General features: G+C 48.5%; 2 protein-coding genes across 8 annotated transcripts in view; one reads left to right on the top strand and one right to left on the bottom strand.

Annotated features, from left to right (window-relative positions):
* Nucleotides 1–7,225: 7,225 nt before the first annotated feature.
* CD247 (CD247 molecule) lies at nucleotides 7,226–81,307 on the top strand. Of its 2 annotated transcripts, none has more exons than XM_042924509.1 (8): nucleotides 7,226–7,470; nucleotides 74,351–74,454; nucleotides 75,430–75,486; nucleotides 75,995–76,075; nucleotides 77,255–77,290; nucleotides 78,087–78,143; nucleotides 78,813–78,854; nucleotides 80,081–81,307. In XM_042924509.1, the coding sequence occupies exons 1-8, from the start codon at nucleotides 7,362–7,364 to the stop codon at nucleotides 80,144–80,146; spliced, it is 552 nt and encodes a 183-aa protein (XP_042780443.1). In that variant the 5' UTR covers nucleotides 7,226–7,361; the 3' UTR covers nucleotides 80,147–81,307. The 2 variants fall into 2 exon arrangements, with proteins under 2 accessions (XP_042780443.1, XP_042780444.1); XM_042924510.1 differs by having other exon boundaries at nucleotides 7,227–7,470; nucleotides 77,258–77,290.
* A 12,566-nt stretch (nucleotides 81,308–93,873) lies between these two features.
* Nucleotides 93,874–121,896, bottom strand: part of POU2F1 (POU class 2 homeobox 1) — a 178,631-nt gene continuing 150,608 nt past the window's right edge. For all 6 annotated transcript variants that reach the window (XM_042926057.1, XM_042926052.1, XM_042926053.1 and 3 more), the window contains 7 exons: nucleotides 117,547–117,688; nucleotides 115,999–116,144; nucleotides 114,324–114,503; nucleotides 112,767–112,872; nucleotides 100,877–101,219; nucleotides 99,798–99,886; nucleotides 93,874–96,366 (listed from right to left, as the gene is read on the bottom strand). In XM_042926057.1, coding sequence (XP_042781991.1) covers nucleotides 96,056–96,366; nucleotides 99,798–99,886; nucleotides 100,877–101,219; nucleotides 112,767–112,872; nucleotides 114,324–114,503; nucleotides 115,999–116,144; nucleotides 117,547–117,688 — 1,317 coding nt within the window. In that variant the 3' untranslated portion in view covers nucleotides 93,874–96,055. The remainder of the gene's footprint in view (nucleotides 96,367–99,797; nucleotides 99,887–100,876; nucleotides 101,220–112,766; nucleotides 112,873–114,323; nucleotides 114,504–115,998; nucleotides 116,145–117,546; nucleotides 117,689–121,896) is intronic.

Genomic DNA, 121,896 nt, shown 5'->3' with positions numbered 1-121,896 from the left:
GTAAAGACTGGAGGAGGTCACTGCTACTTCAGATGTGAAGACAGCAACACAAGACTCTGGGGAACATGAAAAAGTAGTGAAACATGACACCACCAAAGGACCACGGTAATCTTCCAGTAACTGATTCCAAAGGCGTGGAGAGCTGTGTTTTACCAAAGGATTCAAAATAGATGTTTTAAGGAAGTCACTGAGCTACAGGAAAACACAGAAAGACGATTCAGGAAGTCAATAAAATGAGACATGAACAAAATGGGAATTTTAACAAAGAGAAATTAAAAAAATAAACAAACTCTGGAGCTGAAGAAGACAATGAGTGAAAAATACAGTAAAGACCGTCAACAGCAAAATAGATTGAGCAGAAAAAAGAATCTGTGTGTTGGAAGACTGGAACTTTGAAATTATCCAGTCAGAGAACAAAGAGAAAAAAATGAAAAAAAGTGAAGAAAGTCTACGTGATCCATGGGATACCAGCAAAAACAAACAAAAACAAACACAAACAAAAACAAAAAAACAGTTTGTGAATTATTGGAGTCCCAGAAGAAGAGAAGGAGAAGGAGACAGAAAGATTACTGAAAGGAACAGTGGCCAAGAATTTTCCAAATCTGGAGAGAGATTGGGATATCCAAGTTTATGAAGCTCATAGGTCATACGACAAACTCAAATTAAAGAGATCTTCTTTGAGACACATCCCAATAAAACTGTGAAAAAGAAAAAATAAAGAGAATCTCAAAAACAACAAGAAAAAAGAAGCTGGTACCTTATAAAGGAACCCTTATAAGTTCATTAGCAGAGAACTTACAGGCAGGGAGAGAGTAGGACGATATATTCAAAGTGCTGAAAGAAAAAACTGCCAACCGACAATACTCTACCCAACAAAGTTAACTTTCAGAAATGAAGGAGAAATAAAGATTTCCCCAGACAAACAAAAGCCGAGGGAGTTCACCACCAGGAGACCTGCCTCAGGAGAGATGCTAAAAGGGGTCCTTCAAGCTGAAATTAGTAAGGTGAAACATATAAAAACGTACAACACACTAGTTAAGGTAAGTGTTTATAGTCGAATTCAGAATACCCTCATACTGTATTATGGTGCTGTGTTAACCATTTCATTCTAGTATAAAGGTTAAAGGTCAGGAGTATTAAAAATAACTATAGCTATAATAATTTTAATAAATACACATTTAATAAATAAAAATGGGTGAATTGTGACATCAAACACATAAAAGAAGGAGAGCCTGAGTGGCTCAGTCAGTTAAGCGTCTGACTCTTGATTTCAGCTCAGGTCACGATCTCATGGTTTGTGGGACCAAGCCCTGTGTCAGGCTCTGCACTGAGAGCGCAGAGCCTGCTTGGGATTCTCTCTCCTTCTGTCTCTGCTCCCTCCCCCGCTCCTGCGTGTGCTCTCCCTCACTCTCTCTCAAAATAAAATAATAATAAAAAAAAAACATAAAAGGGGAGAGCAAAAGGGTAGAGTTTTTGTATGTGATTGAAGTTAAGTTGTTACTAGTGTAAATTAGACTGTTATATCTAAAAGATGTTTTAAGTAAGTGTCATCGTAAATACAAAGCAAAAATCTATAGTAGATTCACGAAAGATAAAGAGAAGGGAGTCAAAGCTTACCACTACAGAAAAGCATCAGTTCACAAAGGAAGGAAGCAAGAGAGGGAGGAAGAATCAAGGGAACTACAAACCAGCCAGAAAACAAGTAATAAGATGACGTTAGTATCAATAATTAACTCTACTAAATGTAAATGAATTAAATTCTTCAATTAGAAAACAGAGAATGACTGGATGAATTAAAAAAAAAAAAAAAAAAAAAAGGCAAGACTCAACTATATGCTGCCTGTAAGAGACTCACTTCAGTTTTAAGGGCTTAAAGTGAAGGGACAGAAAAAGATGTTCCTAACAGGCAAGTCAAAACCTAAAGAGAGCAGGGGTAGTTACACTTATATCTGACAAAATAGACTTTAATCCAAAAAAAATGTAACAAAGATAAAGAAGATCATTACCTAATAATAAAGAGGTCATTTCTTCAAGAGGATATAACAGTCATAAATGTATACACATCCAATGTCAGAGCACCTAAATGTAATTAAGTAGATACTAACGGATCTAATGGGAGAATTAGGCAACAATAATAATAGAGTTCAATACCCTGCTTTCAACAACAGACAGATCATCCAGACAGAAAATCAATAAGGAAACGTTGGACTGGAGCCACACTTTAGACCAAATAAACTTATCACACATATGCAGAACATTCCATCCAGCAGCAGAGAACACATTCTTCTCAAGTGCACATGGAACCTTCTCCATGATAGATCATATGATAGATCACAAAACAAATCTTAGCAAACCTAAGAAGGTCAAAATCATACCAAGTGTCTTTTCTGACCACAAGGGTATAAAACCAGAAATCAATTAGAAGAAGAAAACTGGAAAATTCACAAATATGTGGAAACTTAACCACATAATCCTGCACTACTAATGGGTCAGTAATCAAAAATTTCTCAGGATGCCTGGGTGGCTCAGTTGGTTAAGCATCTGCCTTCAGCTCAGGTTATGAACTTGAGGTTCACGAGTTTGAACCTGGCATTGGGCTCTGGGCTGACAGCTCAGAGCCTGGAGCCTGCTTCAGATTCTGGGTCTCCCTCTCTCTCTGACCCTCCCCTACTCGCACTCTCTCTCTTCTCTCTCAAAAATAAATAAACATAAAAAAATTAAAAAAAATTTTCTCAACAAAGGAAAGCCCAGGATCAGATGTTCTCCATGGGGAATTCTACCAAACATTTCAAGAATGGTCACCAATCCTCAAACTCTTCCAAAAAGTGGGAGAGGAGGGAATTCTCCCAAACTCACTTTACAAGGTTAACATTACCAAAGGCAAGTAAAGATATTATAAGAAGACTTTAGATCAATATCCTTGATAAACACAGACACAACAATTCTTCCTTTTTTTATGAAGTTTTTGTTTTAATTTCAGTATACTTGACATACAGTGTTATATTAGTTTCAGGTGTCACAAAAATTTTCAATAAAAATATTAACAGACCGAATTCAATAGCACATTAAAAGAATTGTACACTGGGACACCCGGGTGGCTCAGTTGGTTGAGCGTCCAACTTCGGCTCAGGTCACGATCTCGCGGTCCGTGAGTTCGAGCCCCGCGTCGGGCTCTGTGCTGACAGCTCAGAGCCTGGAGCCTGTTTCGGATTCTGTGTCTCCCTCTCTCTCTGCCCCTTCCCCGCTCATGCTCTCTGTCTCTCAAAAATGAATAAACGTTAAAAAAAAAAAAAAAAAAAGAATTGTACACCCTAATCACGTGGACTTAGCCTGGGGACTCCAGGATAGTTTCACACATGCAAATCCATAAACATGATACACCACATGAATAGAATGAAGGATGAAGGTCATAGGATTGTCCTGATAGGTGCAGAAAAAGCGTTTGACAAAATACAACCTCTTGTCATGCTAAAAGCTCCCAACAAATTGGGTATAGAACATAAGCACAAACCATAAGAGAAAAAAATTGATAAATTGGGTATTATCAGAATTAAAACATTTCCATCAAAAAATACCATTAAGAAAATGAAAAAGCAAACCATAGACCATGAGAAATTACTTGCAAGCACAGAATTAATATTGCTTGTTTTAACTTTTTTTTTTTTTTGCGTTGAGATATAATTCACGTAACATCGCACTTACCATTTTAAAATGTAATCTGAATGACTTTTACTATGTTCACTGTGTTGTACACTATCCCACCATCTAATTCTAGAAGTTTCTGCCACCCCAAAAAGAGACCTCTTACCTCTTCATCCCTTTTTATGCCTGAATCACATTCCATTTGGGGGATATACCACATTTGTTTACCATTCCCTAGTTGGCTTGTTTCCAATTTGGGCCTATTATGATAATACTGTGTGGACATGTGTTTTCAATTCTCTTGGGTCTATGCCTAGAGGCATAATTTTTGTGTCCTATGACAACTCTGTTTGACTTTTTTGGGGAACTGCCAAATTGGTTTCTACAAAGGCTATATCATTTTACATTTTCACTAGCAATGTATGCGATCCCAATTTCTTTGTTTTTTTTAAGTTTTTTTCTAATATTCATTTATTTTTGAGAGAGAGAGAGAGAGACTGAGCATGAGCTGGGGAGGGGCAGAGAGAGGGAGACACAGAATCCGAAGCAGGCTTCAGGCTCTGAGCTGTCAGCACGGAGCCCGACGCGGGGCTCGAACTCACAAGCTGAGAGATCATGACCTGAGCCGAAGTCTGTTGCTTAACTGAGCCACCCAGGTGTCCCTGAGGGTCCCAATTTCTGTATACCCTCCCCAACACTAATTGTCTTTTTTATTTTAGCCACCCTAGGGGGTGTGAAGTAGGATCTCACTATGGGTTCTTCTTCTTCTTCTTCTTCTTCTTCTTCTTCTTCTTCTTCTTCTTCTTCTTCTCCTTCTCCTTCTCCTTCTCCTTCTTCTTCTTCTTCTTCCTCTTCGTCTTCCTCTTCTTCTTTTCTTTTACCCAGCCCCCAATTCCCCTTCCCTCTGGCAACCGCCAGTTTGTTCTCTGTATCAAAGAGTCTGGTTTTTTTTTTTTTTTTTTTTTTTGGTCTCTTTTTCTCTTTGTTCATTTGTTTTGTTTCTTAAATTCCCACATACGAGTGAAATCATATGGTATTTGTCTTTCTCTGGTTGACTTCTTTCACTTAGCGTTATACCCTCTACATCCACCCATGTTGTTGCAAATGGCAAGATGTCACTCTTTTCTGTGGCTGAGTAATATTCCGTAGTATATGTATACCATATCTTCTTTATCCGTTCACTTGTGGATGAATACTTGGGTTGCTTCTGTATCCTGGCTATTTTAAATATAATGCTGCAATAAACATAGGGATGCATATATCTTTTTTAATTAGTGTTTCCCTTTCCTTTGGGTAAATACCCAGTAATGTAATTACTGAATCATATGGTAATCCAATTTTGAATTTTTTGAGGAACATCCATGTTTTCCACAGTGGCCTCATCAATTCACATTCCCACCAATGGTGCACAAGGGTTACTTTTTCTTCCCATTCTTGTCAACACTTGTTTTAATTTTAGCCATTCTGGCAGATGTGAGGTGATATTTCGTTGTCTTTTTTTTAATTTAGTTATTTAATTTTATTTTAGAGAAGAGAGAGAGCAGGGGAGAAGGGCAGAGGGGGAGAGAGAGAATCTTGAGCGTGGAGCCTGACACAGGACTCGATCCCATGACCCTGGAACCATGACCTGAGTTGAAATCAAGAGTCGGATGCTCAACTGACTGAGCCACCCAGGCGCCCCTCATTGTGGTTTTAATTTGCAATCTCCTGATGATGAGTGATGTTGAGCATCTTTTCATGTCTCTTGGTCATCTGGATGTCTTCTTTGGAAAAATGTCTATTCAGGTCTTTTGCCCATTTTTAATCAGTTTTGGGTGTTGAGTTGTTTAAGTTCTTCATGTATTTTAGATATTAACCCCTTATTGCATATGTCATTTGCAAATATCTTCTCCCATTCAATAGGTTGGTTGCCCTGTCGTTTTGTTGATAATTTCCTTCACTATGCAAAAAATTTTCATTTTGGTGTATTCCCAATAGTTTTTAAAAATAGTCCCAATTTTGTTCCTGTTTCCCTTGCCTGAGGAGACATCTCGAGAACAATGTTTCCATGGCCAATGTCACTGCAGTTTTGCTTTGCATTTATCTAATAACTAACGATGTTGAGATCCTTCTTGTGTGCTTATCTTCTTTGGAGAAATATCTATTTTGATCTTTGGCCAATTTTTTTAAATGTTTATTTATTTTTTAGACAGAGAGAGACAGAGCTTGAGCGGGGTAGGGACAGAGAGAGAGAGGGAGACCCAGAATCTGAAGCAGGCTCCAGGCTCTGAGCTGTCAGCACAGAGCCCAACGCAGGGCTTGAATTCGTGAACCGCGAGATCATGACCTGAGCTGAAGTCGGCCGCTTAACTGACTGAGCCACCCAGGCGCCCCATCTTTGGCCAATTTTTAATTGGGTTATGTTTTCTTATTGTTGAATTGTAGGAGTTTTATTTGTGTGTTGATACTTTTAGTGGAATGGATTGATTCGTTTACAAAGAATTGTAGTCTTCTTAAGATTATCAAAGACCATAGACTTTTCCATATACCCAGGTCCCTTCTGCATCCTTCAGTAATGTTAAAAAAAATTTTTTTTTAACGTTTTATTTATTTTTGAGACAGGGAGAGACAGAGCATGAACAGGGGAGGGTCAGAGAGAGGGAGACACAGAATCGGAAACAGGCTCCAGGCTCCGAGCTGTCAGCACAGAGCCCGACGCGGGGCTCAAACTCACGGACCGTGAGATCATGACCTGAGCCGAAGTCGGCCGCTTAACCGACTGAGCCACCCAGGCGCCCCTAAAATTTATTTCATATAGATCTAACTAACACTTTTTATTACATTTGTTTGTAGGTATTTATCTTTTTATTATTGTAAATTATGCCAGTGTTTCAATGTTGACGAACAGCAAAAGCATTTGAAATACTACGTGGTTCCAACTCAGGCCAAGTTTGGATCTGTAACCTCAGATCTACTCCAGCCATTTGCTTTACAGGTAAGGATGCTGATGTCTAGAGACGCTGAGTGAGTTACGGAAGACCACACAGCACCTGGGTGGCAGAGATAGGCACCAAAGCCCAGGTATTCTGTCTCTGCATTTCTCCTGGATCCAGAGCTCTGCCGTCTCACCAACATCTATAAAATATGTAAGCCCAGGGGTGCCTGGGTGGCTCAGTCGGTTAAGCGGCCGACTTCGGCTCAGGTCATGATCTCGCAGTTCGAGCCCCGCGTCGGGCTCTGTGCTGACACCTCAGAGCCTGGAGTCTGTTTCAGATTCTGTGTCTCCCTCTCTCTCTGACCCTCCCCCGTTCATGCTCTGTCTCTCTCTGTCTCAAAAATAAATAAACGTTAAAAAAAAAATAAAAAAAAATATGTAAGTCCAGGAAAATGTCCTTACACGCATTGGGAACTCCTGTTCGCCTAGGGACTGGCTTCACCCATCAAGATAGGAGTTAGATAAAAATTAAACAAAAATTAGGAGAAAAGGAGAGTAAAACAATGGTTAAATGAGAGAAAAAGCAAGATGTAGACACACACACACACACACACACACACACACACACACACACACACCTCAAACCCTCAAACCTCCAGAGCTTCCTGCCTATGAACCGAAAGGGGGAGTGCGTTTCTTGGCCTTGCTGGCAGGTGTCTGCCTTCTCAAAGGCCCCACAGTCCTCTACTTCCTGAGGAGGCAGCAGCACAAAGCAGAGACACCGTCTCTCTTCTGGGTCCCAGCCATGGCTGCCACAGCCTCGGCCTCCTGGTGCCACCCTGGGGGAAAGGACAAGGTGATGTGGAAGGTGCTTGTCATCATGGCCCTGCTGCAGACACAGCTCCCAGGAACAGGTAAGGCCGGACAGATGGATGGCAAGGAACTTCCAGAAACTCTTCTTGCGTGTGTGTGTGGGGGGGGGGGTACGTAGCGGAGGGGTAACGAGGAGCTGGCGTCTCTTTCGAAGCTGAGCAGGTTGGATCTGCTCCCTTACAGCCGAGCTGGGCATCGGCTCAGACCCAGCTGCTTCAACGCACACCTGCCCCCAATACAGGTGTTTCTAGTGCTAACAGAAGAGAGGACAGTCCATGGAGGGGAAAGGACAGGGAGGAAGGGGGCAGAGGAGCGACTGAGGCAGGCCCAGTGCGGAGAAAAAGAGAGGGAGTATTTAACAGACGCTGGATGGGATGAGAACACGTCAGCCAGGCCACTTTTCGTACTGCGACGCTCGTCTCGTCTCTGCGTCTTCTCCTCGTACCCCCTGGCTGGCTCCGTCACTTGGCCTCTTTCCTTTGTCCTTTGCCAACAAAAAACACTTCTCTCGGTCAGACGGGGTCACGGCTGTGAGTCCGGCTGACTTGAAGCACCTGGACGGGGCAGGGACTGAGCAGCGATGTCCACGAAGGACGGAAGGGGCCTTCCTCGGGGCCCGTGTCTACACTCAGCTCTGTCATGGGTGTCCCTGCCCCCCCACGGCCAGGGGCTGCCCTGGGACACACCCATCGTGGCTCAGTGACTCACCCACCACCCTCACTGCAAGCAGCCCTCTATCTGAGGCCAAAAAGCTAGAGACGCTGACAGAACGTAGGGACGGATGAGAGGATGTGACCTGTTAAGTCGCCGTCGTGCATAACAACCGACCAGTGAGAGAACTTACTCCTCACCTCATTTTCGCTCGCGGGAGCTGGGCTTTTCTAGACTCCTTTCACTCCCACCGTGTTGTCTAGGCCAAATTATGAGGACCACATGTGAAAAGAAAGACAAAATAGACTGTCTCAGGAGATTGGTATCATGGCATTTTTACCAGAAACAGGAGCAGCTGTATTTGAACCTAAAGAAACAGGAAGACAGGTCACAAACACATGTCCCTTCTCCACGTCACGGGTCACCTCAGTGCGGGAGAGCGTTTGGCGACAGTGCTGAGAGGGCAGGGGAGGCCCCTGGTGCTTCTGTTCCTGACAGGGAACATGGCACAGCCCCAGCCTGACGCCTCAGGGGTTCTGAAAACTCTGTAAGGTCACAGCGTTCTTCTCGGAAGAGCCTTGTTCGGTGTGAGTCACACGGCCCTGTGAGGTGAGGGCCCCAGAGCAAGTCCCGGGCCCGTCCTGCGTGCGGGGGACAAGAGGGTCCCTGATGCCACAGTAGCCAGTGGATTCAGTGATTTCAGGGGAACAGCTGATGGCAATGGCTTCAGACCCTGGGCTTCAGGCCACGAGGTACTTCTACGCGGTTTCCTCACCGGTCTGTTTGTGTTGGCCTCGGGGCCAAGGTAGCAGCAAACTAGAGTTAGATGAGGGGAAAAAAAAAAAAAGCTGCTTGGGTGACGGTGGCTGCCACGAGTGACAAACAAGACCCCACCCAGCAGACGAGATGCGGGCCTTGCCCAGTTCCACACACAGCGCCCAGGAGGAAGAAACAGGATGGACAGGATTTTCGATCCTGCGAGGCCCCTTGCTGTGCTGGTGTGGGGACGGCCCTTTCAGCTACTCCCCCGAGAGGGTTCTTCCAAGCGTTCAGCCCAGTTGAGGTGAGGTGAGGAGAGACTTGGGCCTGTAACCCCCAGGGCTGCGAATGGCATCGTGTTGCCTTTACAACTTTGCTCCGCGGAAAGGCCGCTGACAGAATTTGAGCTGAGGTCTCTCTTTTCTTGCTCAGTGAAGTCACCTATCTCCGAACTCTTTAAAAAAAAATTTTTTTTTAATGTTTATTTATTTTTGACAGAGAGACCGAGCATGAGCGGGGGAGGGGGAGAGAGAGGGGGAGACACAGAATCCGAAGCAGGCTCCAGGCTCTGAGCACAGAGCCCGACGCGGGGCTCGAACTCACCAACTGCGAGGTCACGACCTGAGCCGAGGTTGGACGCTCCACCGGCTGAGCCACCCAGGCGCCCCTCCAAACTTTTTAAAAGTCTGCCTTTTAGAGATCTTTCCATTTGCCTTTTATGGAAATGCCCAGATCGTGAGGATCAAAGCAAATAATGACCGAGCGTCTCTACGGGAGGAGGTCTCCCTGGGTGACAGTCTGCCAAGCCGGTCGCCGGGGTCTGAGGCTAGTCGCGACAAAGGTGGTGTGCCTAGCAGCAGGGGCACGCTTTTGCCTGCAGGGCCCTCAGCTACTCAGTACCCCTACCTCCCTACCCCACTGTGGCCAAGAATGCTTCCAGCTGGTCAGTGTGGCCACTGTCCTTTCTCCAGCCGGGAGATGCAGCGCGGCCCCAAACCCTCAGGAAAAGCAGGCCCCCCAGGCTGGTTTGCAGCTCTACTTTCAAGGAGATGGCTGGATGTGGTGGCAAAAGTCAGGCCAATCATAGATGGAGTCCCGGTGTTGCCACTTTCCTAGCTGTGCAACGGTAGGCAGGTTACTTAACCTCTCTGGGCCTTAGTTTTCTCCCCTCTAAAGTAAGGATAACTTTCCTTGCAGAACTGTAAAGATGAGAAATGAATGTAATATGCTCGACACAGAGCAGACAGCCAATACATGGAAGCTGTATTAATTATTACTATTATTACATCACGGTCTGTTTTCTTGTTCTCAACATCTAGCAACAGGAAATGGAAACCCATGGTTAGAATTCTTAATTTGCTCTCAGCTGGGTTGTAAACAGCACTGGACATTTTCTCCATCTGTCGAAGTCCCACTCATCCTCCTTTTGATTTCTGAGCCTACAGCACAGGCACATGTGAGCGGTGGGGGGGGCCAACTGTGAACAAGGATCAAAGCTTGGGCAGGTCACCGGATGAGCGTTCGAACCGCCATTTTTCTTTTTTAAGACACTTATTCTGTAGGGGATACTCCCCCAAAGTGAAAACATGCTCCCAAGTGTATAATCTAAATAGTTAGGGGGAGGAAATTAGAGGGCAAAGTCCACCAGCTCGTCACTGGTCGGGATGGCCACACGGATCTCGAAGCTGAATGCTTGGCATGGGTGTCCAGTGACTGGGTATTTAAATGCAAACGTCTCGAACGCCAGATCTCTGCTTAAGCTGCTCAGGGCTGGACATGAGGGGAACTCCTAAGCGGTGCCAGGACAATGGCATTTTCACCAATATTTCGACGTCCTGTCACTGGCACTGCTCATCCAGATGAGCTGCTTAAGTTCTCTCCTTTGGCATTTCTCCCACTTGCTGGCTTAGAGACCCCACTGCTATGAAATGTCCCCCAGAAACAGTTCTGGGAAGCTGTCGCTTAGGTAACTGACCACTGCTGTATGTTTTGAAAAATGTTTTTTTTTATTTTTGCCTTTGTCTTTAAAAAATAAGATTTAACTTTTACTGGATGTGCAGTCTTACTTTCGAGAGTCCCCCAGGCATCGTGTCTTGTGTTTTATTTAGAACAGTTAAGGCACTTCTTCGGGAACTGTTTTGCATTAGAGCTGTCCAAAGACACCCTTCGGGAGTCTTTTTCTCCTGAGCCATATGTACCTGTGGTCAGCTAATGGATTAAATAAACAGCGGGGACAGCTCAATATAGACTTCTTCTCTGCTCGGGCCCGGGCGAGTTCTTATTAACACTGACCTGATGGTAGATTAAATCAATTTGAGCAAACATTCAATCTGCTTAATAAAGAATCCAAACCAGCCACTTGGCACGTTAGTTGAAACAAACTGATCTGGTGAGTCACCACCTTTCTTAGCCATCCCTCCCAGCCTGCAGAAAGGAGTCTATGTTCCCCAAGGGAAAAGACACCTCAGTCTTGTTTAGAGAGGTGCCTAGCGCTTAGCGCACTGCCATGAGTTGAGTCCACACGCAATAAATACGTGTCAAATGCATTAAAGTGGGTGAACGAAAGAATTCTAGATGTTTCCACGTAATTATGTTAACTTTAATGGTTTACGAGGAATATATTGGAATGGTGTTATTTGGACTTCCCTTCTAGAGAATTTAGCATTTATTTTTTTATTTTTTTATTTTTTTTGAGAATTTAGCATTTAAATCTAAACCCACCTACCAACCAACCAAACAAAATTTGGCTGGTGGAGGGGACAGGACAGTTTGAGGAAACAGAGTGACTCAAAATGAGTTGCTGGGATGGTTTAAGATACAATCTGCTGTTATTAAAATTTTTGATATAAAATTTCCGCTATTTGTTTTTGGACCTACAAACAAGATAATTTCATATGATTCAAATAATATTATATCTCAAACATAAATGAATGAAGGAAGACATTCGTTTTTCTGACTTGGCTTAAACCCTAAGGAAAAAGCAGAAAATAAACAAGGCTATCCACTGTGGGAGAATGTTAAGTAATAAACTTAAAAAGGAAAAAAAAACTCATTAATGAGAGGCACCAGGAGAAAAATAAGAGTTTGTGGATGATGGCAAAAATCACAGTATACAATTGCCTCAAAATATGGAAAGAAAAAAGCAGTTTAGCCGGTGTAGTCTGATTTGGTCTGAGTTACCAACTAAACGTTCCAAGTAACCATCGCTTCTCTTAATTTGAGGTATTTTCACAAAAATATCACAAACTCACTGGAGGAAGTTACGCATTTTTTAAATCCAAAATCTTACAAGCTGGCCCAATAACTTCAATTTTCCTTCTTTATGTTCCATTCCAATATTTTAAAAAGAGTGTACACGAATCTTTTTATGGTTGCCATCATAAAAGCATTTCCGTGTGCTTATTTTTCTTAATAATCTATCGTGAGCATTTTTTTTTTTATGCCTAGCCTTCACGATGGTTTTTAATTGCTATGTAAACTTCCAGAGTTTATGTAACATAGTTTCCTACTTCTTTATTGTTGGACATTGGGCTGTTTCTAATTTTTGTTATTATAGCTAAGCCTGCAAGAAAATCTTTACATACGTAGCTTTAAAATTGTCTTTTGAATTATGTCCTTGGGCTAATTTCTCCCGGGGTTGACAGTTAAAAGAGTAAGTTAAAGAATATTTCACAAGATACTTTAGGCTTCTGTTGAAAACGATCCAGTGGAGGAAAGAGAGTTGTTTCCTAACTCTGACCGTCTGCAAGTGTCCTGTCTTCTCTGGGGCAGCTACACAGTGGAGGGAGAGAGCGGGCCGTGGAGCTAGAAAGATCTGGATTCTGAGCTGCCGCCCTCAGAGCCTGTCCTTCCTCTATAAGATGGCGGCAGTCATGTCTGCCTCCCGCAGGGTACTGGGGAGCAGAGACGCCACTCAGAAGTGCCGCTCACAAAAGGTTCCCCGAAAAGTCGTAGCCAGTCAGCATGTGGGCCCCAGTCTCGCAACCTGCAAAAGACAACAAGCGTCATTTTTCCCAGGGCGACAGCTGGATAACATCTTTCTTCTTCTCTGTCGCTAAATCGCGGGGTGAACTTGGGCAGACAGCTCTCTCCGGGCTTTGGTTTCTCATCTGCGAGATGAGAAAAGGAGAGAGTCGAACGTGCCTTGCACCTAGCAAAGGAATTGCATGTGGTCTTGAAATTGCACTTTTTGAGAACATTTCCTTATCGGCCCCCACCGCGCTGGCATTGGCTCCCAGGATTCGGAAACTAAACTTCGACTCCGTGCGGCTCCAAATACTTTTTAGGTCTGGACTTCCACCTTTATCACAATATCTCTAACTCTCTCGCGGGAGCCTCTGGCGTGAAAAATCCAAGGACGAGGCCCAGCATTTTCTGGCTTATTAAAACCCTTATGCTCGTGCCCTGACTGCAGATGTATCAGGGGCGGGGGGGGGGGGGGGGGGGGGGCACCCAAGGACTTGGTTGGTAAGAAGTGACTTGAAGAGAGAGCAGATTGCTGTCTGAAGCAGCGGGACTGCAGTGGGGGAGGTGTCAGGAGTTTCCACCAACCACTTTGCTTGCCTGCTATGATTTGTGCTACTCAGCAACTGATTTTCAGCTCAAGGGGGGGAAAAAAATAAATAAATAGAAAGCATTAGAAAACAAGGACAGGCAGGATCCCTGCCCCGTCCAGACCGCCGCTCTCTGAACGCAGTCATCCCTTTATAGTTACGAAGTGACTTCCTACACCCTTACTTACTGGGTCCTCGTTGTCATCCTATGCGGGCAGCAGATGAAGCGGTAGGATTCTCTCTTTGTGAACACAGACAATGAGGCTCCGAGCTTTGATGACCTGGCCTAAGAGTAGAGGGAGGCCCCAAAGCCGGTTTCTCTGACAACCTTGTCCCGTGTATACATTCTCGAGTGTTCTCTGCAGCCTCTTTCCCGGGTGCTCGCTCGTCATTTGACAATGTCATACCCCTGGTGACTGAACTCTGAGGCCGACCTGTGAAGGCGTTCCTTTTAATAAGCATCCTTTACTGTTTTCCTCTCAATTTTGGAAGAAATAATAATTTTGATGCTGTATGTCCTCGTGTAATAGGCTTTTTTTTTTTCTGCCGAGTGTACGAAATATTCGGTAGTTGATACGGAATTATGTTTCTCTCTGGCACGTTACTACAATTCTGAGCTCGGGTTTCCCACAGATTTGGTAAAATCCTTCTTCTCTGTTTCACTGTTAAGAAATAGAGCTGTTTGGGAGCTTGTCTTGGGAGGGATGGCCCTCAGTTTGCAACCGACACAGGTCTGTGTGTTCGCCTTCTGCAGCCCCGCCACCCTACGTGTATGTGAAAACCAAACGTGTAAAGCTAAATGAGGTTAAATCGTATTTGAGAGGTTTAGATTCTAAGTAATAGCCTGTAATTGATCTGTTGGATAAAAACGTGTCTTCATACAGTGTGTAAGGTTTTATGTGTGAGATTTTAAAGAACAGTACAGTGTTACACACAGACTGAGTGGAGATTGGTTTTTTGGCTTGTTTGTTTTTGTGAAAATCCTCAAGGAGTGGGGGAATTGCCTTTGAATGACAAACGTCTGTGAGCAGTCTTCAATGATTTATGCCCTGAGTCCCCTTGCATTTGCTTGAGCTGAGCTCAGGGAGGGCAAACCCTTTTGCTGGTGACTGGAGCAAAACAAATCAAGTTAAGAAATCCGCTGCAGAGAAAAGTACGTGAAGCATTGAAGAACCACGTATGTGAATTTCTGGTACCTTCCCAAAGCTGGCCGGCAGGACGGCTGGGACAGGAGTGTTCAAGAGCTTCCACAGGACATTTGCAGGGCGCTGGGCTAAGAGTGCATTGCCTTTGCAAGCCTTGGGGTTTGGGGAAGACAGCCCAGAATGTAAGCCGACGCCACCATTTAGGATATAACAAATGCCTACTTCTCTCTGTCGCTGTAGATACTAGAAACTCAGCGCTGCGTTTCTGTGTTTCGCCAGGTCCCCTCCATGCGATACCCCCGCCTGGGTCTAAGACATAATGTGACGGCCCCTGAGTTAGAACTGCCCTTTCATCATGCGGGCTGAGGGTGGTGATGGAGAATTGGAGAGAAGAGGTGTTAGGGAGGAAAGAATAGAAAAAGAGAACCTGGGGTGCCTGGGTGGCTCAGTCGGTTGAGCCTCCGACTTCGGCTCAGGTCACGATCTCGCGGTCCGTGAGTTCGAGCCCCGCATCGGGCTCTGTGCTGACCGCTCAGAGCCTGGAGCCTGCTTCGGATTCTGTGTCTCCCTCTCTCTCTCTGCCCCTCCCCCGTTCATGCTCTGTCTCAAAAATAAATAAACATTAAAAAAAAATTTAAAAGAAAAGACAGGGCCCAGAATGGCCAGAGCGACCTGCTCCGGGGAGAAGGCAGCTGTTACCAGGTGACTCCACCATGGGAGTAGCCTGTGCCCAAGCCCGGTCCTAGCAAACGTGTGTGCCAGTGCGTGCTGACCCAAGTGCTCTGGTGGGGGTGCAGGCGCCCGTGCCCTACTGTGCATGTGCTGGTGTGGGATGCCATGTGCGAGTGTGTGTGTGTGTGTGTGTGTGTGTGTGTTCTGGTGTGTTCCAGTGTGTGCGTGCATGCACTGGTGTCCAGCGTTCACGCACTGCTGTGCCTGGTGTGCGTATGTGCCCGTCTGTGCACTGACGGACACGTCCCGGGCACGTCCTATGTGTTTCCGTGTGCACCAGGGACTGGTTTGGTGTGCCTGGCACGTTGGTCGGACTCACAGTTGGCAATCTAGGGAGGTGCACACTAGAGCTGAGACGTCTCTGTGCACCTTCCAGAGATTCTGTGCCGGAGGGGGGCGAGAAGTCCAGACTAGAATCGCTAGGATCCTGGAGAGGAGGGGTGGCCTCTTTATAGATGCAGAGTCTCCAGGTCCCCCAACTCCCCTCAGAACGTCCCCACCTCCCGACGTGAGCCTGCTGTCTTTCCTTCACGCCGTCCTGTCCTTCTTCCTCCCAGCTCCCTCCACTAAGACGCTGACTGCCTCCTGTGGAAACCCGTAGGCCCCCTTCCAATCAAGCCCAGATATGCGTGACTCTCCTGGGCCCGCTCTTACCCGTTTGTTACCAGCAGTCAGGTGACAAAAGAAGGTGGAAAATGTACTGTTCTCAGAACTCAGAATTAAAAACCCAACCCAGAGAGTTCCCGATGGTGAGTGTTTCGCACAGTGGAAGCCCAGTACGAAAACAGTTGCAGGAACTTCCCCGTCAGCAGAAAGCGTCGCGAGCTCCCCCAGTTCTCACCAGTTCTTTCCACGGTGGCCATCTTCTGTGTTTTGACTAAAGTTGTCCAAATGCGTGTGGTGCTTTTCTTTGTTTATTTCTGCCCTCGGAATAGAATGGCAAGCAATCCAACCAGGTGGGTTTGGCCTACTTTGGCCATCGAGAGTTGGTGGCGCCAGACCGGCAATTATTTTTAATATCTGATTGTTCAAACAGATACTTGAACAATCTGATGGTTCAAACTTTTGATTGTTCAAAAGGCCAGGTCAGCTACTGGACTTAGCAATGAGTAAATAGTAACCAAGCACATCTCCTGCACCCAAAGTCAAACAACCAGTCCTACAGATGGTTGGCCAAGCAGCCCAGTGACCAGGCCAGTGTCTTAGAGATGCCCACTGAGTCACTGAGAGCCCGTAAGTAAAAGAAAAGCTTCCCTGGCCCAGTGGGTCACGTTCTCTCAAAGTCTTAATTTACCCACAGGCCTGCTTCTGTACGGTCTGGCCTAATTGTCGTCATTTTGTGAGCCTGTGCTAATTTCCACGCTGAGTTTAGTAGCAAAGGAGGGGTATATCGGGAGATACCACCCAGGGCCGTTTTGAGTTAGGCCAGAGCGCTTCAGAAATTCCCCCTTTGATGTCCTCAGATTAGAGAGAAATCTTTGTCTTTTCTCCCACTTAACTATCAATGCTTCAAAGCTCAGACCTATATAAAATACACACATGCTTTCTGGACAAAATGAATCTTGTCCGTTTTCTTTGGATTTTAGTGGGAACAATAAAGATTGAGCTACAAAAGGTTGGCAAAGAGGATTATTCTTTTTCTTTCTATTAAGGGTAGAGGCTTCAAAAAGAACAGCTCAGAAAGTCAAATAATTGTATCCACTGCAGCTCACCTATCCATCTCCCTGCTGACCTGGTGTGTGAAATCCCCTTTAAAAAGTTGGCCAGCTCTCACCTGCCCATTGCAAATGCTGTATTGTTAAATGCTCCCATACATAATTCCACAAGGGAGGCTGCTATAAAGCAAATTCCTTCCGTTTCAACAGAGCGCGCCTCGTCAAGGATAGCTCTTTGGGGTGAGGGGAGGGGTGCCTCTAATTTTCAAAGCTTTGTCATCTCATCTTGGGGAGGGAGCTGCTTGGAAACCTCAAATGGGTTGTGAATAAAGTTATAATCACGAACGCTTGCAATCTAAAGGGCCCAGCAGGGGGGAGAATGTGGAAGGGAAGATTTAGAGAACAGTTTTTATCTTCAATTTCTTGATTTCGTTTGTTTGGAAAAAGCAACATCCGTTAGTTTCTAGCTATGGCTCTAAACACAAAGTCTCAGCCTTGAAGTTGATCGAATCCCTAGTTTGTTCTCAGACCATAGCTTCCTCAGAAGATTCCTGTCAGCCATTTTGAAGAGCACAAAATGGCTCCTCTGCGCCAAAGAATAAAGAGAGGATTTGGCTCTTTAGGCATTTTTAATTTGGGGGTTGAACATCTTTTAGCAGCATTCAAGCCGGGAGTGATTTCAATTAAAAAAGAAGAAGAAGAAGAAGAAGAAGAAGAAGAAGAAGAAGAAGAAGGGGTGCCTGGGTGGCTCAGTTAGTTGAGCATCCAACTCTTGATGTCGGCTCAGGTCATGACCCCAGGGTCGTGGGATCCAGCTCTGCATCAGGCTTTGCACTGAGCATGGAGTCTGCTTAAGATTCTCTCTCTTTTTCCCCTCTGTCCCCTTTCCCCCACTCATGCTCTCTCTCTTTGTAAAAGAAAGAAGGAGGAGGAGAAGGAGGAGGAGGAGAAGGAGAAATCTACCTTCCAAATTGGCCAGTCATCTCAAACTTAGTACAGAGTGGTGACCCAAGGAAACCTGTATTGTGCTTCTGGGTCCTGGGTCCTCTCTAGGGCATCCTCTCTATGGTCTTGGATAGTCATCCTGTGGGTTCGCTCAAACCCATGGTCTTTCTCCAAGTCTGACCCAGCGTCATCGCCAATCTCTTTTACTACCTCCGTTCCCTCTCTCGAAGGTTTAAAAAACCCTTTTAGAGAGAATACACAAGTCACATGTAATTGGATTTTGAATTATGCAAATTCAAAATAATGCAATGCAAAAAATTAATGTCTCAATTTAAGTGCACTGTTAAAAATAATGTGACTTTAAGTTTGCGCTTATTCTTATGAGAAATTAATTTCGCAAAGTCGTCAAGCATGCGCCTCGCGTGTTGTTTAACTGCCTTGTAATCAGAAGTGGCTTGTGGTAATATGATTAGGTTGGGGTGGGGGGGGGGTCCCACGCTGCCAGTGAATTTTACCTTCAGTGACAGGAAGAGTAGATGGAACCTCTCTGGGAAGTCTTTCTATGTGCGGCTGGCCTGATGTGACAGAATCACAGAATATTTGAGCTGGGGAGGATAGATATCTCAAAGTTCCACTTAGAGATTTTACCAGGGAAGAAACGCTTGCCTAAGAAATCAATAAACCAGCTGAATGTCACGTAGAAAGTATGTGGCAGAGTCAGCACTTGAACCCAGGACTTTTGGATTCTTACTCCAGCCGTCAGTCCTCTGGGCCTTCAGGTTGCCATGTTGTAAGTAAATGGAGCTTCCTGAACTGGCCGCTTGGGTCTTAGGTGCCCATGAAGATGCATGGCACGTTGGAATGGCGACCACCAGGAGCTCAGGTGACTGGGTGGTGTTAGCTCAGCCTGCCTATGAGGCCCTGACGGTGGCCGACCGGCCACCTCCATGAGCAGAAAACATGATTAGAAGCATGTTATCAAATCATTTAGGAATGGATGGATTTGTTTTCTAATTTAGCAATTTTCATCAGTGTACGTTTTCACTTATCGGATTTCCATAGAACGAACATACCTATTTAATTTTCTTTTTAAAAAACGTTTACTTATTTTGAGAGGGAGAGAGAGCACAGGTGGAGAGGGCAGGGAGAGAGAGAGAGGGAGAGAGAGAATCCTAAGCTGGCTCCACGCTGTCAGCACAGAGGGGCTCCATGTCGCGAACTGTGATATCACGACCTGAGTTGACATCAAGTTGGATGCTTGGACGACTGAGGCACCCAGGCGCCCCACGTTTAATTTTCTTAAAGAGGGACATGCCCAGATTTTCCTTTCGGTTGTTCCCCAACCTAGTGTGGGCAGGACGGATTCTTAGGACTTGGGAGGATTTCCCTTCAAGGGTTTTCTGTTAATGCCATTTCACCCGGGATTCCCACCCTCCTGCTGGGCACCCCCCCTCGGGAGGAAAAAGAAAATGCCTTTGTGTGGCTGAATCAGTGGCATCTCTGACTTCTCCGCTGAGGTTGTCCAGGGCCTGCGGTGACCACAGGGACAGTGACCCACTGATAGAAGATTCTGGCAGCCAAACTTGCCTCTTATAGTGACAGGGCATCTGTTAGGTTAACCTGGTTGGGGAGAGAAGATTAAAGCTAATGAGAGACATTCAAGTAATTTTCCTGTTTAGTGAAGAAAGTGTGTTTTAACGATATGTTTCATTGTCAGAAACATTATCAGAGGTTGAAAGAAAATTCAGAGCAGAGTCATGCGTCTTACTTCATCCTGAATGTGTTTTCTGTGCAAGCAGGACAATGCTGCTTGTAATAAGTCCCAGCCGCCGAGCTCCAAGAACTCACAAGGGCTGATGGATGTCTGGCTGGTTTAGTGAAGTGACAAGCAGCAAGAACAGCTAACATCTGTTGAGAGGAACTCGCTTGCTGTGTGTTTTTCACATGTTTTAGGTCAACCAATCTTGTGGCACTTTTATTGGTCTTCGTTTTGCAGGTGGGGGGACGGAGGCTCGGCGGCGTGTGGCTAGCACAAACCGGAGCTGGGCTTTGACCCCAGGCAGCCTGCCCCTCCCCCTCCTCCACAAACTGTATTGCTTCTGGGTGGGGGATAAGAGCCTGACATTTGTCATGAACTTCAAGGGAGGAGCTGAGGGCTGCTTGCCACCCTCAAGGGTGATGGATGGAGAAGGGAGTTGCAAAGGGCAGGTCCGGTGGAGGCAACACAACGTCCCCACCTGAGGAAACCAGCAAACACCTGCGAATGTTCTCGGTAGCCCCCCACCCCAATCCCTGGACCCTCCTTCCCCACTCTCAGGGTGGGTCCTGGGGTAGAGAGCCTGGGGGCATCTTCCACTCAGGGCCCTTGGGACCCTGACGCACAGCCTGCCCCCACACCCTGCTGGCCTGGTCTGGTCCTGACGACGCTTCTCAACTTCTCCTAAGACTATCTGGCAAGGTTCTCTCTACGATGGCTCAGTTTATTTGTTTTGAACCCTAATTGCCATTCGCCATGATGCGGCTCAATGAGGAAAGGGAAGAGGCATGTTAACATGCGATAAAGACACGGGTCTTTGCCACCAGGCATCATTAAGGGAAGGACACTTGCAGCTTAAGACATTCATTTCCTACCTGGGTGACCGTCGAGCCCCTGCTGAAACGGCCGGCAGAGATGCCGATTGGGGGGTTGCCGAGCCAGCTCTGTCTCCTCCCTCCCTCCGGAAAATGGAAGAAGTCTGTCAGAAGGGAGGGTACCTCCCATCTCGGGAGCACCGGGGTTGCCCTTTAGAAAAACATCGCCAGCACATTCTGCGATCTCGAAATGAATCTGAATGGTAATTCAAGCTTCGGGGCTTGTTCTGGACTTTAGACAGTGTCTGTCTGCTCCAGAGCCTCCTTTCTCCTGCTCCAAATCTGACATCTTGGCTCCACCATAGCAGTGGCCTCCATTGGCAGGAGGAGAGGCCACGGTGGCAGCTGGGGCTGGCCCCTCCTGCCCTCCGTGTGGTCTCCTTGGCTGGGGAGGGAAGAAGAAAGAGTTATGTTTCCAGGTCACAGCTGCCAGGGGCCCCAGCTGTGAGGCAGGGCGGTTCTGGTTTTGTTCTGAGTAAAGAAATGCTTCAAGCATGTTCTCCTGGGGAAGAGTCACTAGAAATTGGCCACTTCTCTCGGTAGCTTTCTGCAGTCAATGAGCTTTTGAGAAACTGGATTAAGGTCCAGCCCTGACTTGCCAGGAAAGTGTGTTTCAGTCAAGAATACATTCTCATTCTAGTGAGACCTGTTTGTTTACACACAGGTGGATAGGGGACTAGGGATGACCTTGATTTTCTCTGTTGTTGCAAAAAAAGTGTGTGTGTGTGGTTGTGCACGTGTACACATACGTGTGAGAGAAAGAGGGGGGCAGGGGTGGGAATTAGGAGTCAGGGAAGGTACAGGAAGATGTACCCAAAGGGTATTCATGAGGGGCACTTGGGTGGCTCAGGCGGTTGAGCATCTGACTCTTGATTTCAGCTTAGTTCCCGATCCCGGGGTCGTGCGATCAAGCCCCGCATCAGGCTCCGTGCTCAGGGTGGAGCCTGCTGAAAATTCTCTCCCTCCCTCTCTCTCTGCTCCTTCCCTGCTTTCATGCATTCTCTCTCTCTCTCTCAAAGTAAAATATTACAAAAAAAAAAAAAAAAAGCCTAAACAAATAAATGAAAGGGCATCCATGAGAGAAAAAAAATACAATCTCACGATTCCTTTTCTTTTTGTTAGCAACCATTAATCTGGCACATGGTCTTCCTTCAGGTAGGGGCCACTGTCTCTTTTTGTGAGGAAGCGGCCCTGTAATGCGTGAGAAGGACTGGGCTTGGTGCCCAGGACCTAAGTGCCCGATACATGCCAGCTCTTAAGGTCGCTGCACTGTGCTCTCCTTGATTGCTGGCCCATGTCGTCATCCGACTCTTGTATTATTAATGAACTGTTCGTGTAGTGACACGTCGCTTTTCCAACAGAAGGATTCTTGACACAGGGATTCGGGCATTTGTTTCTTTGTGCTCCCCGTACGCCTGAGGTGTGAACCACTGGGGTCCCTCCGATGACACCCAGCGTCAAGCAGTGCTCAGCAAACTTTTTCTCGAAAGGACCAGATAGTAAACATCCTGGGCTTTACGGGCCACGTGGTCTTTTTCACAACTACTCAACTTGGCTGGCAGAGCGCAAGAGCGGCCACGGACGATATGTAAACCCACGAGCGTGGTGATGTGCCAACCAAACTTTATTTACAGAACCCACAGCCCCTCAGATCTGGCCACAGGCCACACTTTGCCAACCCCTGGTTAAGAGCAATGATCAGAAGTCAGATGCTTGGGCCCAGACTCACCTTCACTACGTCTTAGGCCCGGTTTTCCATCTCTGGGTTTGAAAGGAGACCCCAACAGTAAAGGTCTGCCCCCCCTCCCCCCGGAGTCTCTATTCTCAGGATCTCAGCGCATCACAACATGTGGCTCAGCCGTGCTCAAAACAGTTCTGCTCTGCGCAACAAGCCTTTACGGGCAAGAAAGGCGAGCGGTTACGCGAAAGCATGTGTGTCTGAATCGCCAAAAGTGCGTCGAGATCAGCAGATACAAGTTCATTAACAGCACATGGACACGTGGAGGCCACTTCTCTAATTCACGCCAGAAGCTCGGGTCATAACGAAAGGGTGGCAGATGGCGTTTTAAACCTTCTATCGCCCTCGGAATTGGGTTGAGTTTGGAAGTGAAAATCCAGCGTCCTGTTACTTAAGGAAAGACAGAAGCAGACAAGAATTAAAGACCAACAGAGTTTGGCTCCAAGTGGGAAGAATTATTGGGGGACGATAAAGCATTGTGTGATGTCCAGCTTTTGTCCCTTGGAAACCGGAAAGCTGTATCGTCGATGCTGTCTGCCTGATCGTCCTCGCCTTCTCGTTGTAACGGGAGGCACCGTCCTCTCAGAAGCAATACTCTCCTTTGGGCCATGAGTAAAATAAGTCGAATCCAATCTTTCATTTCATGCCACGGAGAGTATTCCTCCAGTGTGGCATAGGAGATAGAAAGTCACCCAGGGGAAACCAACATAGGCAGTGATCATGGGGGGAAATGGGGTACCAAGAACCCATGCAGCCCTTGAAGGAGAAGCCCTCTGTGGGTGCGTGATCATGTGGACGATTAAATCATACTTGGCCGTTTTGCCAAATGCTTTTACGTAAATTCTTCGTGAAAAATCTACAGCCCTCTGGGATGTTCCAGCAGAGCTCCCTCTTACTGGTAGAGAAGCTGAAGCTTAAAGAAGGCGATTTGTTCAAGATTGGTGATTGGTAGATTTGGACTTTGAATTCCATTCTTCTGGATCCGAACCCAAGCTCTCCTCCTATGAGTTCATGTGGGTGGGTGATGTATGTATATACCTGTGGCCCGGAGGGGTGGCATGGTCTCTTCTATAAGAGACCTTATATAAGGTCTCTATATAACCTTATATAGAGAGAATGCGTGTTACTAAAATTTGCACACGAGCTTCCATTATTACACATATTTTTCATTCTCTGTTTCTTCTCCTCCTAGAGGCTAAATTTTCCATTCCTGGTTTTAACCCAAAGAAAAGCTAAGTAAATTCCATAGACCACTCTTGAATAAGACAAACTGGAAAAAATACACAATGCCCACTGACTGACCTGATAGGATGTGGACTCCCTTAGCCACAGCTAACCCTACCGACGATTTCCCAATTTCTCTTTCTGACATTTAATTAGTGTCCACTTGTGTCAAATCCCTTTGGATTGAGTGCTTGCAGCAGGGTTTCTCAACCTCTGCACATCTGGGGTCAGATGGGTCTTTGCCCGGGTGGGGGGGTTGTCCTGTCCATTGTAGGATGTCTGGGAGCATCCCTGACCTCTAACTAGATTCCCATTAGCACTTTCAAGTTGTGACAACCCAAAACGGCTTCTGATATTGTCAATATCTCAGGGGGCAAAATCTGCCCCTGGTTGAGAGCCAGTGACTGAGGTCATAATTTTTGTTTGTAATCACTGGGTGATGGGTTAAGCTGTGATGGGCCATCCAATCTGACTTCATTTTGGCCGTTAAGTTGACCAGCACAGGAGGCGGCCAATTGCTCCATTACTAGTCACTTCCCCAACAGCGGTTGAAATGACGGCTTCGGGGACGCCCCGTGAGCACGGCTTTTGGAATGGCTCTTCCCAAGGGGGACAGCCGTAAGCCGTGCAAAGCCCTCACTTGACATTGGGCATCCACGGTTGGCAAGTGACTCCTTCGTCTTTCATCTGCATTTCCATCTAGGTGGCGAGATGGAGGGAGGTCGGTTTCGGTAGAAAGTGGAAGCAGGATAGACTTATGAGGCAACCAACCCTAGACTGAAATTCTGGCGTTAGTACTACCTAGCTATGTGACGTCAGGCAAGGTGCTTGACCTCTATGAAACTGCCTTCTCTTTTATAAAATGAAGACAACTCTGCCTGCCTTGAAGGTTGCGGGGGAGAACTGCAGATAATGCGTTACCTAGCCCAGAGGGCACACAGTAGCCCTACAATAAATGTTTTCTGTTACCACAAATTAAAAAAAGCAAATGCCTGAACAGATGAGTAGAACTGCCAAGCGGAGTGCCTGAGGCACCCCCATGGAAATGCCAGAGGCCATGTCTGTCTGCTCCTGACCTCAAGGGTCTTCGGTTGACCCCTGAAGCATGTGCTCTTCTCCCCCAGCCCCTCAAGGCCCTCTGCACCTGACCTCACCCCGACGTCCCTGCTCCTCTGACTCTTGGGGGACCTGAGCATCCCAAAATGGAGGATTGAAAGATGTGGACTCATGTAGACAGAGCCAAAGCATTGTTAGTTTTGCAGCTCATCTGTCCCGGGGCGTAACCAACCCCAGTTAGGAGCCACAGAGTGACAGAAGTGTGACCAGATGGGCGGACGGGAAGGCAGCTCTCTGAGGGCAGCTTAGCAGCTGCTGCCTTTGGCCGGGGGCTGGAGGAGGGGCTAGAGGGCAGGAAGTGATGGCGGAGAGCCGCACAGGCCAGGCCAGCCCTAGGTAAACGATGAAGGAGGCTTTTCTGGAACCATCTCTCTTCCCCTTCTGCGTCACGGAGTCTCTGCTTGGTAAAGGATCTCCTGCGTCCCCATCACTATTTCACCAAGAAAGGAGCCCTGAGAAGGGAGGTGGCCGTCATGAGGCTGGTGGCGGACCAGAAAGGCGCTGCAGGTGCAAGTCAGGTCACGGATGGGGGGGAGGTGCCCCTTAAATGGGGGTCTGAGCTTGTTCCCGGTGAGAGTTTGTGATTCTAGATCTGCAACCCAGGACCCACTCTCAGTCCAGTGCTCCTGCTATGCCAGGCCATTTCCTTCATCCTCGCGTCTTTTTTATTTTTTTTATGTTTATTCATTTTTGAGAGAGAGAGTGAACACGAGTCAGGGAGGGGCAGAGAGAGAGAGAGAGACAGACAGAATCCGAAGCAGGCTCCAGGCTCTGAGTTGTCAGCACAGAGCCCGACGCGGGGCTTGAACTCACAAACCATGAGATCCTGACCTGAGTCGAAATCCAGAGTCGTGCTTAACGACTGAGCCACCCGGGTGCCCCCCTTCCGTGTCTTAATTTAATTCTAAGTTCCAGGCTAACAGGTATTCAAAGAGATTTGTTTCCAAAACAAATACCAGCAGCACTTACAATCTTCTTGTCTTTATTTATTTAATGTTCCTCCTAAAAGTAGTAATTTACCACCAAGAACGTTCCCCGCCCTGTAGACAATGAGAAATGAGCAAAACATGACCTGGAATGAAATCATTATTGTACTATATGCTAACTCATTTGGATGTAAATTAAAAAAAATAAATAAAAAATAAATAAAATAAATAAAAAGGAAAAAAAAGAAAACAACATGACCTGGAAGTCAGCCATTTCACCGCCCATTCTATTTAAAACTGGGATGGATTTTAGTTTTTGCTTTTAGAACCTAAAACCCACATGGTTTAAAAGAAAATGGTTTTCATATTCTAATGATGACAGGCTCAAAGCACACTTACCGTGGAAAACTTGGAAAATACGGAAAAGGACAAAGCAAAAACAAAAATCATTTTGTCAAAGTTTGCCACCACGACTCGTTAGTATGTTGGTGACTGTCCTTCGAGGTTTGAATAGGTGCATTTAGTTTTGTAGCTGTGTTTTTCACGGAACAATCAATCCTGGCCATCTTTCCCTGTGGTCAAACGTTTCTCCACATCAATTTTAGTGCCTAGAGAGCTACCACTGCCTGTTGTTGGACGTTTAGATGGCTTCACATTTTGACACATGATGATGGTGCTGCTGTGGACATTCCTCTGCATTCATCCGTGTCCACAGTTGGGGTTATTTCCTCGGAATAAATTCCTGGCGGTGGAATTGCTAAGTCTCCCCTCGCCCACGTCCCTTCTCCTTGGGGCCGATCTCTGGTGTCATCGTTGATGGCGATGTTAGAGTCCTGACTTCCCTCTGATGGTCTCACGTGGGACAAGGTACCTACCACACCCCTCCCGGCTGCTCCCAAAGCACGGAACTGGTGACCATTTGTGGTCATGGTGGTCAAGTCCGAGACCCGTGTCGTTCCTCCCAGGCATTCATGACGGTGACCGAGGACCGCAGTGGACACAGCGTTCTCCTGCAAAGACGTCTCTCAGGGAATGCAGGCAGACCGTCTAGAAACAGTCCCCATAGCTTGACCTTCCAACCAGCTCGGTCCCCGTTTGGACGGGCGGTATGCCTGCTTGTGATTTTCGGCCTCCCGCCCTGTGTCCGCCTCTCAGCCCCACTCAGGGGGTCGTGCGTGTCAGCCGGTCTGGTTCTTTTCTCTCTCAGCCCAGCACCCCCTCAGGTTCTTTCTCCCTACTCCCTTCCCGACTCCACAGAGAACGGATGGAGCAGGCTTCAAGGCCAAGGTGGTGCAAAATCTCATTTCAGTGTTCGGTGGTGAGCTATTGCTTTAGAGCAGACCCATAGCCAGGTGCTAACCACGGGGGGAGGGGGGAATTGGGGGTTTGGATGGCACACGGGGCTCCCGTGGTCCTGCTTCCGCACAGGCAGGCCCAGCTAGGCACAGCGGTCAGAGTCAGAAGTGACTTCAAGGTCATCAAGGCCAAACTCTTTTCCAACATGGCTATCGCTCAACAGAGTCCTGGGTGGGTGGAAATCCAGATTGGATTGGATTGGAAACACTTATGTGAGGAACAACTCACTACCCGCCTACTTGCTGCTTTGTTCCACGATTCTTGCCGCGTGAAACAGAAACGAAACCTACCGTCAATGTTATTCGTTCATTGATTTATTCAACAAATATCTATTGGGTCTCTAGTATGTGTCAAGAACCGTCCTAGGTGCTTTGGGAACAGCCGTGAACATACAGATCAAAAAAAAAAAAAAAAAAATCCTAGACCTCACAGAGCTCATTAAATATTTAAAAATAGTTTAAAAAGATTTTAAAGATGGAGACAGATAATAACCGAGGTAAGTGGGTGACGCGTGCAATGGTCGTGAGAAGTGCTAAGAGGAAAGGTAACACAAGGAAGGTGCACAGGGAAGGTCAGGGTGGTGGTGGAGGGGATGGGCGTACGGAGGGTGTGCAGGGATGTCCTTGCTCAGAAGGGGACACGAGAGTCCACCCCAGGAGGAAGTGAGTGGACATCTGGGGAAAGCCTGGCATGTTCCTGGAACTGGGGAGAGGTGGGCCAAGTGAGGGGAAGGCCAGTAGGACGTGGGGTCAGAGATACTGGGTGCCAGCCGGGACTCCAACGAGAGTGGCAATTGCTTACGGGCTTGAAGGATGCTTCATACCCAATGAGATGGAAGTTAAGGACCTGGACGGGCAAACAGATGCAATTTTGTGTTTTAGCACCAACACTCTAGCAGCTGGGCTGGAGTTTACTGAGGGGGAATAAGAACGGAAGTATTACTTAGTGTCATTTGTTCAACAAATAATTACTGAGCTCTTGTGTGCTAAACACCGAGCTAGATGACTTCCGGCATCTAATGAGCGCTTAGCCGGTGCTGGGCTCGAGGCCAGGCCCGACCCATCCATAATTGCAACTGTGTCTGTCTCCCCGTTTTACGGATGAAGAAACGTAGGCTCAGGGAGACCGCACGGCTAGCAAATAGCCAGCCTGGATGTAGCCCAGGGACTGTCCCACTGCAAAGCCTGCGATCCTGACCACTGTGTCATTGCTGGGAACTTTTTCTCACACTGGACGTTGCAAGTCTCTCTACGACAGCATGAGAAGTCCAATTCCAGGTGGTCACCTGGGCCCCCGTCCTCTCCTCTCCTCCCACTGTGTCTGTGGAGGGCCCCCCCCCCCCCCCCACGCTAGGCAGGGACACAAGACCCAAGCGGGCGAGAGCTGAGTTCCAGCCGCACTGGGGCAGGCCACTCCCCCTCTCTGGACCCCGGACTTCTTGGGATAAGGCCTTGGAATAGGTCTCTAATCCTCCCTCCAGCTTTAGCGTCCAATGAGTACAAGATCTGATGTGATCGTCACCTTACCCCCTGTATTTGATTTTTTTAAATGTTTATTTATTTATTTATTTTTGAGAAAGAGAGAGAACATGAGCAGGGGAGGGGCAGAGAGAGAGAGGGAGACACAGAATCCGGAAGCAGGCTCCAGGCTCCGAGCTGTCAGCACAGAGCCCGACGCGGGGCTCGAACTCAGGGGCCGTGAGATCGTGACCTGAGCCGAAATCGGACGCTCAACCGACTGAGCCACCCAGGTGCCCCTCCTCATATTTGATTATCGACGAGACCTTCACACTCAGCACCCATTGCTTGAATATTCTCCCCCCACCCCACCCCCCACCCCCCATCTGCTCATCTGACCCTCACAGCAGACCTGAGAAGGTAACAGGTGAAAAACTCATCCCCGCGTCATAGGAGGGCAAGCCGGGGCCCGGTGGGCTACACGATTTCTCCAAGTTCCTGCTCACACTGGTGTGGAGGAGCCACTCCAAACCCTTCAGCCAACCCAACAGTCTCTAGAATGTTCCAAGTACCTGGCCATTGCCCACGCAGAAGGAGACCATCTGATCCTTTCCAGAAAAGATGGAACCAGTCCCTAAATTGTTGGCAGAGGCTTTGCTGCAGTGGCCCCAGGGATCTCGACTTAAGGGTTGGTGTGATACAAGAAACAGAGAGCAAATGGCTCCCTAGAAAGCGAGTTTTATTTGCCAGCCACACTACCCTGACCCCTTCCATCCATCCTCCACAAGCTACTCCTGACCCACCTGCATCTTCCTGCTTGTCCTGCTCCCCTAATGACCCCTGGGGAGACTCAGCCCGCATCACCCTATGATAGCCCTAAGCCATGTCCTCATTTTTCAGCCCTTAGTGCCCTCACAGCTGAGCCCCAGAATGTCCAAGGTCCCCGAGGCTGCACCTGCAGACACAGATTCGGCGAAAGTAAGAGCACACCGGTAGGCTTTACCGCTTCTAGGCCTGAGCAGGATGAGTGCTTCGTAAACACGGGATGAGTTAATGATTCCATATAATGATTCCGCCCAGCAGACACCCATCTATGGAGAAAGCCTCTAGAACAGAAAGAGTCTCGGCCTTAGGCGGCCACCTTCTGGGGCTGGGTTCTGCCACTACCCCGCTGTGCAACCTTAAGCATTTCACTTGATGTCTCTGATCCTATTTTCTTCTGTATGCTATGGAAGGTTTGGACAGAGATAATTAGTAAGTTTCCTTCCAGCACTGGAACTCGGCTGTTCTGGAAAAGGCAGGTATGAAATACATCTACATTCATGTCATGAGCTGGAGCCTGGTTGCCTTCTGTGCTTATCAGTCAAACTTCTCCCCCGTTCTCTGATGACAACATTATCAGATTTACTGCCTTAAGGAAGAAAAATGAAAAAAGGAATCTGTGGAAGGGGAATGATAAGAGGAGGGAAGAGAATTTGTAAAAAAAAAAAAAAAAAATATGGCAACAACACTGGGGTGCCTGGGTGGCTCAGTCGGCTAAGCATCCGACTTCAGCTCAGATCATGATCTCACGGTTCGTGGGTTCGAGCCCCGCGTCGGGCTCCATGATGACAGCTCGGAGCCTGGAGCCTGCTTCGGATTCTGTCTCCCTTTCTCTCTCTGCCCCTCCCCTGCTTGCACTCTCTTTCTCTCTCTCTCAAAAATAAATAAACATTTTTTAAAAATTTAAAAAAATACAGCAACACAATGACAAGCCTGAGTTCTGAAGGCAGACTGTCAGCATTCAAATCTCTGCTCTACCGCATTCTAGCTGTGTGGCCTTGGACAAGTTACTTAACCTCTATAAGCCTCAGCCTTCTCGTCTGTAAAATGGGCAGCATAACACCTATCTCACATGGCTGCTGTGATATGACCCATGGTGCCCTTGACATTGAGAGAGGGCTCCCCTTCGAACAGCTGTTTCTTATATGCCGATGCTTTGCTCTGTGAGGCAGACAGGGGAAGACGGACAGAAAACAGACGACAAATGAAGAAAATGGAGGGTGGGGGAGGAGGCGGGAAAGGTTTGAGGGGACCGTGGAATCATTTTCACCTGCCCAGAAGTGGAGTGAGATGGACCCCCAAACGTCCCCCCCACAATGCCTTCCTCTGTGCCCCCAGCAGACCCGTGCACCGCCCCCCCGCCCCTCACTTCCGTGACTGTGAGGCCTTCTCCTCTTGGCTGACACCCTCCTGGGTGCCCCTGGACAAGGCCTCCTTCCCACACACGCACACACACACACACCCACACACACCGGAGGGGTCCCTTTGAGATGGATCTGAGTGGTTTCTCACCTCCTACTAGGGGGACCTGTTAGTTCAAGAAGGAGGTTTAGGGGAGCAGGGTGTCCCCCACCTGGGGCTAACCCTGGCTGGGGAGGTTGTTTATGATTTCAAGCTGAAGACAGCCTACGCGTGGAGAGGAAAATTCCCCTCCTTGCTAGGTAAGAGGCTTCACAGACCTCGCCAGCCTGTTGCTTTCATTTTATTTTTCTTCGTGCACACCTAAGCTTCTAAATTTTATAAGCCACAGCTTACTTTTATCTCTGAAGGCGGTGGAGAATGTTGGACTCAGCAAAAGTCAGTAATGGCCAACTGGGAATAATCAAGTGACAGCGGTGAGGTCTCCGCTTTGCTTTGGTGCCGCGAGGGTTAAGCCCTCCTGTCCACAAGCAGCCTGCCCCAGCCATGACCCCGCTCACCTCTTCTGTCCGTCCCCCTCCCTCACAAATGCCATCGTGAACATATTCAGAATAGTGACCAGACAGCCTTCATGTGTCAATTGGTTTATTTATTTATTTATCAAAAAAGACCTTTTTAAATGTTTATTCATTTTTTTGAGAAAGAGAGAGAGACAGAGCACCAACCGGGAGATCATGACCCGAGCCAAAGTCGGACGCTTAACCGACTGAGCCACCCAGGCACCCCTGCCTCAGACAATTGTGAGATAGCAAATTACAATTTTAATCCTCCCCCACTCCCCCGCCCCCCCAACCCCCCGCCGCACCACCACCGATGTTTTTATTGTGGGGAAAAAAAGCACATAACATTTACCATATTAATAACTTCTAAGTGCACGCTTAGTGACATTAAGCACATTATATGGTTGTGCAACCCCCGCTAATGTCGAAATGTCCCTTTTCATCTTGCAAAACTGAAACTCTGTACTGGTGAAACACCAGCGCCCCCGTCCCATTCCGCCCCAGCCCCCGCGACCACCGTTTCGACTTCTGCCTCCGTGAATTTGACGACCCTAGGTACCTCCGACGGGTGGCCATATAAGATACTGGTCCTTTTGTACCTGGTTTATTTCACTTAGCATTACGTCCTCAAGGTTCACCCGTGTTGTGGATTGGTCAGAATTCCCTTCCTTTAAGGCTGGGTGATACCCCACTGCCTGGGGGGGCGCACTTTGCTCAGCCCTGTATTTATTGGTCAGGGTCTGCCTGCACCTTTTGGCCAGTGTGAATAATGCTGTTAGACACATGGGCGTACAAATACGTCTTCAAGACTCTGCCTTCAGTTCTTCTGGGCAGAGCGCTAGACGTGGGATTGCTGGATCACATGGTAGTTCTGCTTTTAATTTTCTGAGGAATCTCCATTTCCTTCTGAGGAAACTGCTGGATGGAGGGAAAAGGCAGCAGAGGTCCGAGGGTGGGCATCTGGATTGTTCTCGGAATTTGAGGCCGTGGGGCCTGTGCGGCACACAGGTCCTGTATGCACGTATTTGCCCGAGGGACGTTGATTGCTTTCTACAGTGTAGCTCTGTGCTGGGAGGGACGCTAAGAAGGGCAAGTCACTTTCCAGTGGGCCCAGAAGGCCCGAAACGGGTCCGGATGGGGCCATAGGCAGCGGACCCTCCTGTGCACAAGGCCAGTTTCCTCACCGGGCCTGGCTGTCCCGATACCTGGGGGCGGCCACAGGTCAGAGGCAGGGCTGGGTGGCATTAGGCCTTGTGTTTCCCGCATTTCAAAAGCCTCTTGAAGGAACAAATGCATCCCAGTTGGAGCCTGGAGGCGTCCCCTGGGCTTCAGGAAAACAAAAGCCCCCCTCCTCCTCCCCAACCTCTTCTTCCTCCTCCTCCTCTCCTCCCTCCTCCTCCTCCTCCACCGCTAGGCTCCTGCTCTTTAAAAACCAGTGGGCCAGGAACCCGTCCGCCTCTCCTGTGGGCCAGTCGCATCACATTTTATGGATCTCAGTAAAGAGGGCCCAAGTCCCTGTCTGGTGTCACTCTGGGTTTGCGTCCCTGCGTCGCTGCTGTACCATTTTTTCTGGGCAAACAGAACCTCTAGGTGAGCAGCCCAATTTTGCTCCTCTCATCCCTGAACGGGGTGGGGGTGGTGGGGATAAGGGGATACCCCTGCGCGGAACACCACGGCCAAACCACATGGATTCAAAGAAAACGAACAGAGTTGACTGAGTAGACGGCATTGCTGTTGTGTCCAAGGGAGTATCACCGATTCACCAGGCAGGCAGGCCATCTTTAACTGACCCTGTTTCCAGACCCAAAAGCCCGTGGTAACATTTCATATTTGCGAAGAGGGTGAAATGTGGGCGCTTTTACGGTTGCTGTTGGCGTGCTAAGGGAACCTCACGGATATTTGAACCTCTCATCCGAGAACACAAAATCTGTCCCTGTAAACACGGAGTATGGAGGGGGGCACAATCCGAAGAACCTATTGGCTGTCCCCCATTTGGGTACTCCGTAGTGACACATCCCTCTTGGGAAAATCCTGCCCTGGGTTCGGACTGGTCTTTTGCAGGCTGTCGGGTATGCAAACCTCACAAATCCATTCTGTGCTTCTCGGCCCTGCTTTCCAAGTCGCCTCAGGTGTGGATTCCGGAAGCAGGAACGGAGCTGCCCTCGCCCCAAAGACAGCCAGCCGGTCCTGCCGGAGACCCTCGGGGCCGGCGTCCTCCCTGGTGTCCACCAGACTCTCACTTTCCTGAGTTTTTATTAAGAGCCACTTGAACTTCGAGAATATGCTCCTACATGCGGCATAAAAGCACGCGTGCACACGCAGAAAGGGAAATATTTATTGGCTCCTTCAGATAAGGTCCCCCCCCCAAATTCAAGGAAAGTCTTAACATGATGGCATCTTAGCACCCGAATTATTATTTTTTTTAATGAAAAAATTTTTTTAATGTTTATTTATTTTTGGGACAGAGAGAGACAGAGCATGAACAGGGGAGGGGCAGAGAGAGAGGGAGACACAGAATCGGAAGCAGGTTCCAGGCTCCGAGCTGTCAACCCAGAGCCCGACGCGGGGCTCGAACTCACGGACCGCGAGATCGTGACCTGAGCCGAAGTCGGACGCTCAACCGACTGAGCCACCCAGGCGCCCCCCGAATTTTTTTTTTTTAGCTTTCGTTAGAACACGTGATAATAATGGGGCCATACTCTGGTTTCCACTTTACAAAGCTTTCTCATCGTTTCATCTCCTTTGTGCCGAATCATAGACCCTTTGAAAGAGGTGATGACCATTCCCATTTGGCAGATGGGGAAGCTGAGGTTTGGGGAGGCTGAATGGATCACAGCTAGCAAGTGTTATTGCGGGACCGGGACCCACATCTTCTAACCCCCAGATCGCTCTATTCAGCCATGCTGCCTTGTCACAAAAACACACTCCATACGGCACCGTTGGAAGAATGGTACATGGCACCGTTAGAGTAGGAGGTCGGGGACCAGCTGGCCAGGCGTGGCCATCCGTTTGAGCGCGGGACCAAGGCGCCGGGCGGAGACCGCCAGTGGGTCCCGGGAGCTGCCCGTGCCCCTCACAGCGTGGGTCCAGGAGCAGCCACCTGGAGGGGGGGCTTTGTCGCCCGGGGCCCGTCCTCCACTGAGCTACCTTTTTCTACTTCACGCAGAGGCGCAGGGGCGACTTGTGGTGGCCCTGCATGAAGTGGTCGGAGTGTCTCACGGGGGCGGGGGTGGGGGGGACGATTCTGTGCTGACCCTCTCGGCAGGCAGCCGGGCCCACAAGCCAGAGAGAAAGGATGTGGTAGCGGAGACTGGCCTCTATAGCGTGGGAACCAGCGGCGTGCCAGCGGCGACATGTGCTGCGCCACCGGGCAGGTGCAGTGCGGGACGCGGGGCGGGGCCAGTGGGGGTCTGCGCCCTAGACCCAGCCCTGCCGCGCACCCCGTCTGCTGCATTCCCGTTCTTCAGTCTGCAAAGTATTTTCACAGCGGCGATCCCCGCTGATCCCCGCCACGGGCCTCGAGGCTTGGTGCATCCCCGTTTCGCTCCGGTGCTCAGAGAGGTCAAGTGACCCGCCTGTGGTCCACAGCCCTCCTGCCTCCAAGGCCAGGACACTTTCCACCTCCCCGAGACGTCACTCGTGAGCTGTGGCGTCCCGCGTCCCCTCTGAATTTGGTTTCTCATATGAAAAATGAGGGGGTTGGTGCAAGAACCAGTTTCTTGATTTTGCTGCGATGAAAACATGTTTTCTTTCCGCTGACTTTTCCACGTTGCTCATTTCTTCGGCCTGGCAATACCTCTTCTCTCGTCGCCTCTCAGGAGTGGCCGAGCTGCTGCCACCTGCCCCTCTGGGCAGAGGGTGTGTCCTTGAAGGGGTCCGAGGGGCAGTGTGGATAGGGAGGGAGGGGGAGGGGAGGAGGCCCAACGACAAATTGGCCCCCTCCCCGCCCCAGCCCTCAGGTCATTTTCTTTTTGGTTAATGACCTTGTTGTTTGACCTTCTGGGCAGCCCCATGGCTTCTTTCCCCACCCCCATCCCATGGCCATCTGGTCTGCTGGGCTCAGCCGGAGGGAAGCAGGGAGCAAAATTCATCTTGTCCTTGATGGGGAATAGCTGAGATGAGCCGGACCCAGCCAGAGGGCATGTGGGGACTTAGGCTGGAGACAGCCTTGAAAGGAGGGCTTCCCGAGCTCTGCCCTCCATGTCCCCCGCCCCTGCCCCGGTGTCACCCGTCAAGGAAGCCCTGACCAGCGGGCCACTCCTTCCCTGTGCCTGCCAGCACTGCGGCTGCAAAGAGACAGACAGGGCACCGGTCCTAGGGAGATCTTGGGGATTCAAGAGAGGCAGGTGCACACCAGATCACCTCCTTCAGCCTCCAGCAGGGCGCCCCAGGGCCTGAGATCCTTCGGCTGCTATTGCACCATAAATGCTCCTGCGGCCCCTTAGGGCTGGCACCCCGCAAGGTCAGCTGAGGGGCAGGGCCACCCCACCCTCATAGTGCCGGCCACCCACAGGTCTGCTCAGGCAGGTGACTCCCCTGCCACCTCCAGCCACTGGCCTGCCTCTGTTTCCCTGCAGTGGCAAAGGTGGGGGCTATACGTAGGCCACGTTCTCAGGATGTTCTGGCCAGAGGGCTCCAGGCCTCCCCCGCCTCGGGAACTCCGCAGTAGCCTCTGGGCCCCTGGAGGGGAAGGAGCAGAGAGGGGGCTGTGGGGGGCCCGGAGGCGGGCCAGTGGTTGAGATGGAGGTTTAGGATCCTCTATGACAAATGGCAGGTGAGGGAAGGAGAGAAAACAGGCGCGGAGAGGGGCAGGGTGGGCGGGCTGCATCCATCTGATGACTGGAGATAAAGAAGTCCGTCTCCCGAAGGACAACCTGCTCCCAGAGAAACAAGAAGAAAACAAAAGGGGGCCACTGGCCTCTGTGCCAGAGCATGAGGAATGATCTGGAAGAGCCACGGCTGCAGCCGGCACCCCGCCTGCCCGGTGTAGCTTCCACCCCTAGGGCCACTCTGCCTCCCCCTCCCCTCATCAGCTGCTGGGCCGGCCACCGCTCAGCAGGGCTGGGTCTGAAGGCCCCGGGCCCTGCCTCACACGTGGTAGGACAGCGGGACACCTGCTGGCGTGATCTGGGAGGCCTCTGCTCGGGACCCTCCTGCTGTCACTGGGGCCAGCGCAGTGGGCGAGCCATGTCTCGAGTCCCTCAGGAAGAGGCTGAGGCTGAGGCGATTCTGTGCCGGGAGAACTGGGCTCACATCCCGAACTCTGAGCCGAGGAGCACTGCTGTAAAGGGCTGTGCAAATGTGAAATACTTACATGGTCACTGTCATTGTCATCGTCCTGAGGGGGCCCGTCATGCCGTACCCCCACCCCCAAGCCGGCCTCCAGAGGCAGCCGCTATGATCTCTGCAAGTGATGTGGGCCTTGCCGCCTCACAGAACAGCCCCTTTACCTACTGGCTGTGTGACCTTGGGCAAGGAACTTAACCTCTCTGAGCCTCTGCCTGTCGTAAGACGGCAAGACTATGACCCATCTCCCTGAGCAGATTCTGAGGGGTCAATGAAATAAACATTTATAACCGGTGCTGGGAACACAGGAGAGAGTAATAAACACCAGCTCCCCTGTGGAGAAAAAACAGCTTGAACGTTTTAAAGGGCACGAGGACGTCCAAGATTGGTGACAAAGCAGAGTAAGAGCCAGAGGGTGGCCATTTTTAGGGTCTAAGCACCGAATCGAGAGAGGCTTGATTTCCTCCCCTGGGCACTATAATTTATAAGCTAAAGGTATTGGTTAGCTGCTCTGTGGGCACAGCTGTGGGGTCACTGGATCGGATTGGGCAGCTCAGAAAGGGCCCATGCCGGGAGCTGAACAACGGCCTCTCCCGCCCTCCAGTTTTGTACCTCACCCCCTCGAGCAAACTTGGGCAGCGTGTGCCCATCCCGCCTCCCCTGATCAAGGTGGGGCAGCTCCAGGCTCTGTTCCAGAGAAGGGACATAAGGCCCTGTGGCCATGAGTCCAGAAGGATTCCTGAAAGTCACTCCCATCCTCCACCGTGCCTGGAGGCCCAGGGCCTGGGCCTCCGTGGGCTGCTGCCTCCATGGCAGCTGCATTTCCTCTCCCGTCTGGGGTCAGTCGCACCCTCTTCAAGGCCACCGCCTGGCCTGGCCTCCGGAGGCCTTGCTTCTGGCGAGGGCGCGAGACAGGAGAGGGGCGCTGGCAGGGGTGGCCAGTCGAGATGTTGTTGAGGGACGCCGGGAGAGGAGGAAGGCTCACTCAACCCCAGCCCCGCAGAGGTAGGATGAGATTCGAAACAAAGCCCACGTGACCGTGAAGCCAGTGCTTGACCGTGGAGCAGCCTCGTGGCTGTTGGGGGCAGGTCCCCAGCCTTCCTTCTTTTACCATTAGCACCTGCAGGATTTTGTGAGCACTGGGGAGGGTGTACGGGTTCTGAAAGGACCCAGAGGAGGGAAGGACATGTCCTCTTGACCCCTTCGTCCCAGGACGGCAGAGATCAGAGTGGCCCCAGGAGGGCGGGCAGGGGGGCTGAAGTCCTGGGGGACTTTTGGCCAGACGGAGGGAAGTCCTCTGATTCCCGCTGAGACCGCTCGGATGGACCCTTCTAAGGGTCGTCCAGTGGGTGAGGGTGGGGAGGCCGGGAAGGGAGGGGGCAGGCCACCCAGGCAGGGATCACCCCCCAGTGAGAGGTACAGACAGCTGCTGCAGCTGGGCACCAGCACTGGGCTTCGGCCCCACCTGCCCTGAGCCTCAGTGTGTCCCCAGTGACGAGGGCAAGCAGGGACCCCTGACCAGTCTCCCGGGACTAATGAAGCGAGGATCCTGTGATCCCACTGCTTTTCCAGGAGACAGCTGGGACAAGGGTCCCATCTGGAACATGGGTCCACCCGGAGTATTACGCATCCGTCGGCCCAAGAAGCCATTTGTCAAGCCCCTGGTGCCCGGTACCAGATTGCGTCGTGAACTTAGCACATCTATCCTTGAGGAACTTAATGGTTTCGAAAAGAAAGAGGACATTTCACACGAAAGGATCAGAGCAGTAATTCTGAATTGTTCTTTCAGCCTCCACCCCACATTACGGAGGGCCCCAAATTGCGTGCTTCCCCGCGTGCTTACAAAACTCCCCCCTTACCCTACTTCCAAATCTCTCCCGGAGTCAAGGAAGCTTTTGGAAAGCAAATGAGTGACAATGAATTTAGGCTTTGACTCCATTTTACGTCTTTTAAAATGTTTAGTTGTTTATTTTGAGAGAGAGAGAGAGAGAGAGAGCATGCATGAAAAAGCATGCACACGAGCGGGGGGAGGGGCAGAGAGAGCGGAGGGAGGGAATCCCAAGCAGGTTCTGCACTGTCACGACCCAGGGCTCGATCTCACAAACCGTGAGATCATAACCTGAGCCAAAAGCAAGAGCTGGACGCCCAACCAGCTGAGCCTCCCAGGCGCCCCCTCCATTTAACACTTTTTATACAGGAAGTTATTTCCCAGTTTCTGTATTCTGTTCTAAGTAACAATTTTCTCGCGATACCTCCTAGCGGGTCGTGGTTGAGAACCAATAGGCTAGACTCCGAGTGTTAAGCCATACCGTAATTGTGCTCTCTGTCAGCCTGATCGTTGACTTGAACAGCCCCATGAATCTTACGTGTGAAAACGAGTGCTAGTTAGATTCACGTTACAAAAATTCCCAAGTATGATAAAAAGCCAAGAAATCCCAGCCGGTTACAAATTAAGTGAATTCTTCGTAGCCAAATCATTTCCAAATCAAAATTACAAGAAAGATTATCGTATCTTTTTATAGTAAAAGCACTATATATGTTATGTGGCCTACGCGTGCACCTTCACGCTTGATTTAAAGCAGGGTGGGTCGAAGAGTTAAAAGGTTTAAAAGGGGCCTCTTTAAACCGTCCTTTAAAATAAGTCGCTATTTTCCCTACCGCTACCCGAAAGGGTATTCTGGAGTCACTCTTGTTGGCGTGCCCCAGAGCCTGCAGTGTGAGGTTCAGGGGGCTCTAAACCAGGCTTTGGGAGCTGGAGGGGTCTCGCGTTGGCTCATTGGCTGGTTGAGCAGGAAGACACCGCAGGAGGTGGGGGGCAGGACTGGGGACAGGGGTGGCCTCTGGGAGGTGAGGAAGCCCCGGGTCGCGTGCCCCTGCCACAGCGTTCTTTGCATGGTAAACACGAGTGTCGTGTCGGTGCTTTCTCCAGCAGAATGAATACTATGTTTGCTCTGTATTCCTTCCCAAGCTGCTTCCCATTTTCAGGAACCCACCGAGACCTTTCCGGTTCCTCTCTATTCGGCACGTGTTGAGCGACTCTAAACCAGAAACCCCCTGTTCAGAGGCGCGCAGGACTGCCTGAACCGTAGGGCTGTCCTGACAAATTGCCTCTAACCTGCAGGCCCGCTGCCTTTTCAGCTCCCCGGGGCGTCTGCCCGACGGGGTCCTGGCCTCTGTTGACCCTGGGGCGTCAGGCCCAGGGCTGGTGGCTATTGGGTAACAAGGTCCAGCCAAGGCACATTTTTGGATTCTTAGGACCCCCTCTGCACAGAGCTGGATGTTTTGGTTTGGGGCACGGGAGACAAAAAGTACAGTTGGGGAGCTCACACCCACCCGGGAGAGGCAAGATTCAAGGTCAGCAAGCAAGTACAAAGGTGGCTGTGACGGTCCGGTTAGGGAAGGAGGAGCTCAGGGCACCTGGCGAGGAAGAAGACCTTGACTGATGCATAGGATCTGGATCGACAGGAGAGAGGAGGGGGTCCCAGGGGCAGTGGAGGCACAGACAGGGCAGGAGCTAGTGAGGCCCCACGGAGGGGAGACCCGGCAGAGTGAAGACATGTAGACCGGGAACATAAGTGGAAAGTTGGGTGACCAGAATACGAGACGCTGAAGCCGCGTGGTGAAGGCGGGGGGGTTGCTATGTGACGTAAAAACAAACCAGAACTGCCCGGCGGTCTATCTGAAGGTGGGGGCCGTGACCGCCATCAGGCTTCAGTGTGTGGTGGATGGAAGCGGATGTGTCATGTGACATAATTGCCACCATCTTGTGGTCACAGAATCATGGTCAAGGTAACTCGATCGGCAGGCCTGCTGGAGCCTTTGAGCTAATCTAGACTGACATTTAAAAACAATTTTTTTTTTTTAGTTTTCATTCCGTTTCATATTCTCCGCCATTTTCAAAGTAATGCACGTTGAATTTAGAGAATTTTAAAAGTATAGGAAAGAGGGAAGAATCAAACAAGGCCCTACGCTGTCACCCATCACCGCGGGGCGGCTACTGCCACTGGGGTCGCCTATTTCCTTCCAGTCTTTCTGTTAATGCTCTGGCTTCTTACATGGTTGGGATTAAACAGTGTAAATAACTGAACTGTCCATGAGCCATATGGGCTTGAATCCTTTTTTTTTTTTTTAATGTTTATTTATTTTTGAGAGTGCGAGCGGTGGGGGGCAGAGAGAGGGGGAGACACAGAATCCGAAACAGGCTCCAGGCTCTGAGCGGCCAGCACAGAGCCCGACGTGAGGCTCGAACTCATGGACCGCGAGATCATGACCTGAGCCGAAGTCGGACGCTTAACCGACTGAGCCACCCAGGCGCCCCTGGGCTAGATAGAATACTTCTAGTAATCGTGTGGTTTAATGATCAGGATCTCACTACCTTTTAAAGCATATTATGCCTATTTATTTTATTTTTATTTTTGAGAGAGAGAGAGAGAGAGAGAGTGCAAGTCGGGGAGAGGGGCAGAGGGAGAGAGAGGGAGAGAGAGAGAGAGAGAGAGAGAGAGAGAGAGAATCTCAAGCAGGCTCTATGCTCAGTATGGAGCCCAACGCAGGGCACCCTCCCACAACCCTGGGATCATGTCCTGAGCTGAAATCAAGAGTCACAGACTCACCCGACTGAGCCACCCCATCGCCCCTCTTGTGCCTTTTTAGAACACAACAGTGGGGCACCTGCGTGGCTCAGCCGATTACGCATCTGACTCTTGCTCTCAGCTCAGGTGTTGATCCCAAGCTCATGGCTTCCAAGTTTTGCAGTTGGTCTTTTAACCAAGAAGTCATCGGCTCAAGCCCCATATTGGGCTACATGCTGGGTGCGGACCCTACTTAATAATAAAAAAAGAAAAAAATAGAGTATTAAGAATGGGGCTTTTTTCATTTATAAAGTAATACGTGCTTACCTTGAAAGTATGCAATACTCAAAAATGTAAACACTTAAATCACCCATAACTCTATTGTCCAGAAATCATCTCCTCTTTTGTGACATTTCCTTCTAGAGTTCTTCCAAAACCGTGTGTGTTTTCAAAACAAAACTGGAATCACGCCACGTGCAATTTGGATCGTGCAGTCTTCATTTATCATATCATAGAAGTTTCCATTTTCTGACAGTTGTGAACGCTCTACTCACCTAGAGTTCATTACTTAGCATGAGTCAGGCCATACAAAGCATTTTACGTATATTAACTCATATTATCTCACAACAACCCTTGGAGATAAGTACTACTTTTTAATTCCCACCTCAGGGATAAGATAAACTAAGGCACAGAAGGTGGGATTTAAACTAGACGTTCATGGGGCGCCTGGGTGGCTCAGTCAGTTAAGCGTCCGACTTGAGCTCAGGTCACGATCTCGCGGTCCGTGAGTTCGAGCCCCGCGTCGGGCTCTGGGCTGATGGCTCAGAGCCTGGAGACTGCTTCGGATTCTGTGTCTCCCTCTCTCTCTGACCCTCCCCCGTTCATGCTCTGTCTCTCTCTGTCTCAAAAATAAATAAACATTAAAAAAAAAATTAAAAAAAAAATAAACTAGACATTCATATGCCAGAGCCCGCACTCCTATCCACCAAACTCCCCAGCACACACACACACAGGCACAGCACATCTATGCTTTCTTCCAGGAAACAGCCTTTCAAATATTGAAAGCATCTCTGAGGCCCAAGCCTTATCTTTCTCAGGCTTAATAGCCTCATCTCAGCCATCGTTCAAGGCTGGCCATCGTTCAAGGCTGGGAGGCCCTTAGCCATGCTAGCCTTCACTCAGGCAGGCCTGGCGTTTCTGGGTCCCTTTAACTGGGCAACTAGACACAAAAAAATGGTTGCGGGGACTTCTCCCGAGGCAGGTTGCAGCCAGCCTCTCTACCTGCGTGTGCTGGACGTAGACTCCGTCATTGTAGCCGGAAGTGCATTGGCTTTTATGAATGACAGCCAAACCGTGATGAGCAAAAAGTATTTCTTCCAACTCCCTCGGTTCCTCACGGCTCCGCAGCCTGGTTCTTCCAGCCTTTTGATTCTTTGCCTGGTTCTGCAGAGCACAGCCCAGAAAAAGGGAGGGTCAGAGTTTCCAGGGGCCTTAGCGTGGCTGGCTGAGGACTTTCATGACACATTGGTGGGGATCAAAATGGCGGCATCTCGCCTGCCTGGGGGCGTCCGGGCAGGAGGGGAGACCCAGAACCTGGAAGGAGGCCGAGGCTGCCCCAGGAGCACCTGTGATTCTCCAGAGGGCTTCCAAGTTGTGCAGTTGGTCTTTTAACCAAGAAGTCACCAGCAGTCACAAGAGCTGGTCCGGAAGAGTCTGAGTGGGTAGGACCGGTCAGTAAGGGAGGCGTCTTCTGGGAGAGTGTTGGAATCGTGCAGACGGCACGTCCGCGGGGACCTCTCCCTTCCCCAGCGCTGATCAGTTGAGACTGGGGTCAAGGCAGCCTCCAGGTAGAATTGCCAAGGTCACGAGATTTAATCCCCAGTACCTTCTGCCCAGGTGTCTCCTGGCCTGACCAGTCCTATTTTCTCTCAGGCTCCTGATAAAGGAGGGCGAGGAATCCAGTTAAACAATTTCATATTAAGGCTTTAGTGGTGCTTAAGGCGTTGTCATCTCAGGGTAATTTCTACTTTAACAGAGACCTCTCAGACACCCAAACGCCTCTGTCTAAAGATATTTCCAGAGAGGGAGCTCCTTGTAGCTTCCTCCCCTCCCACCCCTACCCTCAGCTTACAACAGGGTGGCCAACCCTGTCTTCCATCCATAAGAGCCAAGACTGGAAACCTGACGGTGCGCCTTTGACGTTTTGTGCCTCACCGTCCCCGTTGGGGAGAGGAGGAGAACGACAGCATCCACCTGTCGGTTTTTACGAGAAATAAATGAGCCACACGATGCATCCGAAGCTCAGAGAATCGAATCTGGACCGCAGTCAGCCTTCAATACGTGTGAGCTATTACTGTCGCTGCGGGTTGCTACTTGGGTTGGAAAGCCGATTCACATACATTATGCCATTTTATCCTCGTGTCAACCCTGGGAATTCAGAGTTTTATTGCTCCCACTTTATAGATAAAGAGCCAGCTCCCTGAAAGGAGTGTTCCCTCCGCAGGGGCAGGGCTTGGCCCTGGGCCTGGGGCCCCGGACGACTCACAACCCAAGCTCACCAGAGCTCAGAGAAAGTCAGCAGCCTGGGAAAATTGCTATTTCGACACACGGTGTTGTAGTGACGGGGGTAGGGTCACCCCTAACCAACGCTCTGACTTCTGAAGGGGAGAGTGGGGTGGCTGTCTCAGTTCCAAACACGTATAAAAGCAGAGAAAATGGTAAAATGAATCTCATGTACACATTTCAGTAAGAATCTCTAAACGATGGGGACCTTTTTTTAAACATTTTTTTTTTTTACATTTTATTTATTTTTGAGAGAAAGAGAGAGAGAGAGAGAGAGCACAAGTGGGGGAGGGGCAGAGAAAGAGGGAGACACAGAATCCAAAGCAGGCTTCCAGGCTCTGAGCTGTCAGCACAGAGCCCGACGTGGGGCTCGAACCCACGAACCGTGAGATCATGACCTGAGCCGAAGTCAGTTGCTTAACCGACTGAGCCAGCCAGGCGCGCCCCCCCTTTTTTTTTTTAACATAACCACAATTCCGGTATCCTACTTAGACAATTTACAATAATTCCTTAATATCATCAAATATCTACTGTGTATTTCAACCTCTCCAACCTCCTCATTTTTCTTTTCTTTTTTTTTTTTTTTTTTCACTTTTCCGTTTGTTTGCATTAGGAGCTAACTGGCTTATGTCGTTTCGTGTCTTTTGTACTTAAAGCTTCCTACCCCCCACCCCCACCCCCTTTATTTCCTCGAACTGTGTTTGCTGAGGAAGCCGGGGTGTTTGTCCCATAGGATTTCCCACGGTCTGAATCTCACTGATGGCTTCCCCGTGGCGTCTTGGGACTTGTTCCTCTGCCTGCCGTCTGTTTCTAAACTGAAAGTTGGATCTGGAGGCTTCATCAGATTCAAGTCTGATAATGTAGTGAGATGTCACTGATGATCATGCCCCGAGCTGCTGTTTTGTTGGGGGTTAGCTCTGCTTTTGTTTATTTGGTGGAATATTTCTATAAAGAAAAACTTCCCGGGGGCGCCTGGGTCGCTCAGTTGGTTGAACATCTGACTTTGGCTCAGGCCATGATCACACGGTTCGTGGGTTTGAGCTCTGTGCTGACAGCTCGGAGCCTGGAGGCTGCTTCAGATTCTGTGTCTCCCTCTCTCTCTGCCTTTCCCCCACTTGCACTCTGTCTCTCTCTCTCTCTCAAAATAAATAACCATTAAAAAAAAAAAAAGAAAAGAAAAAAGAAAAGCTTCCCTTCATGAACTATTTCATGACTAGTTCATGACTTCATGAACTATTTCATTTCCTGATGCTCAGGATAAATGCTTGATTCCTTCCCCTTAGTTACAATAATTTGCTGTTTTTAGATGAAATGACAGGGGCAATGTGTGTGCTTTGATTCTAAATAATTCTGGGAGCGAGGCATGGGCAGGGGTCCAGAAGATCTGTGGCTGCTGTAACAGGTGCACAGAGGTTCCCTCTACTACTCTACTTGTACGTATGTTTGATACACTTTATTACAAAAAGCAGTGTGTGGGTTGGTTTTTTTTTTTTTTTCTTTTTCAGTAAAAAATTCAGTAATGGTTGAGTTCCCTGGCATCCTCCAAAGATGAGCAATAAATGTGTTCGTTGGTTTTTTTATTTAAAAAACATTTTTTTTAATGTTTATTTATTTTTGAGAGACAGAGCGTGAGCAGGGGAGGGGCAGAGAGGGGAGACACAGAATCCGAAGCAGGCTCCAGGCTCTGAGCCGTCAGCGCAGAGCCCGACGTGGGGCTCGAACCCACGGACCGTGAGATCGGGACCTGAGCCCAAGTCGGACGCTTAACCGACTGAGCCACCCAGGCGCCCCTGTTTGTTGGTTTTAGTGTCATGATATCTGCCCTGGCTTGAAACATACTTAAGTGTTTTGATTCGTTGTACTTGTTTTTCTTACTGATGTCGAACTTTTATCATTGGCCAGTGGGACCCTCTTCCAGTTGGCTCCTTTTGACATAAGTCCAGTGGTCTTTGATAGTGTCCTTGCGTACAGTGTGACCAGAGTCCTATTTGTGCTGTACATTTCCTACCCAGACCGGGGGCACTTTTCCAAGGTAGGGCTGCTGTCTTTTGCTAAGGGTCTTTTGTGCCTGGCCGCTGTTACCTAAAAAGATCTCTTGGAGGCTCTGGTTTAGACTCTACGGCCAGGGGCAGAATTTTCCTCCCCGCGTACCAAGCAAGTGTACCCCAGCCAACCTCCACCCCACTACCGCTACCCTCACACCCCCAGCCAAGCAGGTGTCTCAGGACGTTGACTGTGCTGGTGGGTGGGTGGGTGGAGGGGAAAGGAGATTAAAATCTGACTTTAAAGGCTCAGGCAGTAACTTGCTTGAGGTTGGCTCCCCCTCCCCAGCGCCAGCCCCACCCCCCCAGACTCAGAACCAGGTAGAAGGAAAGCAGGGCAGTGAGAATATTCAGTATCTCCATCTATCTATATTTAGGCAGATTTATCTCGCAAGTGAAATCAGAGAGAAACATTTAAGGAGGGGGTAGTGGGGTACCTTGGGTTCACATAGCTTGATCTAATTTGCCGGGGGTGGGGGGGGTGGAGATTGGGGGGTTACAGAGCAGGCAGAGCCCCCCCAGAGACGAGTGTAAGACAAAAAAGGCATAGAAGGACCAAACGGGCGCAGGCCAAGCACAGCCTTCCGCTGTGTGAGGCACCACCGCGTAGAGGAAGGAGCGAATTCGTCAGCTGCCAAGCACACAGCTAGACTCTACCCATGTGACCAGGAGGCCGGTGAGAGGTGAAACCACCCGGTGATGGAGTGAGGGGCTGCAGCACGAAGCAGGGAGACCCCCTTCCCGGGGAGAGTTGCCCAAGCGTGGAAGATCTCTGGTCAGGAATGTCTGGGCCGGGCGTTCCACTGTGTTCCACTGTGGCCAGCGGGCCACACGCTCACGCAAATTGCACGTGGCAGAGGAAAGGAGGCCCAGGGCTCCCAGCTGGACATACCAACGGTGTGAGCTCGGTCTGGTCAGGTCCTTCATTTTGTGTGTTTGTTTTTTAACAATGGGGATAATAACGACCCCTCGTCCTCAAGGCTGTTGTGGGGGGTGAAGCAGTAGGTGAGCTGGGAAGGCCCGCGAGTCACCAGATGTGCGTATGACTAAGCGAGCCTCACATCTCTGCTATGACCTGTGAGCACAGGGTCTGCGCGCGGGTTAGAAACAACCACAGCTGTTTTCACGACAGTGTCCAGGTGGAAGCTGCTCTCGGATGGAGGTGGGACGATGGAAAGGCCCAGAAGGGAGGATGTGGTGAGCAGAGGGAGGGAGAAGCCAAGCTTGCCCCTGGGCACCGGGTGGAGACTCTGGGGGACAGCTGGTCATTTCAGGGGAAAGAACCACCCAGAGGCCCTGATAGGGAGGCTGAATATAGATCTACCGCTTTTCAAGGCGAGGCCTTAGAAGACCTAAGACCATAGGGGTGTGTGTGTGTGTGTGTGTGTGTGTGTAAAAAGCAAATGGTGGCAGACACCTGAGGGGTCAATACCTGACTTCCTTCCAGGCCCGAGCACTCGAATACAGGCTTTCCCCGCCATCTGAAAGAAGGGTCTCACGAAAACTTTCGTAAGTCAAAGTGTCATAAAGCAAAAAAAAAAAACCAGTTATCACTAGTGTACGTGGAAACATTTTTTAGCGTTCCCAAGCTCGAAAAATAACCTCTCTTTGGCCTTTCTGATACCTGAGGGCACAGCCTGCTAATGGGTGCACGGGATACAGTGAGAAAAAGCACAGGAACTCACAGACGCAGGCTGCACAGGGCATTGCCCAGGCCAAAAGGAAGCTTCTCCAGGACGTGAAGTCACTGGGCCGTGGGACCACCACGCCCGACAGGAGCTGAGGCTTGATCAGACACGAGATAGGCAGCCACACCATATACACACATTGACAGCATTTCCTACGGATGCTTCTGTCCTTTTGATTTTTTTAAAATTTTTATTTAAAAAAAGTTTTTTTAACGTGTATTTATTATCGAAAGACAGAGAGAGACAGAGCGTGAGCAGGGGAGGGGCGGAGAGAGAGGGAGACACAGAATCCGAAGCAGGTTCCAGGCTCTAAGCTGTCAGCACAGAGCCCGACACGGGGCTCGAACTCACAAACCACGAGACCATGACCTGAGCCGAAGTCGGACGCTCAACCGACTGAGCCACCCAGGCGCCCCTGATTTTATTTCTTTAAAGAAACCGTGATAAGTTAAATAAGCTGCAGAGGGACCCAATGTAGTGTTGGCAAATCCTAACAGAAGTGTCACGACACCAAAAAGTGATCGTGGCTGTGTGTAGTTGTCCCCTTGAAAACAATCCACACCTGTGCCTTCTTAATTTTGCTGCGTTTAGATAGAAAAAGTCAATTTTGCTAGACTCGCTTTCCCAATGCACACATACTACGTGTGAATATACAAACACATTTAGCAATAGATAAAATTCACCAACCTGGGTTACTGCCGTCCGTCTCTTAATTTTTCATTGTGATTGTTTTCCAGAACATCATTGAAAATAGTGCCTTCCAGAAAATATAAGTGAATGTATATTTGATCTCAAAATGAGGAAATACTTTCTAAGCATATAAGTAAAAGCAAAGTATTTGACTACTTAAATTTCAATTTCTAGATGTCAAAAACACCAGGTGAGAGGTAGATGACAAAGTGGGAAAATATTCACAATATATGCGATGTGAAAGGCTGAATATCTCCAGTAACATGCTCTTAGAAATCACTTCTTTTTTTTTTAAGTTTATTTATTTATTTTAAGAGAGAGAGAGAGAGCACGCACACCAGCACATGTGTGGGAGAGGGGCAGAGAGACGGGGAGCTGTCAGCACAGAGCCCGACGCGGGGCTCAAACTCATGAACCGTGAGATCATGACCTGAGCCCAAATCAAGAGTCAGACGCTTAACTGACTGAGCCACCCAGGCGCCCCTAGAAATCAGTTCTTAAGAAGACACATCGAAAAAAATAATAATAAGCAAAAGTCATCGGCACACAATTCATATAACAAGGAACACACACGATGAAGAAAATGCACACACAAAATGCCCAACATCACTAATAATCAAAGAAATGCAAATTTTAAAATTAGATTCTGTTTTATGTCTATTGGGTAGGTCATTTGGGGGCTTGTTTGTTTAATGAAAATACATAGCATTGCCAAGAATTCAATGAATTAGAGTCTCTCAAAAAATTGCTAATGTAGAGGAATCTGGCTGGCTCAGTGGGAAGATCATGTGACTCTCTTTTTTTTTTTAAGTTTATGTATTTATTTTGAGAGAGAGAGAGAAAGGAGCAAAGTGAGGGCAAGAGAGGGAGAATCTCAAGTAGGCTCCGTCACCATCAGTGCACTGGAACCTGATGCAGGGCTTGAACCCACAAACCATGAGATCATGACCCGAGCCAAAGTTGGACACTCAACCTGCTGAGCCACCCACGTGCCCTGAGCATGTGACTCTTGACCTTGGGGTCGTGAGTTCAAGCATCATAGGGGGTTTACAGTTTACTAAAAATAATAAATAAATAAATAAATAAATAAATAAATAACTTAAAAACAAAACAAAAAACATTTGCCCTGTGTAAATTGGCACTGTCTTTCTGGAAAGTAATCAGCCCTAAGCTTAAAGAGTCTCAAAAATATTTATTCCCTTCGGTTATGTATTCCCATGTGTCTTAATTTATTTCTCGAGAAATAATCATAGGAATAAAAATATCTGTGTTCAAAGATACCTATTGCAACACTAGAGTACTCAAAAATCTACAAAAACCTATACTTCTGGCAATATGGGGGGGTTGCCAAATAACTATACATAACAATACTTAAGAACAGTCAAGAATAGGCATTCTTGGGGCTATGGCCCCAGTTTTGGAAAAAAAAAAAAGCATTAGAATAAACATTGGAAGACAATACAGCAAAATGTTAGTAGTGATTATGTTTGGGTGGGGGGGGGTTGTGGGAAATTTTTATTTTCTCGTTCATGCTTTTCTATAGTTTCCAACATTTCCATAATTAACATTTTTACTCCTGTAATCAGAAAGGCTATATAGAATATAAAATTATCCTCCCCCCACTTTTGAATTGAGAAATCAAATTCATCCTAACATTACCCCGTGGTCTCCGGAAAAGCAGGCTGGTGTGGGAGGAGCAGAAGCGAGCCCCACGGCCCATCAGACACGGAGTGGAGGTGCGAGTCTGGATTTCAGGGGGGGGTGGCTGGAGTTGCAGGTCTGATTGTTGGAGTCAACAGCATATGCAGGTGTTTCGAAGCCCCGAGAAGGAAGGGATGAGTCACAAAGGCAGCGAGTTCAAGATGAGAAAAGAGATCCAAAGCCTGACTCCCGAGTCCCTTCGAGACACCGGGAGAGGCAGGGGCATTGGCAGGGGCCCAGGGACCCACTCTGGCACTTTGTTACAGGTCTTCAGTGACTGAAGGAACACTTGGCACTGATTTATTCTCAAACTTGACGTCGTTCGCCTGCACATTTTCCTTTATCTCTCTCCTTTCAGACCCAGTTCTTAAAAAAAAAAGGGGGGGGGGCAGGGAGGAATCATGCATTGTTCTTTTTTTTTTTTTTTAATTTTTAACAATATTGTTCTTGAGAAAAAAATCATGTCTGGATAACAAAACCATCAGATGAAAACAATGCTGATTCTGGGGTGCCTGGCGGGCTCAGTCCCTGGAGCGTGCGACTCTGGATCTCGGGGTCGTAAGTTTGAGTTTGACATTGGGTGTAGAGTCTACTTAAAAATTTTAATTAGGGGCGCCTGGGTGGCTCAGTCGGTTAAGCGGCCGACTTCGGCTCAGGTCACGATCTCGCGGTCCGTGAGTTCGAGCCCCGCGTCGGGCTCTGTGCTGACAGCTCAGAGCCTGGAGCCTGTTTCAGATTCTGTGTCTCCCTCTCTCTCTGCCCCTCCCCTGTTCATGCTCTCTCTCTGTCTCAAAAATAAATAAACATTAAAAAAAAATTTTTTTTTAATTAAATCTTGTAAAAGTGCTGACTCAGTGCATGTGACCATCTTAGCGTGTCAGGGTATCCACATCAACAATAAGCTCTTAAGTGGACTGGGAAGCGATCCAGTCCTTCCTGGATCGGAAGGACGGGCAGAGACTTGACTCCCTTCTCCAGTGAATCCCTTGATTGTGCGGCTGGGCCTTCCTGCAAATCAAATGGGTCTCCGTCTTCCAATTCGACAGACCAGTCCTACGGGCCTCAGGTTTGGGTCCAGCACGTTCAGTGAACTCAGTCCCACAAATGTGTAATTCTCGCTTGCCAAAGTTTTTGAAAGATTTATTTTGAAACCTGATCACTTTTTTTTTTTTTTTTTTTTTTCAGTTTCAGCAACTTCTGTTTTTGCGGGCAGTTTGCGTCTTTTCTATGCTTGGGAGCGTAGCTTCCTTCCACTGCCTGGAAGGAAAGAGCGCGTTCTTTTTTTCTCATCCCCTCGGTTCACAACCGACCAGTAGGTGCAGGACTTCTAAGAGTGACCAGTTCGTTGGGAACAGAAGTGTTAACCCCTGTAGATTTGTAGGTTACAAGTTAGCAGAAGGCAGGGCTGGCGGTGGTGGTGGGCAGAGAAAAATGAGGGTTCCCTAGCCTCGGTGTCCCCTTCTTGGGAGCAAGGTGGCTGGGGTGGAAAGACCGGCCCTTCCCCAGGACTGAGCCCTGTGATGTGAGCCCAGTGTAAGTCGCCGGGCTGAAGCGAAGGCAGGTGGCTCAAGCGGTCCCGTCTGTCTAGCAGAGGCTGACTTTGAGGAACCTTCACATTAAACTGATTGATGGCTTCTCCGTGTCTGGGAGAGGTGTTTTGGCTCTGTGTCAGAGCCCCCATCAGACAGGCCTGTGCTATGAGAGGTTTGAAAAATGGCTTGGATGAAAAAATTGAGTCTGTTCAATAATAAATTATAATGATGATTGGTATTTATAGAGCATCCTTCAACCGAGGGAGCTCTAAGTTCTTTATGGATATTAAGTCACCTTTCTCACCACAGAGAAAAGATAATAATTTTGTCAATTCAATATTTTTGTGTCCCTTTTTTTTTTCTTTTATCGAGGGAGGAGGATGCTATCACAGGGATGTTTTCTTACATTAATTTGGAAGCAATAAGTCTTCCTTTCATTTTTTTTTTTCTGGAAATCTCTTCTTACTGAACACCACGTCAGAAATTAAAAATGAATAGTGATGCCTAAAATGCGTGTGTATGTGCATTTATATGTCTATGCGGATATAGTATCTATATAAATATTTAATTTTTATGGTCTAAACCTTCTCCCTCAGTTTTCATGAGCTAGAATTTATTAGCTGCTGAACAGTAGGGCTATTATTATTTGCTTTCGCACCTAAATGATTTAAAAGTCAATTATGAATTGGCTGAGGGGATTGGAGAACTGTGCACGTAATACGGCTCCGCGATTTCGATTTGTTACCAAATGTCTGGAATGAGGAAGTGTCCAGGGTGGGAAATAGCCCACAGACGTACCATAAGGATATTAAAGCGACCAGACAGAGGCCCTAGGTCACTGGGATGTGAGCAAGTCTGCCGGGTTTCATCTGAGTGGGTTAGGGGTGGGGGCAGACGGTGCTGCAGGAGGTATAAGCAAACACATAAATCTGAGAATAAAGCAGAACCCCAAGACTGGCCAAAACAGTGATCGAAAACCAGGCAAGCCCGAGAAGAACAGCCCCCAGGACTCTGGTCCGCGCTGCACAACCCTAGCAACAATTAGAGACAGCGCCAACCTCCGCCAGGGTCCCCCAGTGGGGTTGGGGGGTGGCGAGGGACATAAACCTTTACTGCGTTTCCCGTTTATCTGCAAAGTGCCGTGTTCTGAGTCGCCAAGGCAGAGAAGCAGGCGGGAGGCTGGTAATGACCCAACACGCAAGAATTATTTGTCGAACGGAAAACATCCCCCCTAGAATTCGTGTCTTTGAACATCCCAAATGGGAGATGAGAGTTTTCAGGTGGTTAAAAAGGATGAAGTACTTTTGGAACAAGAGCCAGGACTTCTGATGCCGTTTCACACTTACTCACTAACCAAGGTGCTCCGGCCAGTGGGGCTGTGCTACCGGGTTATCACTCCCCAGACTTCTCAACAGTCCCCACCCCTGAGCAACCCCATGTACATTACACACATACTCACATACACATAGATATGAGTACATGCATGTGTATGCACATGCTTATATATACACATATAAACACACGTTTTCCCTCATGAATGAAATTGAGTTCCCATTTATTTTCAGCATTTGAGTGACTTTTAAAAAGTTGGGGTTAAAAAGGCAGGGCAGGGAAATCATCAGGCTTCGGATTATCGCGAAGTGTAAATTTCCCCAACATCATTAGTCCCCAGTCCTAACGTTAAAAAAAAAAAAAAATCCAAAGTGATACAATGTAAAGATGGACTCAAATGTCATACACAGAACCGATCGGCTCTGTTAGTCCAAAGACGAATTGATTTTTTTTTCCCTGAAGGAGGTCCGAGTTACCCCGGCAAATGGTCAGACAAGTGTGCGAGGGAGAGGGTTCTTTTCTTTGTTCGTTTGTCTCATTTGAGGTACTCCTAAACATGGTGATTGGTCCCAATCATGAGGTCTGCACCGAGCTGCAGGCTCCAAAGCATCAACCAAGACCCCCAGTGAAGTTAATTAAGTTTGAGTCTCGGGCTAGTAGATGCCAGAATAAATCTAATGTGTTGTCAGCGGGCTCAGCCAGAAGAGCAGAGCTCCAGTGAGGAATTTCTGTGCAGTAAATATCACTTAAATTCCTCTCAAAGTTGGAGCGGGTGTCAAAGTCCAAAAAAGCAATATTCCTTGGCAACTGCTGTCAGGAGTGTGTTTGTGCCTGGCCATGTATCATCTGAGCACTCAAATTAGCAAAGAAGAAAGATAGGGAGTTAATATCACCCAGCTGACTGCTCCAAGAACTGCTTTAACTGTAGCCAGAGAAATATGGAGAGGGCATGGCCAGTCATCGATGACCTCCAAATGACTAGATGCTCAGAATTTTCTGGCAGCCCGGGCTAGATAAATAATTCCTGCTGTGAAATAAATAAACTCGCTGCAATATTTCAGGGAAACCAACGCTTTTACTTCTTGTTCCCTCGGCTACAAGGAGCTGAGGAAACACTACAGGTGCAGAGCCAAGGAAGGTGGGGAGCCTATCTGCGGCTTTCTGCGTTCTGTCTCGCTGCCCTCTGGCTGGGGAGAAGTTGGTGGCCCAGGGAGGCTGACGAGGTCGGGGTGGGGCAGTGGGAGTGCTTCCAGAACTCTGAACACGAGGCTTGTAAACCTATTCCGTGTCTGGACAGATCTTTGGAAGGGAAGGATGGAGACAGGAAAAGAAGGGAGAGAAAGGGGGAGAGAAGGAAAGAGGACAGAGGTTCATGGCAGATGAATATTGCAGCCAGTAATCGTGCTTCCCTTGTTCTTTGTCCTTGCTTTTTTTTTTTTTTTTTTTTACATCAACTTGACAATTTTTGCCTTTAAAACAGAGATGAGTGAAGTTTCAGGTTAGTGCTGTCACGGGTTGCCAGGTGTTTTGGAGCCAGAAAAACTACAGGCAGAATTCTTCCCTTTTCCCCATCTTCACTCACCCTGCTTGCGTGGCTTTCTGCTTTCAGAAGGGGGGACGGAGTGGGGTGCTGAGAAAAATAGTTTTGGGGAGTTCAAGGTATTGGGGCCCCAACTGCTTTTGGGATCAGCGCGGGTGCCCAAAGCACCCAGGAGGCAGCCAGTCCTGAGCCCGAGGCAGCTTCTCTCCGGGAGTTTGCTAAAGGAGACTATTTCAGAGCCACTACTGGCTGATGCAACCCCTAGAGATGTCCGGTGCTGAAACTAAATTCCTCCTCCCCAGAAGAAAAACAGGGGTTGTTTAGGAACCCAACACACAACTCACAGCAGGCAGGCAGCCTCTGTATTTGGAGCTAAGTGTTTGTAAAAACCCAGTAAGAAATGCAGGCTAGGCAAATAAATAAGCTGCCTTCAATACATCACAAATTGGGATGCAGAACACTGTGGCTTCATGCTGAGCTCGGGTGCAATCCCGGGGTGATTTTGTTTCAGAAGAGTGGCATCTGGCTGGGGGGAGATTGTAAGCTTATTATTTCCGGTTGTAATTTAAGCTTATCAGAGGAAGGGCACTTAACAACAGCTTTATTAATGCCCAATAAAAAGGCAATTGCTACCTGCCACAATTGGCACGTTCTGGAGAAAAACAATGTACAGCCAAACATTCAACTGCAGGGGTTTCTATTTTGGGGGGCAGTTATTAAAGACGTGTGTCTTCTTAGCCAGAGTCAGGATTCCTGGGGTGTTCCGTGGTCTTGTGGAATGAGAAGGGCATCTCCAGGGCTGTGTGCTTCTTTTATTTTTTAATGTCTATTTAATTTTAAGAGAGAGAGAGACAGAGCACGAGTGGGGGAGGGCAGAGAGAGAGGGAGACACAGAATCCGAGAAGGCTCCAGGTTCTGAGCTGTCAGTACCGAACCCGAACTGTGAGATCCTGACCTGAGCCGAAGTCGGATGCTGAACCGACCGAGCCACCCTGACGCCCCTCCAGGGCTGTGTGCTACTAAGCCAGCAAACAAAACATTATAAACAAACCTTTTCTGTCCTGTTTTCCCCTGACCACGCCCCTTTAAATTGGGTGTGGTCTTCACAGAAAAAGAAAATGTATTTAGCTGAAATGAATCACTTAATTCATTAATTAATTCAGGCAGTAGGTTGGCATTCTCCTTAGTTTAATAACCTTAGGATATAAATTTATGTAGACTCAGATCAAATTCCAACCATTCATTTCAAGGAGGTCTGCTCTTTTTAAGCTTAAAAGTTAGATTTTGTTTGAAAACCTAATGACTCTTTGAATTTGGGGTTCAGTTAATAAGTTAGCCCAGATTTAGTTCAAGTTCGCACTAAATTGGAGGCCGATGTGCAGGATCAAGAGAAGAGAGATGCAAATTGCAAACCCAGGTTCTAAATATCCCAGCAGGCTGCCTCCGTGAAGACGACTTTCATTTTTTTTGTGTGAATTAGTGTGTGTGTGTGTGTGTGTGTGTGTGTGTGTGTTACCCTCCCCTTCCCCCCCTTCTCCTTTGGAAACCAAGAAATGATTGGGGCGCCTGGGTGGCTCTGTTGGTTTGGGCATCTGACTTCAGCTCAGGTCATGATCTCAGAGTTTGTGGGTTCGGGCCCCGCGTCGGGCTCTGTGCTGACGGCTCGGAGCCTGGAGCCTGCTTCCGATTCTGTGTCTCCTCTTTGCCTCTCCCCCACTCCCACCCGCACTCTCTCTCAAAAATGAACAAATATTTAAAAATTTTAAAAAAGAAAGGAAAGAGAAGAAATGATAACTTTTTCAGGTCTCTGCTTCCAGCTACGGAGGCTTTGGGTATTTGAAGTCAGATGGGAGGCAGGAATGAGCAGCGCTTAATTGGGTGCTGCTGCAAAGGGCAGCCGATGGCAATGTGAGTTTGCTGTCTGTACCTGGCCTGTCTGGGGAGTAAGAAAGGCTTGCTGGCCCAGGTCATAGGTCATGTCGCAGACCTGCCTGCAATTCCCTGGGGGACTCCTATACTAGAGTGGACAGGGTGACCTTTATTCTAAGTAGTCCAGGGCAGTTCCTGCCCTGCTCGGGGGACACACAGAAGACCTGTGCAGATGCTGGGAAGGGTGACCTGCTGACCGCCCCCGGAGCACCGGGTCTAGCCAAAGGAACAGTCCCCAAGCCCTTAGGGCCAGGGCTGCTGGGCAACATGTCACCCCAGGCTACCCGAGGTGCCAGGCTGTGATGCTGCCTCCAAAAGGGACCGTTTGTGTATGAGGAGAGGTAGAGGAGGCGAGGATGACAGAGGAAGAAAAGGCTGGGAGGGGAGAATCGGAGGAAATGTGGGGAGGAGACAAACAAGAGAAAACTAGAGGGAAGAAGACAGGACCGGGCGGGAGGCAAGCTGGAGGAGGGCTGGACGGGGCCGCAGCCGCAAAGGCCGGAGGGCAGATCTTCTGGGCTGGGAGTCTGCCCCTTCTGCCGATCGACCGCTCACATTCTTCTCTGACATTACAGACAGAAGGAGGCCAGGAAGTGGCCCAGATGCCTCTCCTCTGTAAATGGGGCTGGAGCTGACTACCCTCTGCAGGCCCCAGGCGCACCTCTCCCCCGCCTGCGGGGCCGGCGATCTTCCCCGGGCACTCAGGCATTCAGATCCGCTCATATACACACGCAGAGATTCCCGGGTCCCAGAACAGCCGCTTTGCCAGCATCCCTGCCCGTCACAGGGATGGGCTCCCTTCCCTCCGCCACACGGGTCTAGCTGCAGGGCCACACTTGGTGCCCGGCAGGCACGGGCCTCCTCTGCCAGCCCGGAGACCAAGCTGCGTTTTGGGACCGCTTCCGGAAACACTGGCCCGTGACCTGGCTAGTGGTCCAGCGTGGTCCTGGCCCTGGGATGTGAGCGGGGAGGTGGGGCCCCAAGTGGGATGAGGAGGTAGATGTGCTCCCATCAGCTTCCTGGGCTCCACACGGGCTCCGCGCTGCTTGGCCGGTGACGGAGGCCAAGGCCTCTGCGACTTGTACCGTGCTGAGTGTCCCGCTGGCCCCGTGCAGCTTCTGCTGTGCCGTGAGTCGTTTGCACCAGCCTTTAACGCCAGCGTGCCATCAGCTACCCACATCCTGCTGGTGTATGCCTGAAGAATGCAGAGTGAGTTAGATGCTCAGTGACCTACAGTGTGGCTCAGGATGAGGACGAGGGTGGTTAATACAAGGCATCAAAAATGTACCGTTACCACTCTCTCTTAATTCAAGGCGTCATATTCTTATATGAGAATGGGGAAAGGCATAAAAAAGATGTAAAGCACCCACCGTTTCAGAAACCGAGATGGAACGCTTTGCTGTATGGTCTTCTAGTTGCTTTTCTACAGGGATACCTGAATCTGTCTCTACTTACAAATCTAGAGGTGGAATCAAACAGGGAAACGAGAATGGCGGGAGGGTGCTGCACCTGCCACCTTCGGCTCTGGGAGCGGACTTCACTGATCCCTGGTGGTCCTGGGGAGGCGCCCTGCTGACCAAACTGAGATAACTGGGGCCGACGAGAGGGGAGGTGACGGGCCCAAGGCTCGCCAGAAGGGGGAGGGCCCATGCTGGGGCCCGAGGCCACAGGGTGAACCACGTCCCTGGGAGACAGGTGATAGCCCAACAAGCCCTCAGCCCACCACCGCCCACGTCCCCCAGCACGTCCCCAGCTGCAGGGGCGCACGCAGGCTTTGTGGGGCCTTTGATCCATGCAAACGAAGTACGTCACAGGCGAGCGCTGGCCGGGCGTGGGCTGCTGGGCACGCCGAGGGTTGCCAAACTGACAAACACACTCCAGGAAAGCCTTCCCCCTCTAGCTGGGCTTCAGGCCCACCAGCAGCCCCACGGCCTCACAACCGACCTGCACGGGAGACTTGGAAACACACAAGGCCCTTCTCCCTCCTGGCATTCACCCTCCCACCGGCCCTCCCCCTCTCCCCCCTGCTCAGACTCAGAGGAGCTCAGAAACAGCTTGCTACAGGCCGCAAGACGAGTCAGCAGCCTGGCCGGGTGGGAAACGGGGTCTTTCTCTGGCATCTTCCCGCACACAGGGGGCAGATTTCTCTGATGCTTACTTCTGTGCCTCAACGTCGAAGACGTAAAGCTCTTAGTCTTAATCTTATTTCTTCTTGTCAAACTTTTGAAGGGATTGGGGGAGAGAGCTGGAAACACAGAAATGAGGGAGGCAGCCCTCTCCAGGCTCAGCCTCAGAGTAAGGGTTCAAGCAAAACCTATCAGACTTGATCAGCTATTCACTCATCAAACCCTGATGACTACCTGCTTCATGCTGGAGCTAGCTAGGGACTGGAGAGTCAAAGAAGAATAAAATATATTCCAGATGTCGTGGTGTTTAATTTAAAAAAAATTTTTTTTAACGTTTATTTATTTTTGAGACAGAGAGAGACACAGCATGAACGGGGGAGGGGCAGAGAGAGAGGGAGACACAGAATCTGAAACAGGCTCCAGGCTCCTAGCTGTCAGCACAGAGCCCGACGCGGGGCTCGAACTCACGGACCGTGAGATCATGACCTGAGTCGAGGTCAGATGCTCAACAGACTGAGCCACCGGGGCACCCCTAGTGGAGTTTAATTTTTAACGGGAACAGACCCATCATAGAATAATTAGCAAAAATGTATCAAGAACTGCTTTGTCTGAAAGGTCAGAAATATTATCCTATTAAATACTACTTATCTTTAAACGGAATGTTAACTACATTTTCAAACGATATGCTCAATATGGTTTTCTTCAACCCCCAGATTCCTTATCAGGAAGTTTTTCTAAATTTAAAGCGATGTGTCCAATTGTTGATGTGAAAAAATACAAGCAACTCGCTACAACCTGGAAATACAGAGAAAGTACTGGATTTCTTGTACCCTTTTCTTTTCTTTTCTTTTTTTTTTTTTTTTTACAAGGTTCACATTTGGATCCCTGTAATTTAGAGGTACTTCATCTGAACAGGTATCTGAAGGTTGAAGGAAAATATATTGAATGTATTATTTGAACATGTCACTAATATTCTGTGTACCAATAGATTTAGGGGTGCCTGAGTGGCTCAGTTGGTTAAGCATCTGACTCTTGATTTCGGCTCAGGTCATGATCTCGCAGTTTGTGGGAGCCCGCACTGGGCTCTGTCCTGACGGCGTGGAGCCTGCTTGGGATTCTCGCTCTCCCTCTCTTTCCGCCCCTCCCCCACAGGCTCACGCACTCGCAGGCCCTCTGTTTCTCTCAAAATAAATAAATACACTCTTTAAAAAAACCAATACATTTAACCCATGATTAATAGACTAGAAACAGGTGCCCACTGAAGGGAGCTTAGCTCTGCCTGAAGGAAGCACAACAGTTTTCCCAGAGGAGGTAACATTTGAGCAGAGCCTTGAGAGATGAGTGAAGGTTTGCCGAGCTGGAGAGTCTAATGGAAGGTTGGGGTAAGCACAGGCATACTGGAAGCAGTGGGCTGGTCAGCCCCTCAGGCTGTCCTGGCGGGGCCGGGGGCCTGCTCACCCCGGGGTCCACCCATGAGCAAAGGCCCTGCCCACCTTCCTCCCTCCAGGCCTCGGAAGCTGCCACGTCCCCTGCCCACTCGCTCACGTCCCATGTGCACCGGGACAGCGGGGACGGTGGAGCGCACGCTTGGGAACCGACACTTTGTGATGTCTCCTCATTACGAGATCTTAAGTATTTTTCTTTCTGATGGCCGGCTTGAACACTGATCACAGCTGCAAGGAACCACAGAGACTGTTATATTAAGGCCCTCGTCTCGGAGGCAAAGAAACCGGAGGGAAGCAGCTTCCCCAAGGACACACACATTGCATGACGGCATTAGCCAAGGCTCCCATACAAATGGTCTCTCTTCCAACTCGGAGGTTCTTCGATGGGTACGGGGCAAAACTCGTTTTACCGCGTTAATGACCACTACGCAGCCAGTCAACGAATCCGTGCCTCAGTTATCCAAGCAATTATGGAATTACTGAGTCCCGAAATTCCTACCACCGGGCTTCCGACCGACAGCAGTAGGAACAGAAGAGCGAGGAGCCGTGGTCTTCGCCCTTTAGCAACCTGCAATCTACTTGAGTAGGAAGGAGCCCCTTCCACACACTGAGAGTAACAAATAAAGTGCTCTTTGCACTAAAAATAACTGATGCGTGGCAGGTGCGGAGGGCGGGGGCTCTGGAAGCCGCGGGGGCAAGACGAGGGCCGGGAAAGGCGTGCAGCAGATCCCTGGAGGGGCAGGGGGAGCCAGAAACTGGACGGAGGGCCATAGGCAGCACCTGGGAAAACGGAAGTGCGCTCGTTTCTGGCCACGGCTGCGCTGGCCTATGCTCCCGGCTGGCTGGCTTCACTTCAGCAGTTCTCCTCTAACAGGGTGGGTGGGTGATTTTGTTCCTTCTCCATCCAGGATACATCAGGGAAGGGGATATGGGGGCAAGATGCCAGCTCGGATTTGGCTGCAACATTTCTTTGTTTTTTCCCTCCTTTGGTGGTCATTCTGGTCTGTTTGGGAACCGGGCTTGTTGTCTGTGACCAGCTAACAAGGGGGACTAAAGCATGCAGTGGACCACCCGGTCACCCCCATCCCACTTCCACACAGCCCTGAGGAAGACACTCGGAGTCCCTGAATTGCCCAGAGCAGCTGTGGCTCCCCTACCAGGAGCAAAGGACGCCTCGGAGACAGTGCTGATGCAGCGTGAGATGCCCACCCCGGCTCCCGGCCCTCCCCGGGCTGGCATCTCACACCAGCTGCTCAGAATCTCCCAAGACCCAGGTGGCTGTGAGGTCTTCCTGGGCAGGGCTCCCCCGGAAGCCGGTCCTTAGCATGTGACTGGATGTGAAGAAGGCAGGGCAGGACCATCCCCGTCAGGATATTTCCAGCAAAGTCAGCCCTGCTAGGTACGACATCATGTCCACCTGCGATCACACATCGGCACGAATAAACGTGGGGAATGGACACGAGACGGATCTGCAACGTCACAGTCGTGGCCCCCCCGGGGGTCTCTCTGACAAAGGAGATGGAGTGTGTATTAGTCCCCATCAGGGTGCTCTGTGTCTATGACGGAGAGCCTCGGGGCTGCCCTCCCTCAGGGAGACGCCTGTCCACAAATGCTCAGGTGGGGCGGAGGCACTCAGAGAATCTTCCAGAGCCAACCAACCCAGAAGGCACCGGTCCCGGAAGCAGGGTGTACATGAGACTATGGGGGCGCATGTTAAAACACAGATCCCTGGACCCAGCTCCAGAGACTAATTCAGCAGCTTGGGGGCGATTCTGACACAAGGCCCCACACCAAACCGGGGCTCCAGGCCAAGAGGAGCAAAGAAACCCTTCTGTGCCCAGGAACGAGCTCAACTGACTTTTTGCTGTCTTGCCAAGTCAAAATTCTCTGCATCTGTATTTTTCGTAAATACCTTCTCAACGGGACCCGGTCAGCTCAAGTCAGGGAAAACCAGAAAGTCGCCACCTCCTGGGCCACTGGCCTCCCCAGCAATGGCTCCTCACTGCTGTCCCGGGGTGGGGGAGCACCCCCTCCCCCCACCGCACAGCGGCGGTCCCGGCGCCTGCTGTTGGAGTCCCCAGAGCAGCGCCCCATCAGAGGGCGAGCTCAGATCCAGGGCTCTGCCCTGGCGGGGCGTGTGCCCCAGGAAAGCCCGGAAACAGCGCTCAAGCGGGGCTCCAAAATGAAAGCAGCTGCCGATCGTGAGAGCGGCAGCTTTGACGACATGTGGAGTCCCCCTGTGTGAGAACAGAGAGACCCCCTGTGCTTGCTCCCGCGGGAAGCGCGCTGGGGGCGGAGGCCCAGCCGGCGGGGTTCTGCGTCTCGCTCCTCCAGACCCCGCGCGCCGGTGGACACGGGTGGGCATTCCCTGGGCGAGTCCTCGCCCGGTCGCCGTCCCCACCGCAGGCGGACCCCTGGCTCTCAGGAGGGACCCTCGGATGTCCACCCCCCCCCCCCCCCCGCCGATGCCTGGGAAACAGCCCCGCCCACCCCGGCGTCCCGCCGCCCCCGAGGGCTCGGGGGCCGGCGACCTGTGAGCGCCGAGAGGGCTGGGGCGGTGCGGTTCGGGGGAAAGGGACCGCAAGTGGGGGCGGGCGCCTGAGTGTGTGAGCAGTTTAGATGGGAGATCACGGGCGATAACCCGGGCCCTGGATGGCAGCTCAACAGGAAACCTCGAGGAGGAGACGGCTGCGGGCAGGGGGGGCGGGGCCGCTGCTCCCGTAACCGCACCGACGGCGACCGCCCTGGGGGTGGGGTGGGGGGGCGAGGCCGGGAGCCCGCCCAGGCCGTCCCCGCGGGCGGGGCCTCGGCCCCCCTTCCCTGGGCCCGGGTTTCCTCTCCCTCTTGGCCAAGGTTGCCCTTTATGGATTCGGCCGGTGACTCCGGGGCTGGGGTCGGGCAGGGCCGGGCTTCAGGCGTCGTCGGAGTGAGGAGCCCCGCGCCCGAGAGCGCCTGGGTGGGCTCTGACAGCCCGGGCGGGGGGCGCCCCCGGGTCAGGCCGCGGGTGGGGGGGGCCGAGGAGTGAGTGTGGGGATGGCCGTCTCTGGAGAAGCCTCTGGAGCCAGTCGTTCTTCTCCTTCCCCTTTCCAGGAGGCGGCCCAACCCCGCAGGCCGGGAGCGCGTGGCCTCTTTAAATCCCGGGGCGCATATTAGCAGTTTACTCTGGCCCAGGAGTAAACTCAGGCCCAGGTCTGATTTAGAACCAAAACAGTGTTTCCTCCCCAACCTCTGAGAAACTTGGTGCAGTGAGAAGTGCTCCTCGAGGCCTCATCCTGTGCCTGTGCCTTGCCCCAAGCCTGCCACCATGTCCTGCACAGTGCGAGGGCCTACAGAGGTGGAAGAGGAAGCCCCAGGCTGGAGGGGGCGTGGGGCCAGCAGGCGTCTGCTATGGGTGCCAGGGGAGCCCTGAGGAGGTGGGTGACTTCAATGGCCTGGGGCCTGCAGGACAGCTCCGAGAGCACGAGGAACGGGCTGCAGTTCCAGCACCCCCCCCCCCCCCCGGGTCTGCCTTCAGCTGCCCAGGCCGCTCAGCTGCAGATGCCCAGAAGCCTGCTCGGCCTCTTGGGTGCCCGCCTCGCTGAGGGCTGCGGCTCTGGTGGCCCAGGCTGTGGCCAGAGCTCCTCTCATCTCCCGCTTCCTGGCAGACGGGCTGGTGCTCCTGTCGGCCTTGGGGAAGGGACAGACCTTGCCTCTCATTCCGGCAGCACTGGATAATAATAGCATCAATAATAATCATGCCTGCCGGTTGCCGGCATTAGGGTTCTCGTGTTCCTACGTGAATGTAACCCTATTCCCGTTATAGTGAAAATGTCTGTATATTGGAGATTCTTCCAGACCCCAGTGAGTGATCACTAGAAATGCACCGAGCCTCAGCCTAGTTCGAGGATGAGTCCCTGTGCGTCCACTTTTGCCCAGCCTAGGACTGTGCCGCCCACATTTCGTGTGATTTAAGGGCTCACGACATTCATGGGAAATAAGTAAACTCCTCCCCTCCTCCTTTCCTAGCTCCTCCTGAATTAAGGTGTGGAGAACATTTTTTGTGTATAAAGGTGTTATCAATATCAATGTCGATATAGGCATAGATGTAGAAACATTTTTATGGTGGCAAAGTATACAAAACAGAATTTTACCGTTTTAGCCATTTCTAAGTGTGCAATTCAGTGGATAAAGTTGTTTGCAATCACTACCAACTGTTTCCAGAACTTTCTCATCATCCCAAACAAAAACTCTAAGCGGATATAGATTTCTGTATGTATAATTATACATACGTGGCCTATATAATATGTCTTTCTTTTTTCATTCATAAATCCATTCTAGAGCTTGCTTTTTTCGCCTAATTATCTTGGAGCTCTTTCCACAGCAGCACATACAGAACTATCTCTTGTGTTTTGGGTTTCTTAAACTGCTACATATGTAGATACCAAAATTTGCTAATTAGGTTCCTAGCTGGTGGATGTTTCCATTGTTTCCGTTTTTCTGGTTTTGCTCCTGCAAATAATTATGTAATAAACATCCGTGCGTGTCTACGTGCGCGCGCATACTATGAGGGCTTATCTGCAGAATAAATTCAAGTCTCAGAGAAATGGCAAAATCATGCCTGGAATTTTGACACAAGGGGATGTGATAGAGTGGATTTCTTTTAAATCGTGTTAATGTTCGAGAGCATAATGTGAGGGCTGTGTGCCGCGTGCGGACAAACAAAGGCCTGGCCTCTCATCCAGGCTCTGCTGATACGCGACTCGGGACCTCGGGAGAGTCACTTCACCTCCCTGACCTTCAGTGGCTTCATCTGCAAAATGGAGCAAATAAGACGTGCCCGGATCAACCAGTCACGTGGGCTTAGGGTCCACCCGAGGTCATCATTTTAGCCAGATCACCTCTGTTAAGGCCTTTCTCCAAACACAGTCACATCCTGAGGTCCCAAGGCCTTCAACACAGGAATTTTGGCGGGGACACAATTCAGCCCATAACAAAGAGTTGGGTGCTGAAGGCATGTTACTGAACGATGAAAAAGCACAAGAATGAAGGGATTTGGATCCTCTCAGTAGAAATACACCCCTTTCTGTGTGGAAACCATAGCTTGGTTTATGGGGCAAGGGCAGGAAGAGATAAAGATTACTACTTTCAGATGAACTTACACCACTTGTGGATGATCTTCACAGGGCAGTCGGCATCCTGGCGGCCTAGCCTGGATTTTAGGCCTGGCCTGCAGCTTGCCTGGGCATCTCCAGGCAACCTGCCCCCCCCCCCCCAGGGCAACCATGAACCAAGTTTATTCCAATTGACTGCTTTTGTCTGTTAAATTGTATTCACATTCTTGAAATTCCAAAAATAATGTGTATTTGTTATAAAAAGAGAGAAAGCCCTACAATTGCTCCCACTCTCGTTCAGAGAAAAATCTACTGGCTGAGAAGTTTCTCACTAATCCCCACTCCCACCCCCCACCCCCGCCCCACCCTCTTACCCTCTAACCTTCATCTTCTAGCACTCTCTGTCTCTCATGCCACCCTGGCCACATCTATCTCCTTGCTGTTCAGATACACCAGGCCTGGACCCACCACAGGACCTTTGCTTCTGCTCTCCCTCCGTCAGGGGTGCCCTTCCTTCACATAGCTTCACAGCTGAGGCCTTCTGACTATCCGTGAAAAATAGGATCCGTCTCTCTCTCTCATTTTGTACTTTCAGTAGTAACCAGCAGTGAGATTAAGAGTCTCTTTATAATGTTTATAAGCAACTTGTTTTTCCTCCTCTGAGAATCGCCTATTTATATCTGTTGCGGATATTTCTTTCGGACTAGTTGTCTTAGCTTTCATTTTTCAAAGTATTATTGATTGAATTCTAAGCCTGTGGAAAGCTTGAGGAATGAAGCTGTTCATCACGGAGTTATTTACAATGGTGAAAAATTGGAAACTAAACGACCTTCAATGGGGAAATGGTAAATAAATAGCAGAAGAATTATTACACAACCATTAGAAAGGATATTCAGGAAGCCTATGAAATAACATGAAACATGGGATATAGATAACTGGCATAACATGAAAATATAATGTTAAATTATAATGCTAACAGGAAACGACAGATTTTTTTTTTCAGGGAAAACAATTTCACATAGAATAATTATAATTTATAAATAACAAACACTTTGGAAGGCAATCTGCCGTCAGGTTAATAGTGGCTGTGTTTGAATGTGGTATTATGGGCGACTTTGATTATTTGGTACTTTCCTGCACTTTTATAACGAGTCGATTTACTTGAAAATAAGAAGAAAAGTGATCATAGGAAAATTTTTAAAAATGATTGCACAGAATCAGAACAAACTTCGTGGAAACGATGATACGCGAAAGCAAGTATTCTTCCATAATCCTGTTACCTTTAAGAAACCCAACACCTTTCTTCCCCTTTGCTGTGGAATCCGTGTCTATGGGAATATATGATTTGTGCGTAGCTATGACCAGACATTTAGCTTTACAATGAAACACGAGCGTTTGAAATCCAACATTTGAGGAGGGGAGGTCGAGGAGGCCGTGGCAAGTCAGAGTAGCAAGAAATTATACGGTACCACGTTACGCAGACTCGTTCTCTAGGTCACGGCTGTCTCCAGGTGCGTCAGCCTCTAGAGGCCCAGAGTAGCCTCACTTTGGTAGCAAGCCTTCCGTCCCTGTTAATCCTCTAGGCCTCCCAGCCTCCTGCCCCCTCAAACGAAGGCCAAGGGTAGACTTAGAAACACATCAACACATCTGCTAATGTGGCGTGATCCTCAGAGAAGGAGTCTGGCCATTCTCAGCCTGGAGAGGAACCCCTCTCCCCAGCCCCGAGGGCCAGTGAGTTGTCCAAGCTTAGAGCCAAAGGGTGGTTAGGATTCTGGACCAGATAGTATCTGGAGATCCAGACAGGCCTGAGCTCGACCCTGGATCTAGACCTTTGGCACGTTATGAACCTCTCTGAGCCTCAGTTCCCCCAGCTGTACTCTCACAGTCGCTGTAAGGACCGAATGAGAAAACCCACATATGCTTCACCTGATGTTTATCGTCATGACCCAGGTGTCTATCTTTCCTGCCGCAGTGAAAGTTGTTCGGTGAAAGGGAGCAAACCCCCTGGCAGGGGAGGTCTGGGTCCACGAGCCGGGCATCACACCCCACACAGGCACCCCGGGACTGCTGCCACTCTGCCTTCCTGAAAACACATGACTTCCTGTTTTCTAAATTTTTAGCCTGCGATGTCATCACCAGTTGTGTCTTTGCCTGGGGGTGGGGCTGGGCAGCAGCCCGACCCTGGGCTCAAGTTTGGGGCTGCAAAACGTGGTCAGGGGGCTTGGGATCCGGCTGGTCCTCCCAGAACTGTGGGCTTTATGATGCCGTTAGCGCCTGTATCCGGGGAGCTTAAATGTATTTAAATGCATTTAAATGTCACATACCCTGTGAGAGAGCTCTGCAATTATTCCATAGTCACATAGCTGCTTAAGTGCTGGAGCCACGACCCGGACTCAAGTTCTCCACCTTCAAAGGATTTATTCTTGCTGTGATACCTAAGTGCTTCCTATTAAGGGCGAGACCAGCTAGACACGGGAGAGATTTTAAAGGGCGTTATAGAACGGGGAGACTTTGTGTTCTTTGTGCTTCTGAGGGCAGAACTAGGCCCAAGGCTGTTTTTTAACAACTCTGAAAATCAGAGCTCTCCACCAGCGATTGATGAGTGGTGAGCTCCCTGTCACCCAGGGTATCCAAGCAGAGGCTGAAGGTGTCAGAGAAGAAATGCCTACAAAAGGCGGGAGGCTCTCTGGAGAGCGGGAACTCCGGAAGCACCGGGAGAAAGGGGAAAGACCAGGGAACGAGCAGCAGATGCTCTTGGGAACTTCTGTGCTGAGCGAACTTTCTGGGCTTTCATCTCCTTGTCCGCAAAACAGAGTCGGCGGTAATTCTGCCCATCTCATGAAGAGTTGGTCTGAGGATCAAATCAGATCATGCGAGGGCGAAGAGTTCTCTAAGCGGTACGCTGAGTGCAAACGCAAGCTCCCTTGGTACCCTTTCGTGAAGCCGGGAGCGATCAGAGCCTCCGCACCGGAGCTCCCGGTGTCCCGGGCACGTCGCACCGATGCCCATGCGTCGTCCGATCTTATCCTCAGACCCGCGGAAGGTGGGCATCTCCATCCCGAGCTGGGGAGCGGACCAGGTTCTGTCCCCAACCTTGGCACGCGAGAGCGAGAAGTGGGATGCCCGCTGCTGCTGTGGTGGCGAAGAAGGGCCACCTGAGCCCGTAGCTGAGCGTGTGGCACTGGGCCGGGCACTTCCCTGGGCCCTGTTAGCTCAGCGCATCTGCATAACTGCCCTGTGAGGTCGGTCTTGTTAAACCCCTTTGGCAGACGGGGTAAGCAAAACTCAGAGAGGTTAAGAAAGCCGTTCCCCCAAACACAAAGCCAGTAAGAGGCAGATTCAAAGACTAAGACTGAATCGTAGTCTTTCTGGCTCTACGGCCTATGCTGTGCCGGATGAGGAGGGAAAATGGGCAAGTGAAACCAAAAGGTATCACCTGTGCTTTCCAGGGCTTGTTGGACGGGGGACACAGGAAAGGCTCCCACGCTGCTGGGACGGCACGTCAGAACCCGGCGAACAGTAAGGGCGGTGAATTCAGAGCTGGGTGAAAACTCGGTCCTGCACCCACCGGTGAGGCGCACCCGAGGCAGAGAGGCGAGAAAAGCGCCTGGCGTCAGGAGACCCAGTGGTCTCATCCAGCTCTGCCACTAGCCTGCTGGTGGCCTTGAGGAAGTTACTTTACTTCTCTGGTCTCAGTTTATTGCCCCACGTTGCACTGGGCCCAATAATAGACCCCCGCCCACCTTCTGGGCTCTCATAGACTCGAGCTCGATCAGGCACAGGAAGTAATTTTAGAAGTACAAATCGGGCTTCAGATGCAAGGCATCTTACCAGTTGGCTTTGAGGGAGCCGGGGGGTCGCCCTGCTCCCCCAACAGGGTGTTTTGGGGGAGGAGCCTGGCTGGAGGTGGAGACGGGCTAGTGTGTTAAACTAGCTTCCAGGAACGGCAGGCCCGGGTAGATGGACACCTGTGTTCCCTGTTCTCAGCTGCTCCCAGTCTGGCTGGGAGACAAACAGTACAGTTCAATACACCTCACCCAAAGCAATTAGACTCTGTAAGGGCAGGTGCCTCCCTCGGGTGCCCTCTGGGGCCCCGGAGTCTTCTGTTAATGGTCCGTGTCGAGAAACTTCTCGAACTCGGGACTTCTATAGAGACAAAGAGGTGTATGGAGGCTCACTCTCACTGAGACTCATGACACTTTTAGATGCAGTGAACCGTAGGCGTAGATATGCTGGGATCCGTCACTGGTTGTCATGGCGTCTCCTCTGGGCGTCTCACCTGTTCCAGGTCCTGGGCCACATGGCAGGCCCAGGCCGGAAAGCTTCAGTTTATTATGCTTAAAGTCAAAGTCAGAGTAATCCGGGTGGCACCGTGGGGGGCTTCAGAGCAGGAAGTTGCAGTGGGGGGAGGGGGCGGGGGTGGGGGGAGGGCCGGGGCCTGAGGCCAGGGCTCAGGGTGCATTGTCTGTGTGCACATGAGATCAGGCAGGTTTCCGACAAGGCCTGTCTGAAGAGAAGGAGAACTCCTAGGGATGATGATCGGGCGCTGTCCCACGTATTGGCCGCCCGCTACGGGTCATCTCCATGCGTCCATGGTCTGGTCTGTGGGCCAGGAGGCCAGGTCCAGCCGAGTGCTGAGCGCCACTGAGATTTTCAAAGAGGAGGGGCTGCTGGGATTCTCTGCTCGCTCCCTCACTTGCTGGGAGATAGGGTTCTCATACGGGACAGTAACCTGCTGGCCCACCTCATCGATGCCTGCCTGGTGGCTGACAGTGTGATGGCAGGGGGCTGGGAAGTGACCAGAGTCCAGGGTCCCAGTTCAGCCAGGCCCTGGCCATCCTGAGCTGTATCAAGTCTGTGATGGGGATTGCGGTGAGCAGGCCGGGCAGTGACCTCACGACCGCGGACAAGGGCAGGCTGTGCGCCAGGCTTCTCCTCTTTTCCCCCGTGTTCCAATCCCATATCCAGTACTGCACGTGCCTGGGTGCAGAGGGCCAGCTCTTCCCAGGCTCCAGCTTGCTCTGCTGGGCAGGGGTCATCAGGTTATGCTCTGTCCTGGAGTAAATAGAACCACTTAAAATACCCCCCTCTCGGAGGACCTGGAACTCCATCTGGGAGCACCTGCCTGACGCCTCCAGCCCTACGACACCTGGACGTGCTCCGGCCCACCTGGACTTCAATCTCCATGTTTGCTCTGTGTCCAGATGCAGGGCTCTGGCGTGGTGGGGACGTGTGGATGGGGTCACCTGCTAGGCCTGGGGAAGGTGGAGCGGGGAAGGGAATTGGGGCCGAACCCCCTTCTTTTCCAGATTAGCTGAGTGTGCCCTGTGCACGGAATGGCCCGTGGGGGTCCAGGTTGGACAGATGAAGGCTCATGGGGTCAGAGCCCATCCCCAGAGCTCTCGTCCTGCAGCCTGGCCAGACGCCGTGTTCTCCCACTTTGCAAATAGGGCTTGTCCCCTTTCCCTGGCTGGCCACCGTCACCCCTAGGCTGTGCTGGGAGGCTATTGTTAGCTTGCCTTTGTTTTCTTCAACCCTACTCCTCAGATGGGAAGGCAGCATTTTCTGAGTGGGAAATCACGTGACTGCTCAGAAGGCAGCCCCCTCATCAAATGCCCACTGGTTCAATGGTGACGGCCCCCTGTGCAGGATCTGGTTCGCTGTCTGGCTGTGAACACCCGGAAGTTAGGGGCGCCAGTGTCTCTCGTCCTACCCAGTTGAAACAATTTTATGCAATTTACTTATTTAAAAAAAAAAATTTTTTTTTTTTTTTGAGAGGGGTTGGGGAAGGGCAGAGGGAGAGGGGGAGAGAGAGAGAGAGAATCTTAAGCCATCTCCACATTGGGGGTGGACCTCACCATCCTGAGATCAGGACCTGAGCCCAAATCAAGAGTCAGACGCTCAACCAACTGAGCCACCCAGGAGCCCCTCTCATCCCACCCAGGTTAAACGTTCCTGATACTATTTGACCCTTTCTCTCTCTCCAAAAAAAAAAAAAAAAATGTGTTGGTGGTGGTTTGGGGGGGGAAAAAGTCAGCGACAATAATAGCAGACATGTTATTATTACGTGCTGGGCCCAGCACCCCGTAATAAATAGCTTATTTAACCCTCACTATCACCTGATGAGACAGGTCTTGTTACTGGGGCAGAGGGCAGGAACTGCGATAAAACAATTCCTGTCGTACAGGAAAGCTGCCACCTTAGAGCTTGTTAAACCTCCCTCCCTCCGGGACTGAATGGGATTCGGGTTGCAGAATGCTCGCTAATGGATCAGGAAATGAGGCCGCCCGGAGCTCTGCCTTGGGGGTGAGGGTGCAGGGAAGAAACCGGAAGCAGGAAGCAGGAAGTATCTCTGCTTCATGCTTTTGGGTTGGCATCCCGGAAAACTACGTGCTGTTCGAGGGAAGCCCCCCTAAGCTGTAGCCATGAGCCCCATGAGGGCAGGAACTCAGAAGGCCTCATCCCGATGTCAGACATCATTGTCCTTATGGAGGAGATTTACAAGAACACCTCCCAACACGTTTTTTTCCCTTTGTTTTCACCACACCCTCAGGGTAGAGGTGATTACCCACCATTTTGCAGATGAAGAAGCTGAGGCCCAGAGAGGTGAGGCGGCTTGCCCGAGACCACACAGCTGCTTTGTGGCAAGGGGAGGGCGAGAATCTGTCTGACACCCCACCCGGGGCCCCTTCTATTTCAACATCCTCTGGCACTGAGCAGATGCCCAAGAAATATTTGATCAGTTACATAATCGAGTTAGGTCCTGGGTCCCTTTGGGGAAGTTTCCAGGCTCCGCTGCTCCCAGCACAGGCACAGCTCGACTGGGTGGAGGAAGATCCTTCCCCGGGAAACGTGTTGCGGTCAATATCCTCTCCTTGACCAAACCACACACAGCATACTTGTCACCGGCCATAAAATCACGCTGCTCTTTAGAAAGAAAGGAAGAAAGAGAGAAAACCTGTCCCTGTTACTTATCTCTGGGGGAGGCAACCAAGTCCCCTCCCCCACTGCGCTGGCTCTACACAACAGGAAGAAATATTTCTTCTCATTTGTTCTAAATTTACTGTCCAGTCATTTTTCTGTCCTCATTTTATGTGACAGGCAGCTGAGCGATTTTTCTCCCAGCCCTTTTTCTGAGTCTCAGCCGCCCCCATAAATTGCCGCCGACACCTCGTCTCCAGTCCCCAAAGGAAAAAAATCACCCCCGGCGTTGGTGGTCTTTGCTGGGGGCTGGCTTACCTCCTAGAGGGTTTCAGCCGCCTACCTGTGGTCAGCAGGGGACTTCTGGCCCTGCCCCGGGGGCCAGCGGGCAGGCCAACCGTGGGTGGACCCCCTCATCTTCCCTGAAAAGCCCAAGCTATCTAATGAACGTCTACTCTGTGCTCCAATGTCCAGGGTAGAGGCTTGGTGGAGGGGACTCTCAGAACCCGACAAGTTACGTGGGGGTGGGGGGGGGGGGAGCGCTTTGTGGGAGGCAGGCTCTTGCACCTCCATCCGGTGCAGAATTTCGGGTGCAGAATCAGCCATTGAGTGGCCAGGGGCGAAGGTGGGGGGATAGGAGCCCCATGTCACGCCGAGTGGAGGGGGCGTGTTGGGCCCGGCAGGCGGGAAGAGGAAAGGCAGGTGGGGAGGAAAGGACTGGTGAGCCCAAGGAAGAGCAGTATGTTTCCCACCGGAGCAGGAGAGGCAGCGTGGGGAGGGTGTCGGGGAGCTGGGCCCGGATCGGGCCTGAGCCCGGCCTGATGAGGAGTTTGGACTTAGTTCTGAGTGACCGGGTCACCAGTAGTTTCTGAGCAGGGGCTGTGGGAAGGGAAGTTTACAAAGAGATCAGCTGCCTGGGGCCCAGAGGGGGTCTTGAATTCGGGCGGGAGTCGCAGGCTTGAGGATCCGGGGAGGGGAGGGGAGGGGAGGGGAGGGGAGGGGAGGAACCCTGCCGCCGCCCTGAGTCACACAGCACGCGGGAGAAGCCCAAACATCGCTCCAGGAGAAAGGTGGGCAGGGCCGGACCCAGGGGAGGAGGGCGCAGAGCAGCACAGTCCCGGCCGCCTCTCGCGCTGTGTGTGTGCTGCTGGGCAAACCTGAAGTTCTGTGTGTGTTTCTGCGTCGTGCTGTTGGGAGGTTCTGACAAGTTATTCCGTTAAAGGGGTGCCTGGCACATGGTAAACATTAAAGAAATGTTAGCATTTTCACCCTGTTTAACAGAAGAGGCGGCTGAAAGGGTGACTAACGTGCCGCAAGTCACCCCACTGGTAAGGGCAAGCCAGCGCTCAAGGGCAGGGTATCCGCTCCCACAGCCCCGACCAGGGGGCTGCCGGCGGCCACCAGAGGGCACTCCGACCTTGGGAGAAGCCGCCACTGTGGGCGGAGCTTAGCTGGCAGGGGCGGAGACAGGTAGCGGGCGGAGTCGCTGCAAATACCTGGCAGGAAGTACGGTCTGAAACCCAGGTCTCACGGTGCAGCGAGCTTTGAAATAAAATTGCTTTTATTTAGCCAAGACATTTACTATATCTCCTTCTCCAACCCCGTTGCCCTAAAATGCCAGCGTAAGGGGCGCCTGGGTGGCTTAGTCGGTTGAGCGTCCGACTTTCGACTCAGGGCAATGAGCTCCGGGCTGGTGGGTTTGAGCCCTGCACCGGGTTCTGTGCTGACAGCTCAGAGCCTGGAACCTGCTTCGGATTCTGTGTCTCCCTCTCTCTCTGCCCCTCCCCCACTCGCACTCTGTCTCTCTCTCTCTCAAAATAAATAAACACTTAAAAAAATATTAAAATACCAGCGCCAACTAAATGGACAAAGGTTGATATGGCAGCGAGGATTAGCGGCTCACAGGCAGTTTGGGGTAGGACAGGCTAGATGGATTTCTGAGCTACATTTTGTAGGGTGCATCCGATTCTACCAGATGGCAGAGCCGCAGGGAGACAGAGGGAGAGGATATGTAGAGGGAACAGTGCATGCAAAGGCACAGAGGCAAATGGTCCGGAGGAGCAAGGTGTGACCCCGGAACTGTAAGTGTGTGGGGAAGGGAAGGGGTTCAGGGACAGGGACAGACAAAGCTGAGGCCATGGGGCTGGGACTGGTGAGTAGTGAGACTGCCGGGTTCAGGCTGGGGGGGGGGGGTGGCTCACCAAATGTAACTTTGTCTACTGCTTAGGAGACTCCTTGGGGCCCAGGGGAGGGAGGCCCAGCCGCAGACCCCACTGCCCTGAGTGGGAGACTGCTCAGTGCCCCGTACCGAGGAAGCAGAGTCAGGAAGGGGGAGTTAACCCCGGTTCCCACAGTCCTGATGGATGATCTCATCCGAACGTCAGTCCCGTTCTCTCCCTGTGGGTAGGCCTTAGGGAGCCGCACACCTGACTCAGGTGGTGCCATTCATCCAGACGTGGGCATCCAATTGCAGAGGCTTCCAGAGTGCATGGTTCATTTGGGCGCTCACACACGGCTGGGCTGCAGCGGGCCTGAGGCAGCAGTCCTGCGTCCACTGGACAGCTTCACTCCCCCGCCTGGTTTCTGCTTCCCTTCGGTCTTCCCCAGGATCTGTGACCCCACCAGGTGTCACGTCTGGCTGTTGGGGGGGGGCTGGGTTTTTCCCTTGGTGCTGGTCCAAGGGTATGGGGGAGAAGCTGTGGTCGGATGGGGTGTGGGGAATGGATTCAGCCCCCCTTGTCATGGTTTCCCTGGCCAGTCAGTTATGGGGCCACCCTAGGACGGTGGGGACGTGTCCTGTCACCCTGGGCCTGGCTGATCAGTCTCATCTCTTGGCACAGAGGCACAGAGTTTTGGCCTGCTGGATCCCAAACTGTGCTACCTGGTGGACGGAATCCTTTTCATCTATGGCGTCATCATCACTGCCCTGTTCCTGAGAGCAAAGGTGGGTACCGTGGACTCTGGGAGCAGGTGTGGGCTCCCCTACTTGCAAAGTCTCAAGCATGGGCGGGGCCCGGAGCACGGCGTCCCCCGGCGGAGCAGGGACCAGCCAAGCGTGCCCCTTGGGTGGGCTGGTGTCCCACTGAGCCTGACAGAGTGGAAGGGACAGCCTGATGCCGGGGTCTTCGCGAGGAACCATACAAACGTGTAGACATCCCAGCGTGCCAGGGCAGCGGTACTGCTGGCAGAAAAGGGGCTTTAGGGAACTAAGAGCGGGAGGTGGGGACCTACGGCCCCTCCCCAGGTCCTGTTGTCCTGCTGCTGACTGAGGCCCCGCCAGCCTGTCTCTGGAAACCTCAGGTTCCGTGTCAGGAAGTGCGAGGGTGAGCCCAGAGCTCGGGTTTCAGCGGGTGCCTTGCAGAGTCTGGATTTCTTGGAAGGGCTGGGGTGGGGCTGGGGCTGGGGCTGGGGGACGCCGCGGTGCCAGCAGAGGGTGGAAGGAGGCTGGGTCCTTGTTATCACTTGGGTCCCCCCAGCCTTCTGCTCTTTTGGATTGTCGATTTGGGCAAAAGATGCTATCTGAGGAACAGTCTTATTAATTTTCTGTTTGAAAGTTGGAACAGCGCTGTCCTAGATGATCTCTCGGGTGGTTTCCAATGCTGTCTGTAGGATCTGTGAGATCTGTTAAGATCTGCGCCCCAGCGGAGAGAACTGAGCCGAGAGCGAGGTCGTGTGTGCCTCGGGGCAGGTCCGCAAGGACACTAAGCTAGCGCCAAGCAGGGACGCCTGAGGTCACGATGGGAGTCGCGACCGTGCGCAGCCTCCGTCCACCTTGGAGTTGATCTCCGAGGCACCGGGGGGCGGGGGGTGGGGGGGCGGTGGCGAGGGCAGCGCCGCCGCCCGGGTGGGGGGACCAGCGCGGTGGCCGCACGCGTCCCCGGCGGACCCAGCGCTCTAACCTCGCCGCCCCCTCTTCCAGTTCGGCAGGAGCGCGGCCGCCCCCGCGAGCCAGCAGGGCGCCAACCAGCTCTACAACGTAAGTCTGCCCTCCCGTCGCCCCTCCCCGCCCCCCCCCCCCCCCCCCCAGGGGACCGCGGCAGGGTCCGGGCTGCAGGCTGGCGGGTTGTCGAGCCTCCCTAGGGCCCGGGAACACGGGGACCGTAATCGTACCCGCCGCGTCCACAAGGCCCTGCTTAGGGCGCGCTGGCCGGTGAGCCCCTCCCACCCGCAGGTTGCAGGGGCCCCGAGGCGGGTGGGCGGGGACGTCAGTGGGTCTTCAGGCCGCAGGGAGGAGGAGGTTTCACTCTCCTGGGGCAACGGGACTTGGGTTGAATCTATTTACACACACACACACACACAGAGTCAGGGGGAACGAACGCACGTCCGTTCTCTGAGATGCGGGTGCCCGGCCGGACCAGCTTCCACCCCAGCCCCAGGCCTGCTCCTTTCCTTGAGAGCCACGCCCAGAGGGAACTCCCAGTCCCGCCGGCCCAGCCCTCAAGAGGGTGTCTTTCCAGTCCCTGAGCCTTTCCCGTCGGTTCTAGGAGCTCAATCTGGGAGGAAGACAGGAGTATGAAGTTTTGGATAAGAGACGAGGCCTGGATCCTGAGATGGGAGGAAAACAGGTAGGCATTCCTGTCTCTGCTGTGTGTGCCAGTGTGGGTGTCAGCGGCCGCAAGGAGAGAGCTCCTCGGTGCCTGCGCGCTCTTGCCCCCTCACCCCCACTCCATCCTATCCCGCAAGGGCCCTAGGGCACTAGCACAGGTGGAGCCATTGCTTCCATGCCCTTCTCTTCCTTCCCCCCCCCCCCCCCCCGGGGCTCCATTCTGCATCGCAAGGGACCTCCTGTAGGTGAATGTGACACCCTTGTATCCAAGGTCCACCCGCTTGCCCTTAAACTTCTTGTCCACCCTGAGATGCACACACAGTGGGGCCATCTGCCCCCCAAAGGAACAGATCTGGTGAAGAGGGCCATACGGGAAGGGCCCGAGGCCACTGGACAAGGAATTCTGGGTCCCAGTTACCCCTTGGAGCGTGGTGGGGCTCCAGGCTCCTAGGGGCTCTGTTCTCTTGGCTGTGAGCTCCACAATCTGTGGGGACAGGAGGCTGGATAAGGCTAGGCGAGGGCCCTCTTAAAAGCAGGGCTCAGCCCAAAGGCCCGCTGCCCAGGTTTTAGGGTGGCCCTCCCTTGTTGTCTCTGGTCACACCTGTCTACCCAGCCCCCTGTGTCTGAGCCCTGTGCTGGGCCTGCCGTTGCTAGAGCGGACGGGCGGGGAGGAGAGGAGACCCTGGCAGTTTCCTTGGCCCCTGCCTTCCAGCCTCAGCTCTCCTCTTCCCTGGACTAGGAGGGGTGAGGAGGGGTGGAGACGGAGGGGTGAGCAGTGCTCCCTCACTGAGCAGTGGCTGGCCCCGCTCCGAATGAAGGTACTCAGTACCTTTCCTTTTCAGCCAGAAATCCCACTTATAAGTTTGTGATACGTATGGCACTATGTCTGCAAGGGGGCACGCAGGCTGGCTCTCAGCCGAGACCCCGCGGCCTGCCCTGGGCAAGGCTGGGCCAAGGAGGCCATGCGGGGAAGTGAACCCTGTGTGCAAGGGAGTGTGCAGTGTGCCCTAAGAAGCAGAGGCTGAGGTAGAGCTGTGAGGCTGGGGGAGATGGGGGCAGGGCTGCAGGAGGGAGCTGGTGGGGAGCGGGCAGGCAGGTGGCCCCGGGTGTGCGGAGGGGAGGTGCAAGGAGGCCGCTGCAACCCTCCTGCCTTGGGTCCCTGCTTCTCCACCTCTAACCTTCCCCTTCTCTTTCCCAGCAGAGGAGGAGGAATCCTCCGGAAGTCGTGTACAATGTGAGTACAGGAGGGCAGGCTGGAGGGGGGCTCCTGGTGACGGCATCACTCCCTGCCCTGTGCCTTTGCCCCGCTTGACCTTCCTATGCCAGATGCCCCACCTGCTCGCTGCCTGTGGCGGCTGGCTGTGTACAGAACAGCCTTCTCTTGCCTTCCCTCCCTCAGCCCCTGAGTCGGCCGTTGGAGTTCCCTGCAGATGGCCCCGGGGGACGGCCAGGTCAGGCTGGACCAGTATAGGGTGGCAGGCCCCTCTGAGGGGCTCCTGCTTCTAGAGGCTGGAGTCTTCCTGGGCGTTGCCTCTTGCCCAAAGGTCAACCTCCCCCTCTGGGTGTGCATCTGATTGTGGTTTTCAGACTGTTGATGTGGGTCTGCCATGAAGCGGACCAGAGAGAGCTGACTCTCCTTCCTTCCTGCAATTGCTTGATCCACAGCCCGTGGTGCTGGCTGTGTAAAGAGACAGCTTGCTCAGATACGTGGTCCTGGGGGCTCCGGGGGGCCCTCGCATTGTCCACATTCATGTTCTTTGGCTAGGATTCCACATTTTATCTTTGAACCTAACCTGAGCTTCTCAGCTCAGTGCAAAGGGCTGGCAGCTCAGAGAAGAGTCCAAAGGGCCGAGGAGAAGGGTGAGGTTGGAGCTGGTCGGGGACGGAGATGCTTATGTGAATAAGGACCGGAGCTTTGATTGTGCGAGCTCCCCGCCAGTAGGGAGTCGAGAGGCATCCTCTTGTAGGGGAGCCCACTGTCTTCTGCATAAGGCAGTGAAATCGGTGTCCCGTGCCCTCTTCTTTTCCAGGCACTGCAAAAAGACAAGATGGCAGAGGCCTACAGTGAGATTGGGATAAAAGGCGACGTGAGTGCTGCTTCTTGATCCCCGAGAATTGGGTCAGGATGGGGATGCTCCTCCCGAGGAGCTCCTCCTCCGCTTCCAGATGTGCCTGCTGTAGGCCTCTGTTCCCACCCATTCGCCTACATTCCCCTTATCACCTGCAAAAGCCCCTGCGATGGTTGCCAAGGGGCGAAGCATTGGCTGTACATAAGATGCTAAGGAAAGGCTGACGTTCTTTCAGGGACCGAGTCCCGGTTCTAAGACACACTACGCTTTGTACGAGCAAGTCAGATTTGTCGCCATCAGGAATTACCATGGTGTGCTCTGAGCCGGAGCTCAGAGCACTGTCTGCTTGCCATTCCCTGCGAGCATGGATAGCAGCCAGGAATTCTGGGAGGGGCAGGGAGGCCCATTTGTTCCAGGTGACAAGCAGCGTGGCCAGCCCCCCACGCAGCCCGGGATCCTAGGACTCCGATGTCCGGGAGGGCCTGCATGGCTCACAGCAAACCTGGGCCCCATCGGAGACGATCCTCACCTTAGTCTTCGGGCCTGAGGACCTTTCTAGCCCAGGGGCAGGGGTACCGGCTGGGAGACCGTCACCTCTGATTCTCTGGGGGCCCCTAGAGTAGAGGCCTTGAGCCGGAGGCCGCTGCTGACTCTCTGCCTTTCTGCCCTTTTGTCTCCCTCCCACAGAACCAGCGGCGGAGAGGGAAGGGGCATGATGGCCTCTACCAGGTAAAAGCGGATGCGGAGCCTCTGGTCTGCGCTGCGGGCCCTCGGTCCCCGGGTGCCGTCTAACCAGGGGCGAGGCTAGACGCCCACGTTCTGCTTGCTGGTGGCACCAGCTCTCGCCATCAGCCGGGCAGGGCGAACCCGAGGCCCCTGAACCGGCCGGGCCCTGGGGCAGGGCTGGGATGTAGCGACTGAAGCATGGCTCCCACGGTCGTGCCCACGGGAGCCCCCGGGGCACTGGCTACGGAGGAGCGGCAGCTGTGCAGAGGCGGTGCGGTCTTGCCAAAGGGTCGATGTAGGCTGAGGACGCCACACGAGCAATTTCCTGCCTCTTCCTGCGCTGCCCCACACCCTTGCAAGAAGCCTTGCCTGTGCCCCGGACCCTCAGACCTAATACGACGGGTGGATGGGTGGGAGAATTGAAGGACCAAAAAAAAAAAAAGAGAGAGAGAAATAGCAACTTTAAAAAGAAAGTGTCGTAGTCAGGTGTCTGGTTTATGCAAATCAGTGTGAATAATTATGCAAACGAAGGAGAGCCAACCTATTTCTCTAAAATATAATCCCCAGGGGGATTTTATTCGGCTACTTCTGGCTCCCCTGGGCCGTTCACAGTTTGCTTGACGGGCTCCAAGGTTTCAGGCTGCCCAGCTTGCCTGAGTTCAGAATGACGTCAAAAGGGCCCCTAGAATTTTCCTGTGTGTGGCTTCCTGGATCTGTCTTCTGGACCAGGGAGAGACGTCGTAGTGGGACTGGGACCAGGACAGAGGACATAACTGTAGTGGGGTGGCCTGGGAACAAGGCTCGGGGGGGACGGCCGAGGTCAGGGAGCCACTGTCTCCTTGTGACAAGTCTTGGCTTCCTGGAGGCCCAGGTGTCAGGGACAGCAGACTCTGGAGCAAACCCTGATTCCAGCTCAGTGTTTCGGGAGGGTGGGGGCTCTCCTTCCTCTTTGGTCCAACAGGAGGTTCTTCTGGGCCCCAGACACTGTAGGGCTCAGTGCTCGGGAAGCTGGGAAAAAGGTAAGAATTTAGCTGGAAAGGAATTGCTTCCAGGTCATTCCTAGCAGGACATAGAACATATTTTTTCTGTAGCCTTCTGGGGCCAGGCCCCTACCTGGGGCACGAGGGGATCGTTCCTAGGCCTCTGGAAGCCACTTGTTGGCCTCCAGGTAGCCTAGAGCCCACGCGGAGCTCTTGACCCACTTTTCTTTTCTGATTTGCTTTCACTAGGGGCTCAGCACGGCCACCAAGGACACCTATGATGCCCTCCACATGCAGACCCTGCCCCCTCGCTAAGAGCACCGGGCATTTCGCCAATCACAGGCCAGACCTGAAGACACCCAGATTGTGAAAGACACAGGATAAAGCGTTTATAACCCAGTTCACTCGTATTTCTTCACCACCCAAGTATTCCTTTTTAAGAATAGGACGCTTCGCGTTGTAACATTTGGTCACGTCCATTTCCAAACCATCATGCACGGAACGTCGTCCCTGGGCTCTGCAGGGGAGTGCGTTCCCCCAGGGCTACGGCCCCGTCCTCGAGGAGCCCGTGGTGAACCCCGAAGGCTCTCGGGTCTTCTGGCTTGTTGGGGACTGTGGACAGGCCCCCGTCCTGGAGGCTCGGGGCTCTCACCTGGGAGACGGGTGCACCCTCCTCACAGCCACGTTCGGTCCATGTTTTGTCAAGTCCCCAGGGAAACTCAAATGTTAGCACATATCCTAATAGTCTCTATTGTCCTGTCCGTATTTGAGTGGCTTTGCTCCTGCTGTAAATCCGGCGTCTGTTGTCAACCCGTGCCTTCATGTCAAGGTGACTTGTAACTGGGGCAAAGGGGCTGTCGTGCATCCCTGTGAAAGGTCTGTGCAGAGGGGACAATGGGAGGGGAGCCGGGGCACGTCCGCAGTGGATGAGGTGGGGAGGGGCAGGGGGTCATGGAGCCTCCGTGGGGGGCACGGGGTGGGGTGCGGGGCACACAGGAGGGGGCCCTCCTGGGTCAAGTGTACATTCCCTCCGGAGAGGTCAGCGTCTATGGCCCAGGCACTCAGGGACCCAACGAGCCTGTGCCTGCCCCCGCGGAGCTCACACTCTCTGAGGGGAAGCAAGTTGTGACCAGAGCGGCCCGAGGGGACATAGCAGGTGCCCTTACAGGTGTGACGCAAGCAAGCGTGGGGGCGAGGGAAGGGGAGGGACCACACTCTGTCCAGGCCCTCGCTCACGTCGTGCCCCAGGTGAGAGACGGACGTCACCGGGAAGGTCTCGGCGGGAGGCTCAGCCCCACGCAGACCCGCAGAGACACCGCCTCCCTGCCCCGAGGGCCGTGGCGACTCTGGGGAACATCGCCGTGTGATTACGGGGCACGCGACTGTGAGTGGACAGCCCTCTCTGCTGAGTGTTAATTTATACTCGTTTGCTGAAGCCTTACTCTTTCGCATAATAAACGCTTTGGTGAAAATGTGTGTATTCGGGCTTTATTTTGGCAGTCCGGCCGGTGACGGTAATTTAGTCGTCGGGCAGTCCGTCTGGTGCCCTTGTCAGGGGACAAAACTGACTTCCGGAGAGCAGCGTGGCTCCCTGGGGGGCACAGGTGGCCACGGGCGTGCCCGGGGGCCCGGAGTGCCTCCATCTGGGTCGGTGGCCGCGCCTGGAGGCCTTGAGTGCAGTACCAGTGGGCAGCGTCAGGCTGGGCCAGGCCTGTGGGGGTGGGGGGGGCAGGAGTGCAGGGCTTCCGGCTCCGTGCCCGGCTGGTGGCAGAGGGAGGCCAGCGAGCAGCCAGTCAGCAGAGTCTGGGACTTGCAAACAGCCGCTCATGCCACTGCCCCAAACCTCAGTCTTGTGGGGTTCGGGGAGGGCCGGAGGACGACAGAGGTCTTCTTCCGTCAGGTTCCCTCTAAAAGTAGTGGCTGTACGCGAGGCCCCAACTCATCAAGCTAGCAGTTAATATCGGGTCGTGTTTGAGATCAGAACCCAAGATCGTGGTTGTTAAAAGCCCCCCCGAGCACCTAGGATTCCGGCAGGAGTGCTGTGCATCTCGGGCCCCGGGTGAAACGCGTAACAACTCCTGAAGAGAAGGCATCCAATTTGTAATCCGGCCTCGTAGGGGGAATTCAATTCCATTCAACAAATATTTACCCTGCACCTACCTATTTTCCGTGCCCAGCACTTTACAAGCCACCCGGGAGGACAGAGAAGTACCACCACAGGCTTAGGGGTTTGAAATTTTGCCGCTGGATTCCAGAGAAGAGCAGCATCCCACGGCTGTGTCGCGACACACAGGGGCCAGGCGGGGAGGGGTGGCTGCCAGCGAAGGGGTGCGGACAGAGCCCGCTAAGCTACCGGAGAAGCGGGCAAGTTTCACGGGCGGAAGGCCTCAGAGGAGGGACAGAACGTAGGACGGCTGATGACAGCCAGCCCTAATTATGTAACCTGGTCACGAGGCAACGGGACAGGAAATGGGTGTTGTGTGGCGTTAGCGGCCTTGAGTCTAAGACAACAGATGGCCCCTTTTGGGTTGCCACTCCCTTTGTCTTCTACTCACCAGGCACCCGAAGTCGGATTCATCTGTTAGTCAAAGTGAGTCAGCCTCACACGTCAGACCTAGTTTCAGGGTCCGCGGAGTTACACGCAGGCCGTGTGACCCGTATGTATGGCTGGCTTGAAAACAAGAGTTTGGCCCAGTTCCGTCAACGATTTGGCTCAAGAGGCAGGGAGGAAAGCCAGCAGCGAGGTGTGGGTGCCACAGCTGACCTGGGTGGGCAAGGGCACTTACTGGACCACAGGCAAGACGCCCGCCCGCACGCACAGAAGAGCCAGCTGGGTGAGAGCGACAAGTGCTGGGGGGAGGAGCCCCAGGGTCAAGGGGAGGCATTCCCAGGTGCCGCCCAGTTTCTGCCCTTCCTAGGGCCTGGGGCTCCCCCCTCCAAAGCACAGCTGGATTCCTTCCATCCCAAGAAGCTACTGATCGACTCAGATGTGCCGCCAACTTATTTTACGTAAAAAAAAAAAACCCAACTCTTAACATAAACATCCATGGTAAGATGCAGCCCTGTTTCGTAAGTGTTAAAATAGGAAGATGGGTTTTAGAACAAAGGAAGGCCGCTCACTTGCATTGAGGAACCACGGACGCGTTGCGTGTGCATGTAAATTAAAATGGAAGCTTTCGGTATTTTTAAAAACCTGCATCACTTTGTTGTCACTGAAGCTAGGTAGGGTGTGGATATTTCTGATCAAGTTTTCTTCTTCCTGGAGTATGCCCTAAGAACAGAACGGTCACCGAAGCCGGGTTGGGCAGGGACAAAAAGGGCAGGTGATCAATTCAAGCTAAGAGGAGGTCCCAAGGGGACTCCAAGCCTGGCCATTCGGTCGGCTGTTCAGCTGTAGCTGTAGACCTTGTCCCTGTCCACAAGAACTCATGATGCATTTTGGCAGCCTGGCACCGGACATTTCTGTGACCCTACGACTGAGTTCTAACTACGGAGGTCCTGCATCTTCGAGCGCTCGTTTTTGGAGAAAGGAAAGGCAGCAACAGAGCAGATGTCATCGACACCCTCTCGCGGGGAATTCAGCTTGGCCGATGCCAAGCGGAAGTGGGTTAGCACGTAACTCCCTTTTTAACAAGGCCTACAGGGTGATGATAATCAGTACTTTATCCCCATTCTGTAGGGATGGCTTTTGCCTTCTGAGGTCTTTCTCATGCTGGCGAGAGCGAGCAGGTCAGTCTCTACCAAACAGAAGATTTGTTAAGGACTCGGCAAATTGCTTTAAGGGATAAACTTCCCAAACTTACATGCAAGCTACAAACCCGAGGGGTGGGATAGCAGCCTAGCCGGGTTACATCAGGGGACAAGAGGAACCCAGATCGGCCTTCCCATTCCGGGCCCTTCAGAGGGTGCAAGCACGTCTTGAGACAACAGCGGTCTCCTACTTCAGGGAGCACATCCCGTAGACCCGGGTCGCACACGGTCGCGAGACAGGGAAGTTAGCCTCCCAAAGCTCTTCAACAAGCTGATGTTTGCTTTCTGTGGGAAATACGCTTTAGGATTCGGATTTTCAGGGGCACCTGGGTGGCTCGGTCGGTCGAGCATCTGACCTTGGCTCCGCTTTGTAAGTTCGAGCCCCGCGTTGGGCTCTCTGCTGTCAGCCTGGGGCCCGCTTCAGATCCTTCGTCCCCATCCCTCTCTGCCCCTCCCCGGCTCCTGCTTTCTCTCTCAAAAAATAAACATTAAACGAAAAGAAAAAGCCTCAAATTTTCATTCAACAAACTGCATTCCAGACGCTAAACGTGAACTCGTATAAGCTAGAGGGAGTGGAGTTGAGTTGTGTGCCCTCTGACAGGAGAACCAGATGCCAAGTCCGGGGCTAGCTTCTTTCAGAGAACCCTCAGGGAGTGGGTGTTCAGGATGTGGCAGGAAACGTTGGAGGGGCACCAAAGAGTCTAAAGAGCGAAGGGTGGAAAGGTCAAATTCAATACCTGGCCTGCCATCAAAGACACAAGAGAAATGGGAGCCCTGAAGGGTGATCTTGCAGGACCAGTCAAGGGCCTGTGGCTTTGGTCACACAAAGCCCTGGGGTGCGAGGAGACTACCCTGAACCCTGAGGGTCTGGGGAGGGAGAGAGGTGTGGCGGCCACAGCACTCCAGGGGACACAGGAGGAAGCGGGCGGTAGGACCCAGGGTGGGGGTGGGCTAGGAACCAAGGTGCCTCCAGTGCCTGGGACCCCTGAGAGCCCCTGCTGGAAAAGACCAACTGGAAGGCGTATGCGACGGTCTGTGTGCGGGAAGCGTCCAGAATACCAACACGACGAGTGCAAGGAAACTCCAACAATGTGAAAACACTTGGAAAATGGTTTAATGATGTTTTACAACAGAAACGAACTGTACAGTTACAGTAAGTTTAATATATATATAAAAATTACAGCAGACAAATGCATCTACACAAAATCTACCATTTCATTCTGAAACACTGTCACCTACGCAATCTCTCCCAAGCCTACAGCCCCGGTGGGAGGCCCCAGGAGGGGGAATCATATAAAGGGCACTTTTCAAGAGACAGCACCGCTCATATTCCCCACCACCTCCTCAGGCCTCGGGAGGCACATCAGCTAATTCCCCAAAATGTGAAGTTGCTTGCGTTTTGGGTTTTCAAAATCCAGAAAACGTGTGTTTCCCAGGGGCCCAGATAACAAGGTCCCCTGAAATCCGGGTTATCAGCAGATTCTTACAAAACATTCCTATCCGAGGGGAAATGGCTAACCAGGCACTCTGGGGCAGTGAGGCTATACAAGAGCCACCCAGATTGCAAAGTTACCTAAGGAGAAATGTAAAAGGACTCCCAATCAACTACTTAGGAATTGTCACTGCCTCATTAAAGCTGCTGGACAATTTTGGAAAGAATCATTTACACCACATCGTAAGTTTCCACAAAAGAGAACTCAAACTCACATTTTAAACTTAAGTACATAAAACAAAAGTTTTGGGAGGCCAAGGGGCCAATACCCCTTATGACCCTCCCTCGACAACAGTGGAAAAACACCCCTGAATCAATATTAAAAAAAAAAAAAAAAAAGGAAAGAAAGAAAGAAAAAAAAAAAGTCAAAGGAAGAAAAGAGAAAGGTGGCGGTGGTGGGGGGAGTTAAGATATTTAAAGACAGAGAGAGAAAAAAAAACCCAAAACATCTTTAGGAAAACACGATCACGGTCTCTTTAAAACAAAACAAAATCCCTGTCGGGAACGGTAATCAGCAAATATGCAATCCAAATTGAACCCGGTGGAAGTTTATTACTGAATATTATGTACACTCAGAACTTATTCATTTTCTTTTTTATTATGAACACCTAGGCAGTGAAAACTGTTATGTTAATACATACATAGACACACCCGAAACATACAAAAATACTATTATTTCAAACTACTAAGAATAGGACAGTTCAGTTATTTCCATGCTATGACTTTAAGAGCATTACACTGAAACAAACAAGAAGTTAAACGACATTTTTTTTTTTTTTTAATATCCCAGAAATATACCAAAATATACATCTAAGCTTTGGAATTACTGAGGTTACACTAATGCAAGTGCTGGGTAATCGTACTTAATACACAAGTCTAAGGTTCTGCAGGAAAGAAATCATCTTTGGTATCTGCATCAGGCTAATATTATTAACATTTGGATTTTGCTTTGGGATAGAGCTTGTATGACCCTAGAACCAAATACCCGCCCCGCCCCCAATCAACTGAGATTAAAAAGATCCATGTAAAAAGTTCCTTCATTTGCAAGCCCCCCCACCCCCACCCCCGAGTTAAAAAGTCACAGGCATCTACCTAGCACAAAGGTTGTGAAATACAATGCATAGTTGCACAGTGGTGCTGCAGAAAGGAAACCAACTACGGTAAGGAGAAACGAAAAGCTCGATAATCATTCTGCACGTTTTCTCACAAACAGGGCAGAGCCACTTCCAAGCAGTTCCAGTAAAGGAGAGAAGAAAAGGCTTAGAAGGGCACCTTGGCGTGTACTCACTGTCATGACCCCAGAGGTCCAAGCACCCAGCAGAGCAGCCAGTCCTGCACCAGTGTCTTCAACGTCCCCCCACTCTGTGGGTCCGGCGGCCCGGCAGCAGGCCTTGGCCTCCCAGCTTCCCCGTGCTAAAAGCCCCTGTGGTGACCGTGGTTGCTGGGGGGGTGGCTCATCACGGCGATGGCGGCTTTTTTATTGTTTTGGAAAATCTGAAATGCCAATTTGTTCCACGGCACGTTCACAGGTTGGCCAGAGCAAAACTACCGAGGACGCACCTCTGCAAACCCGAGCACATGGAAAACAGACCCCCTGCCCTTCCCGTGGGTCACAGCCCCCCACCCCCACCCCTAGCCTCACTCCTCTAAATGCCAGGACGCCACAGACTGGATTGATGCTGAAGACTTCTCTTTTCTTTGGTTTTTTTGTTTGTTTTGAGTTTATACAATCATTAAGGAATCTTTGGTTTTGGCTGGAAATTTAAAAAACAAAACAAAACAAAACAAAGAAACCACCCTCCCCTGGCTTATAGCAGCAGTATTAAGACCTGGCAAAGCTTTCTTTCAACACTGGGGGTGGGAATTGAAGGCTGGGAACTACATTCAAAGAAAAGGTGAAAGGGCTGGGGATGCAGCTTCTAAAGAGCCCGTCGGATACAAGATTGTCAAATAATAACAATATTAATAATAATAAAAACTTAAATATTTGGATTTATTATTATTATTTTTTTGGTCATGACAAAGGAAAAAAAGTGAAATGTGTATGCAGCAGTCAGCTTAAAGGAGCCTTTGGTGTCTTTTTCCCTTCCACCCAAAGTCCTGAAAATGAGCAGAACCCTGAGGCCGCAGAGGGGGACAGGACGCTCCCACCCCAGCAGGCGGGGGCGGGGAGAGCTGGCCAGCCCCCGGAGACAGGGTGGCAGGGAGAGCGGATGTTGAGAGACCTGCGAAGACCCCCTTGCAACGAAAAGAAACAGAAGATTGCAATTTGCCCTCGGTTTGCAGTAGCTTTTCAGCAGCGACATTCAGAGGCTTTAGGAGGTCCCACCCTAGGCTGCAGGTCCTGTGGTGCTATAGGCCAGAGTTCAACGTTACTTAGAGGAGGGGGGGCGGACTTGGCAACTCTGGAGGGTTGAGAAAGCTACAGCAAGTGACTCAATCACGAGTTAGAAATGAGGTATACGACAGTCCTGGACTTGGGGTGGCCGGAAGTCCCACCCTTACTCACCCAGCCTTTGCTATTACCATAGAGGGAGGAACTCGACCTGCGGTCTGACGCGGCTAACGCGGGAGGCCTCGCTCCCGGGACTGAGTAACGCGCTCAGGCGGACGGGAGAAGCCGGGAGAAGCCCGTCTGCCTCTCCCTCCGTCTCCGTCTCCGTCTCCGGGGGGCCACACCACCGATGCCGCAGAGAGCCAACGCTGTGACACGCCTGCAAAGTCTTCCGCTCCCCCCGCCCGCCCCCAACATTTGCAGTTTTAAACACACCCGGGCTGGCATCGGTCCACTGGATTCTTAGAAAAGTTCCGTGCCTTCTGCAGACCTGGGCAGGGCGAGCGCCACAGACGTGGCATCCCCACACGCCTACAGCTACGGCCTTTCCTGACAGAACCCCCTCCGTTTCAGCCTCTGAAAGTGCATCTCCTTTCCTGCTGCGTTGTCAGACTCACGGACGGTGGGAGGGGGCCAGGGGCCGGGGGGGGGGGGGGGGCACGGCACGGCCTTCCCTCCACGGGGCTCTGTCCTTTTTCACGGTTTCACGGTTTCATTCGAAGGAGATTCTAATTTTAAAGAAGCGTTTGGAGGTCTCATTTTTCACACGGCACTGTATCCGGCTGTCTGCCTGCAGACTTTGGGATATAATGTTAGAGAACTCAATGCTGCTGCCAGGTTATGAAAGAAGCCTTAAAAGCTGCTTTTGTAAGGTTGGGGCTGACTTAAAACAAGGATGAACAAGTAAACAAAGAAAACGCGGGGGAACTTTGCAGCAGACCTCAATGTTTTTTACAGTAAATTAACTTTCGGGGTCTGACCTTTTTGACAGTGTCCTGGGTCTGAACTAGAAGGTGGAGCCGGGGGGGGGGGGGTGGGGGGGGTGGGGCTGGAGCCCCGTGCCGAGAGGGGGCAGATGCAGCGACACAGAAAGAACCAGACACCGCGCCTGCCCTCCGCGACCCGTGCTCAAAGTGGTGTTCCATCACGCACACCTTGTTTCCCGTAACTTCTGTTTCAAGTGCTCTTATCTTCAATATCCCTATCACCTACTTACAAACCTATCTAGCGCTTTGAAAGGTCACACAATATTAATACCACTTTTATATAATGTCAGAACAATCAGATTATTAATAAAGCTTTCATGAAGTTCTGCAACCTGATCAATTTTTGACGGAATATTAAGAGAGTAATAAATGTCTTTTCCCTCTCTCCCTTTCTGTGTCCCATCAATAATACACCAAGACAATGAACTTCTCAACTCCCTAGAACCCATGTATAAAACCATTCTGGAATAATACAGCTCCCTGGGAGAATAAAGGAGTTTTGGTTTTCCATGCAATCCTGCTCTTGAAAATGCTTATCCTTTTTAAGTGACAGAACAGAGACAGCACATCTAGGGATCATCTGAACTCAAACAGGCTGTACTGGTTCTATTTATAAGTGTTAGATAAAGGGAAATAAAGAAAAAAAAAAAACCTCTACCCCCATATTTTACGCCGCCCCCCCGCCCCCCAATTTGCCAGCAATTCTGAGAACATCACTGCTACACTGAGCAACTCTATCCATCTTTACAGAGCCAGCAGAGCGAAACAAAATTCATCTCTTTTCCGAAGCCAGGACAACCAAGACTTCCTTCAAAATGTGGGTAAGGGAGGAGAGAAAAGAGGGGAGAGGAAAAGGAAAGAGACATAGGTACAGCCTTTCCAAATTTCAGCCTTTCACTCCTATTCTCTCTGCCTGTTTTGAAAACGTAAGACTGAACAATGACATAGCAGTGTCTTTGGTACCTAAACCAAATCCCACTCGGGTTCGGTGAGACGGATGGTTCATTTAAAAATAACCTTTCTGGAGGCAGAGTCCATACCTGAACGTGGACAGCCACGGCAGTCTGTCCCAGAGTATGGGCAGAAAGGGTGCTTTGACACTGCCCAAGCCGGCATTTCTCATCCACATTCCCACCGGGAACACCACTCTCCTCAGTCTCACCAACCTACCAGTCCCCAGAGGTCACGCCTTATCACACGCGTGAGGCAAGCAGGCTGGCTTTCAACTGCTCGGGTCGGTTTTACTTCTGTCTGCGTTTTTGGTCTAGACGGAATTAGCCTTGGCATGAGAAAAGGAAGGAGGGCTTTGCAATGTTGCCAACATGACAGAGGGTGACAAAAAAGAACCTGTTCCACTTCAGTCTTCCTAGTTGAGGATGCAGCACTTGTCTTTCCTTTCCGAATTAAATGGCGCGTGCCTGCTTCGGCCTCCGTTTCTCAACCACACACCCACATGGATGTCCACACACGCGACCTTCGCCCAAGCTCTCGCCACACAGAGAGGTAATGAATCCTAGGGAGGGACTGGCAGGGTCTGGGGGCAAGGGTGGCCATAGGAAGGGGCACACATGCCTTAGGGGACCCTGAAGCTAAAGCACCGCCCATGTGTAACCCACACGCTGCAGTGCAGGTCAAACCACGGAGAGGCCGACGAATCCCAAACCCGCTGCAGAGATAATCAAGTTTCCTTTGGCAAGACAGATACGAGGAAAAACAAACACACATGAGCAACATTTTCCTTCTAACATAGTCAATTTCTCCTCTCCCCACCCCAACCCTCCCTAACCCTATAAATTGTAACCTGTAAACAGGATCCCAAATACACACAGCATCAATCATGTTTGTCAACCGTAATAAACATCAGTTCAACTAAATGCTACAGCTAGAATTATTCCCACTATTTATAAAGGTTTTTTTCTTTTTTCTTTTTTTGGTTTTTAGATTACAACCAGGTCTGTAACAATGCGAAGCTACACTGAGGTATTTTATGAAGGTGCCAGAAGCTAGCTGTTACCCACCAGCGTTGCCCTCACAGATTAAGGTATCACCACTCAAACAGAAAAGGGAGAGGAGGAGGGGGCTGAAAGGAGCTCCAGATCAGAGTCAAAGTAGGATTCACTCAATTACTGCCATTAGAAAAGGCGGAGAGAAGCAGAGCCAAAACGAGGACCTAAGTGCTTCACGGATGAGGACAATTAGAAGAAAGCAACAGCCCACAAACCATATGGAAATCCGGGTGTAAACCGGACAAGTCTTGAGAAACGACACATTCCCTGCCTTCCTGATGAAATCCTCTCAAATGATCTTACTGGAAATCTCCCGGGTGTCCCATTTAATCTCTTTGGATTAACGAAAGAGTGAGGCAGAACAGGGCTGGTGTCAGCTTTTAATGATAACAGCGGTTTATTTATCCTACTCCTTCCTGTTCAAGCTCACATTTATACTATGCCAACCTGCCTAATAGCGGATCTTAGTTATTTCTCTTAAAAGAATGGCAAAGATTCTTTTTCCTTCTCAAAAATGAAGGTAAATGCTAAGAAAGATTTACCATCTTAAAGTGTCATCTTCAAGATGTTTTACGACTGAAAATGACTTCAAAATGGCCAGGGCTATGATTAGATGAACAGTGTCATACGTTAAATGCTTTTTATGCGCATGTACAAAATGAACTCATCAATGGTTATGATCAAATGAATCCATCAACTGTTGCCCACTTGAATAACTTTAAATCTCAGGTCTTGAGAGCCATTTTCTTGGTAGCATGCAAGGTCTTTTAATATTTTCAGCTGCAATAAACACGGTTTGAAGAATGAACTTTAAATTCATCAATTTTAGATGCTGAATCGATGGAAAAGAATTTGGCCAAAATCTCATCATGAACTGTTGAGGCTCTTCTTCGACTGAAGGTTATCAAACCCTAGACTGACCTCTGGGGTGCCCCTAGGGGGTCTGACCCCGGCGGATACTGCCAGCAGGAGGTCTGGGCAGGCGCCACTCCTCACCAGCTCCCCACCGGCTCCCCAGGCTCCCCATCAGCGCTACCCACCAGCCCTGGGGCTCAGTGCACCCGGACGTCTCCCGGCTGGCACTTCTCCCTTTTCTTCCTATCTCAACGGGTTTACTTTTTTCTCGGTGAAGAAAGTTTGGGGAGGATGACATGGATTGGGAACAACTGTAGACTATGAACTACAAAGAGTTTCTTCTGTACGTTTATTATATACACTGACTGCAATGTTTACTATCAGGGTTTGGAGCTTCAAGTATCTACAAATATGATTTCCTATATATGCAAATGTATCCAGCTTTCCCAGCAATTTAAAGAGAAAATTTAATGTTAAAGATTGGGCTGACCTTAAATCTTGTGTCAAGAAAATATCTGTGCTTCTGGATAATACAGACAAGATCCCCCCATCTTCCCAAATACATGAGGGATAACAGGGCAAAATAACATAAAAAAGAGGTATAATTGTGCTTTTTTTTTTTCCCCCAACAATGAATGAATTATGTAGAACAAAACAGCATCGTCTCACAAAAAGTCTTTTAATTGACCTTATTTTCCCTTAAAAAAAAAAAAAAAAAAAAAAGGATCGTTAACTTCTAATAATGCTACCATGAAGTACAAATAGGTATGGTCCTACACGAAATGAAAGTTGGATTCCTTTGGTTCCGTTGCTGGAGTAAGAAGTTGAGTAAATCGGGATGGTATTGGTCTTTCTTATCAGATCAATAAAAGGAAGCGTGTATTGTGTCAGGTAATAGAGATGAACATTGTGTTAATTCTAAAAAGCTGCTTATGTAATTCGGAAACATTTAAACTAATATGTAGCACTCAACTTATTTCTTAAATCAGGAACAATAATATTGTTCCAATAAGAAGCCCTTTTCTAGGTCTTTCTGCTCTGTCCTTCAGATTCACACAGGGTATAAATAAAGTTCATGACCAAATTGCACTGCTTGTGATAAGCAGGATTCAATTACATTCACCACTCCCTGGGGAGGGCCCATTACCATGGGCAAATACAGAAATATAGTATCACTATAAATGCATTCAGAATTAGTCTTTGGTTTAGTATGTATTCACCAAATTCAGGGAGGAAATAAAATCTGCATAAACATGGCGGGGGGGGGGGGGGAGGTGAAGAAGAAGAATGTACAATGAGTTCTGATGACCCATCTGGCCCAAACGCTTAGAAATGCAGAAACTACCAAACACCTCCTTTTGGTCAAATGGCCCCCTTCATTTCCAGACTTTCCCATATAAGGTGGTTCAAAGTCAAGTCTGAGTACCTTAGCTTAGGAGATTCACTCAATTCAAAAAGCATTTCTTGAGATGATAACTATAATATAAAGTAAAAAAGGACTAAAGGTTGAGTCATGAAGCCATATGACCAGCAAAATGTCCAGGGATGGTGGTGGGGAGTGATTTTAAGCTAAATACCTATCAACAAACTGTTTTAGTGTTTCCTGTGTACACGTACAAATGTACCTTTCATTTTACAACTTGTCTTTAAATAAGAAAAGAACGAGAACGTTTTTAAATGTTACCTTTGTCTAAGGATTTCTTTCTTTTAAGCACGGGTTTTTATGCTGGTTTAAGGTTTATCCTCATGAAGTGATCCACACACACGCGAAGAGGCAGAATCCCCTTATCCCAGGCTGACTAGAGAACACAGACAGGGCAGAGAATAGAAGCCCATCGTCCTGACATTTAAAGCTTAGTATCTTTAAAACATTAAAGTCCGTTGGTGAACCTTGTTTAGGAGCGGGAGCATCTTTTGAACCACACAGGAAAACACACACGCAAGCACAGCCTTTCTTTGCCCTTCCTTTTAATCCACTGGGTTTGAGTCTCTTAGGACTCCACACTTCCTTTGGCAGCAGTTTTGGGAAATTAATGCTATAACCTCTAATCTGGGACGGTGGGTATCAGCATTTCCCTCCCTGAATCCTTCCTCCTAACTTACCACTCCCAGGGGAGGGACTCATTTATAATGGGCAGCTACTATTAGTGATAGCCCTAAAACCATTTGCACAGACTAAAGTTAGAGATGTCAAGTTGGGATACAAGATTAAACTGAACAACATCAGAGAAGATGGAGGAGAGAAAAATTAGTAACCGACACTGCCATTCTATTTACACACCGAACTAAATACACTAGTTAAAATCAAGTTAATGTCTGCCCAGAGGATATTACAATTAACCAACATAAAAGATTAAAACAAGCAGCAACTTTTATATAAAATAAAGACAAATGAAACAAGAAATTGTCAGTAGCATCTATCTCCTCAATGTGTCTGAAATGCACGTTATAAACTAGTCCATTAGTACAGCAGCTTGCTAAAAATCGACTTTGGTTCAAGCTTAGTTAAAAAAAGAAAACAAACAAACAAAAAAACGACAACATAAAAAAAAACACACCACACATAAAAAAAGGTGGATGGACATTATTTGTTAGTTTCCCTGCTTGCAGTTCACTGATTTTGGAGGGATTTTCGGGAAGGTGAACGGTGAGAAGAGGAAATTTAGGTTGATAATTAAATACTCCGTGAAATAAAACAGGAAGACAGAAGCAACAAAAGAAAAATTAACAGAGGGACTAAATCCGTTTCTGGCCATTTAATATTAAGGTGCCTGTCTCCCCCTTGGACGATCACACACAAAAATACACGCTGTATCTGTATCACTGCCTTTCCCAACACTGTGAAGAGACAAACACACAGACTCCAAGCTCTCTCGGGGACATAAGCAGAGCAATCAGAACGAAAACGACCTGTCCACTCTCTCTCAGACCCTAGCTCCAAAGGGGGGAAAGTGCAGTCTTGGGCCACTGGAGATAAAAGCAGGCAGCCACAGATACCAGACGGGAACCTGATCTCCAATAAGAGCGGGGGCTCAGACGAGCCGCATCGCAGGGATCCAGTCGTCCGGGAAATGTTCTGGGACAGACAAAACATCATAATAGTACGCTGACGCAAAGGGGAACTGAATTTCCAAGTTACCCTCATTCCTCTTCAACTACTTCCATAAACTCTTCCTTTCGACGGGCTCATTTGCATCGTCTAGAAACACCCTGAAAACAATTCCGGAAGCTAATCACTTTCTACAGCGTATAGCGAGACGTGTATTGCCGTTCCGATCTACCGAGCTGGAGCGTCACTAATAAACCAAGGAGACACTTGAGGTGTGTGCAAAGTTCCTGCTCAAAGTCCTTCAAAGGTTCTGAGACCCCGTGCCCAGCTAGTAAGTGCATTCTCCAGTCAGGGAAGCAAGGAGAGTCTTAAGGTTAGAGGACGTTACACGTCGTCCAGCGAAAAGGAAGTCTGCGGCCACCGGAAAAGGTGGGAGCCTCAGACCCTTCCCATCACACCTCTTTGGGGGATACGGACTCGATGGCAACAGTCTAGGGGAGTTCCTTCAGAACACAACAGAGGGGAGGAGCTTCCCGATTTCAAGAAGTCAATTCGCTCTCTGCTAAGTAAATGAAAGGAAGTCTGAATGAAAAACTTTCACAAAATGGAAACAAACAAACACACACACCAACAGTAGGAGCATTTCTCAGGAGACAGGGAATCAGGAGAACCACCAAGTCAGGTGTCTGCAGTAGTCTTTGCTCTTCGGAACCAGATCCTGCCCTGCGACACACGCGGCCGTCTCCACGGACAGCAGACGCCGCCCCGTTGCACCGCAGGATCTGGGCCTCGGGGTCATTCAATGATCCGGGGTGAGTGAGAGCTACAGTTCAGCAGGAATCGCTTCCTACACAAAAGTGCTCCGAAGGCACCACCTGATGGGGGAGGGGGCGTGTGTGGAGCGGGAGTGTTTGCACACACTGCCATCAGCTTCTGCACCAAGCCTCTTGCATAAGTGGCAAAAGAAAATAATTTTCTAGCACCTCTGTAAGAGTCATCAAGGATAAGGAAACCAGCAAGAACATTCCCCGCAGTTAAGAACGTAAGTCTCCCCTTACCCCCAAACCCTCCCTCCCCACAGTGTGGGAGCTCACTGAAGTAGGATCCAGGAGCAAGAGATAAACATGTCCAAACTATATATATATATAAAAAACAATAACAACAACAACAATAATAATAGAGATACAGTAATACAGGCCTGCCTAAATTGTACCAGTTAAGAAAGGAACCCCCAACACAATTGATACGATTATAAACACCTTGTTATGACTTACTGGCCTGTACAACAGACCCATAAAAATGATTTTTTTTTTTTGTTTAAGAAAAAAAGAAATTTAGACAAACAAGAAATCCCCTTCCTATATCGGAATTGGTAACCCACCTTAACTTGTCATCATGACTGCTGGAAATGATAAGTAGTCCTTTCACTTATGTTTTTGTTTTTGATTTTTTGTTTCTGCTTTTTTTTTTTTTTTTTAATTTTTGGTTAGAAAGTTCTCCAATCCATGAAGCAATCCTGAAAAGACAGTGTTTTATTACAAAATTAGGCAAACGTTGTCCTGTCTCCATCCTTTTTTTTTTTTTTTTTTTTTCCCTCTGGTAGGCGTTCTTCTCCTTTTCTCCCTTCTCTCCCTTGCTTGCTGTTGAAACATGGCAAGAGGAAGCCAATCGCATTGTTCAGTCTCGGCCTGGCTGGCAGGCCACTCGCGCGGCAGGTGGCAGAGGCTGGTGGCAGGCCCCGCGCGGCCCGCTCACTGTGCCTTAGAGGCGGCGGTGGTGGTGGAGGCGGCCCCGCTGGCAGAGGCCACCGTGAAGAGAGAGTTCTGGATGGACTCGGCGGACGCGGAGGTGGCGTGGAGGCTGGCTACAGGCCCAGAGTTCCCTGCGGAGGCTGCGGCGGCGGAGACCAAGCTCACTGGGTTGCTGGTGAGCAGAGAGAGGTTCTGAGGGTTCAGGAACAGGGGGGCAGTCACGATGTTGGGGGCTCCTCCCGCATTGGCAAATACCAGGTTCCCAGTCGCATCCAGTGACGTTATTGGAAGAGAGCCACCAGAAGCGAGAGCTACAGACAAAACCCCCCCCAAACAGGCAGAAAAGAGAAGGTTAAAACCATTCTAGAGAAGCCAAGTAACACATCAAGGGTGCTGAGGCTTCGTACAGCCCAGGTGGAAACGGTGCAGCCCTTAATTGACTTGTGCTCTTCACATACTGCCATCCTGTCAGCAAACGAAGTTTCCTCATGATTTTGAAAGCACCTAAATAGGCTGAAATTCTAACTAATTTAACGAGCACAAGCAGGACAGGGGAGAGGGGAGAGTTAAGAACTGTCTAATGAATCAGAGCTACGCTGCCATCTCAGAACCTCAACTCTATTCCATCTTCCTGCAAGTATTTTTAAATCTGGTCGTTTTGTTTTTAATGAAGGTTGCCGATTGTAACCCTCTTCCACTCAGAAGACAGACTAGCTACGGTGATGGGGGCGTTAAAATATAATTAGCTTTTATCAAACTCACTGGCATTATTGATAAATTTGAGCATTTTGGTACGACGGACAAGATAAGAACCACCTTTCAAGATGACCTTAGTTCTAAAATAATTACATATTACCAAATACGGTGTAAGGTGAAGTTAATTTTTCACTTGCTGAGGCATCACATTTGATTCCTAGGACTTACACAAAGGAGAATGAGGAGGGCAGTAGAGATGTACGGACGCGGTGGCCTCAGGGGGTTATCTAAGGTTGGGACTTGCTTCCATGCATGAGAATTGCTCTTTTAATGCTGTTCCATTACAGCACCCGAATTACTCTTCCACAGAAGGCATTAATGGACTTTACTTTTAAATAACTGGCACTCTCATTTAGTATCTTTTTCTGTTATCTGGCAACCCTTCCAATATCCTCCCACCCATATAACTACATTTTCACATGTAGGTTTGAGGGGGTTTCTAATGGCATCATTTGGGGCACCCAGTTGGCATAGTCGGAAGAGCGTATGACTTTTGATCTTGGGGTTGAGCTAGAGCCCCACTTTGGGTGTAGACATTACTTAATAAATATTTTTTAAATTGGGGGGGGGGGGCACCTGAGTGGCTCAGTGGGCTGAGCACCCAACTCTTGATTTCAGCTCAGGTCATGATCCCAGGGTCATGCGATAGAGCCCCAACGTCGGGCTCCGAGCTGGGCACAGAGCCTGCTTAAGATTCTCTCTCTCTGTCTCTCTCTATCCCTCTCCCCTGCTCACACTCTCTCTAAAATAAAAAAAATAAGAAAAAGTAAAATTCCAATAAATCTAGATTAAAAACTTTGGGCTGATTTCATATATAACGAAAGCTAGAGGGACTGACTTGGACATGATCATACAAAGAGCACAGATCGGTGAGATTTGGTGCAGCTTTCAGTTTTCTGAGATTCTAGGTTCAGGGGCATAGGATAGTTCTAGATATTCCCAGACAGTACTTGTTTTATATTCAGCTGTGCCCTGGGGAAGGCATTTGCCTTTGTAGCATCACTAAAGCCCAGAGGTTTCCTCATGTAAGAGCAAAAGTGATTTATCACAAATCTTATGCCAAAAAGAAATCCTTGTATACCAAAAGGTTTACGGCTCTAACCATCAATTTTACATATGATTTCATCAAGGAGAAAGTCAATATAATGTAAGGTAATCATTCTAATGATATATTAGAAGAAATCATTCTAATATATATACAAAGAGTATTTAGAAATATATAATATATTTAGAAGAAATATGTATTCAGCCATCTAAATGACCAAATTGGTATTTCTCAGATATATCTGGTCTACATCCACAGTTCCTGAAAACACTTCAGAGCCAAAACCATGAAACGGGTCTTGATATCAGTGAAGGTGACTTTTGGATGCCACCCAAGGGCGGGGACGGGTTGCCCCCAGCCGTGTGATCTGAGGGTTGGAACTTTTAGTCCCACCCCCAACCTCACATGATGGGAGGGGGACATGGAGTCTGAATCAGCCAAAGGCCAATGACTTCTTAGTCAATCATGACTGTGTCATGAAGCTTCCGTAAAAACCCAGGGGGACAGCTTTGGGGTCTTGTCTGGAGAGCCTCCACTCCTGGAGAACCAGAATACTTCTATGCGCCACTGAGCCAGACCTCAAACTCCACTGAGGACAGAAACTCCTCTGTTTGGGACCTCATCCTATGTATCTCTTTATCTGGCTGTTGATTTGCATACTTTATCATATCCTTTAATGAACTGGTAAATGTGTTTCCCTGAGTTCTGTGAGCCGTTCTAGCCAAGTAACAGAATCAATCTAAGGAAAAGGTTGTTGGAACCGCCAATCTGTAGCTGGTCAGAAGCATAGGTAATAATAGCCTGGGCTTACCACTGGTGTCTGAAGGGGAGGGAGGAACGGTTTTGTTGGACTGAGCCCTTACCCTGTGGAATCTGATGCTATCTCTAGGTAGACAGTGTCAGAGTTAAGTTAAAGTCTCAGATACCCTGCTGGCCTGCAAGGCTTGCTTGGTGTTGCGGGGCATGTTGAAACTGGGTCCAGGAAACCCAGAAGTGTAATCTAATCTAAGTCATGTCTTAGGTTTGTCTGTAAGTCATATTCTCTATAGTATACTGCAGAGATATCATCCATGAAACACTAATCTTAACTGAGGTTGGCTAAGAGCTTATTTTTGGCCCCAGGAGCTCTCATATAAGTATGAACCATTCAAATTTTAAGACACACACACACACACTCTCTCTCTCTCTCTCTGATTTATATAGTGATGTCTCAAATTGTTTTCCTGAGTCACGTAACATAGCATCTTAGCATATAAAGCTCAGAAGCTAAATAAGGCAAACCCTTCACATACGGAATGAATGGATTTAGACCCATTTTAGACTGGATAGCATGCGAAGGCCAAAAGAGACCCAATGGGCTTGGAAAAGAGACAATCCAAGAGAATATACATTCTGAACTGATGGGGATATACAAAGGGCAGAACCTAACAATTAAAAGTACTCTTGAAGTCTATATAATGTGCTCCAAGGATAATCCTTATAGGACCTTCTCCTATGTGGCTCTCATACGTGCAGGTGGGGGTGGGGCTGGGGACTGGGGAATTTATCTTGGTGGTGTTTACCTGGGGATGGGTCTTGGATGACTACTTAGATGAATTTATCAGGGGGAAATTCTGCCTCGAAGTCTATTCACATAAGAAGATAAATATCAGCATAACAATTCCTGTTATTTTATTTGTTTTTTTGTAATATTCCAAACTAAGCATATTTGCTGTTCTTACAAATTAACACCTATACTTCTTGTAGAAAGTAGAAGGACTTGTAGAAGTCCTTTTTTTCACAAGGACATTTTCTTGGTCCTCAAGTTAGCATGGTCAATTCAACCACCTTTCCCCATCACCTTTACCTCTAGCAAAGCAAACGTCCCTCATTAAAAACAAACAAACAAACAAACAAACAAACAAACCCAAAGGTCTAAGTAAGGGGCAAAATTCTACTGACCTTGAATAGTTGCCAGTGTACTGTTGCTCATGAGAGCCGGGCTGAGAGCACCGCCCAGGGTCCCTGGATTGAGACTGAGTAAGGCACCTCTGAAAGTCCAAAAGAGCAGTCACTTTGTTACAATGTAGGCACATCTGTCATTTTGACAATACACCCAAAGGAATAAGAAAAAGGAAAATGCAGCTGGGGAAGTACATGGAAATATTTGTTATTCTCCTTGTGAGAATAAGCTTTGGTTACTGCCTTCTTTTGACGCTTACTTGTACAAAGCGAAACGAGGATATGATCCACACAAAACCTAAAACCTGCAGAGTCATGCTGACTTTTCTTCGAATTACCTCATTCTTGGGGCGCCTGGGTGGCTCAGTAGGTTAAGCGCCCGACTTCGGCTCAGGTCATGATCTCATGGTTTGTGAGTTTGAGCCTCATGTCCGGCTCTGTGCTGACAGCTCAGGGCCTGGAGCCTGCTTCGGATTCTGTGTCTCCCTCTCTCTCTGCCCCTCCCCTGCTCGCGTCCTGTCTGTCTCTCTCTCTCAAAAATAAATACACATTAAAAAAAATTAAAAACAAAAAATGAATTACCTCATTCTTTTTTTCCCCCCAAAACAAAACGAAAAGATGCCAGAGAAAGGCACATATTGAAAAAGGAATCCTTCCTGTTCGATAATACAAAAAACTGGGGATCTTATTACTCTGCATCTTGCCCGTGTTTGAAAATCAGAAAGCAGACAGCTGAGAGAGCTTAGGTGGAGAATGCAGAAGAGTGAGCCAGGAATTGTGGGCTTCTGTCCGGGCCCCACCGCTCGGGCAGATCAGCTCTGGTGGCCTGGTTTCCGTGTCCTCACCTGGAAATGACGGGAGGATGGCCGCCCTCCCCGAGCGTTAAGAAAGCGGAGTCCGGCCGCAGGAAGGCCCTTGCACCCCCCCAGAGCCTCCCATTCCAAAGAGCTGATGGCTCTAAAGAGGGTTTCTTTTGCTTTATGCATCTCGGATGGAGACGGTCTCCCCTACGAGCGACTCCGGGGAGCACTGCCTTCTAGCGGTCTCTCAGGGGCGACCGAGGTGCGAACGCTCCTTACCCAGCTGCGAACTGCGAGGGCGCCATCAGGCCTGGGCTCAGTCCCGCGGCGGCGGCCATGGCGGCTAGACTGGCGTTGGCCGGCAGCTGCGCGGCCCCTTGGAGGGCAGCGGCCGCCGCCGTTTGCAACCCTGACGCCGTCACCATCACCTGGCTGGTGCCGAGAGGAGAGGACAGAGTGGAGGTGGTCTGCGTTGTGCTGGTCTCGCTGGCGCCGGATGCCTCGGAGGCGGAGGCCGAGGCGGACGGGGAGGGGCTCAGCGAGGGGGACGTGACTGCGGAGGAAGCTGGCGGCGCGGTGGAGATCACGGTGGCAGTGTTGTTGGAGGTGCTGTCTGTGGTGCCTGCAGAGAGAACCAGAGGAGAAAGTGCCCTTCGGTTGGCTGCTTCTGGAAGAACGGTGCTCTGGACGCAACTGTGAACAAGCTAATCTCCCATCCAGGAACCTCTGTGTCCTCCTTTATTAACCTCGTTTTGCGTCTCTAGGAAACTAACCACAAAAACAAACACTTTAGAACCAAAACCACGGACCCGGGTTTAAGAGGCAAGAGCAATAAAGCGGCCATGAAAGAAACAGAGAACACAGATTTCCATGTCCAATTTCTTATTCAGAACATAAAGAATCACAGCAGCTCTGACTATGGAATACAACTGGTCTGGGGAAGAAACATATGAGCAAAAAAGCTACTTGGATAGAGTTGTCTCTATAGAAAAATCAAAACTGTGGCACCTGGGTAGCTCAGTCGGTTAAGCAACCGACTTTGGCTCAGGTCATGATCTCGTGGTTCGTGGGTTCAAGCCCCGCATTGGGCTCTATGCTGACAGCTCAAAGCTTGGAGCTTGCTTCGGATTCTGTGTCCCCCTCTCTCTGCCCCTCCCCAACTTGTGTTCTGTCTCTCTCTCTCTCTCAAAAAGAAATGAACATTAAACAATTAAAAGAAAAAAAGAAAAATCAAAACAACACAATGAAGGCAAGAAGAACTAAAAGTTACATATTCTTCTAAGTGTCAATAATAACATGTGAAAATAGTATGAAAATAACTAAGAGCCTATGTCTAGATGCTTTCTTTGCACCGAAAAGTCTAAGTAGTTCTTCTGTAACAAAAACCAGCTCTCCAAAAGCCTATTGTGGTAAATATTTTCTTATTCATGAAACAATAACATACAAATATATTATGAATCTCATAAAAGCATGAAAAATGAAGCTCTAGGAAACTGTTGAGAGACCTTGAAAAATCAAGATGCCAAATTTCTTTTTGTTATAAGGAGAACAACAAACATTTGTATACAAACGAGTGATTGACATTACAAATATCATCACTGAAACACACTCACTGGAATTACTTAATCAATGCTGTCCAACAGAAACACAATAAATATGTAATTTAAAACTTTCTAGGGGTCCAACTGAAAATATCAGGAAGAAATAGGTTAAATTATTTTCAATATTATATTCCATTTAACCCAATATATCCACAAATATTATCCTTTTAACATGAAACCAGTATCAAAAAAGTACTGATGTTTCTTCATACTAACTCTTTGAAAATGGTATTTTATACTTATAACACATCTCAATTTGAACTAGCTACACTTTATGTGCTTAAAAGCCACAGGTGGCTAGGGCCTGCCGTATTGGGTAGCACAAGTCTGAAATACGTCTAGAAGTCAGGCTTGTTGAGTCACAAAGGCAAGTGTGATGAAAAGAATGTTAAGTCTCTTTGCCTAAAGTAGAAATGACTCATAAGGCAGTCACAGGATAGAAAACCTTCCACAAAGTAGAAGATGCCAGCCGTCCCCAGTGAGCTGTAATTCTGATGCTATTTAGAGAGGCAAGAGAGAACAGGCCCTTTTATTTCAGTTATCAGCAATGCCACATATCACAAACACAGGCTGCCTACACTAGTTGGAACTTAATTTACTGAAACTTACTATGTTCTAGTAGATAACCAACCATATATATGTATAAAGCAGGACCTAAGTGGTATTTTCTCAGGATAGAGGACTCAAAAAGCATCTATAAATTTTCAGGATAATACTTCTGTGAGGTATAAAAGACTTGATACATTATAGAAGAACCAGACCAATCAAAACAAATATTTCAAACCATTGGAACAAAGATCTTAATGTAAAGGTAACTTTTTGGTGATAAAATACATCATTAAGCTCAAGAAGACTCTTAAAAAATTCAGTTTGGCCCTTCTAAAAGACTATTTTCAAGCCTTCTTCTGGTTGATACTAAGAACACCTAGAATTCAACTCTTTTCTCATTTTAACTCTAAGGAAATGTTGCTTTCACACATCACAGAACTGGGAGGAAATTAGACCTCTCTTTTTCAGTATTGAGACTACTCTTCCCGCCCCCTATACTACTGGACAAAAGTGTTACAGGTCTCAGTGAATCCGGTAAACATATCTTTCTCATTGCTAATCAAAAGGGGAGCATTTACTCCTCTTTCTGCCCTTCTCAAAAATATATACCATTCCTCCTTTATTGCTGCCGTCCCTAAGTACAACTACGTCTACGCGGATAATCATGGTTCCGTTATTTTCGCAGTTCGAAGCCTATCTGATCACTCTATCACTGAGCCTCTGATGCAGTGCTGGGTCCTACGTTGGGCAGAGTCACACTTTGACACCTGTAACAGATTCTATTTAGAAAGGTAAATGTCTTCTCTCCTTTCTCTTCTACTACTAGGACATTTCAATGTACTTTCAATCTTTTCTTGCCCGACGTCTCACCTTATCTACCCTGATTTTAACTATGGACACTACCTCCCTTTCAAAGTTCAGAAGGCGAAACCCTCCGTTTCCAGAAGACCCCTTATCTCGAGGTCAAAGGCTTAAAACAGGCTTTTCCTCCCTCTCCACTGCCACTTTCAGGCAGGTCATTCAGTGTCACTCTCCTGAAATCCCATGTGTATACACGGAAAGTCCCAGTCAAGGTCAGCAGCAAAGTTAACCTGGGCTGGAAGAGGACTCCAGACAGTGCAGGGCCTGCTTGGGATTCTCTCTCTTCCCTCTGCCCCACCCGGCTTGCTCTCTCTTACAAAAGAAAGAAATAAACTTAAAAAAAAAACCCTAAAAATCTTTATAAAGACACCGCCGCCCTGTTTTCCAAAGTGGCTGTATGATTGTACATTCCCACCAGCAATGGATGAGGTTTCCAGTTTCTCCACATCCTTGCGAGCACTGGTGATTTTTGGGTTTTCTGATGATAGCCATTGAATGAGTACAAAACAGTATGGTTTTGGGGCGCCTGGCTGGCTCAGTCGGTTGGGCGGCCGACTTCGGCTCAGGTCATGATCTCGCGGTCCGTGGGTTCGAGCCCTGCGTCAGGCTCTGTGCTGACAGCTCAGAGCCTGGAGCCTGCTTCGTATTCTGTGTCTCCCTCTCTCTGATCCTCCCCTGTTCATGCTCTGTCTCTCCCTGTCTCAAAAATAAATAAACGTTAAAAAAAAAAAACAAAACAGTATGGTTTTAATTTGCAATTCTCTAATGAGTAAAAATGTTGAGCATCTTTTCATGTGCTCGTTAGTCATTTCTATATGTTCTTTGGCATAATATACATTAACATCTTTTGCCCTTTTACAAAATGAGGTTGTTTATATTTTTAATACTTAATTGTGAGGGTTATTCATATGCTCTAGATGCTTCTTTATCAGATACAGGATTTGCAAATGTTTTCTCCAAGTCTGTGGCTTGACTTTTCATTTTCTGAAAACATCTCTCAAAGTACAGAAGATTTTGCTTTTGATAAATTCCAATTTATCATTTGCTCTTCTTCTATGAATTGTGTTTTTGGTGCTATATCTACAAACTCTTTGCCCTGTATCTACAAACTTACGCCAAAGTCATAAAGATTTTCTCCTGTTTTCTAGAAGTTTTATTTCTTACATTTAGGCCTTTGATCCCCTCTACTTAATTTCTGTGCATGGTGTTGGGAAGGATCTAAATTCATCTTCATGAATACGGATATCCAATTGTCTCAGAACCATTTGGTGAAGAGTATCTTTTCGCTACCGAACTGCTTTGGTACCTTTGTCAAAAGTCAACAGAATATAAATTTAAAGGTTTGTTTCCGGCCCCTCAATTCTGTTCCGTTAATCTACTGTTTGCCCTTATGCTAGCAGCATCCAGGCTTTATTGCACAGCTTTGCAGTAAGCTCTGAAATCAGGTATTTAAGTCCTCCAACTTCATTCTTTTTCAAATTTGTTTTGACTATTCTGGGTCCCTTCCATACATACGTCAGACAATGAGTTTATCAATTACTGCAAAAAAAATTACTAGAGTTGTGACTACAATTATATTGGATCTACAGATCAATTTAGAGAATACTGTCATCTTTTTTTTTTGATACTGTCAATTTTTTAAAGTTCTTTATTTATTTAGAGAGAGTGAGCGAGCACGTGCACGAGCGAGTGGGGTAGGGGCAGAGAGACATGAAGAGAGATGATCCCAAGCAGGCTCAGTGCTGTCTGCACAGAGCCCGATCTGGGGCTCGAACTCACAAACCATGAGATCGTGACCTGAGCCGAAGCCAAGAGTCAGATGCTTAATCGACTGAGCCACCCAGGTGACCCTAGAGAATACTGTCATTTTAAAAATACTGAGTCTTGGTGCACCTAGGTGGCTCAATAGATTTCTTGATTTCTCTTGATTTCAGCTCAGGTCATGACCTCACAGTTCATGAGCTCGAACCCAATGTTGGGATTCTCTCTTCCCCTCTCTCTGCTCCTTCCCAGCTCATATGCTCTCTCTCTCCAAAAAAAACCCCCCAAAAAACCAACTAAACCAAAAACCAAACAAAACAAAACACACACACACACACACACACACACACACACACACACACACACACAGAAAAACAAAAAACAATCTTCCAAAAACCATGAAGCTGGAGCATCTCCGTTTATTTAGACTTTATTTCTCTCAGCAAATTGCAGTTCTCACTGTATAAGTCTTATACTTCTTTTGTTAGATTTATTCCCAAGTATTTTATTCTTGAAGCTACTATGAATAAAATTATTTCTGTAATATCATTTTTGGTCCATTCACTGATAGAATATACAAATGCAACTGATTTTTGTAGATTGATCTTGTATTCTGCAACAACACTCAATTCATTTCTTAGTCCTAAATAAAAATTCCTTGGGATTTTTACATACACAGAATAATGCAAGTAAAGACAGTTTAACTTCTCTCCTTTCAAACTGAATGTTTTTAATTTTTCCCCCTTGTTAAGCTGGCTATGATGTCTAGCATCATGTTAAATGGAAGTCAGCAAGAGCTTGCTTTGTTCTTGATATTAGGGGGAAAAGCATTCAGTCTTTCACCATTAAGTATGGTGTTAGCTGTAGGATTTTAATGTTCTTTTCCAGGTGAGGAAGTTCCTTTCTATTCCAGGTTTTTATCATGAACTGGTTGTTGGATTCTGTCAAATGCTTTTTTCATATCCACTGAGATGACAGTGTGGATTTGGCCCTTTCTCCTATTGCTATGGTATATTATATTATTTAATGTGCACTTATTATTAAACCAACCTTGCATTCCCGGGCTAAATCCCCCTTGATGGTGGTGTATGATCTTTTCTGTATGTTACTGGATTTGATTTGCCAAAATTTGCTGAGTGTTTTTGTGTATATTTTCATAAGGAATATATAGGTTTATAATTTTGTGTGGTCTCTCTGTCCAGCTTTAGTATCAAGGTAATACTGGTTTTCTACAGTGAGTTGTGTTTCCTCTATCTTCTGGAAGAGATGGCTGAAGATTAACTTCTTTAAGTATCTGACAGAATTCGCTGTTAAAGCCATCTGGGCCTAGTCTTTTTTTCTGGGGAAATCTTTACATTAATGATTCATTTACATTGCTGGCTTAAGTCTATTTAAGTTTTCTCCCTTTTTTTGAGTCAGTTTTGATAATTTGTGTCTTTCTCAGGATTTGTCCATTTCATCTAAACTGCCTTACTTTTGGGGGGCATAAAGTTGTTCATAATATTCTAGTATGCCACATAATAGACCAATTCCATTCCGAAACACATACACAAGAGAACTGGAAACAAGTCCACATAACACCCTGTACACAAATGCTCACAGCAGCAGGTATTCAAAATGGCCCCAAACTGAAAGCAACTCAAACGTCCATCAAGTCATAGATGATAAACAAAATGATGCTATATCATACGGCCATAGAAAGGAATGAAGTCCCGATACAATCTACAACATGGATGAACCTTGAAGAATGTTGTATTAAATGGAAAAAGCCAGACACAGAAGGCCATATATTATGTGATTCTATTTGTATGAAATGTCCCAAACAGGCACAACCACAGACAGAGTAAAGCAACCAGAAGGAGGGTGAGGGGTAAATGAGGACGGACTGGTAATGGGTGTGGGGCAGTATATGGTTCATTATGAAATCCTGTTTTGGAAAAAAACAATTGGGGCAGAGCGTGTTTAGTTGAGATTATTAAAGGCTGTTCTGTTGAATTTTTGCAAAGCTTTGATACACATCAGTACACAATCTTTCTGGAGTAGCACAGTCATGATCATTCTTAGATCTATTCTGGAAACGTTTACCAGGGAGCTTCAATGTGCCAAGCACTATGCTAAATACTGGAAAATGAGAATGTGTCAATCAGACAAGATTTCTCTTAGAAGATGGTAGAGTGAGGATATGGTTTTTCTTCGCTTCGTTCCTAAAATCCTATCCCAGATGATGGTTAAAGAAAAGGGAGTAAGAACTCTGGGGACAGGTATCAGAAAACTTGAGATTTTGAGAGATTTGCAGAAATGAGAAAGAGGTTGGAATTAGGTGGTAGGGAAACCAACTAGAGTCCGGAAGGACACAGTGGAAGACTATGACAGAGGTGAGAATTATTCACCTCAACAGAGCCCTGAGACCAAGCTCACTTGTCAGAGAGAGAGAATTACAACAGAAGGGAATGACATTATTCTGAAAAGAAATTACTGTATAGTCCTGACTTTTGAAATCAATGATTGATGATACGCTATTATCTCATGTACTTAAAAAAAAAAATCCACAAGGATGAGAGGAACAACACTAATATTGAAAACAAGCAAAACAAACGGAATTTCAAATGAATAATGCAACTACACTGAAGAGGCTGTATAAAAAGACCTACCTAATCTAAATAACTTCTGAGCACAGTATTCGGACTACATACCTTCAGGTTAAAGACAAGAACTCTAAACAAACATGGAACTCAAATTAGTAGGCCTTTTCTGTTCAGAAACGTGGGCTATGGGGCGCCTGGGTGGCGCGGTCGGTTAAGCGTCCAACTTCAGCCAGGTCACGATCTCGCGGTCTGTGAGTTCGAGCCCCGCATCAGGCTCTGGGCTGATGGCTCGGAGCCTGGAGCCTGTTTCCGATTCTGTGTCTCCCTCTCTCTCTGCCCCTCCCCCGTTCATGCTCTGTCTCTCTCTGTCCCAAAAATAAATAAAAAACGTTGAAAAAAAAAAAAATTTAAAAAAAAAAAAAAAGAAACGTGGGCTAGCAATTTTGAAACCACTGTGTTTTCACTACAGGTTTGAGCAGTTAACGATCTTGTTAAATAACAAGAGCCAGGTTTCTCATGGTCACTGATAAGGGAGTTAACATATGGAAAAAAGGAAGGCAACTAATAAATGTAGAAGAAATCACACAGTTATTTGAGAATCATAACAGATCCATGCAAAAATCATCAATGGACACTAGTGGACAAAGGTTTGAGAAAAAAACAGGGTATCTGTACAGTCTCAAACCCCTCATTTACCATGAGGAATAAAATACTAACTATGCAATGGAGAATCCTGACCGATACCACCTTAATAAAATTATCAAAGTTAATACCAGCAGTAGTAGGATCAATAAACAACATGTGTGTTCATATCATGCACAAAGGAGAACTCAATATCACTTCTGTGGTATTCTCGCCCCAAGTGCGTAATCTGAATCTAATCAGGAGGAAATGTGAGACAAAACATCTACAAAGCAAACAGCTACACTCTTCAAAACAATCAATGTACTAAAGTACTACGAGGGACGCATATTGTCCCCAGTTTAATAAGACTAAAGAAACACCGTAACTGAATGCAATGCATGATTTAAGATTTTCTCGTGCTAGGGGCACCTGGGTGGCTCAGTCGGTTAAGCGTCTGACTTCATCTCGGGTCATAATCTCTCCGTTTGTGGCTTCGAGCCCCGCATCGGGCTCTGTGCTGACAGCTCAGAGCCTGGAGCCTGCTCCAGATTCTGTGTCTCTTTCTCTCTCCGCCCCTCCCGAATCACACTCTGTCTCTCTCTCTCAAAAAATAAACAAACATTGAAAAAACAAAGATCTTCTTGTGTTTTAAGACACATTACTGGCACAACTGGCAAAATACGAATGTGAGTTGTTTACTAGATATTAGTGCTGACTCAACGTTAATTTCCTGATTTTTGGTAACTGTATTCTGGTTATATATGGTAATTTATTTTTTTAGAAAATACACAATGAAGTAGTTACAGGTAAAGCAGCATGTCCACAACTTGCTCTTAGAGCAGTTCAGAAAAACACATACACAGAAAGAGAAACAGCAAAAGGAAAGAAAAAGCAAATACAGTAAGATTTTCACATTTGGAGAATCTAAGGGAAGAGATTTGGTATTTGTCTGAACTATTCTTGCAACTTTTCTGTACATCTGAAATTACCTAAAAATAAAGAACTTAAGAAAACTGTTTTGTACAAAGGTCCTCATTATAGCATTACTTGTAAGTGAAAACTTCATTCCTTTAATAATTACTAGGTAGCTTACATTCTAGATGGTATGCTAGATAGGAAGAATACAATATCGAACAAGAAAGATAAGTTCTGTGGCTGGGAGGCTGAGGGGTTTCTTGGGATGCAATATTTGTGGGACTCAAATGGAAAAGCTGGTCATTGTAGGTAGAACTTAACCATCATAGCATTACATGGAAATGTTTACGAAATTCTGGTAGAACCATTCAATACAATAAGGGCAAATCAAAAGTAGAAATGTAGGGGCACCTGGGTGGCTCAGTCAGTTAAGCGTCCAACTCTTGATTTCGGCTCAGGTCGTGATCCCACGGTTCGTGGGCTTGAGCCCCACATCAGGCTCTGCACTGGAGCCTGCTTGGGATTCTTTCTCTCCCTCTCTCTCTGTCTCTGCCCCTCCCCCACTTACACTGTCTCTGTCTCTCAAAATAAATAAACATCGAAAAAAAAGAAAAAAAAGATTATAAAAAAAGGTAGAAATGTAAAAAACTGTAACAGGGATGACACTTACTGTAAGATGAGAAGTAAAAAAGTAGGACACATTAAACACTATTAGAATTGTCCATATATATAAAAAAATGTTTTAAAGGCAGGATAAAAATAGTTCATCGTGACTGTTTTGCCTATTTGAGTTTCTTATAACGTTCCAACTTTTTAAGAACTGAAGAAAAAATTCACTCCAGAAAAAGTTACCAACATTTCAGAAAATAGTTATAATTGAATCCACATAAATGGACTCAGTAACCGAGTTTAGGAAAATATGACTGGCCAGCTAGGATCATCAAAAACTGACAGAAAAGTTTTAGCTAGATTGAGTCTGTGTATCTCCTAAAAATTACCTTCTGTTTCAGATTTTTTGCGACATTTTTAGGAAATCTGCAAAGCTACTTGTTCTTAATGCTTGAACTGTTAGGAATTTTTCTGCAAAAGATGGTTACCTTTAGACCTAACGTAACAGGACTTACAATTTGTTGGGAAGGTGAACAGATGACGGCAGTCAGGGTGGACGGTGGGTTCCTCAGATGCAGGAATTTCGTGTTCCTGATGCCCAACACAACAGCAATCAATCACCACCAGTTTGCTTAAGCCGAAGTGCTGACTACTATGTACTCTCAAACATGGGTTCTTAACTTGCAATCTCTACTCCTACGGCATCCAAAAATGGCTTTTGTGAGGTGGGGGCTGATGGGGGTTGTCATTTATGAACATCCTTAGTATTTTACTAAAACTTGTGGGTGTGTCTCTTTTGTGAGGGGAAAAGTTTAAAGCTTTCATCAAACTTTCAAAGAGCTCTAAGACCCAAAAGAGGTCAAGAAGTACTACTCTAAATAAATAAAGTTATGAGGTTTCCTAGTAACTTAGAAACTTAACTATATAAAGCCATTCAGTTAGATCACAGAGCCAAAGAAGTGTTATAACAAACTCAAAACATGGGTGAAGAAAATCAAATTTCCAACTCTAGGTTAAATTCAAGCTTGACTGTGAAATATCACAAATCCATTCGATGATTTATTAGCACATAGTCAGCCTGGTGAATAATTATAGGATGCCTTATGCATCATATATCACTAAAAAACTTATTTTATTATTTTTTTAGTGTTTACTCATTTTTTTGAGTGAGAGAGAGACAGAGAGCAAGTGGGGGAGGGGCAGAGAGAGAGAGAGGGAGACACAGAATCCGAAGCAGGCTCCAGGCTCCGAGCCGTCAGCACAGAGCCCGACACAGGGCTCGAAGCCACAAACTGTGAAATCATGACCCGAGCTGAAGTTGGACACTTAACCGACTAAGCCACCCCAGGTGCCCCTAAAAAACTTCTGATGACAACACTAAGTTGTTTTGTTTTATTGTTTTTTAAAGTTTTTACTTATTTATTTTGAGAGGCAGAGACTGTGAGGGCAGGGGAGGGGAAGAGAGAATCCCAAGCAGGCTCTACGCTGTCAGTGCAGAGCCCAACACGGGGCTTGACCTCACAAACTGTGAGATCATGACCTGAGCTGAAATCAAGAGCCATACACTTACCCAACTAAGCTACTCAGGTGCACCAACACTAAGTTATTTTATTTTATTTATTTAAAATAAAACTTTTTTTAAAAGTTAAAAAGTTTTTTTTTTAAATTAAAACTTTTTTTAAAGTTTTTTTTTTAATGTTTGTTTATTTTTGAAGGAGAGAGAGCATGAGCGGGGGAGGGGCAGAGAGAGAGAGGGAGTCACAGAACCCAAAGCAGGCTCCAGGCTCTGGGCCGTCAGCGCAGAGCCCGACGCGGGGCTCGAACCCACAAGCCGTGAGATCATGACCTGAGCCGAAGTCGGACGCCCAACCCACTGAGCCACCCGGGCGCCCCTAAGTTATTTTAAATGTACTTGGGACATGTGTTTTTTAAAGGAGGCCAAAGGAAAAAAGTTTATTCATTTTATAACGAATGCATCAGGCACTAAACTAGGCACTGAGATTGCACAAAGAATATTCAGATCTTTTGAGAAGTGCAAAATCTATTGAGAAAGACAGAAGTACAAAACATACAATCAGGTGGGAACGAAGAGTTTCCTGGGAAGGCTAAAGAGTATTTCCAGGAAGAACTGATACGTAAGCTGGAGCAGTTTCACTGCTTTCCGAAAGAAGTGCAGGCTGGGGTAGCGTTGTAGGCTGTGGGGATATTTACAAAAGGATGGATGGAACCTTCCCGTGTGTTGAGGATGAAAGGGACAAAAGACCAGTGGAAGATAAGATCCAGACTGGAAATAACCTTCGATGAACTGATGATCAAGCTGGATGCTTTTCTGAATACAAAAAGCTGTAGCCACTGCAAGAAAGTTTTTAAGGAGAGGAGTTACTTGGAAAAAAGTTGGGAGTTTTGAAAGATAACTCCGGGAGCAATGTCGAAGATAAGAGTAATGTGGGAAAGAACAAAACAGACAAGAAAATCTTTATGTGAGAGAATTCTTTCTGACGAAATTAATTATGCCTGTTTTCTGGAGTTCAAGTTTTCATACGGGGCCTTTCAAAAAAAAGTTGCAGTCAGAGCCCTAATTCACAATTTAGTTCACAGTTCTCAGAGAGACCTGTCACGGGCCCACCATGTGTCCAACAGCTGCTCAGCCAGGCGGCTGCTTACCTGTGACAGACAGGCTCGTGACCGCAGCGCTGCTTAGTGGGAGGACCGGGTTGACAGTGAGGGTCGTGGCCGCACTGCTAGTCACAAGGCTTGGCGTGGTTGCCACCTAGAGGCCAGAAGTGAAAATATGCAAAAGCAGTTAAAAAAATCAAAACTTTAAATCCACATCAAAGATGTATTTTGCCTATAAAAATGTTCAAATTTCAGATACAACATAATTAAAAAGGCCTAGGAGGAAATAATTTTATAATCATTTTTTGATCTTAGAATTGAGGAAACAGACCGACGTATGACGGTGGCTATTAGAAGATGGTTTTTCACTGATACTAGAAATGGCTCTGCCCAGGTTTTTAAAAGAAATAATAAAAAAAATTCCTTAATCCCAATAATGTGGAGTCAGATATACTACAGGCAAGGAAGGAATACTATGCTATTTATCAACTTAATCTACACAGGAAAACTATTCAACGGGATCAGGGAATCAGGGGTTCTTAGATTTCTTTTTCTTTTCTGACCCTGTGGGGACGAGACAGTCTTGTTTTTGTTTCTTAATGAAATGATAGCATGGAAAGAAGGTGAAGCAAAAATTTTAAAAACTGACAGTTTCTTTTTGAAAGAACAAAGTATTTCCACAGTTTTGTAAGAAATACTGTCTGTCTTCCTTTTAGTACAAATAAACCCCAAACACAAAATCGTCACCTACATAAAACAGAACTGTATCTAGTGACTGAGAATCAGCTGTCATAACCGCGGTCTTCTGAACTTCATGACGAAAGCCCTGCTAATCAACAATCACAACCTTCACTTCACAGCTCCGCGGGCACTCTTAATGGTGAAGTTAGTTTAAAAAGCATCCCCGGATAGAATGACATTCAAATGAAATAAGACACATTAACAAGGAAAGCTCAGAAACGCAAACTCCACAATCTTTCCAGCTCTGGAATTTCTGGTTGGAAGTGTGGACTCACGTTTGCGGTTGTCCTTAAGCTCAAGGGAGTTGCAGGAGTAGGGAACGCCCCTCAGCCTAGAATACTGTTCTAGAGCAATCGGCGGAAGTTACTCAATGAGCTTATCAGTGAAAGGCCTACATGTCTGAGGGTGAAGACAGGAGACGGTTGTTTTAATACAAGTTCAGAGCTAATCATTATCTCGGAATTTGCTGTCACTTAGTCATGTAACTTTAATAATACGGGCTTTAAAACCCAATGTGAATAAGAAGCAACTAAAGATTTTTTTTTTTTTAACGTAACTGGAGTCAGCAGCAAATTTGCTCCCACAGTTGCAGAGTAACCACACTAGAGAAGAGAATAATGGAGCCACCATGAAATAGGAAAGAATTAAAATTGTTCACTTTAAAAAAGAAAGATCAGGAAGTTCTTGGCTTGACGACACGAGACTGAATTCCCTTGGCGACATTTAAAATACAAGTTTATACATACTTAGCATGAGTACATATACACAATAAATTACTATTATGAAATAAACTGATTTCATAGATCATTTGTAAAATTATATAAATCAGTTCCTGAGCTTGCGTCCTCTATTTTTTATCCTTACCAGTGAGGTTGGACTGGGGAAAATTGCTTTGATAGGTGAGCTGCTGGTCCCACCACTGCTCGGTGGGTTGATTCTTTTTTCTTTCTGGCGGCGGTTACAAAACCAAACACGAATCACCTCTTTTTCCATACTGAGCTGATCAGCAATCATGGTGATCTCTTCCGAGGTAGGCTTTTGATTCTAAAGGAGAAAAAACCCATCTTTTGGAATAACTTTTTTAAACTGCTGACATAAATAAACAAATGGAGAGGGACAAATGAGAGGATGAAGTTGGGATATATATAAAACCATACTGGCCATACTTTTAACAAAGAACTTTTATAGATAAACATTCTAATCAACATATAGTTGTTAAACTTAATTACATTAAATAAGTTGTATTCTTTTTTTAATGTTTATTTATTTTTGAGACAGAGACAGAGAGTGAACAGGGGAGGGGCAGAGAGAAAGGGAGACACAGAATCGGAAGCAGGCTCCAGGCTCTGAGCTGTCAGCACAGAGCCTGATGCGGGGCTTGAACTCACAAACCGTGAGATCGTGACCTAAGCCAAAGTCAGACGCTTAACCGACTGAGACACCCAGGCGCCCCGAATAAGTTGTATTCTTGAATGTTTATTTTTTCATCTTAAGGGTTATTAATCTTGAATAAAATTCATAATCCATACAACTTTATACGTTAGTAGGAATTTAAGAGGTTGTCAGTGCTCCATGCACATGATTTCACTAGGACCACACGAGGTAGGCAATAAGCCTGCGGGGCAGGAAAGGCAGGTATTTCAGAGACAGGGACTTTAGCACAAGAAATCAAGTGACTTGACACAGTGAAGTCACAGTTATTGACATAGTTAATAAAAGCGGTAGAGCGGAGAGACTCCTGATTCAATGTTCCTTCCACTGTGCTCAAGCCTTTTCTAAATTAGAGAAGTTATAATTTTTTGGAAGCTCTGTGACATTGCCTGGTACAGTAACAAACAAACAAAAAAAAACAAACAAAGACAAAAGAGGCTAAATACCTGTTAGAACTAACTTTATTTTCCTTTTTTAAAGCTTATTTATTTTGAGAGAGAGAGAAAGCGCAAGTCGCGGAGGGGCAGAGAGAGAGAGAGGGAGAGAGAATGGCAAGCAGGCTCCACACTGTGAGCGCAGAGCCCAATGTGGGGCTTGAACCCACAAGCCGTGAAATCATGACCTGAGCCCAAGTTGGACGCTTAACGGACTGAGCAACCCAGGCGCCCAGAACTAACTTTATTTAACCCCTGACATCCACGGCCTTTGGTGGCCTAGTCCCAAACGACTACTCTAGGCACACAGACAATGGAATTTAGTCAAATCGCGCGATTTGTGCTTTGCCAAATCTGGGAGGTTTTTCCTCCCTGGATGCCTCTGCTGGTGCACTTCCTCTGCTTAAAGTGCTTTCCTCCCACTTCTCCCCCGCCTGCGCAGCTCCTGTGTATCCCACGGCAGCTGTGGTCCACGCGCCCGGACTCTCCCGAGCCCTGAAGGCCTCTGGTTCTGCTTCCAATGTTCAGTAACTTCCTTTGTCTTATGTTCTCCACTATGTTATAAGCACCTGTAAGGACCGAGGCTGACAAGTCCATCTTATACCATCTACAGCACCTAATGTTAATATTATACAGACAATCACATGTACAGGAAAAGTAAAAACTTCACTAACTTCCAAGAAACTCTTCTCTAAGGCCACACGGATGTTGGTCTCTATGCTGGTGCGTTTCTTCCTCCTACGGTTCAAGCCCTCCATTCCCAGCCCTGGAGAATTCAGGGCACTTGGGCTGGAGAGACCTGAATCAGATGAGAGGTTCTCTGTAAGAAAGAAGAAAACACAGAAATCAAGTTAGCTGAGCATGACTCATGCATATGATACATATATTAACAGTAACAACAAAACGGACCAAAAAAAGCCAGCACAGAAGGGTTTTCATAACCCATATTAAAACATCATTCACTACCACAGATCTTTCTAAATTCTTTGAAGTTTAAACAAGGTTCTGTCATTTAATAGTTTGATGACCCTGGTCACATCACAGGTATCTCTGCGTTTCTTTACACCCTATGTAAAACGAAAGGTTCTCACCTGTGGAAGTCAGTAAGATTACAGATGCTGAGGCCTCACCCACAGCCATGGATCAGACTGTTGAAGGGTGGGAATTACAGGTTTGTCTTTTCCAAAGACCTGACTTTTGTTCACATTTACGATGACAACCAAAGCCTAGGAGATCTCTGTGGTTCCTTATAGCTCTCAGAGTCTCTGATTCTGTGACTCAAAATCCAAATTTTCCGTAAGGAAACTCAGTATAAAACAAGTTAAAACTAGCTCAGCTAGTTTCAAAAGCTCAGCTTTTTATGTAGGAAGTATTTTTAAAAAAATATAATTTATTGTCATTTTTTAAAAAATATAATTTATTGTCAAATTGGTTAACATACAGTGTGTATAGTGTGCTCTTGGTTTGGGGACGTAGATTCCCGTGATTCATCGCTTACATACAACACCCAGTGTTCATCCCAACAAGTGCCCTCCTCAATGCCCCTCACCCATTTTCCCCTCTCCCTCCCCCCCCACCCCCCATCAACCTTCAGTTTGTTCTCTGTATTTAAGAGTCTCTTATGGTTTCCCTCCCTCCCTCCCTCTCTGTGTGTGACTATTTTTTTTTCCCTTTTCCCTTCCCCCATGGTCTTCTGTTAAGTTTCTCAAGTTCCACATGAGTGAAAACATGATGGATCTTTCTCTGACTTATTTCACTTAGGATAATACCCTCCAGTTCCATCCACGTTGCTGCAAAATGGCAGGATTTCATTCTTTCTCATTGTCAAGTAGTATTCCATTGTGTCTATAAACCATATGTGGTCATTTTTAGTAAAAAAGCAGAAATCTGATCAGTAACGAGTTTATGATAATTCATCAAGGAAGAACCAATAAATTTGTTTTTCAAGTGTATGTAAACACCTAGGACTTCTCATCCTCTTCCTTCAACTATCCCTAACGTGGCTCAAATACAAGAAATATTCTAAGGCTAAAAATTACTACTGATTGTGTCCACTGTAATTACTAGGTTTAAACAAATTCGTTCTCTAATTTATGGAGTCATAATTTATATTGATCCTCCCAAGGTTAGTGAGCTTCAATGTTCTGCGGTACCAATAATGCACTAGAACACATAAGCCCAGGTGTGAACAACTCCCCTGTAAAATTTGTACACTTACTCACCTGCATCATTGAGCCACTTCTCCAAAAGTGGCTTTAGCTTGCACATGTTCTTAAAGCTGAGGTTCAAGGCTTCAAAGCGAGAGATGGTGGTTTGGCTGAAGTCATTTCCATACAGCTTACCCATAGCGAGCCCAACATCGCCCTGCAGGGTAACACAGAGCAGGAGGGGGAGAGGGAGAGAGATTTGTCTCACTAACGTCCCAAGTCTTCACTCTAGGCTGCTGCCCCAGTAAGTGATCTAGACAAAGACTCAACAATCACTCCATTTCCAGGGTCCCACAAAAGCATCCACCTTTAAGCTGAGCACAGTATTCAAGGAAGCCTGTCAGGCCTTGATTGGGACAAAATTCGTAACTCCCATTTTCTCTCATTTTGAGTCTCTTCTTGTTACTTCACGTAATAATCAAGATTATCAAATATTTCCAAGTCTCAAAAGATAGTGATCTAACAAGCCCCTTAATGGATACAACTAAAATGATTTAAATAATCTTTAAAACCGGTTACCTGTTACCACTTACGGGGTTAACGGATGTAACTGTCTAGATAACTTCCGGTCTTTCTGAACTAACCAAAGTTCCTATAAATCATTTTAAATTTGAGAAATAATGCCTCATTCCCCATCCCCCTCAGCGCCCCCCCCCCCCCAAACCCCAGGCCCATAAAGTATTTCTGGAAGCAGTGGAAAAATCTATTTTCCACCCTTAGTTTGGATTTCAAAGTTGGTTACAAAAACAGGTATCCTAAAAGACTACTTTTGTAACCATTATAGACAGAGAAATTCACAGTAGAGAGGTTTGACCCATTTAGTTAAACCTTCATGGGCCCTGGAAACTTGGTAACCTTATAGCAATAGAACAATGATCCCCTGAATATATTACAAAAGATGACTTTCTTTATAAGCCTATAACCTTTGAAATGTATACAATACTTTTCTTCCAGCTGAATCTCTCTTGTTAAGGCTGGAAAAGGCCATATCTTAATGGTTATTTCATATACAGGTGATAGAAACTCATGGAGTTTAAGTGATTCACGCTCTCATTTCAATTAGTTTAGCGGCAGGCCAGAAAGGCAACATTTCTAGCTCTAAGCACTACACGGCCAATGCCACTATGAAACACTTAGCTCCCGACCAGTGTGGCAACACTTATTTTGAATTGGGATTATCCCAGTCCTTTGATTCCCCCCTTATCCCCACCAATCCATCTTCTGGATACCACACTGCCTATTAGCACCTACATTAGGTGGTAGTTAAGGAAAGGGAAAAAACCTTTTTTTTTGGTTGTTTTTTAAACTCCCAGTTTCTTACTGGTGCACAACTTCTGACAAGAAGTTTAACAGAGGAAAAATATTCAAACTATGCGATAAAACACAATAAGGTACCGAGATTATCTGAACTTCAACTGATGGGGCTATTTAGATTTAATTAAAATAAAGTAAACTAAAAACTCGGTTCCTCCGCACCACTGGCTGCCTTTCAAGGACTCAACGGCCACACGTGGGTAGTGGCTATCGTACCGCACAGAACATTCCCATCATCACAGAAAGTTTTATTGACAACTCTGAATATACTATCTCCGAGTAGAACAGAAATGGACTGCTCATTGACTTCCTTCCAATTATAGTAAAACTGAAAGAACCAGGATAGAGCGAGCGGGGCGTAAATGCTATCTATTATATTTATATACAAGTGTATCTGCAGATACAGGCGTTCAGCATCGATCTCTCTACATATGTATTAAATCTTCATTCAATCAACAAATATTCACTAAGTGCCTACTGTATTTCAGGCCCTAAACATACTTTGTTTGTCACATATATTCATGTTCTGGGCCACTTTGTTTGTTTAGATGACAGCTTTCTAGAAAGCTGGGTGGGGCCAACTACACCTTGCAATTCTTTGAGTAGAAGATCTGTTGTCGTGGTCAGATGAAAATAAATGTCTTCTGACACCGTATCTACATAATTTGCTAAGAATTTCTCAAAAACCTCTATGATATCTTTCTTTGAAAAGTAACAGAATTAGTAAGTAAACAAAAATAACCCATCAAAAATCACATCATTATAAAAATAAACAATGCCCTCAATGGTAGCTGTGCCTAAATAAAGCTACGCCATCAGCTCACTACAACTATGACAAATCCACTTGAGATTTAGAATACAATTTTATTTCATATTTAAATTATTTAAATGAATAAAAAGCAACAGGTCTCTCAGTTAATATACTAATTCTCATTAATTTGATAGATGCTCAGTTCAGTGCTCTTGTAATTACCACGTTGGGTTCCTCCTCACAATTGTAAACGTTTTAAGCAGCTGCCTCATACATTATCTGAACTAAGTTGTATCTCTTTGATATTTTTTAAAAGAGCAAAAGGAAAAAAAGGAACAAAGATCGGGATTAGGAAATAACGAATGTGCTACATGCAACAGAAGTGTGATACTATGGTATGCCTCCCAAGTATACAGTGACATCTACAGCAATCCTTTAACCAATTAAGTAATTAGAAAATTACTGTTTAAAACCTCTAATAACATGTCTATTTACTCAGAGAATAGGGAGTTTTTGTTTAAACCAGCAAGTTGAAGGGAAGTTCCCCTGTGTGTATATATAAACAAACTGGATACAAAGCAACCTTTGAAGAACTACAACTGGAGTGTGTGACTTAAAAACAAAGGTTGATTTTCCCATCCTCCACCAGAAATATATGCTTTAATCCACGCAGTTAAATTTTGCGAAATGCTGCCACTGGCAAGTCAAAGTCATTCTGAAAAATAAGTAACAATTATACCAAATAATAGGATAAAACCATAAAGCACCAGACCATAAGGAAGCTCCTTTATCTAACTAAAAGAGAAAGAGCAGGAGACGCAACACTGGCAATATGTTGGGTCAAATGCCACAGAAAGGCAAACCACTAGGTGGGTCAAAGGTAAAGATTTTTAAAAGCCTTAATATCCTTGGCATATCACCGAGGCAACAATCTCCCAGGGAACCTAAGAGTATGCTGTGCTAATAGCCTAAAATCTGCAGCACTGCTAAATATGCCAACCTCATACTTGTTCAAGCTTAACCTACCTCTACCGATCTAGTTGTATCCTCAGCTTTCTTCTGGAAAAAACAGGCCAGATCGTTTAAGCGCTCCAAAAGCATTAAAACCTTTCTGAAGTGCAATGTGTTTCTTCACAACTGAAACCCCTCACAAAGATAACTGCATTTTTTCTAAAACTACACCTATTTAAAAAAATCATTTCATGTTTCTAATACACAATTAATTTCTTTGAGCAAAAACAAGTTACCAAAGTAATATAAGGAATAAAAGTCTGTTCTTAAAAACACACAGAAAACAAACAGGGATAGATCCCTGGGTTTTGACCTACCACTGCTGCGCGTAACTTTACTTTCAACTTAGTGTTTAAGTCGTGACTTAACCTTCAAACAGTAATTATATTCTAAGAAAACATCAGGTTTCCCCTGATTGCATAAAAACACTCAATCCGATCTATACTTCAGTAACTTTTTTTCATCTAAGGATCTTCTATCATTTTATATCATTGTTACCCGTTTAATTCTTTTCCCGCTTTAAAACTATTCTTTGTGACAGATTAATCAGAGAGTAAGTCAGTGGTAGTGCTTGGAACAAAAACGCTATATACCCAGATGCCTGTTTGAACCATTAAACTTATTCCACATTAAAAGCTGTCTGCTAGGGGACATTAAAAGAAATTAATTTGGATTTTGATTCATTTGGACTTTTCAGACTTACCAGATTCCTATTTGTTTAATTAGTGTCAATTTGGGCTTATATTGTGTGTGTGTGTGTGTGTGTGTGTGTGTGTGTGTGTGTGTGTGTGTCTCTCTCTCTCTCTCTTTGGTCTCCTTCTCTCTCTCTCCCAAAAATCTGTTTTTAAACGAGTCTTTCAAACTCTTCCCCTTTCAGCTACTATAAGAGCCCCTGCAATCTTTATTCTCTCACTCTTGCAGACAGAGCCCTAAGGCCTAGAACCAGATGTTCTACAAATAACAAAACCCTCACTACAGTTACAGCAGCCCCAAACATCTTTTAAGCTCTCACCGTTTATCGGTATCATCCGAATTATGATTTCAGAGGCCTGTGTTCTGAGAGAAATCGTACAGGTTCTAATCTAACATTAAATCATACGTTCATAACTGAATATACGATAACAGTCTAAATTTATGAGGGCAGGAAGTGGCTAAGAAGAAGCCGCAGTCTAAAACCCCAAAACAGGGCCAGGGAATATACTGTTCCTCCGAAGCTTCCCTGGACACGTAAAGCGCATACCTGGACCTAGTCGGGGAGGGAGATCTAGGTTAAGGGTGGGTTCGTCCTA

Source organism: Panthera leo, chromosome F3 (genome assembly GCF_018350215.1).
Source record: "Panthera leo isolate Ple1 chromosome F3, P.leo_Ple1_pat1.1, whole genome shotgun sequence".
Taxonomy (NCBI): domain Eukaryota; kingdom Metazoa; phylum Chordata; class Mammalia; order Carnivora; family Felidae; genus Panthera; species Panthera leo.
This window is presented reverse-complemented; position numbering and strand designations above follow the sequence as displayed.

Excerpts from the sequence above, each read along its gene's own strand:
- CD247 (XM_042924509.1), top strand. The coding sequence starts at position 7,362 with ATGGCTGCCACAGCCTCGGCCTCCTGGTGCCACCCTGGGGGAAAGGAC. Across the intron at positions 7,471-74,350 it reads GACACAGCTCCCAGGAACAG|AGGCACAGAGTTTTGGCCTG; the intron begins GTAAGGCCGGAC and ends CTCTTGGCACAG. Across the intron at positions 78,144-78,812 it reads AGATTGGGATAAAAGGCGAC|AACCAGCGGCGGAGAGGGAA; the intron begins GTGAGTGCTGCT and ends TCCCTCCCACAG.